Below are 144,179 nucleotides of genomic sequence, written 5' to 3' on the forward strand. Positions count from 1 at the left end.
TCGGCACTGTGGAGAGTGCCCGGAGTGCCAGGTAACAGCTCCCCGACCAGCGTTTAGAAGCCCGTTAGTGCCACTCCCCATAATCGAAACGCCATTTGAGAGGATAGTGATGGATATAGTGGGCCCACTACCCAAATCTGCCAGAGGGCACCAATACATTCTGGTCATTCTAGATTATGCCACTCACTACCCAGAAGCCATTCCCCTTCGGACAATGGCTTCCAAAAATATCGCCAAGGAACTAGTGCTATTGTTCACCAGGGTCGGGGTCCCAAAGGAGATCCTTACTGACCAGGGGACCCCCTTTATGTCCCGCCTTATGGCGGACCTTTGTAAATTGTGGCAGGTGAAACAGTTGAGGATATCGGTTTACCATCCACAGACGGACGGGCTGGTTGAGAGATTCAACCGGACCCTGAAGTCAATGCTCAGGAAGGTAATCGACAAGGATGGGAAAAACTGGGATTGCATGTTGCCATATCTGATGTTTGCCATTAGAGAGGTTCCTCAAGCCTCGCTGGGGTTTTCTCCCTTCGAGCTGGTATATGGGAGGCACCCCGGGGAATCTTAGACATCGCCCGGGAAACCTGGGAACACCAATCCACCCCGTATACTAGTGTCATAGAGCACGTCACGGCAATGCAAAACAGGATAGCCACAGTCATGCCCATCATCAGAGAGCACATGAGACAAGCACAAGAGCACCAGCGGCACACTTATAACCGGCAGGCTACCCTGAGGGAATTTCAACCGGGAGATAAGGTGTTAGTGCTGATCCCCACGGTAGAGTGCAAACTACTAGCAACATGGAAAGGACCATATGAAGTACTGGAGAGAATAGGAGAAGTTAATTATCGGATCCGACAGCCAGGTCGACGGCCCCAGGAACAGATATATCACATAAACCTGTTAAAAGCACGGAGAGAGAGAAACACTAATGGTTACGTACCCCACACACACTCAGGAGACAGCCGAAGTAAATATTTCACCTACTTTGTCCCCAGCACAAGTACAGGAAGTAAAGACCCTGATCCAGAAAAACAGAGATGTGTTTTCAGAGGTACCCGGCCGAACTGAGGTTACAGCTCATGATATCGTTTCCCTACCAGGGAGAAAAGTGAGCATGAGGCCATATCGGGTACCCGAGGCTCGACAGGCAGCGATTAGAGCAGAGACGGAGAAAATGTTGACAGCTGGAGTGATCGAAGAGTCACATAGTGAGTGGTCTAGCCCAATTGTGATGGTCTCCAAGCCCGATGGGTCTTTGCGGTTCTGTAACGACTTTCGGAAGGTAAATGAAATCTCCAAGTTTGATGCCTACCCCATGCCCAGAGTAGACGAACTACTGGAGAAAATTGGTAAAGCTCGGTACATTACGACCCTGGACCTGACAAAAGGGTACTGGCAAATTCCTCTGACCCCCAGGGCCAAAGAAAAGACAGCCTTTGCAACCCCTGACGGTTTGTTTCAATACACCGTCATGCCATTCGGCCTACACGGGGCCCCAGCCACCTTTCAACGGCTCATGGACAAGGTCCTAAAACCGCACCAAGCATACGCTGCAGCTTATTTAGATGACGTGGGGATCTACAGCCCAGATTGGGAATCCCACTTACCCCGGGTACAGGCAGTGTTAGACGCCCTTAGAAAGGCAGGGCTCACAGCGAACCCTGCCAAGTGTTATGTGGGGTTAGAGGAAACGGAGTATCTGGGATACACAGTGGGAAGAGGATTAATCAAACCCCAACGTAAGAAGGTGGAGGCAATTAGAGAATGGCCGAAACCAGTAAATAAGAAGCAGGTTCGAGCCTTCCTAGGGCTGACCGGGTACTACCGGAAGTTCATCCCAAGTTATGCCACAGTGGCCGCCCCACTCACCGACATGACTAGAGCCAGAGGGCCAAACATGGTCAAGTGGGATGAAAGGGCCACCAAAGCATTTAGGACATTACAGGAGGCCCTCTGCTGTAATCCAGTGCTGGTGGTACCAGACTTTGGAGAGAGTTTGTGGTTCAGACGGATGCTTCAGAGGTCGGCTTGGGAGCAGTGCTGTCCCAAGAGGTAGAAGGGTGGAACACCCCATCCTGTTTTTAAGCAGGAAGCTGGAACCACGGGAAACCAACTACTCAGTTGTTGAGAAAGAGGCGCTGGCAGTAAAGTGGGCTCTGGAAAGCCTGAAATACTACCTGCTGGGGCGCCACTTCACCCTCATCAGTGACCATGCACCACTCACCTGGATGCATAGGGCTAAAGAGAAGAACGCTCGGGTGATGCGGTGGTTTTTGAGTCTCCAACCGTTTCACTTTGACTTGAAACACAGAGCAGGAAAGGAAATGGGAAATGTGGATGGGTTATCCCGCATGCACGCATATTTTTCTGCGGTAGCCCGACCTAGGGGTCGGATCTAGGGGGAGATGTGTGGCAAAGAAGGGGGTCGAGTGATAAATGGCAGATATGTGAGGGCAGAACTAATAAACGGGCTCTGCCCGATCACTAAAATAGCCGCCCGATCAGAACTACAGATCACAAAATGGCCGACTGCCAAAGCTACAATTCCCAGAAGCAAGGGGAACCCTCAGAAGGTGGAGCCGACCCACAGATAAAAGGTCAAGAAAAACCAGGAAGACAGAGAGAGGGCGGGAAGGATCTATGAACCATAGAGAAAGAGACAATCTACATTGGCTGGATTTACCGTGTACGAGCTGGACTGTTTTGGACTTACCTGTTGCCGTTTAGACCTGGACCTACCGAGAACCAGATTTGTGTACCGAACCCTGCTATCCTTGACCTTACCTGCGGCCTGGGTGGACCAGGACAGCGAAACAAACACACAGGTACTGTCATGTTCGAAAGAACTTTCATTCTGGGCTGACTTTGGTGACAGTTTCCCACTTAATTTGTGACAAACGCTCCTAACTTTGAAGAGGTCCCCCCTCTCCATGTATTCTGATTCATTATGATCTAGGATCAGGTCCCCCCTCTCCATGTATTCTGATTCATTATGATCTAGGATCAGGTCCCCCCTCTCCATGTAATCTGATTCATTATGATCTAGGATCAGGTCCCCCCTCTCCATGTATTCTGATTCATTATGATCTAGGATCAGGTCCCCCCTCTCCATGTAATCTGATTCATTATGATCTAGGATCAGGTCCCCCCTCTCCATGTATTCTGATTCATTATGATCTAGGATCAGGTCCCCCCTCTCCATGTAATCTGATTCATTATGATATAGGATCTTTTTATTTTTATTTTTTCACCTTTTTTTAACCAGGTAGGCCAGTTGAGAAAAAAGTTCTCATTTACAACTGCGACCTGGCCAAGATAAAGCAAAGCAGTGCGACAGAAACAACAACACAGAGTTACATGGAATAAACAAGCGTACAGTCAACACAAAAGAAAAAGAAAGTCTATATACAGTGTGTGCAAATGGCGTGAGGAGATAAGGCAATAAATAGGCCGCAGTAGCAAAGTAATCACAATTTATCAGATTAACACTGGAGTGATAGATGAGCAGATGATGATGATGTGTAAGTAGAAATACTGGTGTGCAAAAGAGCAGCAAAGTAAATAAAATCAATATGGGGATGAGGTAGGTAGATTGTGTGGGCTGTTTACAGATGAACTGTGTACGGCTGCAGAGATTGGTTAGCTGCTCAGATAGCTGATGTTTAAAGTTAGTGAGGGAGCAATAAGTCTCCGGCTTCAGCGATTTTTGCAATTTGTTTCAGTCATTGGCACTAGAGAACTGGAAGGAAAGAAGGCCAAAGGAGGTGTTGGCTTTGGGGATGACCAGTGAGATGTACCTGCTGGAGCACGTGCTACGGGTGGGTGTTGTTATTGTGACCAGTGAGCTGAGATAAGGCGGAGCTTTACCTAGCATAGACTTGTAGATGACCTGGAGCCAGTGGGTCTGGCGACGAATATGCAGCGAGGGCCAGCCGACTAAAACGACCTGTTTTGCAATCATGAAAAAAAACTACCCAGCCTTCACGGTTTGACATTGAGAACATTGGGAGAGATGAGAGCTGACGTTTTAGTAAATGTGCAGATTACGTATCTCAGTCACAGACAAGAAGCTCAATTAAGACATTATCTTCACCACTGGGACTGGGGACAACAGGACCACAGGCCAAATAATACAGCTCAACACTTCCACACTACCACAGTGAGTAGAATCAGGCTTCTGAACACAGAAAACTTGCAGAATTATTAATGATGAATTGTGTTGGACGTTATTAGACATTTCTGTTGTTGAGGAGGATGGGAGACCCACAGTATTGTGTTTCAAAAATCGTAAAAGAGTAATTATTTTAACCTAAAGCATTTAATAAAGACATTTATAATACAATATTATGGGGAATAGGAATGAGAGGGCTACTTACACCATTTTTGGGAAGGGATCACAGCAGTGATTGAATGAGGGTATGAGGCATGAGTTGAGGTGTTCAGAGGCTTGACCAGTGCAGGACAGGATTTGACTGGGAAGACAATAACACAAAAGCACTACACAGTGAGACAAAAGAGCTCAGAATGAGTTAGTCCAAGCAAGGAGTCAAATCATAGATGTGTAATAATGTGATTGTGATTGTCATTGACTCTACATAAAGTAATGAGAGAAAATTGACAGAGGTTTCCTCACAGTGCTTGGAGAGGAAAAATTCAATGTGCCAGTGGATGAGTAGGCCACATGAGACGTGTCTTCCAGTTCATGTGAGGAGGTAGTTGACAATGGTAGTGGAGTGGTCATCGCTTGTTAACCTGTTGGGGCTAGGGGGCAGTATTTTCACGGCTGGATAAAAAAATGTACCCGATTTAATCTGGTTACTAATCCTACCCAGTAACTAGAATATGCATATACCTATTATATATGGATAGAAAACACCCTAAAGTTTCTAAAACTGTTTGAATGGTGTCTGTGAGTATAACAGAACTCATTTGGCAGGCAAAACCCTGAGACAGATTCTGACAGGAAGTGGATACCTGATGTGTTGTATTACCTTTAAACCTATGCCATTGAAAAACACAGGGGCTGATGAATGTTTTGGCACTTCCTATTGCTTCCACTAGATGTCACCAGCCTTTACAAAGTGTTTTGAGTCTTCTACAGTGAGATCTGACCGAACAAGAGCCTTGGAACGATGATGGCCCATTAGACTCTGGCGCGAGGTCATGTTGGGTACCCTCGTTCCAATACGTTTTAAAAGAGTTTGCATTCGTCCGCCTTGAATATTATTCATGTTCTGGTTAAAAAGGCCCTAATGATTTATGCTATACAACGTTTGACATGTTTGAACGAACGTAAATATATTTTTCCCCTCGTTCATGAAGTGAAGTCCGGCGGGCTTAGATCATGTGCTAACAACACGGAGATTTTTGGACATAAATGATGAGCTTTTTGAACAAAACTACATTCGTTATGGACCTGGGATTCCTGGAAGTGACATCTGATGAAGAGAATCAAAGGTAATGGATTATTTACATAGTATTTTCGATTTTAGATCTCTCCAACATGGCCGTTTGTCTGTATAGCAAAGCATATTTTTCTGGGCGCAGTGCTCAGATTATTGCAAAGTGTGATTTCCCAGTAAGGTTATTTTTAAATCTGGCAAGTTGATTGCGTTCAAGAGATGTAAATCTATAATTCTTTAAATGACAATAAAATATTTTACCAATGTTTTCTAATTTTAATTATTTAATTTGTGACGCTGACTTGACTGCCGGTTATTGGAGGGAAACGATTTCCTCAACATCAATGCCATAGTAAAACGCTGTTTTTGGATATAAATATGAACTTGATAGAACTAAAAATGCATGCATTGTCTAACATAATGTCCTAGGAGTGTCATCTGATGGAGATTGTAAAAGGTTAGTGCATCATTTTAGCTGGTTTTATGGTTTTGGTGACCCTGTCTTTGACTTGACAAAACATTACACACAACTCTTGTAAATGTACTGTCCTAACATACTCTAAATTTATGCTTTCGCCATAAAACCTTTTTGAAATCGTAAAACGTGGTTAGATTAAGGAGATGTTTATCTTTCAAATGGTGTAAAATAGTTGTATTTTTGAAAAATTTGAATTTTGACATTTATTTGGATTCAAATTTGCCGCTCTTGAAATGCACCTGCTGTTGATGGAGTGCACCACGGGTGGCACGCTAGCGTCCCACCTAGCCCATAGAGGTTAAAGTAAATAAGGCTTTATGACTGCTGAATACCAACTATCAATCACTTAGATCATGTATTTTCAGGTAGAGATACATCCTTGGGACGTCCCTAGCCCGTTGAAGTTGACATTTAAAATGGTTAAGGTAGGGGTTAAGGTTAGGGTTTAGAGTAGGGATGTCCCAAGGATCCCAGATAGCATTGACCATTGTGCATTATTCTGTCTCTTTTACATAGCAGGTGATGAGTTCTGACTTCTGAACTTGAAAATATTAAATATCCTCATTATGTGAAATTGAATGAAACAATAATGTATGTTGATGCTAATATGATGTACAATATTCCATTATGTTTCTATATGATAACAATAGAGTAATATATTTAATATGATGTACAATATTCCATGATGTTTCTATATGATAACAATACAGCAATATATTTAATATGATGTACAATATTCCATGATGTTTCTATATGATAACAATAGATTAATATATTTAATATGTCATATATTTTTGACCAGTTTCACTAATTCATTTTAATTAACTTAATCATTATGACACAGCCCTCACTATTGTCATTGGTTACACTAATTGCACTGTTTGTCAACATAACCTGGTTCAAGTATTCATGACATCACCCTGAGGAAGGCACAGTGATGCTGAAACGTTGGTAAATACCCATTCAATTGCTGGGAGTTTAAACATGGAGTGTGCGACTTTATTTATTTTGATAGTTTATAGTTTATTCGCCGTTAGTCAACACCTCCTCACAAACTATTTTTCTGGGTGTGCGCCAGCTCATGTTTTTAACCTGTTATGGGTAGGGGGCAGTATTTACACGGCCAGATAAAAAACGTCCCTGATTTAATCTGGTTATTACTACTGCCCAGAAACTAGAATATGCATATAATTATTGGCTTTGGATAGAAAACACCCTAAAGTTTCTAAAACTGTTTGAATGGTGTCTGTGAGTATAACAGAACTCATATGGCAGGCAAAAACCTGAGAAGATTCTGTACAGGAAGTGCCCTCTCTGACCATTCCTTGGGCTTCTTGACTCTCTTTATTGCAAACTTAGGATCTTTGCTGTAACGTGACACTTCCTACGGCTCCCATAGGCTCTCAGAACTCGGGAAAAAGCTGAATGATGTCTTTGCAGCCCCTGGCTGAAAAACATTAGCGCCTTTGGTAAGTGGTCTATCAGAGGACAATGAGACTGAGGCGCGTGCACGAGGTGACCCCATGTTTTTATTTTCTCTGTCTTTGAACTAAAACACGGTTTCCCGGTCGGAATATTATCGCTTTTTTACGAGAAAAATGGCATAAAAATTGATTTTAAACAGCGGTTGACATGCTTCGAAGTACGGTAATGGAATATTTAGAAATGTTTTGTCACGAAACGCGTCGGGCGCGTCACCCTTATTTACCCTTCGGATAGTGTCTTGAACGCACAAACAAAACAGAGGATATTTGAACATAACTATGGATTATTTTGAACCAAACAAACATTTGTTATTGAAGTAGAAGTCCTGGGAGTGCATTCTGACGAAGAACAGCAAAGGTAATAACATTTTTCTTATAGTAAATCTGACTTTGGTGAGGGCTAAACTTGGTGGGTGTCTAAATAGCTAGCCCTGTGATGCTGGGCTATCTACTCAGAATATTGCATAATGTGCTTTCACCGAAAAGCTATTTTAAAATCGGACATAGCGAGTGCATAAAGGAGTTCTGTATCTATAATTATTAAAATAATTGTTATGCTTTTTGTGAACGTTTATCGTGAGTAATTTAGTAAATTGTTAGTAAATTCGCCGGAAGTTTGCGGGGGGTATGCTAGTTCTGAACGTCACATGCTAATGTAAAAAGCTGTTTTTGATATAAATATGAACTTGATTGAACAAAACATGCATGTATTGTATAACATAATGTCCTAGGGTTGTCATCTGATGAAGATCATCAAAGGTGAGTGCTGCATTTAGCTGTCTTCTGGGTTTTGGTGACATTATATGCTGGCTTGAAAAATGGGTGTCTGATTATTTCTGGCTTGGTACTCTGCTGACATAATCTAATGTTTTGCTTTCGTTGTAAAGCCTTTTTGAAATCGGACAGTGTGGTTAGATTAACGAGAGTCTTGTCTTTAAATGGCTGTAAAATAGTCATATGTTTGAGAAATTGAAGTAATAGGATTTTTAACGTTTTGAAAATCGCGCCACAGGCTTGTAGTGGCTGTTACGTAGGTGGGACGAATTCGTCCCGCCTAGCCTAGAGAGGTTAAAAATCCTATTACTTCAATTTCTCAAACATATGACTATTTTACAGCTATTTAACCTGTTATGGTCTAGGGGGCAGTATTGACACGGCTGGATAAAAAACATACCCGATTTAATCTGGTTACCACTCCTACCCAGTAACTAGAATATGCATATACTTATTACATATGGATAGAAAACACCCTAAAGTTTCTAAAACTGTTTGAATGGTGTCTGTGAGTATAACAGAACTCAAATGGCAGGTCAAAACCTGAGAGATTCCTTTACAGGAAGTGGCCTGTCTGACCATTTCTGGAACTTCTTAACGTGACACTTCCTACGTCGTCCATAGGCGCTCAGAGCCCGGGAAAAACCTGAATGTCGTCATCCCAGCCCCAGGCTGAAACACATTATCGCCTTTCTCAAGTGGCCGATCAAGGGACTCTGGGCTTAGGCGCGTGACCTGACCGCCCCCGTCTTTGTGATTTTTTTCCTCTGTTTGCCGAAAAGGAGATTCCCGGTCGGAATATTATCGCTTTTCTACGAGAAAAATGGCATAAAAATGGATTTTAAACAGCGGTTGACATGCTTCGAAGTACGGTAATGGAATATTTAGAATTTTTTTGTCACGAATTGCGCCATGCGCGCGACCCTTCTTTACCATTTCGGATAGTGTCTGGAACGCACGAACAAAACAGCGCTATTCGGATATAACGATGGATTATTTTGGACCAAACCAACATTTGTTATTGAAGTAGCAGTCCTGGGAGTGCATTCTGACGAAGACAACAAAAGGTAATCAAACTTTTATAATAGTAAACCTGATATTGGTGAGTGCTAAACTTGCCGGGTGTCTAAATAGCTAGCCCGTGATGCCTGGGCTGTGTACTTAGAATATTGCAAAATGTGCTTTCACCAAAAAGCTATTTTAAAATCGGACATATCGAGTGCATAGAGGAGGTCTGTATCTATAATTCTTAAAATAATTGTTATGCTTTTAGGATTGTTCTTATTTTCCTCAATTAAGTTGGAAAAATAGGATGATCGAGCAACAGTGAGGGCTCTTCGATACTGCACAGTACTGTCTTTCCAAGCTAGTCGGAAGACTTCCAGTTTGGTGTGGCGCCATTTCCGTTCCAATTTTCTGGAAGCTTGCTTCAGAGCTTGTGTATTTTCTATATACCAGGGAGCTAGTTTCTTATGACAGATGTTTTTAATTTTTAGGGGTGCAACTGCATCTAGGGTATTGCGCAAGGTTAAATTGAGTTCCTTGGTTTGGTGGTTAACTGATTTTTGTCCTCTGACGTCCTTGGGTAGGCAGAGGGAGTCTGGAAGGGCATCAAGGAATCTTTGGGTTGTCTGAGAATTTATAGCACGACTTTTAATGCTCCTTGGTTGGGGTCTGAGCAGATTATTTGTTGCAATTGCAAACGCAATAAAATGGTGGTCCGATAATCCAGGATTATAAGGAAAAACATTAAGATCCACAACATTTATTCCATGGGACAAAACTAGGTCCAGAGTATGACTGTGGCAGTGAGTAGGTCCAGAGACATGTTGGACAAAACCCACTGAGTCGATGATGGCTCCAAAAGCCCTTTGGAGTGGGTCTGTGGACTTTTCCATGTGAATGTTAAAGTCACCAAAAATGAGAATATTATCTGCTATGACTACAAGATCCGATAGGAATTCAGGGAACTCAGTGAGGAACACTGCATATGGCCCGGGAGGCCTGTAAACAGTAGCTATAAAAAGTGAGTGAGTAGGCTACATAGATTTCATGACTAGAAGCTCAAAAGACGAAAACGTCATTGTTTTTCTTTGGAAATTGAAATTTGCTATCGTAAATGTTAGCAACACCTCCGCCTTTGCCGGATGCACGGGGGGTATGGTCACTAGTGTAACCAGGGGTGAGGCCTCATTTAACACAGTAAATTCATCAGGCTTAAGCCATGTTTCAGTCAGGCCAATCACATCAAGATTATGATCAGTGATTAGTTCATTGACTATAACTGCCTTGGAAGTGAGGGATCTAACATTAAGTAACCCAATTTTGAGATGTGAGGTATCACAATCTCTTTCAATAATGGCAGGAATGGAGGAGGTCTTTATACTAGTGAGATTGCTAAAGCGAACACCGCCATCTTTAATTTTGCCCAACCTAGATCGAGGCACAGACATGGTCTCTGTTACGGATACAAGTGTGTATCCTGTGTTTCTTTTCTCTCCTTCTCCCCTCACAGGTGACAATCATCAGTCCCCAATCAGAAGACACCTGTTCCTTTTCCCTCAACCAATCACAGTCCCTTTCCCTTGGTTTAAAAACCCAGTCAGTTGTTTTCTCCCCAGCTCATTTTTATCTCGCGAGCTCATTATCTCGCTAGCTCATTCTCACTCTGTGATCAAACTTTGTGCTCATTCGCTCTTGTGTCCAATCCATATCTCCCTGTGTCTCTCTCTCTCTCTCTCTGTATTGATCTCTTTTGTTTTTGCAAACTACATGTCACATTTGTCCGGTAATCCTGTGAGTATTGTTTTGTTATTTGACTGTTTGTTTGTTTGGTGGGAAAAGGGGGTACCAAGACAAGTCGCCCATGGGCATACATTACCCGTAGGAATACTGTGTCTAAGTACCCTAGTTAGAACTGGGCGGACCACCCACTGTATTTTTGGTTAGTTAGCTAGCTGTTGTTGAAATAGGCTAGTCTAGCTTAGGGGTGGTTTTGGATTATTGTTTCGTTGCTTGGGTCCAGCTCAGCCCCTTTTCCCACACCCCTTTACCGTGTGTTTAAAATAAACCTTTTGAGTTTGACGGTAGATTTCAGTTGTCTGTGGTTTTTGGTTCTCACTGTTACATGTCACGATTATAATTTGCATGATTTATGTTACGGGTCTCGTATCCATCCCCCCTAGACCGCTGGGCCAAAGGGGTTCGTAACATAAGTGGGAGCTCATCCGGGATCTGTCATTACTGACGCCCATACCGCTCATGCAGATTGTTATTGTGTGGTTAGTCAGTGTTGAGCGTCATAAGCATTAGTGTTTGCTATTTGTTGGCTCTTGTGTTTGGTAGTAGTTCAAGATGGCTACTTTTGAGTTTAAATCCTTTTTGGATAACCCTTTGTGGGAGGTGTTTAATAAATGTCGTAAAATTGATTTAATGACCTTGGCAGAACATTATTCATTGTCTATTTCTCACAATTTAGTTAAGGCGGAGGTTAAGACACTAGTGTTAAATGTATTGTTGAAAGAGCAGGTGCTTGTGTTACCGCTGCCTGAGCCTACTACCCCTGTAGGGGATGTTGCTGCTCCTGTAAGCCCGTCGGTGTCTGAGACCGAAGGCGAGGCTAAAGCTCCAGCTACATTGCCCCGTTTTGATCCACTCTCCCCACTGTCAACTGGTGATGCCAGAAGGGATGTCCGTTCTATACAGTTTCAACTGGAGGCAGAAGAGAGAGCCCAAATTAGGCGAGAAAATCTCCAGTTAGAAATGTGTAAACTTGAGGCTGAAAGAGAAAGAGAACAGCGGCAGATGGATTTCAAAATGCGCCAGATGGAACTGGAAGCAGAGACAGCGAGGCTAGCCTTCGTTCCTACTGTGCCTGTTAGTGAGTCGTCCTCACCAGCTGTAGCTTCCAACACGTTTGACATTAGTAGGCAGATTGCCTTAGTACCTTTGTTTAGAGAGTCAGAGGTTGACTCCTATTTTTGTGTGTTTGAACGTATAGCTGTAGCCTTGAAATGGCCTGAAGAAGTATGGTGTTTATTGCTACAATGTAAATTAACTGGTAAAGCCCAAGAGGTTTTATCAGCGCTACCTCTGGAAGATAGTTTGAACTATGAAGTGGTCAAAGCTACCGTTCTTCGCGCTTATGAGCTTGTGCCTGAGGCATACCGACAGAGATTTAGGTCTCATAGAAAGTCTTCTAATAAGACTTATGTGGAGTTTGCTAGAGACAAGGGAAATCTGTTTGATAAATGGCATGCTGCTAGTAAGGTAACTGATTTCAACTCTCTCCGGGAGTTAATTTTGTTGGAAGAGTTTAAAAATTGTTTACCCGAACGCATTGTAGTATACCTCAATGAACAGAAAGTATCCTCCCTGTCAGAAGCGTCTGTGTTGGCAGACGAGTTTGTGTTGACGCACAAGAGTGTGTTTTCGGCTCATACTGAGAGTAGAGCTACTGAGTTGCCTACTTTTAGTCCTGGTCGGCCCACAGTATATCAAGCACGCCAGAAAAATGAGCGTCCCTGTTTCTATTGTCATAAAGTGGGACATATGATTAATGATTGCTTCCTACTAAAACGCAAACAAGGGATGCCTATTCGTGCAAAGCCGCCGACAGGTGTTGGGCTAATTCGTACTGTTGTGAGGTCTGAAACGAAACCAGTGCCTCAGGGTAAATGTAGTTTGAAAGTCTCAGTACCCGACCGCGAGTTACGAACCGTTCATTTTCGAGGGTTTGTGTCCATAGCGAATGACGAAGCATCTCAGCGTCCTGTTAAAATCCTTAGAGATACTGGTGCGGCACAGTCATTTATATTGTCTGATGTGTTGCCCTTATCCGACAATACATACTGTGGTTCCAGTGTGTTAGTTCAGGGTATTGAAATGGGTTTTGTCCCAGTGCCGTTGCACTTTGTGAATGTACACTCTGAGTTGATCAGTGGAATATTCAGAGTGGGGGTACGTCCTATGTTGCCAGTAAAAGGTGTGACCTTTATAATGGGTAACGATATTGCTGGAGGAAAGGTAGTACCCGTATTGGAAGTGTTGGATAAAAGTGACCACTCTCTCCAATGAGTTGGCACAGAGTTATCCCCATGTGTTCCCCGCTTGTGCTGTCACTCGTGCTCAGGCAAGACAAGTGGGTGACGTGATAGATTTGTCGAACACTGTTCTGTTCAAAGAAGATGATCAAGAGGATGGGTTGTGTACTACCTCTGCGAAGCTGATCACCTCTGACAAACAGACAAGGGAAGAATCGAAGTATGTTGAACTTATTGCTGAGGCAATACAGTTACCAGTCACTCGTGAGCAGCTGACTGCTAACCAGAAGGTTGACAACAAGCTTGCTAAATGTTTTTCTAGTGTTGTCTCATTGGAAGAGGTAAAGAAGAAGAATGTGGCTTACTTTCTTGATGGTAATCTCCTCATGCGTAAATGGACATTCCATGGTGGCGCGGAGGGAGATTGGAATGCTGTTTACCAAATAGTGATTCCTACAGCCTTTCGACACAATGTGTTATCCCTTGCTCATGATCACCAGTGGTCTGGTCATTTAGGAATCACAAAGACTTATGATCGGTTCCTTCGACATTTCTTTTGGCCAGGTTTAAAACAAGATGTGGCTCAGTTCTGTCGGACATGTCACACATGTCAGGTTACAGGAAAACCAAATCAGGTTATTCCTCCCGCTCCTCTTTGTCCTATACCTGTCATAGGTGAACCATTTGAACATGTGGTGGTTGATTGTGTTGGACCGTTACCGAAGACAAAATCGGGTAACCAGTTTCTGTTAACGATAATGTGTATGGCAACAAGATACCCCGAAGCCATTCCTCTGAGAAGGATTACAGCTCCGGTGGTGAGTAAAGCCTTAATTAAGTTCTTCACGACATTCGGGTTACCTAAGGTGGTACAAACTGATCAAGGTACAAATTTCCTGTCAAAGCTCTTCAAGCAGGTGTTAAAATCCTTGTCAGTTGCGCACCGTGTATCAAGCGCATATCACCCAGAGTCTCAGGGTGCGCTTGAACGATGGCATCAGACACTGAAGTCTATGCTACGTAAATATTGTTTGGAATCTGAGAAAGATTGGGATGAGGGAGTTCCTCTAGTTTTGTTTGCTGCTCGTGAAACTGTACAGGAGTCCCTAGGGTTCAGCCCAGCTGAACTAGTGTTTGGTCACACAGTGAGAGGACCAATGAAAGTCCTTAAAGAACAGTTTTTGTCCCAAGAGTTGTGTACGGAAGAAGAGAATGTGTTGGACTACGTTAGTCGCTTTCGTGAGCGCCTACACCAAGCCTGTGCTCTCGCTAAGGAAGCTCTGTCTTCCTCACAAACAAGTATGAAAAGACACTATGATAAACAGGCTGTTTCTCGTCCACTACAGCCAGGTGACCAAGTGCTGGTGTTATTGCCTGTTCCAGGATCTTCACTGTCAGCTCGTTTCTCTGGTCCTTATTTGATTGAAAAGAAGTTAAGTGAAACTGATTATGTGCTTCAAACTCCTGATAGAAAACGCCAATCTCGTGTGTGCCACATTAACATGTTGAAAGCATACCACACCCGACCCATCACCCAGGTAGATGGTTCAACCACAGCGGAAGTTACTGCTATTTCTGCTGCTTCTACGGCTATGATAGTGGACTGTCATATTGATGATGTTGATGGAGATGCATTGGAGTTGCGCAATACTCAGCAGCAGTGTGTTAGATTGCCCAACTCAGAAATGCTGATGTCTCTCCAGTCAGGTCTGGTTCATTTAACGGAAGGACAGGCCGACGATATTGTGAGGCTACTCCACAGTTTTCCATGTCTCTTTAATGACGTTCCTACTTGCACAAATGTGTTGGAACATGACATTAATGTTGGAAATGCTGCCCCTATCAAGCAACACCCATATCGTGTCAATGCTTCTAAGAGGAAGATAATGAGGGATGAAGTGAAATATTTGTTGGAAAATGACCTGGCTACGCCAAGTTCAAGCCCTTGGAGTTCTCCTTGCATTCTGGTTCCTAAACCTGATGGTACGTCCAGGTTATGTACGGATTATCGAAAGGTAAATTCTGTCACATTGCCAGATTCTTTCCCGTTACCCAGACTGGATGACTGTATTGACACTGTTGGTGCTGCTACTTATGTAACTAAGTTGGACCTCTTAAAAGGTTACTGGCAGGTTCCGTTAACCTCACATGCTTCTGAGATTTCTGCCTTTGTTACCCCAGACAACTTCCTACAATACTCTGTCATGGCTTTTGGGATGCGAAATGCACCAGCCACTTTTCAACGACTGGTTAACACCGTATTAGCTGGCGTTCCTAATTGTAGTGCATATCTAGATGATCTAGTGATTTATTCATCTGAGTGGACAGATCATGTTAACTCTCTAAGGGTAGTATGTGAACGTTTGGCCGCTGCTTCTTTAACCCTGAACTTGGCAAAGTGCGAGTTTGGGAAGGCCACTGTTACCTATCTCGGCAAAGAGGTAGGCCATGGACAGGTGCGCCCTGTTGATGCTAAGGTCTTGGCTATCACTGCATTCCCTGCGCCTACCACCAGACGAGAGCTACGCCGCTTTTTGGGGATGGTTGGCTACTACCGTAGCTTCTGTAAAAACTTCTCTGCGGTAGTTGCTCCATTGACCGATTTGCTCAGTCCGGCAAGATCGTTTGTGTGGTCCCCGGACTGTAAGGTAGCTTTTGAAACTGCTAAAGCACTATTATGTAATACCCCTGTACTTGCAGCTCCGGATTTTGAAAAACCATTTAAACTTGAGGTAGATGCTAGTGCCAGAGGTGCTGGTGCTGTTCTACTTCATCAGGACAAGAGTGGACTGGATCATCCGGTGTGTTATTTCTCCAGAAAATTTAACAAATGTCAGACAAACTATGCCACCATCGAGCAAGAAGCTCTAGCGTTGTTGTTAGCTCTGCAATATTTTGAGGTGTACATAGGGTCTAGTGCCCTACCTGTGACTGTATATACGGACCATAACCCCTTAGTGTTTCTCCACCGTATGTACAACCAGAACCAGCGCCTTATGCGTTGGGCTCTTATTGTACAAAATTATAATTTGGAGATTTGCCACAAAAAGGGTTCTGAAAATATGTTAGCAGATGCTTTGTCTCGTGTGTAATAATTTTTGTGTTTCGGAAGATTGACTTTGATTTTGTGAGTATTCATTGTAGATACTTTTGTATAAACTGTGTACATACTTTTGGTCGCAAACCCCCCTGGGGGTTGCTCTTTTAAGGGTGGGAGTGTTACGGATACAAGTGTGTATCCTGTGTTTCTTTTCTCTCCTTCTCCCCTCACAGGTGACAATCATCAGTCCCCAATCAGAAGACACCTGTTCCTTTTCCCTCAACCAATCACAGTCCCTTTCCCTTGGTTTAAAAACCCAGTCAGTTGTTTTCTCCCCAGCTCATTTTTATCTCGCGAGCTCATTATCTCGCTAGCTCATTCTCACTCTGTGATCAAACTTTGTGCTCATTCGCTCTTGTGTCCAATCCATATCTCCCTGTGTCTCTCTCTCTCTCTCTCTGTATTGATCTCTTTTGTTTTTGCAAACTACATGTCACATTTGTCCGGTAATCCTGTGAGTATTGTTTTGTTATTTGACTGTTTGTTTGTTTGGTGGGAAAAGGGGGTACCAAGACAAGTCGCCCATGGGCATACATTACCCGTAGGAATACTGTGTCTAAGTACCCTAGTTAGAACTGGGCGGACCACCCACTGTATTTTTGGTTAGTTAGCTAGCTGTTGTTGAAATAGGCTAGTCTAGCTTAGGGGTGGTTTTGGATTATTGTTTCGTTGCTTGGGTCCAGCTCAGCCCCTTTTCCCACACCCCTTTACCGTGTGTTTAAAATAAACCTTTTGAGTTTGACGGTAGATTTCAGTTGTCTGTGGTTTTTGGTTCTCACTGTTACATGTCACGATTATAATTTGCATGATTTATGTTACGGGTCTCGTATCCATCCCCCCTAGACCGCTGGGCCAAAGGGGTTCGTAACAGTCTCAATGGGGAAAGCTGAGCTGACGACGCTGACTGTGCTAGTGGCAGACTCCACTAAACTAGCAGGCTGGCTAACAGCCTGCTGCCTGGCCTGCACCCTATTTCATTGTGGAGCTAGAGGAGTTAGAGCCCTGTCTATGTTCGTAGATAAGATGAGAGCACCCCTCCAGCTAGGATGGAGTCTGTCACTCCTCAACAGGCCAGGCTTGGTCCTGTTTGTGGGTGAGTCCCAGAAAGAGGGCCAATTATCTACAAATTCTATCTTTTGGGAGGGGCAGAACACAGTTTTCAACCAGCGATTGAGTTGTGAGACTCTGCTGTAGAGCTCATCACTCCCTCTAACTGCGAGGGGGCCAGAGACAATTAATCGATGCCGACACATCTTTCTAGCTGATTTACACGCTGAAGCTATGTTGCGCTTGGTGACCTCTGACTGTTTCATCCTAACATCGTTGGTGCCGATGTAGATAACAATATCTCTATACTCTCTACACTCGCCAGTTTTAGCTTTTAGCCAGCACCGTCTTTAGATTAGCCTTAACGTCGGTAGCCCTGCCCCCTGGTAGACAGTGTATGATCGCTGGATGATTCATTTTAAGTCTAATACTGCGGGTAATGGAGTCGCCAATGACTAGGGTTTTCAATTTGTCAGAGCTAATGGTGGGAGCCTTCGACGTCTCAGACCCCACAACGGGAGGAGTAGAGACCAGAGAAGTCTCGGCCTCCGACTCCGACTCGCTTAATGGGGAGAACCGGTTGAAAGTTTCTGTCGGCTGAATAAGCGACACCGGTTGAGCATTCCTACAGCGTTTCCCTCCAGAAGCCATGAGAAAGTTGTCCGGCTGCGGGGACCGTGCGAGGGGGTTTATACTAACGTTACTATCTGTACTTACTGGTGGCACAGATGCTGTTTCATCCTCTCCTACACTGAAATGACCCTTTCCTAACGATTGCGTCTGAAGCTGGGCTTGCAGCACAGCTATCCTTGCCATAAGGCGATCGTTCTCCTGTATATTATAAGTACAACGACTGCAATTAGCAGGCATCATGTTAATGTTACTTAGCTTCGGCTGTTTGAAGTCCTGACGAACCATGTCCAGATAAAACCTCCGGGGTAAAAAGTCATCATTCCCAGTTCTAGTGCCTTCTGAGAGAAAATGTCACGTTACAGCAGAGATCCTCTATTTTCCAAAAAAGAGGCTATAGAAGGCCAAGAAATGGTCAGAGAGGGCACTTCCTGTATGCAATCTTCTCAGGTTTTGGCTTGCCATATGAGTTCTGTTATACTCACAGACACCATTCAAACAGTTTTAGAAACTTTAGGGTGTTTTCTATCCAAATCAAACAATTATATGCATATTCTAGTTTCTGGGCAGGAGTAATAACCAGATTAAATTGGGTATGTTTTTTATCCGGCCGTGAAAATACTGCCACCTATCCTAAACAGGTTCAACCGCAGCCGTCGACAAAGCAGTTCTTAAAAGAGGAAGTAAACATAGACAAAGCTATATTAAAATTGTCAGTCTAGAGCACCAGTGACAGGGATTTCGAAATGGGAGAAGTTAGGAGCAATTTATATAAGGACGGTATTTGGTATCATGATAAGTTACCAATAATACCTAAGTCATTGTTTAGAGATGCGGCAAGATTGACACATGGGCAGAGCCATGTGTCAACAGGGGTGATAGTAGAGCAGATTCGGAAACACTTTGTGGCCTATTGGATAACGAACTACTTAAAAAAACATTTTTTATAATAGATAAGTATATTAAATGGGAAGAAGCGGTCCCAACTTACTGGGTGGACACAATTAGGGTAGTTGGTTTACTAGTATCTATCTCTTTAAATAATGGATTACATTTTAGCTGATCAGGTAAACCATATAGAATGCCAGAGTTAGGGAGGCCAGAACAGGTAGACATAGAAGTTGAAGATATACTAACAGAACACATGGTTAACCAAACCCGTATGTCCGAGACTTTGTGTCCAACAGGTGAATTACAGGAGAAGATGATTCACTCAATCCAACCAGGAGACTGGGTGTGGATCCAGTCCCTGTGGAGAAAAGAACTGGAAGCAGCCACGGTGGGAGGGCCCATACCAAGTGTTCCTGGTAATAGCCTTCGCGGTGAGAATAGCTGAAAGAGCTACCTGGGTTCATATCACACATTGCGGGAGGGTAAGACACACTGACACTGTCGAACAATCACAGAGTTAGGAGAAGAACCGAATACCAATAAGGTTCGGGGGTTACCTCTCTAACGAAGATTCCCTAACCCGCCCGATCCTCACTATGTGCATTCATAGAAGTGAAAGTGTGGGTTGGCCTCTAGCCAGTGATATATTCGCCGGGAGGGGGTGGGGCTTTACAGCGGTACTGGTCAGTCTGAGCTGTCTGATTGTGGGAGCCATATTCCTAATACACCATGAACCACTCGAGAAGTCAGAAAGTGGTAACTTGACCCATAGTGTAGAAGATGAGGAGTTTTTATAGCCTAGGTACAAAAGGTCACTCGATCTGGATAAAAAGGAAGTGAGAGTAGAGTTAGGGAAGGATGTCTCAATAGAGTTCTATGCAGACCAAATGGGGTCCCTAACCTCCTGGCAGTCTAGGACTCGGACTTCATGGGGAAGATATCTGTGTAGATCCCGGTGTAACTCATGGAATCATAGCTCACACAGAGAGAGAAGGCTATGTCAATCCACACACCCAATATAGAAACAGATGGAGTATAGTGAAGGCCAGGGTTTTTGACTGCAATCCAGAGCAAGGGAAGTATTGCTTGAAGATAGGAATGACCATTAAAAGCATAAAGAAAGAGGATTTAGGGTTATGGTATGTTGGCCTTGACCAGACCATTGTCGACACTGCGGTACCATTCCGAGTAGTAGAGGTTAGGACAGGAGATAGTTCTACCGCCAGCCAGAATACCAGTAGTACCCCTGATAAAACGGACATTACCCGTATAGTCATCCAGAGCCAAGGACCGGTGAGGATAGTTCAGACGAAAGATCTTAACCTGTTGGGGCTAGGGGGCAGTATTTTCACGGCTGGATAAAAAACGTACCCGATTTAATCTGGTTACTAATCCTACCCAGTAACTAGAATATGCATATACTTATTATATATGGATAGGAAACACCCTAAAGTTTCTAAAACTGTTTGAATGGTGTCTGCGAGTATTACAGAACTCATTTGGCAGGCAAAACACTGAGACATTTTCTGACAGGAAGTGGATACCTGATGTATTGAATTACCTTTAAGCCTATGCCATTGAAACACACAGGGGCTGCTTAATGTTTTGGCGCTTCGTATTGCTTCCACTAGATGTCACCAGCCTTTACAAAGTGTTTTGAGTCTTCTACTATGAGATCTGACCGAACAAGAGCTTTGGAACGGTGATGGCCGATTAGACTCTGGCGATTGAGGTCATGTTGGGTACCCTCGTTCCAATACGTTTTAAAAGAAAATGCATTCGTCCACCTTGAATATTATTCATGTTCTGGTTAAAAAAGGCACTAATGATTTATGCTATACAACGTTTGACATATTTGAACGAACGTAAATATATTTTTTCCCCTCGTTCATGAAGGGAAGTCCGGCGGGCTTAGATCATGTGCTAACAACACGGAGCTTTTTGGACATAAATGATGAGCTTTTTTCAACAAAACTACATTCGTTATGGACCTGGGATTCCTGGAAGTGACATCTGATGAAGAGAATCAAAGGTAATGGATTATTTACATAGTATTTTCGATTTTAGATCTCTCCAACATGGCCGTTTGTCTGTATCGCAAAGCGTATTTTTCTGGGCGCAGTGCTCAGATTATTGCAAAGTGTGATTTCCCGGTAAGGTTATTTTTAAATCTGGCAAGTCGATTGCGTTCAAGAGATGTAAATCTATAATTCTTTAAATGACAATATAATATTTTACCAATGTTTTCTAATTTTAATTATTTAATTTGTGGTGCTGACTTGACTGCCGGTTATTGAAGGGAAACGATTTCCTGAACATCAACGCCATAGTAAAACCCTGTTTTTGGATATAAATATGAACTTGATAGAACTAAAAATGCATGCATTGTCTAACATAATGTCCTAGGAGTGTCATCTGATGGAGATTGTCAAAGGTTAGTGCATCATTTTAGCTGGTTTTATGGTTTTGGTGACGCCTGTCTTTGAATTGACAAAACATTACACACAGCTATTGTCAACGTACTCTCCTAACATAATCTAACTTTATGCTTTCGCCGTAAAACCTTTTTGAAATCGGACAACGTGGTTAGATTAAGGAGATGTTTATCTTTCAAAGGGTGTAAGATAGTTGTATGTTTGAAAAATTTTGAATTTTGACATTTATTTGGTTTCAAATTTGCCGCTATTTGAAATGCACCTGCTGTTGATAGGGTGCACCACGGGTGGCACGCTAGCGTCCCACATAGCCCCAATAGGTTAAGGAAGTGATTGAGGTGGAGACTTGGTTTGGGGATTCCAACCTATGGCTGGAATGGATTCAGTATACAGCTAGATCAGTAGCTAAAGAAGAAGGTTATGCCTGCACAACAGCCAAACTTCAGTTGACAACCATCCCCTTTCTACTCGATGGAATTAATTTACCAAGGGGAATGGCCTGTATGGTAAAGCTGTTCATGAAGGCAAGGAAGCCAGACAGTTGCACTGATCTGCATTATCTGTATCCTATGTGCCTGTTAGATCCAGACTTCCCCTTTCACAGTCGCAGGAGGAGACTATTATTGTATGGCTCGACACAACACACACGGATGGAACGTAGGGGAAGTAAGAACATGCAATAGGACAGAGAATGTTACAACTGACGAGACAATGAGGGACCTGACTGGGTGGTTGAGTTCCGAGGACTTTAGTAAGATAAAAAGGCCGTGAGCGGATGTCTGGTGGTTGTGTGGAGGTATGAAGCTGTGGCCAAACCTGCCTGCAAATTGTACTGGTATTTGTGCATTGGTACAGTTAGGCATGCCCTTCACCCTTATACAACACAATACCTAGTGCCAGGTGAAAGAGAGAGGAGGAGAGCTCCGTCAGGGTCCTTTGACGATAGAATTTACATTGATAGCATTGGGGTTCCAAGGGGGGTGCCTGATGAGTTTAAAGCTAGGAATCAGATATGGGCTGGATTGGAATCATGTCTTTTTTGGTGGTCGACTCTCACTAAAAATGTGGATTGGATAAATTACATTTATTATAACCAACTGCGTTTCATCAACTATACCAGAGAGGCAATTCAAGGGTTAGCAGAACAGACAGCTGCGACCACTTTGATGGTATTGCAGAATAGAATAGCTTTGGATATGCTTCTGGCTGAAAAGGGTGGTGTGTGTGTGATGTTCGGATCTGAATGCTGTACTTTCATCCCTGAGAACACAGCTCCAGATGGATCAGTGACCAAGGCCCTGGCCGGTCTAAACAATTTAGCTCAGGAGTTAGCAGAAAATTCCGGGGTGGACACGGCACTCACGGGATTGTTTGATAGTACGTTCGGAAAATTGGTTGTAATCACTGTGTTGTGGACTGCTTTCACCTGTATGACTGTGTTGATATTATGTGGTTGTTGTTTGGTCCCTTGTGCGAGAGGTCTCATTTCCGGGGCTCTGGAGAGATCGATGACGGAGCAGATGGTGAGATACGGACCGATTCCAAGTTCAGACCAGTGGGATGACAAATACCTACCGCCGAGCCTGGTGGAGGATTCATTCAATTACGAGGAGCCCATGTTAGACGAGACCATCTTTAATGTTTAGGAAGACTGTTTCTCTAAATGAAGGTCAATGCAAAAATCCTAATCCGAAGAGTTATGACTGGACATAGGCTTAGAACAGTCATTGATAAGTATGTAATGAAAATACATGTACTCGTTTTCTTTGATCTAGTTTGATTTTGTGTGACATTTCTGAATCCAATAAAAATAGATGTGTTATAGTGTATGTGAAATATTTAGCCAATAGGGTGGATTGTAATGGAAATAATATGATTAAATGTTTGACTAAATGATTTCAACCTGAAAAGGTATAACCGAGTGATTATAAGATGAATGTACTAATGTGTGTGTGTCGGAAAAGTTGAAGCTTAATGATTTAGCAATGTAAGCAACCAGACAGCAGACAACTTGTGACCACTGTGAAACTGATAACAGGAAGAAGGTCTCCCCACCCAGGGAGGGGAGAAACCTTTAGGCTTGCAGTAGATTATGTAACATGGGGCAGGATATGATAAGCAATGTATGAGATGGAGAAGACTTGTAAATAAGCATTGACAGTGTTAACCTGTTAGGGCTAGGGGGCAGCATTGACATGGCTGGATAAAAAACATACCCGATTTAATCTGGTTACCACTCCTACCCAGTAACTAGAATATGCACATACTTATTACATATGGATAGAAAACACCCTAAATTTTCTAAAACTGTTTGAATGGTGTCTGTGAGTATAACAGAACTCAAATGGCAGGTCAAAACCTGAGAGATTCCTTTACAGGAAGTGGCCTGTCTGACCATTTGTTGAACTTCTTTTCCATCTCTATCATTTACTAAGGATCTCTGCTCTAACGTGACACTTCCCACGTCTTCCATAGGCTCTCAGAGCCCGGGAAAAAACAGAATGTCGTCATTCCAGCCCCAGGCTGAAACACATTATCGCCTTTCTCAAGTGGCCGATCAAGAGACACTGGCTTATGCGCGTGACCCCGACCGCCCCCGCCTTTGGGATTTTTTCCTCTGTTTGCCGAAAAGGAGATTCCCTGTCGGAATATTATCGCTTTTCTACAAGAAAAGTGTCGTAAAAATTGATTTTAAACAGCGGTTGACATGCTTCGAAGTACGGTAATGGAATACTTAAAATTTTATTGTCACGAATTGCGCCAAGCGCGTGACACTTCTTTACTATTTCGGATAGTGTCTGGAACGCACGAACAAAACGCCGCTATTCGGATATAACGATGGATTATTTTGGACCAAACCAACATTTGTTATTGAAGTAGCAGTCCTGGATGTGTATTCTGACGAAGACAACAAAAGGTAATGAAACTTTTATAATAGTAAATATGATTATGGTGAGTGCTAAACTTGCCGGGTGTCTAAATAAGCGAGCCCGTGATGCCTGGGCTATGTACTTAGAATATTGCAAAATGTGCTTTCACCAAAAAGCTATTTTAAAATCGGACATATCGAGTGCATAGAGGAGGTCTGTATCTATAATTCTTAAAATAATTGTTATGCTTTTTGTGAACGTTTATCGTGAGTAATTTAGTAAAATGTTAGCGAATTCCCCGGAAGTTTGCGGGGGGTATGCTAGTTCTGAACGTCACATGCTAATGTAAAAAGCTGGTTTTTGATATAAATATGAACTTGATTGAACAAAACATGCATGTATTGTATAACATAATGTCCTAGGGTTGTCATCTCATGAAGATCATCAAAGGTGAGTGCTGCATTTAGCTGTCTTCTGGGTTTTGGTGACATTATATGCTGGCTTGAAAAATGGGTGTCTGATTATTTCTGGCTTGGTACTCTGCTGACATAATCTAATGTTTTGCTTTCGTTGTAAAGCCTTTTTGAAATCGGACAGTGTGGTTAGATTAACGAGAGTCTTGTCTTTAAATGGCTGTAAAATAGTCATATGTTTGAGAAATTGAAGTAATAGGATTTTTAAGGTTTTGAAAATCGCGCCACAGGATAGCAGTGGCTGTTACGTAGGTGGGACGAATTCGTCCCGCCTAGCCTAGACAGGTTAATGATTTAGCAATGTAAGCAACCAGACAGCAGACAACTTGTGACCACTGTGAAACTGATAACAGGAAGAAGGTCTCCCCAACCAGGGAGGGGAGAAACCTTTAGGCTTGCAGTAGATTATGTAACATGGGGCAGGATATGATAAGCAATGTATGAGATGGAGAAGACTTGTAAATAAGCATTGACAGTGTTAACCTCTTGGGGCTAGGTGGGACGCTAGCGTGCCACCTGTGGTGCACTCCATCAACAGCAGGTGCATTTCAAGAGCGGCAAATTTGAATCCAAATAAATGTCAAAATTCAAATTTTTCAAAAATACAACTATGTTACACCATTTGAAAGATAAACATCTCCTTAATCTAACCACGTTTTACGATTTCAAAAAGGTTTTACGGCGAAAGCATAAATTTAGAGTATGTTAGGACAGTACATTTACAAGAGTTGTGTGTAATGTTTTGTCAAGTCAAAGACAGGGTCACCAAAACCATAAAACCAGCTAAAATGATACACTAACCTTTTACAATCTCCATCAGATGACACTCCTAGGACATTATGTTAGACAATGCATGCATTTTTAGTTCTATCAAGTTCATATTTATATACAAAAACAGCGTTTTACTATGGCATTGATGTTGAGGAAATCGTTTCCCTCCAATAACCGGCAGTCAAATCAGCGTCACAAATTAAATAATTAAAATTAGAAAACATTGGTAAAATATTATATTGTCATTTAAAGAATTATAGATTTACATCTTTTGAACGCAATCAACTTGCCAGATTTAAAAATAACCTTACTGGGAAATCACACTTTGCAATAATCTGAGCACTGTGCCCAGAAAAATACGCGTTGCGATACAGACTAGACGTCATGTTGGGGAGATCTAAAATCGAAAATACTATGTAAATAATCCATTACCTTTGATTCTCTTCATCAGATGTCACTTCCAGGTATCACAGGTCCATAACGAATGTAGTTTTGTTCAAAAAAGCTCATCATTTATGTCCAAAAATCTCCGTCTCGTTAGCACATGATGTAAGCCAGCCGGACTTCTCGTCATGAACGAGGGGAAAAAATATATTTCCGTTCGTTCAAACATGTCAAACGTTGTATAGCATAAATCATTAGGGCCTTTTTAACCAGAACATGAATAATATTCAAGGTGGACGAATGCATAGCCTTTTATAACGTATTGGAACGAGGGTACCCAACATGAAGTAGCGCGCCAGGTGTCTAATGGGACATCACCGTTCCATGGCTCTTGTTCGGTCAGATCTCCCTCCAGAAGACTCAAAACACTTTGTAAAGGCTGGTGACATCTAGTGGAAGCAATAGGAAGTGCCAAAATATTCCTAAACCCCTGTGTTTTTCAATGGGATAGCTTTAAAGTCAATACAACACATCAGGTATTCACTTCCTGTCAGAAAATGTCTCAGGGTTTTGCCTGCCAAATGAGTTCTGTTATACTCACAGACACCATTCAAACAGTTTTGGAAACTTTAGAGTGTTTTCTATCCATATATAATAAGTATATGCATATTCTAGTTACTGGGTAGGATTAGTAACCAGATTAAATCGGGTACATTTTTTTTATCCAGACGTGCAAATGCTGCCCCCTAGACCCAACAGGTTAAAGAAGAGGAGGGGCATTTGTAAGGGGTATGACATATGGTATGACCAAATGTCAGGTATAAAAGGCTGTGTACATTGTATGATATTCAGAGCTCTCGTAAATAAACATTCTGACCAATTGTAGGCTGGCTCTCCGTCTGCTTCATCCAACCAGAATCTTACACCCTCTGGGGGGCAGACTGAGTAGTTTAATTGAAGTTCGGTTTATGAACATTGGGAACAGAATTCCCATGACAGAAGGTAGAAACTAGAGCCTGTAGGACCTGCCTTGTTGATAGTGTTGTTAACCTCTTGGGGCTAGGTGGGACGCTAGCGTGCCACCTGTGGTGCACTCCATCAACAGCAGGTGCATTTCAAGAGCGGCAAATTTGAATCCAAATAAATGTCAAAATTCAAATTTTTCAAAAATACAACTATGTTACACCATTTGAAAGATAAACATCTCCTTAATCTAACCACGTTTTACGATTTCAAAAAGGTTTTACGGCGAAAGCATAAATTTAGAGTATGTTAGGACAGTACATTTACAAGAGTTGTGTGTAATGTTTTGTCAAGTCAAAGACAGGGTCACCAAAACCATAAAACCAGCTAAAATGATACACTAACCTTTTACAATCTCCATCAGATGACACTCCTAGGACATTATGTTAGACAATGCATGCATTTTTAGTTCTATCAAGTTCATATTTATATACAAAAACAGCGTTTTACTATGGCATTGATGTTGAGGAAATCGTTTCCCTCCAATAACCGGCAGTCAAGTCAGCGTCACAAATTAAATAATTAAAATTAGAAAACATTGGTAAAATATTATATTGTCATTTAAAGAATTATAGATTTACATCTTTTGAACGCAATCAACTTGCCAGATTTAAAAATAACCTTACTGGGAAATCACACTTTGCAATAATCTGAGCACTGTGCCCAGAAAAATACGCGTTGCGATACAGACTAGACGTCATGTTGGGGAGATCTAAAATCGAAAATACTATGTAAATAATCCATTACCTTTGATTCTCTTCATCAGATGTCACTTCCAGGTATCACAGGTCCATAACGAATGTAGTTTTGTTCAAAAAAGCTCATCATTTATGTCCAAAAATCTCCGTCTCGTTAGCACATGATGTAAGCCAGCCGGACTTCTCGTCATGAACGAGGGGAAAAAATATATTTCCGTTCGTTCAAACATGTCAAACGTTGTATAGCATAAATCATTAGGGCCTTTTTAACCAGAACATGAATAATATTCAAGGTGGACGAATGCATAGCCTTTTATAACGTATTGGAACGAGGGTACCCAACATGAAGTAGCGCGCCAGGTGTCTAATGGGACATCACCGTTCCATGGCTCTTGTTCGGTCAGATCTCCCTCCAGAAGACTCAAAACACTTTGTAAAGGCTGGTGACATCTAGTGGAAGCAATAGGAAGTGCCAAAATATTCCTAAACCCCTGTGTTTTTCAATGGGATAGCTTTAAAGTCAATACAACACATCAGGTATCCACTTCCTGTCAGAAAATGTCTCAGGGTTTTGCCTGCCAAATGAGTTCTGTTATACTCACAGACACCATTCAAACAGTTTTGGAAACTTTAGAGTGTTTTCTATCCATATATAATAAGTATATGCATATTCTAGTTACTGGGTAGGATTAGTAACCAGATTAAATCGGGTACATTTTTTTTATCCAGACGTGCAAATGCTGCCCCCTAGACCCAACAGGTTAAGAAGGTAGAGCAGGGATTTATTATGGACAGACTTCTCCCATTCTTAGCTACTGTCGTATCAATATGTTTTGACCATGGCAGTTTACAATCCAGGGTTACTCCAAGCAGTTTAGTCACCTCAACTTGCTCAATTTCCACATTATTCATTACGAGATGAACAGGTGAGCAGTACGCGTCTATGTAATGAGAGCATGAACAGTGTGAGGACCGTTAAAACGTCTTAGGGCTAGGGGGCAGTTTTCGGAAGTTCGGAGAGTCTGGCGAGCCCAAAGTAAAATGCCTGTTACTCAGGCCCAGAAGCTATGCATATAATTGGTAGATTTGGAAAGAAAACACTCTGACGTTTCCAAAATTGTTAAAATAATGTCTGTGAATATAACAGAACAGATATGGCAGGTGAAAACCCGAAGAAAGCACATTTTGCAATATTCTAAGTACATAGCCCAGGCATCACGGGCTAGCTATTTAGACACCCGGCAAGTTTAGCACTCACCATAATCATATTTACTATTATAAAAGTTTGATTACCTTTTGTTGTCTTCGTCAGAATGCACTCCCAGGACTGCTACTTCAATAACAAATGTTGGTTTGGTCCAAAATAATCCATCGTTATATCCGAATAGCGGCGTTTTGTTCGTATGCGTTCCAGACACTATCCGAAATGGTAAAGAAGGGACGCGCGCATGGCGCAATTCGTGACAAAAAAATTCTAAATATTCCATTACCGTACTCGAAGCATGTCAACCGCTGTTTAAAATCAATTTTTACGCCATTTTTCGTAGAAAAGCGATAATATTCCGACAGGGAATCTCCTTTTCGGCAAACAGAGGAAAAAATCACAAAGGCGGGGGCGGTCGGGTCATGCGCATAAGCCCAGAGTCCCTTGATCGGCCACTTGAGAAAGGCGATAATGTGTTTCAGCCTGGGGCTGGGATGACGACATTCTGTTTTTTCCCGGGCTCTGAGCGCCTATGGACGACGTAGGAAGTGTCACGTTAGAGCAGAGATCCTTAGTAAAAGATAGAGATGGAAAAGAAGTTCAAGAAATGGTCAGACAGGCCACTTCCTGTAAAGGAATCTCTCAGGTTTTGACCTGCCATTTGAGTTCTGTAATACTCACAGACACCATTCAAACAGTTTTAGAAACTTTAGGGTGTTTTCTATCCATATGTAATAAGTATATGCATATTCTAGTTACTGGGTAGGAGTGGTAACCAGATTAAATCGGGTATGTTTTTTATCCAGCCGTGTCAATACTGCCCCCTAGCCCTAACAGGTTAAATATTATAGTTTCTTTACATTTTAGACAACCTGAAGATGATATAGACACGTTATTTGACTTGTTTGGACGAAATACACTGGTAGCTTTTAGAACTTCTTTGTCTGCATGTTGAAGGAGTGGATTTCTGAAGTCATGGCTCCTGCTAAACAGACTATTTTGGGATATAAAGAAGGACTTTATCGAACAAAACGACCATTCATTGTGTAGCTGGGACCCTTGGGATTGCAAATGGAGGAAGATCTTCAAAGGTAAGTGATTTATTTTATCACTATTTGGGATTCTGTGACGCCTGTGCAAGTTTGGAAAATATGTTATTGTGGGGTGCTGTCCTCAGATAATCGAAAGCTATGCTTTCACCGTAAAGTGTTTTTGAAATCTGACAACGGTGTTCGATTGCCAAGATTTTAAGATTTTAAATGATGTATGACACTTGTATTTTCATGAATGTTTAATATGTTTCTATTTTGAATTTGGCGCTCTGCAATTTCACCGGATGTTGTCGTAGGTGTTTTGCTAGCGGTCCACGAGCCCTAAGAATTATTAACCTGTTAGGGCTAGGGGGCAGTATTTGCACGGCTGGATAAAAAAAATGTACCCGATTTAATCTGGTTACTAATCCTACCCAGTAACTAGAATATGCATATACTTATTATATATGGATAGAAAACACTCTAAAGTTTCTAAAACTGTTTGAATGGTGTCTGTGAGTATAACAGAACTCATTTGGCAGGCAAAACCCTGAGACATTTTCTGACAGGAAGTGGATACCTGATGTGTTGTATTACCTTTAAACCTATGCCATTGAAAAACACAGGGGCTGCTTAATGTTTTGGCGCTTCGTATTGCTTCCACTAGATGTCACCAGCCTTTACAAAGTGTTTTGAGTCTTCTGGAGGGAGATCTGACCGAACAAGAGCCATGGAACGATGATGGCCCATTAGACACCTGGCGCGCGAGTTCATGTTGGGTACCCTCGTTCCAATACGTTATAAAAGAGTATGCATTCGTCCACCTTGAAAATTATTCATGTTCTGGTTAAAAAAGGCCCTAATGATTTATGCTATACAACGTTTGACATGTTTGAACGAACGTAAATATATTTTTTCCCCTCGTTCATGAAGTGAAGTCCGGCGGGCTTAGATCATGTGCTAACAAGACGGAGATTTTTGGACATAAATGATGAGCTTTTTTGAACAAAACTACATTCGTTATGGACCTGTGATACCTGGAAGTGACATCTGATGAAGAGAATCAAAGGTAATGGATTATTTACATAGTATTTTCGATTTTAGATCTCCCCAACATGACGACTAGTCTGTATCGCAAGCGTATTTTTCTGGGCGCAGTGCTCAGATTATTGCAAAGTGTGATTTCCCAGTAAGGTTATTTTTAAATCTGGCAAGTTGATTGCGTTCAAGAGATGTACATCTATAATTCTTTAAATGACAATATAATATTTTACCAATGTTTTTTAATTTGAATTATTTAATTTGTGATGCTGACTTGACTGCCGGTTATTGGAGGGAAACGATTTCCTCAACATCAATGCCATAGTAAAACGCTGTTTTTGGATATAAATATGAACTTGATAGAACTAAAAATGCATGCATTGTCTAACATAATGTCCTAGGAGTGTCATCTGATGGAGATTGTAAAAGGTTAGTGCATCATTTTAGCTGGTTTTATGGTTTTGGTGACCCTGTCTTTGAATTGACAAAACATTACACACAACTCTTGTAAATGTACTGTCCTAACATACTCTAAATTTATGCTTTCGCCGTAAAACCTTTTTGAAATCATAAAACGTGGTTAGATTAAGGAGATGTTTATCTTTCAAAGGGTGTAAAATAGTTGTATGTTTGAAAAATTTGAATTTTGACATTTATTTGGATTCAAATTTGCCGCTCTTGAAATGCACCTGCTGTTGATGGAGTGCACCACGGGTGGCACGCTAGCGTCCCACCTAGCCCATAGAGGTTAACCTACGATGGCTCAGCTTCAAGGGAACGTATCTGCTATTTGTATTTCCAGCTAAGTCCCCTCCTGTTCCATGGTTTAACAAGCGATGACCACTCCACTACCATTCAACTACCTCCTCACATGAACTGGAAGCCACGTCTCATGTGGCCCACTCATCCACTGGCACATTGAATGTTTCCTCTCCAAGCACAGTGAGGGAACCCCTGTCAATTTTTCTGTCATTACTTTATGTAGAGTCAATCACAATCACATTATTACACATCTATGATTTGACTCCTTGCTTGGACTAACTCATTCTTAGCTCTTTTGTCTCACTGTGTAGTGTTTTTGTGTTATTGTCTTCCCGGTCAAATCCTGTCCTGCACTGGTCAAGCCTCTGAACACCTCAACTCATGCCTCATACCCTCATTCAATCACTGCTGTGATCCCTTCCCAAAATGGTGTAAGTAGCCCTCCCATTCCTATTCCCCATAATATTGTACTATAAGTGTCTTTATTAAATGCTTCAGGTTAAAATAATTACTCTTTGACGATTTTTGAAAAACATTTTGACGTCTCTGTGGGTCTCCCATCCTCCTCAACAACAGAAATGTCTAATAACGTCTAATACAATTCATAATTAATAATTCTGCAAGTTTTCTGTGTTCAGAAGCCTGATTCTACTCACTGTGGTAGTGTGGAAGTGTTGAGCTGTATTATTTGGCCTGTGGTCCTGTTGCCCCCAGTCCCAGTGGTGAAGATAATGTCTTAACCTCTATGGGACCGGCGGGACGAATTCGTCCCACCTACGTAACAGCCACTGCCAGCCTGTGGCGCGATTTTCAAAATCTTCAAAATCATATTACTTCAATTTCTCAAACATATGACTATTTTACAGCCATTTAAAGATAAGACTCTCGTTAATCTAACCACACTGTCCGATTTCAAAAAGGCTTTACAACGAAAGCAAAACATTAGATTATGTCAGCAGAGTACCAAGCCAGAAATAATCAGACACCCATTTTTCAAGCCAGCATATAATGTCACCAAAACCCAGAAGACAGCTAAATGCAGCACTCACCTTTGATGATCTTCATCAGATGACAACCCTAGGACATTATGTTATACAATACATGCATGTTTTGTTCAATCAAGTTCATATTTATATCAAAAACCAGCTTTTTACATTAGCATGTGACGTTCAGAACTAGCATACCCCCCGCAAACTTACGGGGAATTCGCTAACATTTTACTAAATTACTCACGATAAACGTTCACAAAAAGCATAACAATTATTTTAAGAATTATAGATACAGACCTCCTCTATGCACTCGATATGTCCGATTTTAAAATAGCTTTTGGTGAAAGCACATTTTGCAATATTCTAAGTACATAGCCCAGGCATCACGGGCTCGCTATTTAGACACCCGGCAAGTTTAGCACTCACCATAATCATATTTACTATTATAAAAATGTCATTACCTTTTGTTGTCTTCGTCAGAATGCACACCCAGGACGTCTACTTCAATAACAAATGTTGGTTTGGTCCAAAATAATCCATCGTTATATCCGAATAGCGGCGTTTTGTTCGTATGCGTTCCAGACACTATCCGAAATAGTAAAGAAGTGTCGCGCGCTTGCGCAATTCCTGACAATAAAATTCAAAGTATTCCATTGCCGTACGTCGAAGCATGTCAACCGCTGTTTAAAATCAATTTTTACGTCATTTTTCTCGTAGAAAAGCGATAATATTCCGACAGGGAATCTCCTTTTCGGCAAACAGAGGAAAAAATCCCAAAGGCGGGGCGGTCGGGGTCACGCGCATAAGCTAGTGTCTCTTGATGGGCCACTTGAGAAAGGCGATAATGTGTTTCAGCCTGGGGCTGGAATGACGACATTCTCTTTTTCCCGGGCTATGAGAGCCTATGGAAGACGTGGGAAGTGTCACGTTAGAGCAGAGATCCTTAGTAAATGATAGAGATGGCAAAGAAGTTCCAGAAATGGTCAGACAGGCCACTTCCTGTAAAGGAATCTCTCAGGTTTTGACCTGCCATTTGAGTTCTGTTATATTCACAGACACCATTCAAACAGTTTTAGAAAATTTAGGGTGTTTTCTATCCATATGTAATAAGTATATGCATATTCTAGTTACTGAGTAGGAGTGGTAACCAGATTAAATCGGGTATGTTTTTTATCCAGCCGTGTCAATGCTGCCCCCTAGCCCTAACAGGTTAATTGAGCTTCTTGTCTGTGACTGAGATACGTAATCTGCACATTTACTAAAACGTCAGCTCTCATCTCTCCCAATGTTCTCAATGTCAAACGATGAAGGCCGGGTAGTTTTTTTTTTATGATTGCAACCCAGGTCATTTTAGTCGGCTGGCCCTCGCTACATATTCGTCGCCAGACCCACTGGCTCCAGGTCATCTACAAGTCTATGCTAGGTAAAGCTCCGCCTTATCTCAGCTCCCTGGTCACGATAACAACACCCACCCGTGCTCCAGCAGGTACATCTCACTGGTCATCCCCAAAGCCAACACCTCCTTTGGCCGCCTTTCCTTCCAGTTCTCTGCTGCCAGTGAATGGAACGAATTGCAAAAATCACTGGTTGGAGACTCATATCTCCCTCACCAACTTTACACATCAGCTATCTGAGCAGCTAACCGATCGCTGCAGCTGTACATAGCCCATCTGTAAATAGCCCACCCAATCTACCTACCTCATCCCCATATTGTTTTTATTTACTTTGCTGCTCTTTTGTACTCCAGTATCACTACTTACACATCATCATCTGCTCATCTATCACTCCAGTGTTAATCTGCTAAATTCTGATTACTTTGCTACTTCGGCCTATTTATTGCCATACCTCCTCACGCCATTTGCACACACTGTATATAGACTTTCTTTTTTCATTTGGGTTGACTGTACGCTTGTTTATTCCATGTAACTCTGTGTTGTTGTTTCTGTCGCACTGCTTTGCTTTATCTTGGCCAGGTCGCAGTTGTAAATGAGAACTTGTTCTCAACTAGCCACCTTGTTAAATAAAGGTGAAATAATACAAATAAAAAGATCCTATATCATAATGAATCAGATTACATGGAGAGGGGGGACCTGATCCTAGATCATAATGAATCAGAATACATGGAGAGGGGGGACCTGATCCTAGATCATAATGAATCAGATTACATGGAGAGGGGGGACCTGATCCTAGATCATAATGAATCAGATTACATGGAGAGGGGGGACCTGATCCTACATCATAATGAATCAGATTACATTGAGAGCCGGATATATATAATATACTGTGGCAAACCTCTTCAAAGTTAGGAGCGTTTGTCACAAATTAAGTGGGAAACTGTCACCAAAGTCAGCCCAGAATGAAAGTTCTTTCGAACATGACAGTACCTGTGTGTTTGTTTCCCTGTCCTGGTCCACCCAGGCCGCAGGTAAGGTCAAGGATAGCAGGGTTCGGTACACAAATCTGGTTCTCGGTAGGTCCAGGTCTAAACGCCAACAGGTAAGTCCAAAACAGTCCAGCTCGTACACGGTAAATCCAGCCAATGTAGATTGTCTCTTTCTCTATGGTTCATAGATCCTTCCCGCCCTCTCTCTCTCTTCCTGGTTTTTCTTGACCTTTTATCTGTGGGTTGGCTCCACCTTCTGAGGGTTCCCCTTGCTTCTGGGAATTGTAGCTTTGGCAGTCGGCCATTTTGTGATCTATAGTTCTGATCGGGGTGGCCATTTTAGTGATCGGGCAGAGCCCGTTTATTAGTTCTGCCCTCACATATCTGCCATTTATCACTCGACCCCCTTCTTTGCCACACATCTCCCCCCTAGATCCGACCCCTAGGTCGGGCTACCGCAGAAAAATATGCGTGCATGCGGGATAACCCATCCACATTTCCCATTTCCTTTCCTGCTCTGTGTTTCAAGTCAAAGTGAAACGGTTGTAGACTCAAAAACCACCGCATCACCCGAGCGTTCTTCTCTTTAGCCCTATGCATCCAGGTGAGTGGTGCATGGTCACTGATGAGGGTGAAGTGGCGCCCCAGCAGGTAGTATTTCAGGCTTTCCAGAGCCCACTTTACTGCCAGCGCCTCTTTCTCAACAACTGAGTAGTTGGTTTCCCGTGGTTCCAGCTTCCTGCTTAAAAACAGGATGGGGTGTTCCACCCCTTCTACCTCTTGGGACAGCACTGCTCCCAAGCCGACCTCTGAAGCATCCGTCTGAACCACAAACTCTCTCTCAAAGTCTGGTACCACCAGCACTGGATTACAGCAGAGGGCCTCCTGTAATGTCCTAAATGCTTTGGTGGCCCTTTCATCCCACTTGACCATGTTTGGCCCTCTGGCTCTAGTCATGTCGGTGAGTGGGGCGGCCACTGTGGCATAACTTGGGATGAACTTCCGGTAGTACCCGGTCAGCCCTAGGAAGGCTCGAACCTGCTTCTTATTTACTGGTTTCGGCCATTCTCTAATTGCCTCCACCTTCTTACGTTGGGGTTTGATTAATCCTCTTCCCACTGTGTATCCCAGATACTCCGTTTCCTCTAACCCCACATAACACTTGGCAGGGTTCGCTGTGAGCCCTGCCTTTCTAAGGGCGTCTAACACTGCCTGTACCCGGGGTAAGTGGGATTCCCAATCTGGGCTGTAGATCCCCACGTCATCTAAATAAGCTGCAGCGTATGCTTGGTGCGGTTTTAGGACCTTGTCCATGAGCCATTGAAAGGTGGCTGGGGCCCCGTGTAGGCCGAATGGCATGACGGTGTATTGAAACAAACCGTCAGGGGTTGCAAAGGCTGTCTTTTCTTTGGCCCTGGGGGTCAGAGGAATTTGCCAGTACCCTTTTGTCAGGTCCAGGGTCGTAATGTACCGAGCTTTACCAATTTTCTCCAGTAGTTCGTCTACTCTGGGCATGGGGTAGGCATCAAACTTGGAGATTTCATTTACCTTCCGAAAGTCGTTACAGAACCGCAAAGACCCATCGGGCTTGGAGACCATCACAATTGGGCTAGACCACTCACTATGTGACTCTTCGATCACTCCAGCTGTCAACATTTTCTCCGTCTCTGCTCTAATCGCTGCCTGTCGAGCCTCGGGTACCCGATATGGCCTCATGCTCACTTTTCTCCCTGGTAGGGAAACGATATCATGAGCTGTAACCTCAGTTCGGCCGGGTACCTCTGAAAACACATCTCTGTTTTTCTGGATCAGGGTCTTTACTTCCTGTACTTGTGCTGGGGACAAAGTAGGTGAAATATTTACTTCGGCTGTCTCCTGAGTGTGTGTGGGGTACGTAACCATTAGTGTTTCTCTCTCTCTCCGTGCTTTTAACAGGTTTATGTGATATATCTGTTCCTGGGGCCGTCGACCTGGCTGTCGGATCCGATAATTAACTTCTCCTATTCTCTCCAGTACTTCATATGGTCCTTTCCATGTTGCTAGTAGTTTGCACTCTACCGTGGGGATCAGCACTAACACCTTATCTCCCGGTTGAAATTCCCTCAGGGTAGCCTGCCGGTTATAAGTGTGCCGCTGGTGCTCTTGTGCTTGTCTCATGTGCTCTCTGATGATGGGCATGACTGTGGCTATCCTGTTTTGCATTGCCGTGACGTGCTCTATGACACTAGTATACGGGGTGGATTGGTGTTCCCAGGTTTCCCGGGCGATGTCTAAGATTCCCCGGGGGTGCCTCCCATATACCAGCTCGAAGGGAGAAAACCCCAGCGAGGCTTGAGGAACCTCTCTAATGGCAAACATCCATCCTTGTCGATTACCTTCCTGAGCATTGACTTCAGGGTCCGGTTGAATCTCTCAACCAGCCCGTCCGTCTGTGGATGGTAAACCGATATCCTCAACTGTTTCACCTGCCACAATTTACAAAGGTCCGCCATAAGGCGGGACATAAAGGGGGTCCCCTGGTCAGTAAGGATCTCCTTTGGGACCCCGACCCTGGTGAACAATAGCACTAGTTCCTTGGCGATATTTTTGGAAGCCATTGTCCGAAGGGGAATGGCTTCTGGGTAGTGAGTGGCATAATCTAGAATGACCAGAATGTATTGGTGCCCTCTGGCAGATTTGGGTAGTGGGCCCACTATATCCATCACTATCCTCTCAAATGGCGTTTCGATTATGGGGAGTGGCACTAACGGGCTTCTAAACGCTGGTTGGGGAGCAGTTACCTGGCACTCCGGGCACTCTCCACAGTGCCGAGCCACTTCAGCCTGAATTCCTGGCCAGTAAAACCTCCTTACAATCCGGTCTCGGGTTTTATCGATACCAAGGTGTCCACCCAGAATGTGCCCATGAGCTAGATCCAGTACTGTCTTCCTGTACCGGGTGGGGACCAACAACTGTTCCACCACATCAACCCCTATTTTTGAGACTCTGTACACCAAACCATTTTTCATGATGAAGTGGGGAAAACTATTAGGCATCATCCTATCATTTATGGGAGTACCATCTACGACCTGCACGTCTGCTCTGGCTTGCTGCAGGGTTGGATCCTGGTGTTGGGCCGTCCCGAAATTAGTCATGGACCCTGCCAGATCTGCTGGTTCTAGATAGTCATCCTCTGGATTCAGATCGACCCCAGCCCCACTAGTACTGGGCTGTTCATTATCAACAAGGTTTGCCACTTCATCCTCATCCTCCCCTACTAGTACCTGTGAGGTTGGCCCCTGGGAGACCTCTTTTTTGGCCTTGGTTGAAGGCCCCATGCTTCTTCCTGCTTGGTCAGGGTTGTTGGCTTCTCAAATATGCCATTCTTTTGGCCTAACTTCGCAAAGTTAGGAAAGTATCTACCCAATATTACATCATATGGCATCTTTGGGACCACGCCGACCTCATAATCCAGCAGACCGTCCTCTGTTTGTATGCTCACTAAGGCTGTGGGGTACAGACGGGTATCCCCATGAATGCACGTAACACAGATATCCTGACTTGTATCCAGTTTATGCGTCGGCACTAGGTTTGCAATGACCAGGGTTAGCATACTGCCGGAATCCAGTAGTGTTTCAACCTCTTTCCCTTCAACCTTCACCCTGCACATATGTTTGTTTCTTGATCTTTCAAGTACAGTGGTTACCACGGGACATGCATACCATATCTCATCTTTTTCACCGAGGTTACATTGGATTGGCTCTTCTTTAATAGGGCAGTAGGCTGCAATATGTCCCGGTCGATTACAATTGTAACAGATAATAGGGTTTCGGGGGAGAGACCCCCTCAACCCCCAGTCCCGGTTTCTGTTTTTTCCCTTAGTGTCTCGGCCCGATTCTGATTCTTTCCTCATGGCCCCACGCTGCTCTCCTCCCCTCCACCTGTTGGGACAGTCTTACCCTGTCCGCTGGTTCGCCCAGGCCTGGGGAATGGGAATCTTTCCTCCTGCGCCTGCTCAGCTGTTCCTGCCGTACAATACCATTCAACCAGGCCCACGAGATGGTCGGCGGAAAGTACATCGTTCTGGCCAACCCATCGTCGCACTTCTTGGGGTAGACCTCGCTGAAACTGGTTGAGTATGATGGTCTCGACGACCTCGGCGGACGAACGGGTCTCCGGTCGCAACCATTTCTGTGCCAGGTGAATCAAGTCGAACATCTGTGTTCGGGGGGTTGTCCCGGTCTGTAGGACCACTGGTGGAAGCGGTGTGCCCTCACGGTATCGGTCACTCCCAGTCTAGTCAGAATCTCTCCCTTTAGTTTATCGTAATCCTGTGCATCCTTCAACTCCAGGTCGAAATATGCTTTCTGAGCGTCCCCTGCCAGGTATGGTGCCAGAAGCCCTGCCCATTCTTCTTTCGGCCACTTCTCCCTCTCTGCCGTCCTTTCGAAGGTGGTAAGATATGCTTCCCAATCATCCCGTTTATTAGTTCTGCCCTCACATATCTGCCATTTATCACTCGACCCCCTTCTTTGCCACAATACCCTACTATTTTTTAATATTTAATATGCCATAAACTGTTTTTTTGAACAGTTTCAGTAATTCATTGTAATTAACTTAATCATTATGTCACACCCCTCTCTATTGTCATTGGTTGCATTAATTGCACTGTTCGTTTACATAACCTGGTTCAAGTATTGATGACATCACCCTGAAGAAGGCACAGTGATGCTGAAACGTTGGTAAATACTGTCGTGTCTTTGGCTATGCCGGATTAAGTGATATGACATGCTAACTTATAAAATGATTTCTCTGTAATTAATATTACCTGATTAAGCTAATCATGTAAAAGTAATTAACTAGAAAGTCGGGGCACCACGGAAGAACGTTTATAGAGCCGTTATCTTCCGAATAAACTCTTAAAATACTTTGTAATATTTTACATCGATAGCAGTCAATATTAACCCTTGTTTTATTTTCAGTCTCATAATGAAAGTTGTAAGTTCTTGGCTATCTTCACGAACCCTGGCTAACAAGTTGAATCAGCAATACAAAATTGGGTTTAATTATTTATTTACTAAATACCTAACTAATCACACAGAATTACAAATACACAGACTACAATGATGTCATACAGAAAACGTCCTGGTGGACGGAACCTGTATGAAAGCTAGTTACACAAAGGAAAGGGGGTTGGGCTTGAATGAAAGAGCGGGAAGATTTAGGAACACAGAAACAGCAGCTATGCTATCGTAAATACATTATCTTATGCATTCTAAATTACCGCCCATTTGGAAAAGGAAAATGCAATAAATATTTACTCTGAGCTGCGCTCGGTAGATTGGTCGTAGATGCTGGCCGGGTTGGCCAACAGACCTTCCGTACTCGGAAGAATGTCTCTGGTGGTAAATTGGATACGTGGTGGTATCTTCGTCTGGTTGTTAGACTGGATCCGTCGTCCGTCCTTTCCTAGCCCACGTAAGCAGCGGCCGCTGCTAACTCAACGGCTAGGAAGTAGCACTTCTGTAGTGAATAAGCTCAAAGTTCATACCATTCGCCACCAAAGCTCACGCCGAGGTTGGCTTAGTTCTGTTCTTGACATGTGTGTCCTTCTAACGTAGAGGCTGCAGACCTCCCGTACTGGAACAACCTGGTTATCTTTTCGTCAAAGGATTATATAGTGGGGAGGGGGAGGGAGGTGTTTCATCGTTTATAACCCCTGTCTCTTCACAGGGTTGGGTTACTGATCGAGCAGGGCACTTTCCTTATGAAAACCCAAATCTCTCATTCGGAAGCTAAAATTACATTTCATCTCCTAACAAACATTTTCAATATCAAACATTTCAATTGCATAACAATTCCATGTGACTCTGATAACTAGAGGGTGTATACTTTCTCAGATACAGTTTATGTCGTCCTGTCATCAGTCATAATGTCTCAGATGACAACCGAACTGACATACATACTCATTACGTTCCCAAGCATATTTCCAACTGGTTTTTATTAACCTCTACGTAACAGCCACTTGCAGCCTGTGGCGCGATTTTCAAAACCTTAAAAATCCTATTACTTCAATTTCTCAAACATATGACTATTTTACAGCAATTTAAAGACAAGACTCTCATTAATCTAACCACACTGACCGATTTCAAAAAGGCTTTACAACGAAAGCAAAACATTAGATTATGTCAGCAGAGTACCGAGCCAGAAATAATCAGACACCCATTTTTCAAGCTAGCATATAATGTAACAAAAACCCAGAAGACAGCTAAATGCAGCACTCACCTTTGATGATCTTCATCAGATGACAACCCTAGGACATTATGTTATACAATACATGCATGTTTTGTTCAATCAAGTTCATATTTATATCAAAAAACAGCTTTTTACATTAGCATGTGACGTTCAGAACTAGCATACCCCCGCAAACTTCCGGGAATTCGCTAACATTTTACTAAATTACTCACGATAAACGTTCACAAAAAGCATAACAATTATTTTAAGAATTATAGATACAGACCTCCTCTATGCACTCGATATGTCCGATTTTAAAATAGCTTTTTGGTGAAAGCACATTTTGCAATATTCTAAGTACATAGCCCAGGCATCACGGGCTAGCTATTTAGACACCCGGCAAGTTTAGCACTAACCATAATCATATTTACTATTATAAAAGTTTGATTACCTTTTGTTGTCTTCGTCAGAATGCACTCCCAGGACTGCTACTTCAATAACAAATGTTGGTTTGGTCCAAAATAATCCATCGTTATATCCGAATAGCGGCGTTTTGTTCGTGCGTTCCAGACACTATCCGAAATGGTAAAGAAGGGTCGCAGGGAATGTCCTTTTCGGCAAACAGAGGAAAAAATCACAAAGGCGGGGGCGGTCGGGTCATACGCATAAGCCCAGAGTCCCTTGATCGGCCACTTGAGAAAGGCGATCAAGTGTTTCAGCCTGGGGCTGGGATGACGACATTCTGTTTTTTCCCGGGCTCTGAGCGCCTATGGACGATGTAGGAAGTGTCACGTTAGAGCAGAGATCCTTAGTAAAAGATAGAGATGGCAAAGAAGTTCAAGAAATGGTCAGACAGGCCACTTCCTGTAAAGGAATCTCTCAGGTTTTGACCTGCCATTTGAGTTCTGTTATACTCACAGACACCATTCAAACAGTTTTAGAAACTTTAGGGTGTTTTCTATCCATATGTAATAAGTATATGCATATTCTAGTTACTGGGTAGGAGTGGTAACCAGATTAAATCGGGTACGTTTTTTATCCAGCCGTGTCAATACTGCCCCCTATCCTAAACAGGTTAACAGGACAGCAGTCCTTCAGTAGGGTCAGTAAGAGAGGGGAAGGGGGAAAGGTATTTATGGGGGGGGTCATAAACCTTACCCACAGGCCAATGTCATGACAATACCCATAAATGACTGGGAGTTTATATATGGAGTGTGGGACTCTCTTTATTTTGATAGTTTATAACTCTTATGTATGTGCCATCTTTTTGTGTTTTTCAGGCAGCCTGGGAAAGAACTGAAAAAACTCACTAAAGAGTCAAGACAGAGACACCAGAAAGACCCAAGAAGACTTGGACGCAGCATCAGAGGACAGAGAGGGATGTTCAGAACTCACTCAGTCTGGTCAGTTGGTGAGGGTAGACTTGGAGGCTGCTTACCTGACATGGAGGAAGTCCCCCCTCCTCTCCCCTACCTTCCCTATACCCCCCTCCTCTCCCCTACCTTCCCTATACCCACCTCCTCTCCCCTACCTTCCCTATACCCCCTCCTCTCCCCTACCTTCCCTATACCCCCTCCTCTCCCCTACCTTCCCTATACCCCCCTCCTCTCCCCTACCTTCCCTATACCCCCTCCTCTCCCCTAACTTCCCTATACCCCCTTCTCTCCCCTACCTTCCCTATGGCCCCCCTCTCCCTACCTTCCCTATGCCCCCCTCCTCTCCCCTACCTTCCCTATACCCCCTCCTCTCCCCTACCTTCCCTATACCCCACTCCTCTCCCCTACCTTCCCTATACCCCCCCCCATTATGTTGGACCATGTTTATTTGTTTGAATCTTGTCTTTGTTTGTGATTAGGTTAGAAGAGAATGACTCCTCAACCCAAGAGGCCCTGGAGCAGCTGTGATCAGGTTAGAAGAGAATGACTCCTCAACCCAAGAGGCCCTGGAGCAGCTGTGATCAGGTTAGAAGAGACTGACTCCTCAACCCAAGAGGCCCTGGAGCAGCTGTGATCAGGTTAGAAGAGAATGACTCCTCAACCCAAGAGGCCCTGGAGCAGCAGTGAGAAAGCAGCAGTGTGGAAAGAAACGTTTGGGGAAATTTAAAGAAAGTTTCCTGGTAAAGAGGATTGTCTGTTACGTAAAGGGTCAGAGCCACTGAGTGGACAAAATATTAAGGATACCTTCCTAATATTGAGTTACGCCTGGTCAGTTTGTCATGGAAAGAAAAGGTGTCCTTAATGTTTTGTGTAAATTACATAATAATTATACATTTATGGATTGTTTTATGTTGCCTATTGTTTTCTATTTATTCAACCTGCCATCTACCCACCTGGGGACTGAGGGTTATGAGAGAACCCCCACATCACTAGCTTCTCTTTATTCAACCTGCCATCTACCCACCTGGGGACTGAGGGTTATGAGAGAACCCCCACATCACTAGCTTCTCTTTATTCAACCTGCCATCTACCCACCTGGGGACTGAGGGTTATGAGAGAACCCCCACATCACTAGCTTCTCTTTATTCAACCTGCCATCTACCCACCTGGGGACTGAGGGTTATGAGAGAACCCCCACATCACTAGCTTCTCTTTATTCAACCTGCCATCTACCCACCTGGGGACTGAGGGTTATGAGAGAACCCCCACATCACTAGCTTCTCTTTATTCAACCTGCCATCTACCCACCTGGGGACTGAGGGTTATGAGCGAACCCCCACATCACTAGCTTCTCTTTATTCAACCTGCCATCTACCCACCTGGGGACTGAGGGTTATGAGAGAACCCCCACATCACTAGCTTCTCTTTATTCAACCTGCCATCTCCCCACCTGGGGACTGAGGGTTATGAGAGAACCCCCACATCACTAGCTTCTCTTTATTCAACCTGCCATCTACCCACCTGGGGACTGAGGGTTATGAGACAACCCCCCCACATCACAAGCTTCTATTTATTCAACCTGCCATCTACCCACCTGGGGACTGAGGGTTATGAGAGAACCCCCACATCACTAGCTTCTCTTTATTCAACCTGCCGTCTACCCACCTGGGGACTGAGGGTTATGAGAGAACCCCCACATCACTAGCTTCTCTTTATTCAACCTGCCATCTACCCACCTGGGGACTGAGGGTTATGAGAGAACCCCCACATCACTAGCTTCTCTTTATTCAACCTGCCATCTACCCACCTGGGGACTGAGGGTTATGAGAGAACCCCCACATCACTAGCTTCTCTTTATTCAACCTGCCATCTACCCACCTGGGGACTGAGGGTTATGAGAGAACCCCCACATCACTAGCTTGCATGTTCTGCAGCCTTGTAAAGATAAGGAGGGGACGACTGGGAGGCAGGTTGGCATTTATTGTCATGAATTACATTTTACATTTACATTTTAGTCATTTAGCAGACGCTCTTATCCAGAGCGACTTACAGTCGTGAATGTATAAATTTCATACATTTAAAAAAAAAAAAAATTGTACTGGCCCCCGTGGGAATCGAACCCACAACCCTGGCGTTGCACACACCATGCTCTACAAACTGAGCCACAGGTAAGACTTTATTGTCATGAATCTTGCCCTGGAGGTAGGTTGGCATTTATTGTCATGAATCTTGCCCTGGAGGTAGGTTGGCATTTATTGTCATGAATCTTGCCCTGGAGGCAGGTTGGCATTTATTGTCATGAATCTTGCCCTGGAGGCAGTTCAGCAAAGTGGTTACTAGCTGGCACAGGCACAAAGTAATACAATCCAATTTTAATCCTAACCTCAACCCTAACCACACTGCTAATCCTTCCCTTAAATTAAGACCATAAAACAAACAACATTTTCCACAGCCAATTCTGACTTTGCAGCTGACATATCTAGAGGAAATCGCACAGTTCTGCCTCCAGGTCAAGATTCATGACAAACGTCAACATGAGACAGGGAGAAGCAATGTAAAAATCAATAACGAAATTGTTTCCACTATTAACATGCTTTTTTTTGCTTCAAGTATGTTTTATTATGAAAAGTACAATATATCCATGTATACTTGTACAACTATGGAGCGAATGTCCACATATAATTGTACAATTAGTTTTTCCAACATAAAAGACAAGAAATGATCACATTGGTATTTTAACAGTGTTATTGTAAGAGTTTAAATGTTTAAACAGAGGATACATCTAAAACAGGATAAAACAAGTGCAGTATGTTGTGAGAATGTTACTTTAACGTCGACTCATAACGTCACACTATAACTTCATGGGAGTCTTGTGGAAAGACTGCATGTTGTTTTGGGTGGATTGAGTGACGTCTTCATCAACATTTTGCAGAATATTCCGGTAATATTTTCACCTCTTGTCGGCTGCAGACATTCATAAGGAGTTCCAGTAGTTTATTTGCCATTTGCAGGTATTAAAAGTAATACATACATTGTAATTCCTTGTTGGAGCTCTCTCACATACAGGACAGTACATACCAGCGGAGGCTGCTGAGGGGAGGACGGCTGATAATAATGTCTGGAACAGAGTGAATGAAATGTAACACATGGAAACCACGTGTTTGATACCAACCCACTCATTCCACTCCAGCCATTACAAGCCTGTCCTTCCTAAATAAGGTCCCACCAACCTCCTGTGGTACAAACACAAACAGTAAAATATATCATAAAAAATGCAAAGTGGTAAAAGATCAGAAAATATTACAAGCCTGTCATGTGTGAGTGTCCATTGTGTGTGTGTTCAGTGTGTGTGTCAGTGTGTGTGTCAGTGTGTGTGTGTTTGTGTGTGTCAGTGTTTGTGTGTGTGTCCAGTGAGTGTGTGTGTTTCCAGTGAGTGTGTGTGTTTCCAGTGTGTGTGTGTGTTTGTCCAGTTTGAGTGGGTGGCCAGCGTGTGTGTGTGTGTGTGCCTAGTGTGTGTGTTTGTGTCCAGTGTGTATGTGTCCAGTGTGTGTGTGTGTCCAGAATGTGTGTGTGTGTGTGTGTGTCCAGTGTACGTGTTCAGTGTGTGTGTTGAGAGTGTGTGTCTATTTTGTGTATGTCCAGTTTGTGTGTGTGTCCATTTTGTGTCCAGTGTGTGTGTGTCCAATTTGTTTCCAGTGTGTGTGTGTTGAGTGTGTGTATATCCAGTGTGTGTGTGTGTGTAGTGTGTGAGTGTGTTGGGTGTGTGTGTTCAGTGTATGTTTATGTGAGTGTGTGTCCAGTTTGTGTCCAGTGTGTGTGTGTGTGTCCAGTGTGTGTCCAGTTTGTGTGTATGGGTGTGTCCAGAATGTGTGTGTGTCCCTTTTGTGTCCAGTGTGTGTGTATGTCAAGTTTATGTCTGGTTTGTGTGTGTGTGTGTGTGTCCAGCGTGTGTGTGTCCATTTTGTGTCCAGTGTGTGTGTGTCCATTTTGTTTCCAGTGTGTGTGTGTGTCCATTTTGTTTCCAGTGTGTGTGTATCCAGTGTGTGTGTGTATGTGTGTGTGTGTCCTGTGTGTTTGGTGTGTCTAGTGTGTGTGTGTGTGTGTCCAGTTTGTGTCCAGTGTGTGTGTGTGTGTCCAGTGTGTGTGTGTGTGTGTGTGTGTCTGTGTCCAGTGTGTGTGTCTGTGTCCGGTGTGTGTGTGTATGTGTGTGTGTGTGTGTGTGTGTGTGTGTGTGTGTGTGTCCGTGTGTGTGTGTCCATGTGTGTGTCCGTGTGTCCAGTGTGTGTGTGTGTGTGTGTCCAGTGTGTGTGTGTGTGTGTGTGTGTCCAGTTATTATTTCAGGGACACTGAGTCGCCACCATCATAAACCCTAAACCCTGGATAGAGGGGCTCAGTGAATGTGGAGGTGAATGTGATCAGGTGGGTCAGTGTGTCAGAGGAGGCTCTATAGAAGGACAGAGTGCCGGCTGACCAGTCCAGATACACTCCTACTCTGTGGGAGCTGGAGGAGGGGACGTCTATGGTAGTGAGATTATTATTATGCCTGGCAGAGTAACTGATGTCAGAGCAGAACAGACTCCAGGACTTGTCATTGTGTCCAAGCCAACAGTCCTTACCCCTTCCACTCCTGTTGATTCCTTTATATGTCACTCCTATATCAGCCCCCATTATCCCACTCCACTCTACCTCCCAGTAACAGCACCCAGTCAGACCCTCTCTACACAGCACCTGTTCCCAGTCCTCAAATCTCTCTGGGTGATCAGGATACGGCTGCTTCTCTCTCCTCCATGTCACCTTTCTGTTCTCCTCAGACAGAGAGAGGAGTCTGTTTACTGTGTTTAGGTCCAGTGTGAGATCACAGACATCTGATGGATGAAACCAGACACAATATTAGAAATCATCATCATTCACATTAGAATGTTAACTCACTTTTCACTAATTCATTTAATGTAGATGTTTCTAGGTATCAAAAGGAGAAGTTAAGGTAACTTGAGACTTGTTGAATGATCATATGTTATACTGTATGGTAATATAATACACACTTATTCACATTAATTACACACACACACACACACACACACACACACACACACACACACACACACACACACACACACACATCAACTCTTTGTAAACGTTGGTGTCCCTGATTTCTGCTTCTGTAGAACTACAGCTGATGTTTAATATGACCAAGTCAGTAATGATGGTGGTCTTTGACTTAACTTGAATTAAGACTTATTCTTAGTCATATTCTTCACAGCAGTCAACACTCACATTTTCTAAGTCCAGGTTTCATTCTGTTCTCTCCACCATGTTCCACACTGTAGCGGTAAGCAGAAAAACAGACAGTCATTGAGGGATACACCTGAACACACACACACACACACACACACACACACACACACACTGGACTCACACACACACACACTGGACTCTCACACACACACACACTGGACTCTCACACACACTGGACACACACACACACACACTGGACACACACACACACACACTGGACACACACACACACACACTGGACTCACACACACACACACTGGACTCACACACACACACACTGGACTCACACACACACACACTGGACTCACACACACACACACTGGACTCACACACACACACACTGGACTCACACACACACACACTGGACTCACACACACACACTGGACACACACACACACACACTGGACACAAACACGCACTGGTCAAGCGTTGGTAAGAGCATTTTCAGTGTTTGTGTCCAGTGTGTGTGTGTGAGTCCAGTGTGTGTGTGTCCAGTGTGTGTGTGTGTGTGTGTGAGTGTGTGTGTCCAGTGTGTGTGTGTGTCCAGTGTGTCCAGTGTGTGTGTGTGTCCTGTGAGTGTGTGTGTGTGTGTGTCCTGTGAGTGTGTGTGTGTGTGTGTCCTGTGAGTGTGTGTGTGTGTCCTGTGAGTGTGTGTGTGTGTGTGTGTGTCCTGTGAGTGTGTGTGTGTGTGTGTCCTGTGAGTGTGTGTGTGTGTGTGTGTGTGTCCTGTGAGTGTGTGTGTGTGTGTGTCCTGTGAGTGTGTGTGTGTGTGTGTGTGTGTCCTGTGAGTGTGTGTGTGTGTGTGTCCTGTGAGTGTGTGTGTGTGTGTGTGTCCTGTGAGTGTGTGTGTGTGTGTGTGTCCTGTGAGTGTGTGTGTGTGTGTGTGTCCTGTGAGTGTGTGTGTGTGTGTCCTGGGAGTGTGTGTGTGTGTGTGTGTGTCCTGTGAGTGTGTGTGTGTGTGTGTGTGTGTCCTGTGAGTGCGTGTGTGTGTGTGTGTCCTGTGAGTGTGTGTGTGTGTCCTGTGAGTGTGTGTGTGTGTCCTGTGAGTGTGTGTGTGTGTGTCCTGTGAGTGTGTGTGTGTGTGTGTCCTGTGAGAGTGTGTGTGTGTGTGTCCTGTGAGAGTGTGTGTGTGTGTCCTGTGAGTGTGTGTGTGTGTGTCCTGTGTGTGTGTGTGTGTCCTGTGAGTGTGTGTGTGTCCTGTGAGTGTGTGTGTGTCCTGTGAGTGTGTGTGTGTGTGTGTGTATGTCCTGTGAGTGTGTGTGTGTGTGTCCTGTGAGTGTGTGTGTGTCCTGTGAGTGTGTGTGTGTCCTGTGAGTGTGTGTGTGTCCTGTGAGTGTGTGTGTGTCCTGTGAGTGTGTGTGTGTCCTGTGAGTGTGTGTGTGTGTGTGTCCTGTGAGAGTGTGTGTGTGTGTCCTGTGTGTCCTGTGTGTGTGTGTGTCCTGTGTGTCCTGTGTGTGTGTCCTGTGTGTGTCCTGTGTGTCCTGTGTGTGTGTCCTGTGTGTGTGTGTGTGTGTCCTGTGTGTGTGTGTGTGTGTGTGTGTCCTGTGTGTGTGTGTGTGTGTGTGTGTGTGTGTGTCCTGTGAGTGTGTGTGTGTGTGTCCTGTGAGTGTGTGTGTGTGTGTGTGTGTGTGTCCTGTGAGTGTGTGTGTCCTGTGAGTGTCCTGTGAGTGTGTGTGTGTCCTGTGAGTGTGTGTGTGTCCTGTGAGTGTGTGTGTGTGTGTGTCCTGTGAGTGTGTGTGTGTGTGTGTCCTGTGAGAGTGTGTGTGTCCTGTGTGTCCTGTGTGTGTGTGTGTGTGTGTGTCCTGTGTGTCCTGTGTGTGTCCTGTGTGTCCTGTGTGTGTGTCCTGTGTGTGTGTGTGTGTGTCCTGTGTGTGTGTGTGTGTGTGTGTCCTGTGTGTGTGTGTGTGTGTGTGTGTGTGTCCTGTGAGTGTGTGTGTCCTGTGAGTGTCCTGTGAGTGTGTGTGTCCTGTGAGTGTGTGTGTGTGTCCTGTGAGTGTGTGTGTGTGTCCTGTGAGTGTGTGTGTGTGTGTGTGTGTGTGTGTGTGTGTGTCCTGTGAATGTGTGTGTGTGTCCTGTGAATGTGTGTGTGTGAGTGTGTGTGTGTGTCCTGTGTGTGTGTCCTATGTGTGTGTGTGTGTGTCCAGTGTGTGTGAGAGTCCAGTGTGTGTGAGAGTCCAGTGTGTGTGTGTGTGTGTGTGTGTGTGTGTGTGTGTGTGTGTGTGTTCAGTGTGAAACACACACAGGACACACACACACAGGACACGGACACACACAGGACACGGACACACTGGACACACACACACAGGACACACAGGACACACACTGGACACACACACACTGGACACACACACACACACTGGACACACACACACACACACACACACACACACACACACACACACACACACACACACACATATAACTTTGTCCAAGTGGTGGTCAGAATGTTTGTCTTAACTAGCCTGAAAAGTCAAACATGTCTGATATGAACATTGACATAAACCCTCTACATACTTGAGTTTCTCCAGTCTGCAGTGTGGATCCTCCAGTCCAGCAGAGAGCAGTCTGACTCCTGAGTCTCCTGGGTGATTGTAGCTCAGGTCCAGCTCTCTCAGGTGTGAGGGGTTTGACCTCAGAGCTGAGACCAGAGAAGCACAGCCTTCCTCTGTGACTAGACATCCTGACAGCCTGCAAAGAGTCAAATCATATTAAAACCACACTGCTATTCTTTGGTGGTGAAAATAGTGGCAGTATATTTCTTCAACATATTCAGATACATCAGTGTCCTGAAACCTGCCATATCTACTCATAAATTAATGTATCATATTATAAATTACAAATTATCAAAGTTTTGCCTGCAGATAGAAACATGTATAGTACAAATATTTGAGTAGACTGACCAGACCAGTTTAAAAGCAGTATCAGTCAAAAGACAGACAGTGAGGTATCAGATTTAGATTGTATTGAGTATACAGTCCACACCATATCTATTTTGACAGTGAAGATAACATTTTAAATGTGGCTCTAAACTCCAACATTTTGGATTTCAGATCAAATGTTTCATATGAGGTGACAGTATATAATCCTCCTGTGAATGATAGTTTTTGCCTGCCTCACTAATGATGCCGTTTCCCTGCCTGTACTGTTGCCTTTTTGGACCCCCTGTGTATGACCTTCTGCCTGCCCCTGGACCCAGCTACCTGCCTCCTCCTGTGGTCCTTTACAATAAACACCTGCTGAGCCCTGCGCTTGAAACCAGCTCTCTGTCTCCCATCGTGTTCATTACAGATGGTGACTGGAGTCATTTTATTTACAAGTGAGTAGATAACATGTTTCTAAACACTACTAAAAGCATCCTGATGATGCCATGATTAAGAAAAATCATGAATGAATCATGAATAATAGTGAGAAAGTTACAGAAGCTACAACAAAACATGCTAACCTCTCACCATTACCAATAACAGAGGCTACAACAAAACATGCTAACCTCTCACCATTATCAATAACAGAGGCTACAACAAAACATGCTAACCTCTCACCATTACCAATAACAGAGACTACAACAAAACATGCTAACCTCTCACCATTACCAATAACAGAGACTACAACAAAACATGCTAACCTCTCACCATTACCAATAACAGAGGCTACAACAAAACATGCTAACCTCTCACCATTACCAATAACAGAGGCTACAACAAAACATGCTAACCTCTCACCATTACCAATAACAGAGACTACAACAAAACATGCTAACCTCTCACCATTACCAATAACAGAGAGGGGTATGATCCTTGTGCCTCTGTAACTTTCTCATTCATCATCATTCTCGATTCATTCTTATTCTTACTGACAATACAAGTGAAGTGACTCCAAAATGACAGGACATTATTCACCAATCAGTTTCTATTAGGAAAAACATAATTCAAAACACAACCAAGACAAACTGCAAATGAATTCAACAAGTTTGTAGAATCACAAGCTTGATGTAATCACTGCAGGCATGGAACATGGTACAACTACTAAACTTATGACAACTTTAATACAATATAAGTGAATTTGTCCAAATAATTAAGACTTCTTAAAATGGGAGAACTAAATACATAAAGTGCTTTCCTTTCTTAACAGTAACACAGCTATGTATGAAAATACCCTCAAATAAAAGGTGCCATTCTGTACAGTCACCTAATATGAAACATTCTATCTCAAATCAAAAATGCTGGAGCATAGCACCACATTTAAAACTGTAAGCTTCATTGTCCAAACACATATGGTGTGGACTTTGTGTGTCTGGTAAACACATGTGGATCTGGTGAACAGTTATCACTTGTTGACCAACTACAGGAATACTGACCTCAGAGTCTCCAGTCTGCAGTGGGGATTCCCCAGTCCAGCAGAGAGCAGCTTCACTCCTGAATCCTTCAGGTCATTGTTACTCAGGTCCAGCTCTCTCAGGTGTGAGGGGTTTAACCTCAGAGCTGAGACCAGAGAAGCACAGCCTTCCTCTGTGACTAGACAGCCTGACAGCCTGCAAAGAGTCAAATCATATTAAAATCACACTGATATTCTTTGGTGGTGAAAATAGTGGCAGTATATTTCTTCAACATATTCAGATATATCAGTGTCCTGAAACCTTCCATATCTATTCAGAAATTAATGTATCATATTATAAATTACTAATTATCAACGTTTTGCCTGCAGATAGAAACATGTATAGTACAAATATTTGAGTAGACTGACCAGACCAGTTTAAAAGCAGTATCAGTCAAAAGACAGACAGTGAGGTATCAGATTTAGATTGTATTGAGTATACAGTCCACACCATATCTATTTTGACAGTGAAGATAACATTTTAAATGTGGCTCTAAACTCCAACATTTTGGATTTCAGATCAAATGTTTCATATGAGGTGACAGTATAAAATGTCACCTTTTATTTGAGGATATTTTCATACATATCTGTTTCACCGTTTAGAAATGAAAGCAGTTCATGTATCTAGTCCCCCTATTTGAAGAAGTCATAAGTATTCTGACCAATTCATTTATAGTGTAATAAAGTAGTCAATAGATTAGTGTTTGGTTGTAAACTAGTTGGTCTTATTTGCAGTTTGTTTTGGTTGTGTTTTGCACCAATAATAAAATGGTGGATGATGACTGGATTAATCTTCTGTCTAAGTGAGTAGATAACATGTTTCTAAACACTACTAAATGAATCCTGATAACATGATTAATACAAATCATGAATGAATCATGAATAATAATGAGAGAGAAAGTTACAGAGGCTACAACAAAACATGCTAACCTCTCACCATTACCAATAACAGAGGATACAACAAAACATGCTAACCTCTCACCATTACCAATAACACAGGCTACAACAAAACATGCTAACCTCTCACCATTACCAATAACAGAGGCTACAACAAAACATGCTAACCTCTCACCATTACCAATAACAGAGGATACAACAAAACATGCTAATCTCTCACCATTACCAATAACAGAGGCTACAACAAAACATGCTAACCTCTCACCATTACCAATAACAGAGGCTACAACAAAACATGCTAACCTCTCACCATTACCAATAACAGAGGATACAACAAAACATGCTAATCTCTCACCATTACCAATAACAGAGGCTACAACAAAACATGCTAACCTCTCACCATTACCAATAACAGAGGCTACAACAAAACATGCTAACCTCTCACCATTACCAATAACAGAGGCTACAACAAAACATGCTAACCTCTCACCATTACCAATAACAGAGGCTACAACAAAACATGCTAACCTCTCACCATTACCAATAACAGAGACTACAACAAAACATGCTAACCTCTCACCATTACCAATAACAGAGGATACAACAGAACATGCTAACCTCTCACCATTACCAATAACAGAGGATACAACAGAACATGCTAACCTCTCACCATTACCAATAACAGAGTCTACAACAAAACATGCTAACCTCTCACCATTACCAATAACAGAGACTACAACAAAACATGCTAACCTCTCACCATTACCAATAACAGAGGCTACAGCAAAACATGCTAACCTCTCACCATTACCAATAACAGAGGCTACAACAAAACATGCTAACCTCTCACCATTACCAATAACAGAGGCTACAACAAAACATGCTAACCTCTCACCATTACCAATAACAGAGGCTACAACAAAACATGCTAACCTCTCACCATTACCAATAACAGAGGATACAACAAAACATGCTAATCTCTCACCATTACCAATAACAGAGGCTACAATAAAACATGCTAACCTCTCACCATTACCAATAACAGTGGCTACAACAAAACATGCTAACCTCTCACCATTACCAATAACATAGGCTACAACAAAACATGCTAACCTCTCAGCATTACCAATAACAGAGGCTACAACAAAACATGCTAACCTCTCACCATTACCAATAACAGAGACTACAACAAAACATGCTAACCTCTCACCATTACCAATAACAGAGGATACAACAGAACATGCTAACCTCTCACCATTACCAATAACAGAGGATACAACAGAACATGCTAACCTCTCACCATTACCAATAACAGAGTCTACAACAAAACATGCTAACCTCTCACCATTACCAATAACAGAGACTACAACAAAACATGCTAACCTCTCACCATTACCAATAACAGAGGCTACAGCAAAACATGCTAACCTCTCACCATTACCAATAACAGAGGCTACAACAAAACATGCTAACCTCTCACCATTACCAATAACAGAGGCTACAACAAAACATGCTAACCTCTCACCATTACCAATAACAGAGGCTACAACAAAACATGCTAACCTCTCACCATTACCAATAACAGAGGTTACAACAAAACATGCTAACCTCTCACCATTACCAATAACAGAGGCTACAACAAAACATGCTAACCTCTCACCATTACCAATAACAGAGGCTACAACAAAACATGCTAACCTCTCACCATTACCAATAACAGAGACTACAACAAAACATGCTAACCTCTCACCATTACCAATAACAGAGGCTACAACAAAACATGCTAACCTCTCACCATTACCAATAACAGAGGCTACAACAAAACATGCTAACCTCTCACCATTACCAGTAACAGAGGGGGTTTGATCTTTGTGCCTCCGTTTCTCATTTATCATCATTCACGATTCATTCATGGTTATTCATAATCATGGTAGCATCCACATGAATGTAGAAGTCACTGACAATAGAAGTGAAGTGACTCCAAAATGACAGGACATTATTTACTATTCAGTTTCTATTAGGAAAAACATCATCCAAAACACAACCAAGACCAACTGCAAATGAATTCAACAAGTTAGTAGAATCACAAGCCTCACTGCAGGTGTCAGGAATCCTGCTTCCTGAGTCTGTTTCTGCCTGAGCTGACTGTTTTCTGTTTGGAGTCTAAGGGTGCGTTCAGAAACCTATCTGGTTGCTAGGCAACGAAGTTAGGCGGGAGATCTAGTGATATTATTACCCTGTCTGGTTGCCAGGCGACGAAGTTAGGCGGGAGATCTAGTGATTACCCTACACCTGCATCTCATCAACCTTCTGCACACCTGGTCCTGATCATCACCTCTTCATAAGCCCTGAGCTGACATCCATTCCCTGCTGGATCGTTAGCAATGAACAGCCTCATGTTACCTGAGCTAGTCTTGTTGTTTTGGTCTTGTTACTGGTTACCCCCCCCCGTTTACTCTGTCTACAGTCATCCTCCCGGAACATTCAACTCCCTTGACTGGCCGTCGGTGGATACAGTGACGTCATTGAATCCACCCATCTACTCTCATCAACTCACCTCTGCTGCCGCTCCGTCTCCTGGATCACTCAAATTACACATCAAGACTACCAATAAATACTCACCTTCATTTTACTCACCTTGTCCTGGTCTGCTTCTGGGTTCTGTCTTAGAGAAACGTGACAGCAGGCATGGAATATGGGACAACATGCTAAACTTATGACTACTTTAATACACTATAAGTAATATGTCCGAATAATTACGACTTTTTCAAATGGGAGAACTACATGCATAAAGTACTTTCATATCTGATAATACTGACCTCAGAGTCTCCAGTTTACAGTGGGGATTCTCCAGTACAGCAGAGAGCAGCTTCACTCCTGAATCCTTCAGGTCATTGTTACTCAGGTCCAGCTCTCTCAGGTGTGAGGGGTTTGACCTCAGAGCTGAGACCAGAGAATCACAGCCTTCCTCTGTGACTAGACAGCCTGACAGCCTGACAAAGAGATCATGACTTCAAACACATTGTTAACCTGTTAGGGCTAGGGGGCAGTATTGACACTCCTGGATAAAAAACATACCCGATTTAATCTGGTTACCACTCCTACCCAGTAACTAGAATATGCATATACTTATTACATATGGATAGAAAACACCCTACATGTTCTAAAACTGTTTGAATGGTGTCTGTGAGTATAACAGAACTCAAATGGCAGGTCAAAACCTGAGAGATTCCTTTACAGGAAGTGGCCTGTCTGACCATTTCTTGAACTTCTTTTCCATCTCTATCATTTACTAAGGATCTCTGCTCTAACGTGACACTTCCCACGTCGTCCATAGGCGCTCAGAGCCCGGGAAAAAACAGAATGTCGTCATTCCAGCCCCAGGCTGAAACACATTATCGCCTTTCTCAAGTGGCCGATCAAGGGACACTGGGCTTATGCGCGTGACCCCGACCGCCCCCGCCTTTGGGATTTTTTCCTCTGTTTGCCGAAAAGGAGATTCCCTGTCGGAATATTATCGCTTTTCTACGAGAAAAATGTCGTAAAAATGTATTTTAAACAGCGGTTGACATGCTTCGAAGTACGGTAATGGAATATTTAGAATTTTATTGTCACGAATTGCGCCATGCGCGCGACACTTCTTTACTATTTCGGATAGTGTCTGGAACGCATACGAACAAAATGCCGCTATTCGGATATAACGATGGATTATTTTGGACCAAACCAACCTTTGTTATTGAAGTAGCAGTCCTGGGTGTGCATTCTGACGAAGACAACAAAAGGTAATCAAACTTTTATAATAGTAAATATGATTATGGTGAGTGCTAAACTTGCCGGGTGTCTAAATAGCGAGCCCGTGATGCCTGGGCTATGTACTTAGAATATTGCAAAATGTGCTTTCACCAAAAAGCTATTTTAAAATCGGACATATCGAGTGCATAGAGGAGGTCTGTATCTATAATTCTTAAAATAATTGTTATGCTTTTTGTGAACGTTTATCGTGAGTAATTTAGTAAAATGTTAGCGAATTCCCCGCAAGTTTGCGGGGGTATGCTAGTTCTGAACGTCACATGCTAATGTAAAAAGCTGGTTTTTGATATAAATATGAACTTGATTGAACAAAACATGCATGTATTGTATAACATAATGTCCTAGGGTTGTCATCTGATGAAGATCATCAAAGGTGAGTGCTGCATTTAGCTGTCTTCTGGGTTTTGGTGACATTATATGCTGGCTTGAAAAATGGGTGTCTGATTATTTCTGGCTTGGTACTCTGCTGACATAATCTAATGTTTTGCTTTCGTTGTAAAGCCTTTTTGAAATCGGACAGTGTGGTTAGATTAACGAGAGTCTTGTCTTGAAATGGCTGTAAAATAGTCATATGTTTGAGAAATTGAAGTAATAGGATTTTTAAGGTTTTGAAAATCGCGCCACAGGCTGGCAGTGGCTGTTAACGTAGGTGGGACGCAAGCGTCCCACCTAGCCCATAGAGGTTAATTTAGTGTAGAAGGACAATGGCAGATGCATTTGGTTAATTCTCCCAAACAACATATATATTCTTCTTCTGTGTCCTAGAATTGTATGGTCATATTGTTATACTAATGTGAAAATCAATGCATTTATTCACACACACACACACACACACACACACACACACACACACACACACACACACACACACACACACACACACACACACACACACACGACACACACACACTGGACACACAGTCAGCATATAACTTTGTCCAAGTGGTGGTCAGAATGTTTGTATTACCTAGCCTGAAAAGTCAAACATGTCTGATATGAACATTGACATAAACCCTCTACATACTTGAGTTTCTCCAGTCTGCAGTGTGGATCCTCCAGTCCAGCAGAGAGCAGTCTGACTCCTGAGTCTCCTGGGTGATTGTAGCTCAGGTCCAGCTCTCTCAGGTGTGAGGGGTTTGACCTCAGAGCTGAGACCAGAGAAGCACAGCCTTCCTCTGTGACTCCACAGCCTGACAGCCTGCAACGAGATCATCATGACTTCACAAACACACTGTTTAGTTAACACCAGTAGTGTTGAAGGACAATGGAAGATGCATTTGGTTTATTCTCTCAAACAACATATAGATTCATCTTCCGTCAGCTACAATTGTATGGTCATATTGTTATACTAATGTGAAAATCAATGCATTTATTCAATGTTTACAATGTAATATTATACACATATTATAATGCATATTTTTCTTTAACCTGAATATTTCTTCCTGATGATTAGATTTTATATGTCATTTTATGTACTCACAGAAATGCACTGGAGGCTTTGAACACTGGCAGCAGCCTCAGAAGACCTTCCTCTGATCTGGAGTATTTCTTCAGGTCAAACACATCCAGCTCCTTTTCTGAAGTCAGCAACACAAAGACCAGAGCTGACCACTGTGCAGGTGACAGGTTGGGTTTTGAGACACTTCCTGAGCTCAGGTAGCTTTGGATCTCCTGCACTAGAGAATGGTCATTCAGTTCATTCAGACAGTGGAACAGATTGATGCACCTCTCTGGAGAGGGATTCTCCCTGATCTTCTCCTTGATGTACTTGACTGTTTTTTCATGGGTCTTTGAGCTGCTTCTTGTCTTTGTCAGTAGATCTCGTAAGTGCTTCTGATTGGACTCCAGTGAGAGTCCCAGAAGGAAGCGGAGGAAAAGGTCCAGGTTTCCCATCTCACTGTGTAAGGCTTTATCCACAGCACTCTTGTAGAAAGAAACTTCAGACTTGTCTCTGAACAGCACAGAAAGGTTCCTGGACGTTGATTGCGGTTCGGCCATTAGATTCTCATTGTTGTTGATGAATGAGAGGAACACATATACAGCAGCCAGAAACTCCTGAATGCTCAGATGAACAAAGCAGTACACCTTGTCTTGGTACAGAACACATTCCTCTTTAAAGAGCTGTGTGCACAATCCTGAGTACACCGAGGCTTCATTGACATCAATGCCAGCCTCTTTCAGGTCTTCTTCATAGAAAATCAGATTGCCATTCACAAGCTGTTGAAAAGCCAGTTTTCCCAGTGACAGAATGCTCTCTTTATTCCAGTGGGGACCTGTCTCTTCTTCCCCAAGATACTTTTCATCCTTCTGTTTGGTATAAAACTCCACAAGGTGTGTGTACATCTCAGTCAGAGTCTTGGGCATCTCTTCTCTCTTATGTTTCAGCATGTGTTCGAGGACTGTTGCAGAAATCCAACAGAAGACTGGAATGTGGCACATGATGTGGAGGCTCCTTGATGTCTTTATGTGTGAGATGATTCTGCTGGCCAGGTCCTCATCACTGAATCTCTTTCTGAAGTACTCCTCCTTCTGTGGGTCATTGAACCCTCGTACCTCTGTCACCTGGTCAACACACCCTGAAGGGATCTTATTGGCTGCTGCAGGTCGGGTAGTTATCCAGAGGAGAGCAGAGGGAAGCAGATTTCCCTTGATGAGATTTGTCAGCAGAACATCCACTGAGGTTGACTCTGTGACGTCCCAACAGATCTTGTTCTTCTGGAAGTCCAGGGGCAGTCGACACTCATCCAGACCATCAAAGATGAACAGAACTTTGTACTTGTCGAAGTTTGAGATTCTTGATTGTTTGGTTTCCATTGAGAAGTGATAGAGAAGTTCAATCAAAGTGTGTTTTTCCCCTTTCATCAAATTCAGCTCCCGAAAAGGGAATGAAAACACAAATTGAACATCCTGATTTGCTTTTCCTTCAGCCCAGTCCAGAATGAACTTCTGCACAGAGACTGTTTTTCCAATGCCAGCGACTCCCTTTGTCAGCACAGTTCTGATACGTTTGTCTTGTCCAGTTAAGGGTTTGAAGATGTCGTTACATTTGATTGCAGTCTCTGGTCTTGCTTGTTTCCTGGTTGTTGTCTCAATCTGTCTCAGCTCATGTTCATTATTGACCTCTCCTGTTCCACCCTCTGTGATGTAGAGCTCTGTGTAGATCTTATTGAGAAGTGTTGGGTTTCCTTGTTTAGCGATCCCCTCAAATACACATTGAAACTTCTTCTTTAGATTAGATTTGAGTTCACGTTGGCAAATCACAGCAAGCTCATCTGAATGAAGAAATAACACAGAGGATATTAATATTACGTCTGTTTTAATGTCTACAGTATTGAAGGACTGTTAAAGTTTTAAAATAATAATTTATTCTCTTAAGTGACTGTATAAATGTATCAATGTTTTCTTAATGCATTACAGACTGGTGTGACTGATTATATTATTATTGGTGTTATTGATGGTATTATTAATGTTGTCTCTCTCTGTCTCTCTCTCTAAATTAATCACCACATCACATCCCTTCTGCTACTTGATGAGGTCACAAGGTGTTGTGTTAAGGTTGCTACAATATCATTGTGTTTCACAGCTACTTTAGCTACAGCTTTTAAATGTTATAAAACATCATTCAACATGAGGCAGACAGATCTTACATTTCTCCAGTGTGTCAGCAAGCTCCTTCTGGTTCATTTTCCTCAGGACGTGCAGTGTGATCTTCAGAGCCCCCTCTCTGGCACTGCTCTCCTGCTTCTCATCTTCAGCATCCACCACTTCCTCCTCCTGCTTCTGACTCTCAAAGCCTTCTGGGAGTTCAGGACCAAGAATCCTCTTGAACATCTTCAGCTCGTTCTTCACAAATGTTATAATTTTCTCTTCAAGCAACTGAAATAAATCAAGTAAATAAGTTAAGCAAGAGAAGAAATTCTTTCTCATTAACACATTAATGAATAATTGACAGATCAACTTTACTTGAGGTAAACAAAATCAAATGTTCATAACAGGATCACATACACTGAATATAGAGTCCAGGTCTGTTTGATGACTCTGGGAAGACTGACCACTGAGAATCTCTGACTCTGATCTCTCCTGTTGGTTTCTGTGGACAAAACATGAGATTACAGTACACACACACACACACACACACACACACACACACACACACACACACACACACACACACACACACACACTGTTTTAGGACTATGAAAATGGACTAAAGTAGGAGAAATGACTAGAGACAGTGTTGTTTAACACACTGACCATGACCCATGAGTTCTTCTTACCTTTGTACAGTAGAAAAGTCTCCCTCTCTAAACTCTATAAGAGGATCCATAGACCGGTCACTCTTCATGGACACACAGCTGGGAACAGGGGAGGCTGGTCTCTCCTGCTTGATTGGTCTTCAACACAACAGAGACAAACATTACATCTCTCATCTACTCTGATCTCAGATGGGAAACATAAGAAGAGTTCCAAAACGCAACATATCACTTTACAGAAATGAGCTTTTATTGTTTAAAGAAATTATGTATTAATTATTACATCTCTCACAGACAAGGATTTGTTTAAAATCTATCACTTGATGGTTTCATTTCAGAGAGACAAAAATGATGTTTTTTTTATGCAAAATGCTATATATCTCCCTCACTCTCAAATGTGACCGACCGGCTCAATTTGGTCATTAACTAAATAACTACATATATAGTGATTTTGGTTTATGTCAGTTTAATTGTTTGTTATGGTATAAGTTGTTATTTTATGATTGTAAGTGATAAAATTAACTAGTAATTCTCAGTAATTACTACTTTAGTAAGGAATAACACATTTTTTCAGCACTACTGCAGTTGCTAAATAATTCCAATAGATGGGAACATAAGACCACAATGACATTTCAGAATATTAGTTTAGTTTTCTCCCTGGATACACCACCACTCCCCGCGCTTCCTGCAGAACCCCTGCAGTACCTCCGCAGACCCCGGATTGAGAACCCCTGATTTAGCAGATGCTCTTATCCAGAGAGATTTACAGTAACTGCATTCACCTTAAGATAGCTATTTATTTAGGAAATAAACTTAGTTAATTATTCATAAAATTGTCATCTTACCTCTTAGCTTTGGTGTTATGTCCGCCAGAGAGATGCATTTTGGAGGCAGGGCCCCCCTTCTCTCTCTCGCCAGAGAGACTCATTTTAGAGGCAGGGCCCCCCTCCTCTCTCTCCCCAGAGAGACTCATTTTAGAGGCAGGGCCCCCCTCCTTCCTCTCGCCAGAGAGACTCATTTTAGAGGCAGGGCCCCCCTCCTCTCTCTCCCCAGAGAGACTCATTTTAGAGAACTGACCCCTAAACAGAGATCCAACATGTTGATTGTGGTTAACACAGTGACAGCTAAACAGAGATCCAGCATGTTGGTTGTGGTTAACACAGTGACAACTAAACAGAGATCCAACATGTTGGTTGTGGTTAACACAGTGACAACTAAACAGAGATCCAGCATGTTGGTTGTGGTTAACACAGTGACAACTAAACAGAGATCCAGCATGTTGGTTGTGTTAACACAGTGACAACTAAACAGAGATCCAGCATGTTGGTTGTGGTTAACACAGTGACAACTAAACAGAGATCCAACATGTTGGTTGTGGTTAACACAGTGACAACTAAACAGAGATCCAGCATGTTGGTTGTGGTTAACACAGTGACAACTAAACAGAGATCCAGCATGTTGGTTGTGGTTAACACAGTAACAACTAAACAGAGATCCAGCATGTTGGTTGTGGTCAACACAGTGACTAATTCTTGAATGTCAATTGTTCTCATTCATTCATTATCTCTTTGAGAAATATATTTTTAACAACTTTCTCTTTTACTTCACTGCATTCCTAAAGAAAATGATGTACTTTTTACTCCATACATTTTCCCTGACACCCAAAAGTACTCGTTACATGTTGAATGCTTAGCAGGACAGAAAACGGTCCAATTTGAACACTTATCAAGAGAACATCCCTACTGCCTCTGATCTGGAGGACTCACTAAACAGAGAACATCCCTGGTCATCCCTACTGCCTCTGATCTGGAGGACTCACTAAACAGAGAACATCCCTGGTCATCCCTACTGCCTCTGATCTGGAGGACTCACTAAACAGAGAACATCCCTGGTCATTACTGCCTCTGATCTGGCAGACTCACTAAACACAAATGCTTCATTTTTAAATGATGTCTGAGTGTTGGAGTGTGACTCTGGCTATCCGTAAATTAAAATAACAAGAAAATTGTGCCGTCTGGTTTGCTTAATAAAATGAATTTTAAATGATCACTACTTTACTTTTACTTTTGATGCTTAAGTATATTTTAGCAATTACATTTACTTTTGATACTTAATTATATTTGAAACCAAATACTTTGACTTTTACTGAAGAAGTATTTTACTGGGTGACTTTCACTTTTAATTGAGTCATTTTCTATTAAGGTATCTTTACTTTTACTCAAGTATGAGAATTGAGTACTTTTTCCACCACTGTTCTAATATTCTAGAGACATATGAGCCACAGTGTCAACAGACATTTTGTAACTGCGCAGGCTACAAAGTTACTTTCAATTTCATATAAGGAAATAAAGCAACGGTCACTGGGTGAATTCGTTTTGCATTGCCCGGCTCCCCGGGTGCGCAGAGTTTACGCATTTTAGACCATTCCATTGTTCCTTAAAATAAAACTCCACTCACCTGTAGCACCGGGCCATGCAAAACGAACTTCCCACTGTCGCAGGGCACTGAGACACAGAGTTCTAAACCCAGAGGCATTTACAACAGTAACCAGAGGTAACAGTCAGTTGCATGCGACAGCAGCAAATCATGACATTGTACCGAATCTTGCTTCAGTTTTTTTATTATAGTCCTTCTTATGTTATTTTTGCTAAACATATAATTTACTCGTAACCAAGTTTAGCTGTGTTTTTTTCCTCCAAAATATGAATTACTGTAGGACTTTAATAATTGTAAACAGGCCTACAAACCCAAAAGGTTTTAATGATGCCTTAAATCTATCTTCAAATATATATTTAATGATTAGTTGAATCAGGTGTGTAAGTGCTGGTAGAACAAAAGGATTGAGAAACCCTGAGATAAACATAAAACCATATAATGTAAAAGCTCCTCCACCATCTTTACCAGACGTTTTACTGATAACATGTAGACCTACTGATTAGTTTCCACTTTGAAAACTGCTGTCTGTCAGCAACTCAGCTCAAGAAACAGTTCTACTAACTAGTAATATCTTATTCCAGGTATTTATTCTCTTACTCTGTCCAGTAGAATCAATTATTGTTCAGAAATTCTTACTTTATTATTTAATTTAATAATTTTTATTTTATACTTTACTTTACCCTCAAAACACCAGTCTCAACGTCAACAGTGAAGAGGCAACTCCGGGATGCTGGCCTTCTAGGCAGAGTTGCAAAGAAAAAGCCATATCTCAGACTGGCCAAAAAAATGTAAATATTAAGATGGGCAAAAGAACACAGACACTGGACAGAGGAACTCTGCCTAGAAGGCGAGACGTTGAGACTGGTGGTTTGTGGTTACTATTCAATGAAGCTACCAGTTGAGGACTTGTGAGGCGTCTGTTTCTCAAACTAGACACTCTGATGTACTTGTCCTCTTTCTCAGTTGTGCATCGGGGCCTCCCACTCCTCTTTCTATTCTGGTTAGAGCCAGTTTGCGCTGTTCTGTGAAGGGAGTAGTACACAGTGTTGTATGAGATCTTCAGTTTCTTAGCAATTACTCGCATGGAATAGCCTTACTTTCTAAGAACAAGAATAGATTGATGAGTTTCAGAAGAAAGTACTTTGTTTCTGGCCATTTTGAGCCTGTAAACAAACCCACAAATACTAATGTCCTAGATACTCAATTAGTCTAAAGAAGGCCAGTTTTATTGCTTCTTTAATCAGAACAACAGTTTTCAGCTGTGCTAACATAATTGCAAAAGGATTTTCTAATGATCAATTACCCTTTTAAAATTATAAACTTGGATTAGCGAACACAACGTGCCATTGGAACACAGGAGTGATGGTTGCTGATAATGGGCCTCTGTACGCCTATGTAGATATTCCATAAAAAATCAGTGTTTTCCAGCTACAATAGTCATTAACCTCTTGGGTATGTGGGACGTGACTGTCCCAACTGCGGGACACACTATTCAACAGCCAGTGAAATAGCAGGGCGCCAAACTCAAAACAACAAAAATCTCATAATTCAAATTTCTCAAACATACAACTATTATATCCCATTTTAAAGATAAACTTCTCGTTAATCGAACCACATTGTCCGATTTCAAAAAAGGCTTTACGGCAAAAGCATAGCATTAGATTGTTAGGACAGCACCTAGACAAGAAAAAACACAGCCATTTTCCAAGCAAGGAGAGGCGTCACAAAAAACAGAAATACAGCTAAAATTAATCACTAACCTTTGATGATCTTCATCAGATGGCACTCATAGGACTTCATGTTACACAATACATGTATGTTTTCCTCGATGAAGTTCATATTTATATCCAAAAACCCCATATTACATTGACGTGTAATGTTCAGAAATGTCCCAAAACTTCCGGTGAATGAGCACATCAATTTACAGAAATACTCATCATAAACGTTGATAAAATATTAAACTGTTATTCAAAGAATTATAGATACACTTCTCCTTAATGCAACCGCTGTGTCAGATTTAAAAAAAACTTTACAAGGAAACACACTTTGCAATAATCTGAGTACGGCGCTCAGTCAGGAAACCAAACCCGCCATTTTGTGGAGTCAATAAAACTCAGAAATAATATTATAAATATTCCCTTACCTTTGATGATCTTCATCAGAATGCACTACCAGGAATCCCAGGTCCACAATAAATGTTTGTTTTGTTCGATAAAGTTCTTCATTTACGTGCAAATACCTCCTTTTTGTTCGCGCGTTCAGTCCACTCCCCCAAATGCAGGAAGCGCGCAAAAAAGTCACGACGAAAAGTAAAAAGAAGTTCTATTTACGTTCGTAGAAATATGTCAAATGATGTATAGCATCAATCTTTAGGATGTTTTTAACATAAATCTTCAGTAATATTCCAACCGGACAATCCAATGTCTTCAGAAAAGAAAAGGAACACAGCTCACACTCACGTGAGAGCGCACCTCTGAGCTCATGTCATTTCGTCACTCATCTGACTCAATATTCACAGTAGAAGCATGAAACAACGTTCTAAAGACTGATGACATCTAGTGGACGCCTTAGGAAGTGCAAAATTAACCCTAAGTCACTGTGTAGGCAATAGGCAATCACTTGAAAAAACTACAACCCTCAGATTTCCCACTTCCTGGGTGGATTTTTCTCAGGTTTTTGCCTGCCATATGAGTTCTGTTATACTCACAGACATCATTCAAACAGTTTTAGAAACTTCAGAGTGTTTTCTATCCAAATCTACTAATACTATGCATTTCCTACCTTCTGAGCCTGAGTAGCAGGCAGTTTAATTTGGGCATGCCTTTCATCCGGACGTCAAAATACTGCTCCCTACCCTAGAGAAGTTAACAATGTGTACACTGTATTTCTGATCAATTTGATGTTATTTTAATGGACACATTTTTTTACTTTTCTTTCGAAAATATGGACATTACTAAGTGACTCCAAACTTTTGAACGGTAGTGTACATGTAGGTAGGGGTAAAAGTGACTAGGCAATCAGGATAGAGATTACATCTCCTCATCCAGGGAGTGCACACACACACACACACACACACACACACACACACACACGGAGGGAATGTTGTGTTTGTTTAATATTGTTTTAGGACTATGAAAATGGAAAAAAAGATTAGCCTACGGATTATGAAAACAACAAAAAGAAATGTGAAAATGGGAGAGGAGAAATGACTAGAGACAGTGTTGTTTAACTCACTGACCATGACCCATGAGTTCTTCTTACCTTTGTTCAGTAGAAAAGTCTCCCTCTCTAAACTTCATAGGAGGTTCCATAGACTGGTCACTCTTCATGGACACACAGCTGGGTACAGGGGAGGCTGGTCTCTCCTGCTTGATTGGTCTTCAACACAACAGAGACAAACATTACATCTCTCATCTACTCTGATCTCAGATGGGAAACATAAGAAGAGTTTCATTCCAAAATGCAACATATCACTTTACAGAAATGTTTGGAAATTTGCCTTTATTGTTTAAAGAAATTATGAAAGAGATTGGTGTGTTGTTTCACTATCTAATCATGGCATGGTGTCTCTCAGGAGTTAAAACACTCAGGTCAGGGAGAGTTGGAGAGGCAGGTTTATGGTTCCCCCCTAGACTCTCAGGAGTTAAAACACTCAGGTCAGGGAGAGATGGAGAGGCAGGTTTATGGTTCCCCTAGACTCTCAGGAGTTAAAACACTCAGGTCAGGGAGAGATGGAGAGGCAGGTTTATGGTTCCCCCCCTAGACTCTCAGGAGTTAACACACTCAGGTCAGGGAGAGATGGAGAGGCAGGTTTATGGTTCCCCCCTAGACTCTCAGGAGTTAACACACTCAGGTCAGGGAGAGATGGAGAGGCAGGATTATGGTTCCCCCCCTAGACTCTCAGGAGTTAACACACTCAGGTCAGGGAGAGTTGGAGAGGCAGGTTTATGGTTCCCCCCTAGACACTCAGGAGTTAACACACTCAGGTCAGGGAGAGATGGAGAGGCAGGTTTATGGTTCCCCCCTAGACTCTCAGGAGTTAACACACTCAGGTCAGGGAGAGATGGAGAGGCAGGTTTATGGTTCCCCCCTAGACTCTCAGGAGTTAACACACTCAGGTCAGGGAGAGATGGAGAGGCTGGTTTATGGTTCCCCCCCCTAGACTCTCAGGAGTTAAAACACTCAGGTCAGGGAGAGTTGGAGAGGCAGGTTTATGGTTCCCCCCTAGACTCTCAGGAGTTAACACACTCAGGTCAGGGAGAGATGGAGAGGCAGGTTTATGGTTCCCCCCTAGACTCTCAGGAGTTAAAACACTCAGGTCAGGGAGAGTTGGAGAGGCAGGTTTATGGTTCCCCTAGACTCTCAGGAGTTAACACACTCAGGTCAGGGAGAGATGGAGAGGCAGGTTTATGGTTCCCCCCCTAGACTCTCAGGAGTTAACACACTCAGGTCAGGGAGAGTTGGAGAGGCAGGTTTATGGTTCCCCCCCTAGACTCTCAGGAGTTAACACACTCAGGTCAGGGAGAGATGGAGAGGCAGGTTTATGGTCCCCCTAGACTCTCAGGAGTTAACACACTCAGGTCAGGGAGAGATGGAGAGGCAGGTTTATGGTTCCCCTAGACTCTCAGGAGTTAACACACTCAGGTCAGGGAGAGATGGAGAGGCAGGTTTATGGTTCCCCCTAGACTCTCAGGAGTTAACACACTCAGGTCAGGGAGAGATGGAGAGGCAGGTTTATGGTTCCCCCCCTAGACTCTCAGGAGTTAAAACACTCAGGTCAGGGAGAGTTGGAGAGGCAGGTTTATGGTTCCCCCCTAGACTCTCAGGAGTTAACACACTCAGGTCAGGGAGAGTTGGAGAGGCAGGTTTATGGTTCCCCCCTAGACTCTCAGGAGTTAAAACACTCAGGTCAGGGAGAGATGGAGAGGCAGGTTTATGGTTCCCCCCTAGACTCTCAGGAGTTAACACACTCAGGTCAGGGAGAGTTGGAGAGGCAGGTTTATGGTTCCCCCCTAGACTCTCAGGAGTTAACACACTCAGGTCAGGGAGAGTTGGAGAGGCAGGTTTATGGTTCCCCCCTAGACTCTCAGGAGTTAACACACTCAGGTCAGGGAGAGTTGGAGAGGCAGGTTTATGGTTCCCCCTAGACTCTCAGGAGTTAACACACTCAGGTCAGGGAGAGTTGGAGAGGCAGGTTTATGGTTCCCCCTAGACTCTCAGGAGTTAACACACTCAGGTCAGGGAGAGTTGGAGAGGCAGGTTTATGGTTCCCCCCTAGACTCTCAGGAGTTAACACACTCAGGTCAGGGAGAGTTGGAGAGGTTAGGACCTCTATAGGTTAAGACCTCTGGGACTAAACATACTATAGTCATTCTATAGGTTAAGACCTCTGGGGACTAAACATACTATAGTCCTTCTCTAGGTTAAGACCTCTGGGGACTGAAGTATCCATACGCAGGGAGGGAACGTTGTGTTTGTTTAATATTGTTTTAGGACTATGAAAATGGACTAAAGGATTAGCCTATGGATTATGAAAACAACCAAAAGAAATGTGAAAATGGGAGAGGAGAAATGACTAGAGACAGTGTTGTTTAACTCACTGACCATGACCCATGAGTTCTTCTTACCTTTGTTCAGTAGAAAAGTCTCCCTCTCTAAACCGAATAGGTGTATCCATAGACCGGTCACTCTTCATGGACACACAGCTGGGAACAGGGGAGGCTGGTCTCTCCTGCTTGATTGGTCTTCAACAAAACAGAGACAAACATTACATCTCTCATCTACTCTGATCTCAGATGGGAAACATAAGAAGAGTTCCAAAACGCAACATATCACTTTACAGAAATTAGCTTTTATTGTTTAAAGAAATTATGTATTAATTATTACATCTCTCACAGACAAGGATTTGTTTAAAATCTATCACTTGATGGTTTCATTTCAGAGAGACAAAAATCATGTTTTTTTTGCAAAATGCTATATATCTCCCTCACTCTCAAATGTGACCGACCGGCTCAATTTGGTAATTAACTAAATAACTACATATATAGTGATTTTGGTTTATGTCAGTTTAATTGTTTGTTATGGTATAAGTTGTTATTTTATGATTGTAAGTGATACAATTAACTAGTAATTCTCAGTAATTACTACTTTAGTAAGGAATAACACATTTTTTCTGCACTACTGCAGTTGCTAAATAATTCCAATAGATTGGAACACAAGACCACAATGACATTTCAGAATATTAGTTTAGTTTTCTCCCTGGATACACCACCACTCCCCACGCTTCCTGCAGAACCCCTGCAGTACCTCCACAGACCCCGGATTGAGAACCCCTGATTTAGCAGATGCTCTTATCCAGAGAGATTTACAGTAAGTGCATTCACCTTAAGATAGCTATTTATTTAGAAAATAAACTAAATCAATTCTTCATAAAATTGTCATCTTACCTCTTAGCTTTGGTGTCATGTCCCCCAGAGAGACGCATTTTGGGGGCAGGGGCCCCCTCCTCTCTCTCCCCAGAGAGACTCATTTTAGAGGCAGGGCCCCCCTCCTCTCTCTCCCCAGAGAGACTCATTTTAGAGGCAGGGCCCCCCTCCTCTCTCTCCCCAGAGAGACTCATTTTAGAGCACTGACCCCTGTAAACAGAGATCCAGCATGTTGGTTGTGGTTAACACAGTGACAACTAAACAGAGATCCAGCATGTTGGTTGTGGTTAACACAGTAACAACTAAACAGAGATCCAGCATGTTGGTTGTGGTTAACACAGTGACAACTAAACAGAGATCCAGCATGTTGGTTGTGGTTAACACAGTGACAACTAAACAGAGATCCAACATGTTGGTTGTGGTTAACACAGTGACAACTAGTTCTTGACTGTCAATTGTTCTCATGTATTCATTATTTCTTTGAGAAATAAGCATTTACTAACAGACATAGAAACATTCAGGTGATTTAAAGCATCACATTAACATGTTGTTGTGACATTTCATCTCCATGGTAACTGTCAATAATAATAATAAGTCACTGTTTGTTAAGGTAGTTATAGACAGTACAACAACAATAACAATAATAATAATAATAATAATAATAATTGACTGTTTGTTATGGTATTTCTACACAGTACAGCAACAATAATAATAATAATAATAATAATAATAAGTCACTGTTTGTTAAGGTAGTTATAGACAGTACAGCAACAATAACAATAATAATAATAATAATAATAATAATAATAAGTCACTGTTTGTTAAGGTATTTATAGACAGTACAGCAACAATAATAATAATAATAATAATAATAATAATAATAATAAGTCACTGTTTGTTAAGGTATTTATAGACAGTACAGCAACAATAATAATAATAATAATAATAATAATAATAATAATAATAAGTCACTGTTTGTTAAGGTAGTTATAGACAGTACAGCAACAATAGTAATAACAATAATAATAATAATAATAATAATAATAATAATAATAATAATACTGATAATAATAAGTCACTGTTTGTTAAGGTATTTATAGACAGTACAGCAACAATAGTAATAACAATAATAATAATAATAATAATAATAATAATAATAATAATAATACTGATAATAATAAGTCACTGTTTGTTAAGGTAGTTCTAGACAGAACAGCAACAATAATAATAATAATAATATTAATATGTCACTGTTTGTTAAGTTAGTTATAGACAGTTCAGCAACAATAATAACAATAATAATAATAATAAGTTACTGTTTGTTAAGGTAGTTATAGACAGAAGAACAACAACAACAATAATAATAATAATAATAAGTCACTGTTTGTTAAGGTAGTTATAGACAGTACAGCAACAATAATAATAATAATAATATTAATATGTCACTGTTTGTTAAGTTAGTTATAGACAGTACAGCAACAATAATAATAATAATAATAATAATAATAATACGTCTCTGTTTGTTAAGGTAGTTATAGACAGTACAGCAACAATAATAATAATAATAATAATAATAATAATAATAATACGTCTCTGTTTGTTAAGGTAGTTATAGACAGTACAGCAACACAAGGCCATGTCTCACACGTATTTGTATTCACTAACAGTAGACTATTTATTGTCTTTCAATCTGTTCTTTTCTAAACGTATCTGAGAATGTAGACAGAAGGGCTAAAACGGACATGATTGATCCGAGGAGGAAATTGTTGATCCATTCAGAAAGGTTTTTTTGCATCAAGTGAGAGATGTTATATTATGTAAAGTAGGCTAGGTTATAATGTATAATAGCAGTTTGTTAGTGACATGCAGATCAAGGTCTATACCTCGGCTATAGCCTACATATCATAGATGACCAGTCTAAACCTGTTCAGATCAACATAATGTTATAGTCCTACCAGTAGCAGGACAGAGAATGTACTGTATATAACCTACATATCATAGATGACCAGCCTAAACCTGTTCAGATCAACATAATGTTATAGTCCTACCAGTAGCAGGACAGAGAATGTACTGTATATAACCTACATATCATAGATGACCAGCCTAAACCTGTTCAGATCAACATAATGTTATAGTCCTACCAGTAGCAGGACAGAGAATGTACTGTATATAACCTGCATATCATAGATGACCAGTCTAAACCTATTCAGATCAACATAATGTTATAGTCCTACCAGTAGCAGGACAGAGAATGTACTGTATATAACCTACATATCATAGATGACCAGCCTAAACCTGTTCAGATCAGTTCACAGAGACCATCAGGTTTGTCGGCATGATAAGTGATCATAGCCTTATAATAGTTTGTAGGTAGTCTAGACCAACAGTACGAGAGTCTGACCGTCTTTCCTACATACCAACACATTTATTCAATGTTACCGAGAAATATGTGCCACAGTTTCAACAGCCATTTTTGTAACTGCGTAGACTACACACTTACTTTCACGTTCATATGAGGAAATCACAAAACTTCTGACAGTCACTGGTGCAGCCGCCTGTTTTCTTGCAGATGAAGTAGCTTTCACAGCCAACTCATTCAACCAGCCTAAACAACAGTAAATACAAGATGTCAAATGGACAAAAGTGAATCCTGATATAGTCATATACATTAGAGAGGGGTATATTGCTGCAGATGTTGGATCTTAATTTGAGCCAGTTTGCTACACCAGAAAAATAATCCTGCAGAAACAGGACATTTGAATTATTGTGTGGATTATAATTAATGAACAGTTTTAAAATGGAAAAGTGGAATTTATCATCTTCAGAAACCTTTTCTAAAGTTTAATTACACTCAAATACACTACAAGTTTAGTTTTTCTGCAACAGGGTGATCAAATTAAGATCCTACATCTGTACAGAGTTTATGTCTTTATCTGAAAAGGGCAGTTTGAGTTATTAGCAATAACATTGCAACTGTCAGCTGATGTAAACCTCTGTGATTGGATGTTATATACCCCATACATATCCCCATGTACAATTATGTGTACAGATGTAGGATCTTAATTTGATCACCCCCACTGCAGAAGAACTTTCAAGCAATGCAGGAAATGTAAAACTTGTAGTGTATTTGAGGTTTAAAAAGGCTTCTGAAGTTTGTAATTTCCACTTAGATATTTCAGACTTGAGTTTTCCTTACGAAAAATGTAGTAAACCCTACAAAAATGTCCATTAATTATAATTCACATAATAATTCACATTTTCTGTTGCTGCAGGAATATTTTCCTGCTGTAGTAAACTGGCTCAAATTAAGATCCTACATATGTACGTGCAAATGTACATTGTGAATAAAGGTGATTGTGATTCTACAAAGGTTGAGTCTCTAGATTCCCTTGCTGCTCTGGAGAAATAATGAAATGGTCGTCATGGTGATTTAAACTGGGACCTGGTTATCTCCCAACTCTGATGTCATTTGTTACATTTCACCCTGTTGATAAAGGCAGCTACAAGGATGAACCCAGAAGACAACTCTAAATCAACACTCACTGATATTATCCTGAAATCCTTTCACTCATATTGTGGTGTCTCTTCGTTTAACAGATAGTCTATGATATTAATATTGTAGCAAACAGTGGTGCAGGGCAGTGAACCCAGGTCGCTGGTGAACAAGGAAAACACCCTATGCATCGCACAAATAGGGTTAACCCAGTATTTATTTATTTATTTTACTAGGCAAGTCAGTTAAGAACAAATTCTTATTTTCAATGATGGCTTAGGAACAGTGGGTTAACTGCCTTGTTCAGGGGTAAACAACCGATTTTTACCTTGTCAGCTCAGGGATTTGATCTTGCAGCCTTTCAGTTACTAATCCAACGCTCTAACTAACCACTAGAGCGTTGGAGCGCAGCTACCTGCCGCCCCAAGTAGGGTTAACCCAGTATCAGTATCAATAGGGTTAACCCAGTATCAGTATCAATAGGGTTAACCCAGTATCAGTATCAATAGTGTTAACCCAGTATCAGTATCAATATGGTTAACCCAGTATCAGTATCAATAGGGTTAACCCAGTATCAGTATCAATAGGGTTAACCCAGTATCAGTATAAATAGTGTTACCCCAGTATCAGTATCAATAGGGTTAACCCAGAATCAGTATTAATAGTGTTAACCCAGTATCAGTATAAATAGTGTTAACCCAGTATCAGTATCAATAGGGTTAACCCAGTATCAGTATCAACAGTGTTAACCCAGTGTCAGTATAAATAGGGTTAACCCAGTATCAGTATCAATAGTGTTAACCCAGTATCAGTATTAATAGGGTTAACCCAGTATCAGTATCAATAGTGTTAACCCAGTATCAGTATCAATAGGGTTAACCCAGTATCAGTATCAATAGGGTTAACCTAGTATGAGTATCAATACTGTTAACCCAGTATCAGTATCAGTAGTGTTAACCCAGTATCAGTATCAATAGGGTTAACCCAGTATCAGTATCAATAGGGTTAACCCAGTATCAGTATCAATAGTGTTAACCCAGTATCAGTATCAATAGGGTTAACCCAGTATCAGTATCAATAGGGTTAACCCAGTATCAGGATCAATAGTGTTAACCCAGTATCAATATCAATAGTGTCAACCCAGTATCAGTATCAATAGGGTTAACCCAGTATCAGTAGGGTTAACCCAGTATCAGTATAAATAGGGTTAACCCAGTATCAGTATTAATAGGGTTAACCCAGTATCAATATCAATAGTGTTAACCCAGTATCAGTATCAATAGGGTTAACCCAGTATCAGTATTAATAGTGTTAACCCAGTATCAGTATCAATAGGGTTAACCCAGTATCAGTATCAATATGGTTAACCCAGTATCAGTATCAATAGGGTTAACCCAGTATTAGTATCAATAGGGTTAACCCTGTATCAGTATCAATAGTGTTAACCCAGTATCAGTATCAATAGGGTTAACCCAGTATCAGTATCAATAGGGTTAACCCAGTATCAGTATAAATAGTGTTAACCCAGTATCAGTATCAATAGGGTTAACCCAGTATCAGTATCAATAGGGTTAACCCAGAATCAGTATAAATAGTGTTAACCCAGTATCAGTATCAATAGGGTTATCAGTATCAGTACCCAGTATCAGTATCAATATTGTTAACCCAGAATCAGTATTAATAGTGTTAACCCAGTATCAGTATAAATAGTGTTAACCCAGTATCAGTATCGATAGGGTTAACCCAGTATCAGTATCAACAGTGTTAACCCAGTATCAGTATAAATAGGGTTAACCCAGTATCAGTATCAATAGGGTTAACCCAGTATCAGTATCAATAGTGTTAACCCAGTATCAGTATCAATAGGGTTAACCCAGTATCGGTATCAATAGGGTTAACCCAGTATCAGTATAAATAGTGTTAACCCAGTATCAGTATCAATAGGGTTAACCCAGTATCAGTATCAATAGGGTTAACCCAGAATCAGTATAAATAGTGTTAACCCAGTATCAGTATCAATAGGGTTATCAGTATCAGTACCCAGTATCAGTATCAATATTGTTAACCCAGAATCAGTATTAATAGTGTTAACCCAGTATCAGTATAAATAGTGTTAACCCAGTATCAGTATCAATAGGGTTAACCCAGTATCAGTATCAACAGTGTTAACCCAGTATCAGTATAAATAGGGTTAACCCAGTATCAGTATCAATAGTGTTAACCCAGTATCAGTATTAATAGGGTTAACCCAGTATCAGTATCAATAGTGTTAACCCAGTATCAGTATCAATAGGGTTAACCCAGTATCAGTATCAATACTGTTAACCCAGTATCAGTATCAGTAGTGTTAACCCAGTATCAGTATCAATAGGGTTAACCCAGTATCAGTATTAATAGGGTTAACCCAGTATCAGTATCAATAGGGTTAACCCAGGATCAGGATCAATAGTGTTAACCCAGTATCAATATCAATAGTGTCAACCCAGTATCAGTATCAATAGGGTTAACCCAGTATCAGTAGGGTTAACCCAGTATCAGTATAAATAGGGTTAACCCAGTATCAGTATTAATAGGGTTAACCCAGTATCAATATCAATAGTGTTAACCCAGTATCAGTATCAATAGGGTTAACCCAGTATCAGTATTAATAGTGTTAACCCAGTATCAGTATCAATAGGGTTAACCCAGTATCAGTATCAATATGGTTAACCCAGTATCAGTATCAATAGGGTTAACCCAGTATCAGTATCAATAGGGTTAACCCAGTATCAGTATTAATAGTGTTAACCCAGTATCAGTATCAATAGGGTTAACCCAGTATCAGTATCAATAGGATTAACCCAGTATCAGTATAAATAGTGTTAACCCAGTATCAGTATCAATAGGGTTAACCCAGTATCAGTATCAATAGGGTTAACCCAGAATCAGTATAAATAGTGTTAACCCAGTATCAGTATCAATAGGGTTATCAGTATCAGTACCCAGTATCAGTATCAATATTGTTAACCCAGTATCAGTATTAATAGGGTTAACCCAGTATCAGTATCAATAGGGTTAACCCAGGATCAGGATCAATAGTGTTAACCCAGTATCAATATCAATAGTGTCAACCCAGTATCAGTATCAATAGGGTTAACCCAGTATCAGTAGGGTTAACCCAGTATCAGTATAAATAGGGTTAACCCAGTATCAGTATTAATAGGGTTAACCCAGTATCAATATCAATAGTGTTAACCCAGTATCAGTATCAATAGGGTTAACCCAGTATCAGTATTAATAGTGTTAACCCAGTATCAGTATCAATAGGGTTAACCCAGTATCAGTATCAATATGGTTAACCCAGTATCAGTATCAATAGGGTTAACCCAGTATCAGTATCAATAGGGTTAACCCAGTATCAGTATTAATAGTGTTAACCCAGTATCAGTATCAATAGGGTTAACCCAGTATCAGTATCAATAGGATTAACCCAGTATCAGTATAAATAGTGTTAACCCAGTATCAGTATCAATAGGGTTAACCCAGTATCAGTATCAATAGGGTTAACCCAGAATCAGTATAAATAGTGTTAACCCAGTATCAGTATCAATAGGGTTATCAGTATCAGTACCCAGTATCAGTATCAATATTGTTAACCCAGTATCAGTATTAATAGGGTTAACCCAGTATCAGTATCAATAGGGTTAACCCAGGATCAGGATCAATAGTGTTAACCCAGTATCAATATCAATAGTGTCAACCCAGTATCAGTATCAATAGGGTTAACCCAGTATCAGTAGGGTTAACCCAGTATCAGTATAAATAGGGTTAACCCAGTATCAGTATTAATAGGGTTAACCCAGTATCAATATCAATAGTGTTAACCCAGTATCAGTATCAATAGGGTTAACCCAGTATCAGTATTAATAGTGTTAACCCAGTATCAGTATCAATAGGGTTAACCCAGTATCAGTATCAATATGGTTAACCCAGTATCAGTATCAATAGGGTTAACCCAGTATCAGTATCAATAGGGTTAACCCAGTATCAGTATAAATAGTGTTAACCCAGTATCAGTATCAATAGGGTTAACCCAGTATCAGTATCAATAGGGTTAACCCAGTATCAGTATAAATAGTGTTAACCCAGTATCAGTATCAATAGGGTTAACCCAGTATCAGTATCAATAGGGTTATCAGTATCAGTACCCAGTATCAGTATCAATATTGTTAACCCAGAATCAGTATTAATAGTGTTAACCCAGTATCAGTATAAATAGTGTTAACCCAGTATCAGTATCAATAGGGTTAACCCAGTATCAGTATCAACAGTGTTAACCCAGTATCAGTATAAATAGGGTTAACCCAGTATCAGTATCAATAGTGTTAACCCAGTATCAGTATTAATAGGGTTAACCCAGTATCAGTATCAATAGGGTTAACCCAGTATCAGTATCAGTAGTGTTAACCCAGTATCAGTATCAATAGGGTTAACCCAGTATCAGTATTAATAGGGTTAACCCAGTATCAGTATCAATAGGGTTAACCCAGTATCAGGATCAATAGTGTTAACCCAGTATCAATATCAATAGTGTCAACCCAGTATCAGTATCAATAGGGTTAACCCAGTATCAGTAGGGTTAACCCATTATCAGTATAAATAGGGTTAACCCAGTATCAATATCAATAGGGTTAACCCAGTATCAATATCAATAGGGTTAACCCAGTATCAATATCAATAGTGTCAACCCAGTATCAGTATCAATAGGGTTAACCTAGTATCAGTAGGGTTAACCCAGTATCAGTATAAATAGGGTTAACCCAGTATCAGTATTAATAGGGTTAACCCAGTATCAATATCAATAGTGTTAACCCAGTATCAGTATCAATAGGGTTAACCCAGTATCAGTATTAATAGTGTTAACCCAGTATCAGTATCAATAGGGTTAACCCAGTATCAGTATAAATAGTGTTAACCCAGTATCAATATCAATAGTGTTAACCCAATATCAGTATCAATAGGGTTAACCCAGTATCAGTATCAATAGTGTTAACCCAGTATCATTATTAATAGTGTTAACCCAGTATCAGTATCAATAGGGTTAACCCAGTATCAATATCAATAGTGTTAACCCAGTATCAGTATCAATAGTGTTAACCCAGTATCAGTATCAATAGGGTTAACCCAGTATCAGTATCAATAGGGTTAACCCAGTATCAATATCAATAGTGTTAACCCAGTATCAGTATCAATAGTGTTAACCCAGTATCAATATCAATAGGGTTAACCCAGTGTCAGTATTAATAGGGTTAACCCAGTATCAGTATCAATAGGGTTAACCCAGTATCAGTATCAATAGGGTTAACCCAGTATCAATATCAATAGTGTTAACCCAGTATCAGTATCAATAGTGTTAACCCAGTATCAATATCAATAGGGTTAACCCAGTGTCAGTATTAATAGGGTTAACCCAGTATCAGTGTTAATTAGTCCCGTGCTTCGACTACTCAGACCCCTCACACATCCGGTCCATTCTGATGACCTCACAGACACCATACCACTTCTGACACCAATGTAGCAAACAGCTGGGCAGGGAAGTGAACCCAGGTCTCACATGTAAAAGGCCAACAACCTACGCATCGCGCCATTGGCACCAATTGGGTCACTTAGTTGGAATTGTGAAGTGGCTCAATTACATTATCATATGAAATGTAGAGAATCACTACACTATAGAGGAACTATGATACAATTACATTATCATATGAAATGTAGAGGATCACTACACTATAGAGGAACTATGATACAATTACATTATCATATGAAATGTAGAGGCTCACTACACTATAGAGGAACTATGATACAATTACATTATCATATGAAATGTAGAGGATCACTACACTATAGAGGAACTATAATACAATTACATTATCATATGAAATGTAGAGGATCACTACACTATAGAGGAACTATGATACAATTACATTATCATATGAAATGTAGAGGATCACTACACTATAGAGGAACTATGATACAATTACATTATCATATGAAATGTAGAGGATCACTACACTATAGAGGAACTATTATACAATTACATTATCATATGAAATGTAGAGGATCACTACACTATAGAGGAACTATGATACAATTACATTATCATATGAAATGTTAAATGTAGAAGTATAATATCTGAATATTGATACATTGAATTTGACTTGACCACATCCAGTCAGCTCCATTTTGTCTGATTAAACTGACACCAACCTGTCTCAGTAGTAGTAGACTGTTAGGAGTGTTTTACTGTCATTCACTATACTAACATTACACCAACCTGTCTCAGTTGTAGTAGACTGTTAGGAGTGTTTTACTGTCATTCACTATACTAACATTACACCATACATTTAATTTATCTACACACTTTACAATAATCCCTGACAGGATTGTCACCTTGTAGCCTGAATTCACAACCAGAACATGTCAAGTCATTGAGATATTTTCTGTTCTGCTGAGAGAGCAGCTTCCTGATGACTAGCACTCTGTATATTCTGATGGGTGAGGCCTGAGATGGAATGTGAAGATAACTGAAGCTGGCTAGCTTTAGAAAACCAGAATATCTAGCTTGCATATTAGTATACCCCCAGGCTACATTCAGGTTTCAGCATCAGGTATAAACAGCCGAGTTGTTGGCTACAAACTGGGTTGTATTCATTAGTTTACTCCACAGCCAACAGTTCTAAAATGATGCATAAACAGTTTACTCCAAACACTGTACAATGTGACCTAAACGGTTTCTGTTGCCAAACGTTTTGCTACGGTCGGCACTAATGAATACACACAACCTGTTTTGAGGAAGTGTAAGTTGTTGTTAGGCTTTCCACAAAATGTTTTTAAAATGTTTTGAGAAGACTTGTCTATAGACCTATGATCCAGTACACTCTTAGAATAAAGGGTTCCAAACGGGTCCTCCTGCCGTCCCCATAGGAGAACGCTTTTGGGTTCCAGGTAGAACCCTTCTGGCTTCCATGTAGAACCCTCTGTGGAAAGGGTTCTTCACGGAACCCAGAAGGGTTCTACCTAGTACCAAAAAAAGGGTTCTACAAAGGGTTCTCCTATGGGGACAGCCAAAGAACCCTTTTAGATTGTAGATAGTGTAGGAGCGATCACCCTGGGGCACACAGATGGGCACAGAACGAATTCACCCCACGCATCTAATTTATATCCAAAACATTTTAAGGAGAGTAGGACTGTTATAACACTGTCCACCAAAAATATAATTAACTATATGAATACACACAACAATATCATCAACTATATTAATACACATAACAATACCATCAACTATATTAATACACATAACAATATCATCAACTATATTAATACACATAACAATATCACCAACTATATGAATACACATAACAATATCATCAACTATATTAATACACATAACAATATCATCAACTATATTAATACACATAACAATATCATCAACTATATTAATACACATGACAATATCATCAACTATATGAATACACACAACAATATCATCAACTATATGAATACACATAACAATATCATCAACTATATTAATACACATAACAATATCATCAACTATATGAATACACATGACAATATCATCAACTACATGAATACACATAACAATATCATCAACTATATGAATACACACAACAATATCATCAACTATATTAATACACAATAATCATCTTACCTTTTATCTCTCTCTCAATAGAAACAGAGTCTGAATGATCATTCGGTCGTCGAAAGTTACTTTCGTTTGCTCTGCTCATTTACATATCAGGTTCTGCCTGTTCTCTCTCCACTCCCTCTCTCTTTACAGCTCTTACAATGTGCAGCTCCTCTCTCTCCCCAGGGGTAGCAGCTCCTCTCTCCCCAGGGGTAGCAGCTCCTCTCTCCCCAGGGGTAGTAGCTCCTCTCTCCCCAGGGGTAGCAGCTCCTCTCTCCCCAGGGGTAGCAGCTCCTCTCTCCCCAGGGGTAGCAGCTCCTCTCTCCCCAGGGGTAGCAGCTCCTCGCTCCCCAGGGGTAGCAGCTCCTCTCTCTCCAGGGGTAGCAGCTCCTCTCTCCCCAGGGGTAGCAGCTCCTCTCTCCCCAGGGGTAGCAGCTCCTCTCTCTCCAGGGGTAGCAGCTCCTCTCTCCCCAGGGGTAGCAGCTCCTCTCTCCCCAGGGGTAGCAGCTCCTCTCTCTCCAGGGGTAGCAGCTCCTCTCTCCCCAGGGGTAGCAGCTCCTCTCTCCCCAGGGATTTGAAGACATTAGGAGCTACTTTTGAACACATAGATCTACAGTGTATTGCCAACAACTTCAAACATTGACTCTGACCTGTCCAAAAAGCCAATCTGATTAAATTACCCCTCAATCCCTTCTTTCTTTTTTTCTCTCTCTCTAAAGTCACACTTTTTAAAAGTGGCAATATTTCGAGAATAAAGTGGCAATATTTTGATAATATATCAACATTATATTTTTAGAATGAAGTCTGTTATGAATGTAGGGGATGTGTTTAATAAGTGCATGTCTCCCTGACTACCTGTTACTGTACCACTGTTGAAATGCCTCAGTTAGATGTCCTGGTGAAACTATAATAAAGTCTGTTATATTTCTAGATGAATGTAGGGGATGTGTTTAATAAGTGCATGTCTCCATGACTACCTGTTGCTGTACCACTGTTGAAATGCCTCAGTTAGATGTCCTGGTGAAACTATAATAAAGTCTGTTATATTTCTAGATGAATGTAGGGGATGTGTTTAATAAGTGCATGTCTCCATGACTACCTGTTGCTGTACCACTGTTGAAATGCCTCAGTTAGATGTCCTGGTGAAACTATAATAAAGTCTGTTATATTTCTAGATGAATGTAGGGGATGTGTTTAATAAGTGCATGTCTTCCTGACTACCTGTTGCTGTACACTGTTGAAATGCCTCAGTTAGATGTCCTGGTGAAACTACCCTTTAGAATTGGATTTACTAAAGTTTGTATCATTCACAACTAAAGTTGCCAAATAACAGTTTAAAATTATCACTTTTATACTCAACATAGACACTTCATATGAACACTCACTCTGGAATGATACAAATATCCTTTTTATTTCATTCAAGCAAAATACAGTTATATTATTATTACTATAAAATCATATAATATAAAATAATGGCACATGACTTATATGTATAGACCCATCTAGTCTACTAAATGAACAAGCCTACATCCTATAACAAGGAGCATAGCCAGATAACATACAGTATCTAGTCTACTAAATGAACAAGCCTACAGTCTATATCATAGCCAGATAACATACAGTATCTAGTCTACTAAATGAACAAGTTTACATCCTATATCATAGCCAGATAACATACAGTATCTAGTCTACTAAATTAACACGTCTACAGTCTATATCATAGCCAGATAACATACAGTATCTAGTCTACTAAATGAACAAGCCTACAGTCTATATCATAGCCAGATAACATACAGTATCTAGTCTACTAAATGAACAAGCCTACAGTCTATATCATAGCCAGATAACATACAGTATCTAGTCTACTAAATGAACAAGCCTACAGTCTATATCATAGCCAGATAACATACAGTATCTAGTCTACTAAATGAACAAGTCTACAGCCTATATCATAGCCAGATAACATACAGTATCTAGTCTACTAAATGAACAAGCCTACATCCTATGGCATGGAGCATAGCCAGATAACATTCAGTAGGCCAACTCATATTCCGTTCTTCTATAATACATGTTTATTTAGATCTGCCTAAAATAAATAATGGATTCATTGTGATGGTGTGTATTAAAATGATTCATCATTTTTTTATGTAGATGTTCCAAAGGTGCTCATCAGTGGTTTGTATGAGGCTGGTAGACAGTGGTTTGTATGAGGCTGGTAGACAGTGGTTTGTATGAGGCTTGTAGACAGTGGTTTGTATGAGGCTGGTAGACAGTGGTTTGTATGAGGGTTGTAGACAGTGGTTTGTATGAGGCTTGTAGACAGTGGTTTGTATGAGGCTTGTAGACAGTGGTTTGTATGAGGGTTGTAGACAGTGGTTTGTATGAGGCTTGTAGACAGTGGTTTGTATGAGGCTTGTAGACAGTGGTTTGTATGAGGCTGGTAGACAGTGGTTTGTATGAGGCTTGTAGACAGTGGTTTGTATGAGGCTTGTAGACAGTAGTTTGTATGAGGCTGGTAGACAGTGGTTTGTATGAGGCTGGTAGACAGTGGTTTGTATGAGGCTTGTAGACAGTGGTTTGTATGAGGCTTGTAGACAGGGGTTTGTATGAGGCTGGTAGACAGTGGTTTGTATGAGGCTTGTAGACAGGGGTTTGTATGAGGCTTGTAGACAGTGGTTTGTATGAGGCTTGTAGACAGTGGTTTGTATGAGGCTTGTAGACAGGGGTTTGTATGAGGCTTGTAGACAGTGGTTTGTATGAGGCTTGTAGACAGTGGTTTGTATGAGGCTTGTAGACAGTGGTTTGTATGAGGCTTGTAGACAGTGGTTTTTATGAGGCTGGTAGACAGGGGTTTGTATGAGGCTTGTAGACAGTGGTTTGTATGAGGCTTGTAGACAGTGGTTTGTATGAGGCTTGTAGACAGTGGTTTGTATGAGGCTTGTAGACAGTGGTTTGTATGAGGCTTGTAGACAGGGGTTTGTATGAGGCTTGTAGACAGGGGTTTGTATGCGGCTTGTAGACAGTGGTTTGTATGAGGCTGGTAGACAGTGGTTTGTATGAGGCTTGTAGACAGGGGTTTGTATGAGGCTTGTAGACAGTGGTTTGTATGAGGCTTGTAGACAGTGGTTTGTATGAGGCTTGTAGACAGGGGTTTGTATGAGGCTTGTAGACAGTGGTTTGTATGAGGCTTGTAGACAGGGGTTTGTATGAGGCTTGTAGACAGTGGTTTGTATGAGGCTTGTAGACAGTGGTTTATATGAGGCTTGTAGACAGTGGTTTGTATGAGGCTGGTAGACAGTGGTTTGTATGAGGCTTGTAGACAGTGGTTTGTATGAGGCTTGTAGACAGTGGTTTGTATGAGGCTTGTAGACAGGGGTTTGTATGAGGCTTGTAGACAGTGGTTTGTATGAGGCTTGTAGACAGTGGTTTGTATGAGGCTTGTAGACAGTGGTTTGTATGAGGCTTGTAGACAGTGGTTTGTATGAGGCTTGTAGACAGTGGTTTATATGAGGCTTGTAGACAGTGGTTTGTATGAGGCTGGTAGACAGTGGTTTGTATGAGGCTTGTAGACAATGGTTTGTATGAGGCTGGTAGACAGTGGTTTGTATGAGGCTTGTAGACAGTGGAGGCCTGTAGTTGCTATACGTGTCAATGTTAATTAACAGTAATTTACCTTCAGGTCAGCAGTCTTTTGCATGACAATAACCGTCAGACAAAAAAAATCAAGCTCTAGGTGTGTGTCTGGGTCTCCTACATCATGACAGCTCTAGGTGTGTGTCCAGGTCTCCTACATCATGACTCCACAGCTCTAGGTCTGTGTCTGGGTCTCCTACATCATGACAGCTCTAGGTCTGTGTCTGGGTCTCCTACATCATGACTCCACAGCTCTAGGTCTGTGTCTGGGTCTCCTACATCATGACAGCTCTAGGTCTGTGTCTGGGTCTCCTACATCATGACTCCACAGCTCTAGGTCTGTGTCTGGGTCTCCTACATCATGACTCCACAGCTCTAGGTCTGTGTCTGGGTCTCCTACATCATGACAGGTCTAGGTCTGTGTCTGGGTCTCCTACATCATGACTCCACAGCTCTAGGTCTGTGTCTGGGTCTCCTACATCATGACAGCTCTAGGTCTGTGTCTGGGTCTCCTACATCATGACTCCACAGCTCTAGGTCTGTGTCCAGGTCTCCTACATCATGACTCCACAGCTCTAGGTCTGTGTCTGGGTCTCCTACATCATGACAGCTCTAGGTCTGTGTTTGGGTCTCCTACATCATGACTCCACAGCTCTAGGTCTGTGTCTGGGTCTCCTACATCATGACTCCACAGCTCTAGGTCTGTGTCCAGGTCTCCTACATCATGACTCCACAGCTCTAGGTCTGTGTCTGGGTCTCCTACATCATGACTCCACAGCTCTAGGTCTGTGTCTGGGTCTCCTACATCATGACTCCACAGCTCTAGGTCTGTGTCTGGGTCTCCTACATCATGACTCCACAGCTCTAGGTCTGTGTCTGGGTCTCCTACATCATGACTCCACAGCTCTAGGTCTGTGTCTGGGTCTCCTACATCATGACTCCACAGCTCTAGGTCTGTGTCTGGGTTTCCTACATCATGACTCCACAGCTCTAGGTCTGTGTCTGGGTCTCCTACATCATGACAGCTCTAGGTCTGTGTCTGGGTCTCCTACATCATGACTCCACAGCTCTAGTGTCTGGGTCTCCTACATCATGACTCCACAGCTCTAGGTCTGTGTCTGGGTCTCCTACATCATGACTCCACAGCTCTAGGTCTGTGTCTGGGTCTCCTACATCATGACTCCACAGCTCTAGGTCTGTATCTGGGTCTCCTACATCATGACTCCACAGCTCTAGGTCTGTGTCTGGGTCTCCTACATCATGACTCCACAGCTCTAGGCCTGTGTCTGGGTCTCCTACATCATGACAGCTCTAGGTCTGTGTCTGGGTCTCCTACATCATGACTCCACAGCTCTAGGTCTGTGTCTGGGTCTCCTACATCATGACTCCACAGCTCTAGGTCTGTGTCTGGGTCTCCTACATCATGACTCCACAGCTCTAGGTCTGTGTCTGGGTCTCCTACATCATGACTCCACAGCTCTAGGACTGTATCTGGGTCTCCTACATCATGACTCCACAGCTCTAGGACTGTATCTGGGTCTCCTACATCATGACTCCACAGCTCTAGGTCTGTGTCTGGGTCTCCTACATCATGACTCCACAGCTCTAGGTCTGTGTCTGGGTCTCCTACATCATGACTCCACAGCTCTAGGTCTGTGTCTGGGTCTCCTACATCATGACTCCACAGCTCTAGGTCTGTGTCTGGGTCTCCTACATCATGACAGCTCTAGGTCTGTGTCTGGGTCTCCTACATCATGACTCCACAGCTCTAGGTCTGTGTCTGGGTCTCCTACATCATGACTCCACAGCTCTAGGTCTGTGTCTGGGTCTCCTACATCATGACTCCACAGCTCTAGGTCTGTGTCTGGGTCTCCTACATCATGACTCCACAGCTCTAGGTCTGTGTCTGGGTCTCCTACATCATGACTCCACAGCTCTAGGACTGTATCTGGGTCTCCTACATCATGACTCCACAGCTCTAGGTCTGTGTCTGGGTCTCCTACATCATGACTCCACAGCTCTAGGACTGTATCTGGGTCTCCTACATCATGACTCCACAGCTCTAGGTCTGTGTCTGGGTCTCCTACATCATGACTCCACAGCTCTAGGTCTGTGTCTGGGTCTCCTACATCATGACAGCTCTAGGTCTGTGTCCGGGTCTCCTACACCATGACTCCACAGCTCTAGGTCTGTGTCTGGGTCTCCTACATCATGACAGCTCTAGGTCTGTGTCTGGGTCTCCTACATCATGACTCCACAGCTCTAGGTCTGTGTCTGGGTTTCCTAAATCATCCTCTTCCCTCCATGTCCTCCTGGCTGCTGCTGTTCTAAGTGTTCCACTGGCCTGCTGTTGTCATCTGTCCCCCTTTGCTCATCTGAGATGTTTAGATTACATCATATTTGAGGACACATACTTTAAGGGCCTATGTGTTTTTCATGTTTTGTTCTCCTACAATCTAACCACAAATCTGGCCATCTTTTCTCCTCCCTTCCTGACTGCCCTCCCCCTTCCCTTCTCAGTTCAAGTTTGTTTATTATATACACATGATATACACTGTGGCAGGGTGCCCCCAGTGATGCGTTGGACAGACCGCATCACCCTCTTGTTGTGTTTCGAGGGATGCATGGCTCTCGACATTCGCCTCTCCCGAGTCCGTATGGGAATGATGGGAGTGCAGTGATGGGACAAGACTGTAACTATCAGTTGGATATCACAAAATTGGGGGTAAAAAATAGGATGAACATAGATGTACACAGAATGTAATTTCACTTTATACTGAGTACCTTCACCTTGACAATGTGACACAAACAATGTACTGAACACCGTACCGGTTTCTCAACTCACAATAACTATGGATAGCAGCCGCCACCGATAAACCACACAGAAGAAGGGTCTGGGGCGACAACAGTAGCTAGTTAGCCGTACACCACACAGAAGAAGGGTCTGGGGCGACAACAGTAGCTAGTTAGCCGTACACCACACAGAAGAAGGGGCTGGGGCGACAACGGTAGCTAGTTAGCCGTACACCACACAGAAGAAGGGTCTGGGGCGACAACAGTAGCTAGTTAGCCGTACACCACACAGAAGAAGGGGCTGGGGCAACAACAGTAGCTAGCTAGCCGTACACCACACAGAAGAAGGGGCTGGGGCAACAACAGTAGCTAGTTAGCCGTACACCACACAGAAGAAGGGGCTGGGGCAACAACAGTAGCTAGCTAGCCGTAAACCACACAGAAGAAGGGACTGGGGCGACAACAGTAGCTAGTTAGCCGTACACCACACAGAAGAAGGGGCTGGGGCAACAACAGTAGCTAGTTAGCTGTACACCACACAGAAGAAGGGGCTGGGGCAACAACAGTAGCTAGTTAGCCGTACACCACACAGAAGAAGGGGCTGGGGCAACAACAGTAGCTAGTTAGCCGTACACCGGTAAACAGTGTCCTTTGTGCCCACCTGTCGGGCATTGTTCTCCCACTTTTCTGTTAATGAAAGTGAGAGCAGGTAGGCGGGATCGAAGGACACTGTCTTTTAATTAAATCAAACCCGGTCAGGGGCTGGGAAGGTGGGGGGCCTGCACCCTTACAGCAGGTGGGGGGCCTGTCCCCATACAGCAGGTGAGGGGGCTGCGCCCATTTAGCAGGTGGAAGTCCTATCCCCATACAGCCAACAAAAAACTGAGTGCTGGTTTAAACTCTGGTTTGGGCTTGGAACCAATGGGTCATTGGTATGCAGGAACCAATGGGGTCAAAACGTTAGCTAGCTACAACATGTAAAAATTGACCAGAGGTAATTGACATTAGCTAGCTAAAATTAGCCAGCTAGCTAGCAAAATCTTCCTTGATGTTTTTCTCCCGAAAGAATGCAGAACAGGGAATACCACTTAGCAGGAGTTGTTGTGTAAATTTAGTTGTTTTCCAGTAAGTGTTGTTGTGTAGCTACCAGTCTGTCCTGGAATGGAATGTTGATGTGGGTGGTAGTAGTCATGCAGAAGCTATTGATAATAAGAGGGCGCAAGCATATTTTCAGGTTCCTCCAAGAATCATTTATGATAAGAAAGGTGAAAATATGAAACCATTGATTAGGAAAGGTTAAAATATGAACCCATTGATTAGGAAAGGTTAAAATATGAACACATTGATTAGGAAAGGTTAAAATATGAACCCATTGATTAGGAAAGGTTAAAATATGAACACATTGATTAGGAAAGGTTAAAATATGAACCCATTGATTAGGAAAGGTTAAAATATGAACCCATTGATTAGGAAAGGTTCAAATATGAACCCATTGATTAGGAAAGGTTAAAATATGAACCCATTGATTAGGAAAGGTTAAAATATGAACCCATTGATTAGGAAAGGTTAAAATATGAACCCATTGATTAGGAAAGGTGAAAATATGAACCCATTGATTAGGAAAGGTTAAAATATGAACCCATTGATTAGGAAAGGTTAAAATATGAACCCATTGATTAGGAAAGGTTCCCAGAGGAACTCTAAAGATGAAAAGGTTCTTGTAAGAATATTTTTTATATTTCAACTTTCCTAATTGAACCCCTAATTCTTTACATTTTTGTATTACATTTATTTAACCTTTTTTTAACTAGGCAAGTCAGTTAAGAACAAGTTCTTATTTACAATGACGGCCTACCCCGCCCCAACCTGGACGACACTGGGACAATTGTGCACTGCCCTATGGGACTCCCAATCACGGCTGGATGTGATACAGCCTGGAATCTTAGTTTGGTCTTCCGAAATAGGCTAGATTTTCTTCATGTCATGTTTCTTTAGACCTGTCTAAAATAAATAATTAAGTTATTGTGAAGGCGTGGGCTATATTTCATGGATTTATTCTACTTTTTAAAAAGTAAAACAAAGGTCTGTATCAGTGGCTTGTAGGCTATGTGTGGAATCCAGTAGATGCTAAATGTGTTGATGTTAATTAAGGGTAAATTACCATGAGATTGTCAGTTATTTGCATGACAATCACCGGCTGACAAAATGTCATGACCGACACAGCCCTAGGTGACATCAATAAGGGATCATAGCTTTCACCTGGATTCACCTGGTCAGTCTATGTCATGGAATAAACAGGTATTCCTAATGTTTTGTACACACAGTGTCTATCATGTGTATATAATAAACAAACTTGAACTGAGAAGGGAAGAGGGAGGGCAGCCAGGAGGGAGGAGAACAGTTGGCTAGATTTGTGTTTAGTTTGTAGGTGAACAAAACATGAAAAATACGTTGGGGCTAGGGGGCAGTTTTGAGAATTTTGAAAAAAATATGTGCCCGTTTTTAACTGCCTCCTACACCAACCCAGAAGCTAGGATATGCATATTATTAGTAGATTTGGATAGAAAACACTCTAAAGTTTCCAAAACTGTTTGAATGATGTCTGTGAGTATAACAGAACTCATATGACAGGCAAAATCCTGAGAGACATCCAACAAGGAAATGAACATCTGGTTCCTGTAGTTTTCTCAAGTCCTTGCCTTTCTGACACACAGTGAGTTAGGACTCAAATAGCACTTCCTAAGGCTTCCACTAGATGTCAACAGTCTTAGAAAGTAGTTTGAGCCTTTTGCGGTAAACACAGACCGAAGGAGAACGCTGGTAATCAGGTGCCCTGAATATCACATCAATTCATAGGGCGCGTTCATGTGAGAAATCCCTTTGCGTTCCAAAACGTTTTTCAAGGCAATGCAAACGTCTGGTTGGAATATTACTGAAGTTTCACGTTCTCAAGGCCCTAAAGATTGATGCTATACAACGTTTGACATGTTTGAACGAACGTAAATATAACTTTTTCTTGACTTTCCGTCGTCACATTTCCCTCGCACGCCCTACATTTTGAGTAGCCTACAGAACGCGCAGACAACATGGAGTTATTTGGACATAAATCATTAACTTTATCGAACAAAACAACATTTGTTGTGGACCTAGGATTCCTGGAAGTGCCTTCTGATGAAGATTATTAAAGGTAAGTGAATATTTCTAATGCTATTTATGAAAATAGATGACTCCAAGATGGCCAGTGTCTGTAATTGCCTGCTGTTTTTTTTCTGACCACAGTACTCAGATTATTGCAAAGTGTGCCTTCCCAGTAAAGTTATTTTGAAATCTGTCAACGCGATTGCATTCAGGAGATGTTAATCTATAATTCTTTGAATAACAGTTTAATATTTTATCAAGGTTTATGACGAGTATTTTTTAATTTGTTGTGCTGATTCACCGGCATTTTTGGAGGCAAAATATTTTCTGAACATCACGCGCCGATGTAAAATGCTGTTTTTTGATATAAATATGAACTTGATAGAACACAAAATGCATGTATTGTCTAACATAATGTCCTAGGAGTGTCATCTGATGAAGATTGTCAAAGGTTAGTGCTGCATTTTAGCTGGTTTTCTGCTTTTGGTGACGCTTGTCCTTGTATTGAAAATGGCTGTGTGTAATGTTTTGTCAATGTACTGTCCTAACATAATCTAATTTTATGCTTTCGCCGTAAAGCCTTTTTGAAATCGGACAACGTGGTTAGATTAACCTGTTATGGCTAGGGGGCGGTATTTTCACGGATGGATAAAAAACGTACCCGATTTAATCTGGTTACTACTCCTGCCCATTAACTAGAATATGCATATAATTATTGGCTTTGGATAGAAAACACCCTAAAGTTTCTAAAACTGTTTGAATGGTGTCTGTGAGTATAACAGAACTCATATGGCAGGCAAAAACCTGAGAAGATTTCATGCAGGAAGTGGCCTGTCTGACAAGGTGTCGTTCTTCTTGTCTCTGTTTATTGAAGAGTGAGGATCTTAGCTGTCCCGTGACACTTCCTACGGCTGCCATAGGGTCTCAGAAGGCAAAACGCTGAATCGTGGCTTTGCAGGCTCTGGCTGAAACAAAGTAGCGCGTTTGGGTAGTGGCTGGTTACAGTACTGTGAGACTCAGGCTCGTGCCCGCGTCGACCGAAAGCTTTGTTTTCTTTCCTCTGTTTAGCTAAATGGACATTCTCGGTCGGAATATTATCGCTTTTTTTACGAGAAAAATGGCATAAAAATGGATTTTAAACAGCGGTTGACATGCTTCGAAGTACGGTAATGGAATATTTAGATTTTTTTTTGTCACGAATTGCGCCATGCGCGTGACCCTTCTTTACCATTCGGATAGTGTCTGGGACGCACGAACAAAACGCCGCTATTCGGATATAACGATGGATTATTTTGGACCAAACCAACATTTGTTATTGAAGTAGCAGTCCTGGGAGTGCATTCTGACGAAGACAACAAAAGATAATCAAACTTTTATAATAGTAAATCTGATATTGGTGAGTGCTAAACTTGCCGGGTGTCTAAATAGCTAGCCCGTGATGCCTGGGCTATGTACTTAGAATATTGCAAAATGTGCTTTCACCAAAAAGCTATTTTAAAATCGGACATATCGAGTGCATAGAGGAGTTCTGTATCTATAATTCTTAAAATAATTGTTATGCTTTTTGTGAACGTTTATCGTGAGTAATTTAGTAAATTGTTAGCAAATTCCCGGAAGTTTGCGGGGGTATGCTAGTTCTGAACGTCACATGCTAATGTAAAAAGCTGTTTTTTGATATAAATATGAACTTGATTGAACAAAACATGCATGTATTGTATAACTTAATTGTGTTGATGATGAACAGAAGAAGCACTGGATCTGGCTAAATTGTCCACGTCAGAAGCAACATGTATTGATCATCGGAGCAGGGCGCCTGCCAAAGAAGTTATCGCTGGAGTCTTGTTGGATATAGTTGACGAGTACCTTAGTCAGAAAATCCCAGGAGTGGTCAGTGCAGGTCACCTGACCCCTATGGTAAATGGAAGGAAGGAGAAAAGCCTATTGATAGGATCTGTGCACCCGATTAGACAACAATCACACCATTAACATCTGCTACCCATGTGAATGTGACCAATACAATTTGATTTGATTGATTTGTACTGTCATATTGTGATCAATATTAAAAAATGTCCACCTCTCTTCTTCCATCTGGTTGATGATCCTTTATTAGTCACATCTGGCACATCATTTCATTCAGTTGAATTGAGTTTATACACAAACCAGATTGTTGTGTCAAGAATTTGACAAATAAACATTCTACAATATTTACAAACACCAAGAGTTTGAGTTTATTTTATTTTTACAGGGACAGTGCACATTAATCAACGTTTCAGTAAAAGTGACGGTTTTAGCCAGCCGGCTAATTTTCAACCGCAGTCCCTGGGCAGGTTATTAAAAACAATTACAATATAGACAATCATTGAACAGTGAGCACACGCAGAGCAACATAGAACAAGCAAGACATAGCATAAAGACAGAGCAACATAGGACAAGCAAGACATAGCATACAGACAGAGCAACATAGGACAAAAAGCAACAAGACAAAATCCATAAAAACAACAGTGTTTCCACACCTCACAAGCTCCAGACAACATGGAAAGTGGTAATACACAGCTAGGGATTATGTTCACAAATCTGATTGACCTTTAGCCATGTCTTCATGCAGTTTGTGAAAGTGTGATATGTGGTGCAGTTATGTGTGTCTGATGGCAGTGTATTCCAGACATGGGACGCTCTCACAGAGAAAGCGGATTTACTAAAGGTGCTTTTCCTTAAGGGAACTATACAGTCACCTCTCATGGCAGACCTTGTGGATCTGCTGCCATATGTTTGGGTTTTCTGTTTAACAAAAATACTGAGTGGAGGGGGAGCGGAGGGGGAGAGGGGGAGCTAGGTCATTTAGGATCTTGAATACAAGACATGCGTCGGTGTATTGCACAAGATTTTCCCAACTCAGGAGCTCATGCTTTCTGAGGATGTAACAGTGATGATGGCTATTGGGCTTCCTATCGAGCACTTTGAGAGCCTGTTTGTAGACAGACTGAATAGGTTGTAATGTTGTATAGCAAGCTTGGGTCCAACTAGTCAAGCAGTATGTTAAGTGGGGGAGTATCATCGATTTGAAGTACAGTCTTGCTACCTCTGTGGTCAAACAATTTCGTATAAATCGGAAATTAGCTAGGTTGAATTTGGTTATTTGAATTACCTTTTTCACATGCTTTTTAAAAGAGAGGTTGGAATCAAGTATGATGCCAAGGTACTTAAAATCAGATACCACCTGGAGCTTCTCCCCTGACACACAGACATCTGGTTCAGTAGCATCAGATACCACCTGGAGCTTCTCCCCTGACACATAGACAACTGGCTCAGTAGCATCTGTTGCCCTCTTTGTGATGAACATGCAAACAGTTTTTTTCACATTGAGATGCAAACACGAGTCACTGAGCCACTTTGTAACCTGGACCATTACAGTAGTGAGTTCTTGTGCAGCTTGTTGTTTGCTCTTTGCATGCACATATATCACTGTATCATCTGCATACATTTGAACTTCAGACCCAGTGCAGACAAAAGGCAGATCATTAATGTACAGGCTGAACAGGAGGGGCCCCAGTATTGACCCTTGGGGCACGCCCACATCATAGCTAAGAGTGGGCGACAGCTCATTGCTCACTCTGACACACTGAGTTCTGCCTTCAAGGTATGATTTCATCCATCTCAAGGCATCGGGGGAAAAGTTGAACTTGGACAATTTTGTGATGAGAATCTCATGGTTAACAGTATCGAAAGCCTTCCTTAGGTCCAGAAACACAGCCCCAACAACGCCCCCTTTGTCCATCTTGGACTTCACATTTTCCAGAAGAAAGCAGTTGGCCTTTTCTGTGGAGTGTTTCGCTCTGAAGCCAAACTGCATGGAGTGTAATGTGAAGGGGCTGTTGTTGAGGTGGGAAATCAGTTGTTCTGCTACACACTTTTCAACAACCTTCGACACTACAGGTAGTGTACTAATGGACCTGTAGTTACTCACATCAGCAGGGTCGCCCAAGAAGCCAAATAACAACCATATCAATGATGTGTAAATGAAACCAGTTTTAACAACACAGTGTGGTGATTCATTATATTAATGACTATTAACTTAGGTGGTGTATTGTCATGAATATTTAGATATAATAATAATATTATATCTCATGACTAGAGAGATATTCTACATTGTTACTCCAGTGTGTCTTATTGAACATGACTAGAGAGATATTCTACATTGTTGCTCCAGTGTCTTACTGAACATGATTAGAGAGATATTCTACATTGTTGCTCCAGTGTGTCTTACTGAACATGACTAGAGAGATATTCTACATTGTTGCTCCAGTGTGTCTTACTGAACATGATTAGAGAGATATTCTACATTGCTGCTCCAGTGTGTCTTACTGAACATGACCATGATTAGAGTGAAACATCATGTTGTGTTTGACACAGGGACCACCTGACACAGGGACGCTGAGGCACCACAACCCCAAAGATGAAACCCTGGATAGAGGGGCTCAGTGAATGTGGAGGTGAATGTGATCAGGTGGGTCAGTGTGTCAGAGGAGGCTCTATAGAAGGACAGAGTTCCAGCTGACCAGTCCAGATACACTCCTACTCTGTGGGGGCTGGAGGAGGGGACGTCTATGGTAGTGGAGTTATTATTGTGACAGGCAATGTAACTGCTGTCATAGCAGAACAGACTCCAGGACTTGTCATTCCATCCAAGACAACAGTCATCACCCCCTTCTCTCCTGTTGATTCCTTTATATGTCACTCCTATATCAGCCCTTCTCCCACTCCACTCTACCTCCCAGTAACAGCGCCCAGTCAGACCCTCTCTACACAGCACCTGTCTCCAGACCTCAAATCTCTCTGGGTGATCAGGATACGGCTGCTCCTCTCTCCTCCATGTCACCTTTCTGTTCTCCTCAGACAGAGAGAGGCGTCTGTGTACTGTGTTTAGGTCCAGTGTGAGATCACAGACATCTGATGGATGAAACCAGACACAATATTAGAAATCATCATCATTCACATTAGAATGTTAACTCACTTTTCACTAATTCATTTAATGTAGATGTTTCTAGGTATCAAAAGGAGAAGTTAAGGTAACTTGAGACTTGTTGAATGATCACATGTTATACTGTATGGTAATATAATACACACTTATTCACATTAATCCACACACACACACACACACACACACACACACACTGTCATATCAACTCTTTGTAAACGTTGGTGTCCCTGATTTGTGCTTCTGTAGAACTACAGATGATATTTAATATGACCAAGTCAGTAATGATGGTGGTCTTTGACTTAACTTGAATTAAGACTTATTCTTAGTCATATTCTTCACAGCAGTCAACACTCACATTTTCTAAGTCCAGGTTTCATTCTGTTCTCTCCACCATGTTCCACACTGTAGCGGTAAGCAGAAGAACAGACAGTCATTGAGGGATACACCTGAACACACACACACACACACACACACACACACACACACACACACACACACACACACACACACACACACACACACACACACACACACACACACACACACACACACACACAGGACATATATACACACTGGACACCTGGACACAAACACACTGGACACACACACACACTCACACTGGACAAAAACACACACACACACAAACTGGACACAAACACACACACACTGGACACAAACACACACACACTGGACACAAACACACACACACTGGACACAAACACACACACACTGGACACACACACACACACACAAACTGGACAAAAAGACACACAGGACACACACACACACACACGGTCAAGCGTGGTAAGAACATTTTCAGTGTTTGTGTCCAGTGTGTGTGTCCAGTAAGTGTGTGTCCAGTGTGTGTGTCCAGTGTGTGTGTATGTGTCCAGTGTGTGTGTGTGTGTGTCCTGTGTGTGTGTGTGTCCTGTGTGTGTGTGTGTGTCCTGTGTGTGTGTGTGTGTGTCCTGTGTGTGTGTGTGTGTGTCCTGTGTGTCCTGTGTGTCCTGTGTGTGTGTGTGTGTCCTGTGTGTCCTGTGTGTGTGTGTGTGTCCTGTGTGTGTGTGTGTGTGTCCTGTGTGTGTGTGTGTGTCCTGTGTGTGTGTGTGTGTGTCCGTGTGTGTGTGTGTGTGTCCTGTGTGTGTGTGTCCGTCCTGTGTGTGTGTGTCCGTCCTGTGTGTGTGTGTCCGTCCTGTGTGTGTGTGTCCGTCCTGTGTGTGTGTGTCCGTCCTGTGTGTGTGTGTCCGTCCTGTGTGTGTGTGTCCGTCCTGTGTGTGTCCGTCCTGTGTGTGTCCGTCCTGTGTGTGTGTGTGTGTGTGTGTCCGTCCTGTGTGTGTGTGTGTGTGTGTGTCCGTCCTGTGTGTGTCCTGTGTGTGTGTGTGTGTGTCCGTCCTGTGTGTGTCCTGTGTGTGTGTGTGTGTCCCGTGTGTGTGTGTGTGTCCCGTGTGTGTGTGTGCTGTGTGTGTGTGTGTCCTGTGTGTGTGTGTGTGTGTCCTGTGTGTGTGTGTGTCCTGTGTGTGTGTGTGTGTGTCCTGTGTGTGTCCTGTGTATGTCATGTGTGTGTGTGTGTGTGTGTGTCCTGTGAGTGTGTGTGTGTGTGTCCTGTGAGTGTGTGTGTCCTGTGAGTGTGTGTGTGTGTGTGTCGTGTGTGTGTGTCCTGTGTGAGTCCTGTGTGTGCGTGTGTGTGTGTGTGTCCTTGTGTGTGTGTGTCCGTCCTGTGTGTGTGTGTGTCCCCTGTGTGTGTCCGTCCTGTGTGTGTGTGTGTGTCCGTCCTGTGTGTGTCTGTGTGTGTGTGTGTGTGTGTGTCCTGTGTGTGTCCCGTGTGTGTGTGTGTGTGTGTGTGTGTGTGTGTCCTGTGTGTGTGTGTGTCCTGTGTGTGTGTGTGTCCTGTGTGTGTGTGTGTGTCCTGTGTGTGTGTGTGTCCTGTGTGTGTGTGTGTGTGTGTGTCCTGTGTGAGTCCTGTGTGTGTGTGTCATGTGAGTGTGTGTGTGTGTGTCCTGTGAGTGTATGTGTGTGTGTGTCCTGTGAGTGTGTGTGTGTCCTGTGTGTGTGTGTGTGTGTCCTGTGTGAGTGTCCTGTGTGTGTGTGTCCTGTGTGTGTGTCCTGTGTGTGTGTCCTGTGTGTGTGTGTGTCCTGTGTGTGTGTGTGTGTCCTGTGTGTGTGTGTCCTGTGTGTGCGTGTCCTGTGTGTGTGTGTGTGTGTGTGTGTGTCCTGTGTGTGTGTGTGTGTGTGTCCTGTGTGTGTGTGTGTCCTGACACACACACACACAAGACACACACACACACAGACACTAAACACACAAGATTCTAAACACACACAGGACACAAACACACACAGGACACACACATGGTAAGAATATTTGTCTGCGTTCAGTGTTTGTGTCCAGATTGTGTGTGTGTGTGTTTGTGTCGTGTGTGTGTTTGTGTCCTGTGTGTGTTTGTGTCCTGTGTGTGTTTGTGTCCTGTGTGTGTTTGTGTCCTGTGTGTGTTTGTGTCCTGTGTGTGTTTGTGTCCTGTGTGTGTTTGTGTCCTGTGTGTGTTTGTGTCCTGTGTGTGTTTGTGTCCTGTGTGTGTTTGTGTCCTGTGTGTGTTTGTGTCCTGTGTGTGTGTGTGTCCTGTGTGTGTTTGTGTCCAGTGTGTGTGTGTGTCCTGTGTGTGTTTGTGTCCTGTGTGTGTTTGTGTCCTGTGTGGTTGTTTATGTGTCCTGTGTTTCACACACACACACACACACACACACACACACACACACACACACACACACACACACACACACTGGACACACTGGACACACTGGACACACACACACAGGACACACACAACCTTGTCCAAGTGGTGGTCAGAATGTTTGTATTAACCAGCCTGAAAAGTCAAACATGTCTGATATGAACATTGACATAAACCCTCCACATACTTGAGTTTCTCCAGTCTGCAGTGTGGATCCTCCAGTCCAGCAGAGAGCAGTCTGACTCCTGAGTCTCCTGGGTGATTGTAGCTCAGGTCCAGCTCTCTCAGGTGTGAGGGGTTTGACCTCAGAGCTGAGACCAGAGAAGCACAGCTTTCCTCTGTGACTAGACAGCCTGACAGCCTGCAAAGAGTCAAATCATATTAAAATCACACTGCTATTCTTTGGTGGTGAAAATAGTGGCAGTATAATTTTTCAACATATTCAGATATATCAGTGTCATGAAACCTTCCATATCTATTCATAAATTAATGTATCATATTATAAATTACAAATTATCAAAGTATTGCCTGCAGATAGAAACATGTATAGTACAAATATTTGAGTAGACTGACCAGACCAGTTTAAAAGCAGTATATGTCAAAAGACAGACAGTGAGGTATCAGATTTAGATTGTATTGAGTATACAGTCCACACCATATCTATTTTGACAGTGGAGATAACATTTTAAATGTGGCTCTAAAGTCCAACATTTTGGATTTCAGATCAAATGTTTCATATGAGGTGACAGTAAATAATCCTCCTGTGAATGATAGTTTTTGCCTGCCTCACTAATGATGCCTTTTGCCGTTTCCCTGCCTGTACTGTTGCCTTTTTGGACCCCCTGTGTATGACCTTCTGCCTGCCCCTGGACCCAGCTACCTGCCTCCTCCTGTGGTCCTTTACAATAAACACCTGCTGAGCCCTGCGCTTGAAACCAGCTCTCTGTCTCCCGTCGTGTTCATTACAGATGGTGACTGGAGTCATTTTATTTATAAGTGAGTAGATAACATGTTTCTAAACACTACTAAAAGCATCCTGATGATGCCATGATTAAGAAAAATCATGAATGAATCATGAATAATAGTGAGAAAGTTACAGAAGCTACAACAAAACATGCTAACCTCTCACCATTACCAATAACAGAGGATACAACAAAACATGCTAACCTCTCACCATTACCAATAACAGAGGATACAACAAAACATGCTAACCTCTCACCATTACCAATAACAGAGGCTACAACAAAACATGCTAACCTCTCACCATTACCAATAACAGAGGCTACAACAAAACATGCTAACCTCTCACCATTACCAATAACAGAGGCTACAACAAAACATGCTAACCTCTCACCATTACCAATAACAGAGGCTACAACAAAACATGCTAACCTCTCACCATTACCAATAACAGAGGATACAACAAAACATGCTAACCTCTCACCATTACCAATAACAGAGGCTACAACAAAACATGCTAACCTCTCACCATTACCAATGTATTTATTTATAAGCACCTCACATTGTGGTTACTCACTACATGGTAGATATTCCCTCAGCGAAGTATGGCAGTTCCATGCAGGTTTCCTCACCAAGTCCAAGGCAGCACAGCTACCCATGCAGACAGTACTCCTTAGTAACCGATATCCCCATGGCAACACCAACTCGTTAAGCTTCCCAAGCAATTATCTCCCGGTGTCACACGATGCTAGGCTAACCTCTAGCTGGCTAATACCTCCACGACGAGACGGTAGCTTCAGTCTTTACTAAGTTTTAACTAAATTATAACAACTCTTTTATTAAATAAAACATGTATTTCCCTTCATGTCTTAGTAGCTATGGGTTTTGTTGTAGTTCTGTCGTCTTCTTTTATAATTTTTCTTCACCAACCGTCCTGAGGTAAAACGTCCATCCTTTCATCAACGTCTTTTTCCCTCCCGTTAACCAGGTCAACTCCCATTGGCCACAACTTAACAAGCGACCTTATTGGTCAAAACCTAAACTTCAAAGTAAAACAAACTATTCACTTATACATTAAATAAATATTTCTTCAAAAAGCATAATGCATTAACAACATTACAGTTTAGGAGCAATTCAATCATCTTTTAAATATAATACCAATTAATTATAACAAATAAACTCAATACTTGGTTCAAACAAGGATATTACACAAACATACAGTCAATAATACAGTAGAAAAATAAGTCTATATACAATGTGAGCAAATGAAGTGAAATAAGGGAGGTAAAGGCAAAAAAAGGCCATGGTGGCAAAGTAAATACAATATAGCAAGTAAAACACTGGAATGGTAGATATGCAGTGGAAGAAAGTGCAAAGTAGAAATAATGGGGAGAAAAGGAGCTAAATAAATAAATACAGTAGGGGAAGAAGTAGTTGGGATAAATTATAGATGGGCTATGTACAGGTGCAGTAATCTGTGAGCTGCTCTGACAGCTGGTGCTTAAAGCTAGTGAGGGAGATAAGTGTTTCCAGTTTTAGAGATTTTTGTAGTTCGTTCCAGTCATTGGCAGCAGAGAACTGGAAGAAGAGGCGGCCGAAGGAGGAATTGGCTTTGTGGGTGACCAGAGAGATATACCTGCTGGAGCGCGTGCTACAGGTGGGTGCTTCTATGGTGACCAGTGAGCGGAGATAAGGGGGGACTTTACCTAGCAGGGTCTTGTAGATGACCTGGAGCCAGTGGGTTTAGCGACGAGTATGAAGCGAGGGCCAGACAACGAGAGCGTACAGGTCGCAGTGGTGGGTAGTACAGTGGGGGAAAAAAGTATTTGATCCCCTGGTGATTTTGTACGTTTGCCCACTGACAAAGAAATGATCAGTCTATAATTGTAATGGTAGGTTTATTTGAACAGTGAGAGACAGAATAACAGCAAAAAAATCAAGAAAAATGCATGTCAAAAATGTTATACAATTATTTGCATTTTAATGAGGGAAATGAGTATTTGAGCCCTCTGCAAAACATGACTTAGTACTTGGTGGCAAAACCCTTTCTTGTAGTTGGCCACCAGGTTTGCACACATCTCAGGAGGGATTTTGTCCCACTCCTCTTTGCAGATCTTCTCCAAGTCATTAAGGTTTCAAGGCTGACGTTTGGCAACTTGAACCTTCATCTCCCTCCACAGATTTTCTATGGGATTAAGGTCTGGAGACTGGCTAGGCCACTCCAGGACTTTAATGTACTTCTTCTTGAGCCACTCCTTTGTTGCCTTGGCCGTGTGTTTTGGGTCATTGTCATGCTGGAATACCCATCCACAACCCATTTTCAATGCCCTGGCTGAGGGAAGGAGGTTCTCACCCAAGATTTGACGGTACATGGCCCCGTCCATCGTCCCTTTGATGCAGTGAAGTTGTCCTGTCCCCTTAGCAGAAAAACACCCCCAAAGCATAATGTTTCCACCTCCATGTTTGACGGTGGAGATGGTGTTCTTGGGGTCATAGGCAGCAATCCTCCTCCTCCAAACACGGCGAGTTGAGTTGATGTCAAAGAGCTCCATTTTGGTCTCATCTGACCACAACATTTTCACCCAGTTGTCCTCTGAATCATTGAGATGTTCATTGGCAAACTTCAGACGGGCATGTATATGTGCTTTCTTGAGCAGGGGGGACCTTGCGGGCGCTGCAGGATTTCAGTCCTTCACGGCGTAGTGTGTTACCAATTGTTTTCTTGGTGACTATTGTCCCAGCTGCCTTGAAATCATTGACAAGATCGTCCCGTGGAGTTCTGGGCTGATTCCTCACCGTTCTCATGATCATTTCAACTCCACGAGGTGAGATCTTGCATGGAGCCCCATGCCGAGGGATATTGACAGTTCTTTTGTGTTTCTTCCATTTGCGAATAATCGCACCAAATGTTGTCACCTTCTCACCAAGCTGCTTGGCGATGGTCGTGTAGCCCATTCCAGCCTTGTGTAGGTCTACAATCTTGTCCCTGACATCCTTGGAGAGCTCTTTGGTCTTGGCCATGGTGGAGAGTTTGGAATCTGATTGATTGATTGCTTCTGTGGACGGGTGTCTTTTTTTACAGGTAACAAGTTGCGGTTAGGAGCACTCACTTTAAGAGTGTGCTCCTAATCTCAGCTCGTTACCTGTATAAAAGACACCTGGGAGCCAGAAATCTTTCTGATTGAGAGGGGGTCAAATACTTACTTCCCTCATTAAAATGCAAATCAATTTATAACATTTCTGACATGAGTTTTTCTGGATGTTTTTGTTGTTATTCTGTCTCTCACTGTTCAAATAAACCATTAAAATTATAGACTGATCCTTTCTTTGTCAGTGGGCAACGTACAAAATCAGCAGGGGATCAAATACTTTTTTCCCCCACTGTATATGGGGCTTTGGTGACAAAACGGATGGCACTGTGATAGACTGCATCCAATTTATTGAGTAGGGTATTGGAGGCTATTTTGTAAATGACATCGCCGAAGTCGAGGATCGGTAGGATGGTCAGTTTTATAAGGGTATGTTTGGCAGCATGAGTGAAGGATGCTATGTTGCGAAATAGGAAGCCAATTCTAGATTTAACTTTGGATTGGAGATGCTTAATGTGAGTCTGGAAGGAGAGTTTACAGTCTAACCAGACACCCAGGTATTTGTAGTTGTCCACATATTCTAAGTCAGAACCGTCCAGAGTAGTGATGCTGGACAGGCGGGCAGGTGCAGGCAGCTATCGGTTAAAGAGAATGCATTTAGTTTTACTTGTATTTAAGAGCAGTTGGAGGCCACGGAAGGAGAGCTGTATGGCATTGAAGCTCGTCTGGAGGTTAGTTAACACAGTGTCCAAAGAAGGGCCAGAAGTATACAGAATAACACCAATAACAGAGGGGGTCTGATATTTGTGCCTCTGTAAATTTCTCATTTATCATTATTCACGATTCATTCCTGATTATTCATAATCATGGTAGCATCCACATGAATGTAGAAGTGTTCAGAAACATCTTCTATTCTTACTGACAATACAAGTGAAGTGACTCCAAAATGACAGGACATTATTCACCAATCAGTTTCTATTAGGAAAAACATCATCCAAAACACAACCAAGACAAACTGCAAATGAATTCAACAAGTTTGTAGAATCACAAGCTTGATGTAATCACTGCAGGCATGGAACATGGGACTAAATACTAAACTTATGACAACTTTAATACAATATAAGTGAATTTGTCCGAATATGTACAACTTTTTCAAATGGGAGAACTAAATACATAAAGTGCTTTCCTTTCTTAATAACAGTAACACAGCTATGTATGAAAATACCCTCAAATAAAAGGTGACATTCTGTACTGTCACCTGATATGAAACATCTCAAATCCAAAATGCTGGAGCATAGCACCACATTTAAAACTGTAAGCTTCACTGTCCAAACACATATGGTGTGGACTATGTGTCTGGTAAACACATGTGGATCTGGTGAACAGTTATCACTTGTTGACCAACTACAGGAATACTGACCTCAGAGTCTCCAGTTTACAGTGGGGATTCCCCAGTCCAGCAGAGAGCAGCTTCACTCCTGAATCCTTCAGGTCATTGTTACTCAGGTCCAGCTCTCTCAGGTGTGAGGGGTTTGAACTGAGAACTGAGGCCAACACTTCACAGGATGTGTCTGTGAGTTTACAGCCAGCTAGTCTGCAAACACAGAAGAAATACAATGACATACAGGTTGTATTAAAAAGTTATTCTCAGCTTTCCTAGCTTACACCGTTATGGTGCACGAATAATGTACAGGCTGTGCATTCATGGCTCAATGCTACAACTTTACTGATTAGTTTGTTTTGTAGTTTAAGAGTTTTCAGCTGATAGAAAGTTTAGTCAGCCAATGAAAATACTGTTGTTCCTACATTCAGTAAAGTTTGGTCTGTGGGATAGTCTCATGATTACTTACAGAGCCAGTCAGCCAATGAAAATACTGCTATAACTACAATTTATTTTGGTGTGCGATATTTACAGTGATACTTACAGAGCTTTCCTGCAGCCTCTCACAGCTGGGACCAGTCTCCTACGACCCTCCTCTGATGTCTTGTATTCCTTTGGGTTAAACACATCCAGAACCTCCTCTGATATCTGCAGCATGTAGGCCAGCGCTGAACACTGAGCATGTGTGAGGTTTTTGGATCTCTTTTCTGACCTCAAGTACACTTCGATGAACTTCTGTACTGAATGGTCTTTCATCTCTATCAGACAGTGGAAGAGATTGATGCACCTCTCAGGGGACATGTTCTTCCTTTGCATCACCTTAAGGGATCGGATTGTTTTCTGGACGCTCTCCGGACTGCTTTCTGTCTGTGCCACCAGACCTCGTAGGAGTTTCTGATTGGACTCCAGTGACATGCCATGAAGGAAGCGGACAAAAAGGTCCAGGTGTCCATTCTTACTCTCCAAGGCTTTATCCACGGTACTCTTCAGCAGCTCATGCAAGGTTAGCTCTTCAGACGCACCTCTAGACTTTCTCTTGAGGAAGGGCTTCAGTGCATCCATGTTCCTGGTTGTGTAACAATGGTACATGTAGACAGCTGAGAGAAACTCCTGAATGCTGAGATGAACAAAGCAGTACACCACTCTCTGAAATAACACAGACTCTTCTTTAAAGATTTGTGTGCACACTCCTGAGTACACTGAGGCTTCTTTGACATCAAGGCCACACTCTTTCAGGTCTTCTTCATAGAACATGAGATTACCCTTCTCCAGATTTTCAAACGCCAGCCTCCCCAGCTTCAGAAGAATTTCCTTATCTGACTCCATGAGCTCCTCTTGATCCATCTCATCTCTTCCATGATACTTCTGGTTCTTCAGGCTGGTCTGAATGAGCAGGAAGTGTATGGACATCTCAGTCAGAGTCGTGGGCATCTCTCTCTTCTTGTCTGTACTCAACATGTGTTCAAAGACTATTGCAGAAATCCAACAGAACACCGGCATGTGGCACATGATGTGGAGGCTCCTTGATGTCTTTATGTGTGAGATGATTCTGCTGGCCAGGTCATCATCACTGAATCTCTTCCTGAAGTACTCCTCCTTCTGTGGGTCATTGAACCCTCGTACCTCTGTCACCTGGTCAATACACTTAGGGGGGGATCTGATTGGCTGCTGCAGGTCGGGAGGTTATCCATAGGAGAGCAGAGGGAAGCAGATTCCCCTTGATGAGGTTTGTCAGCAGAACATCAACAGATGATGTCTGGGTGACATCAGACACCTTTTCATTGTGCTGGAAATCTAATGGAAGTCTGCTTTCATCCAAACCATCAAAGATGAACATAGCTTTACAGGCAGTGAGTTTCTTTGCATTGCCTATGTCTAGTTCTGTGTGGAAGTCATTTAAAAGCCTGAGAAGACTGTACTGGAGATCTTTGATCAAGTTCAGCTCCCGGAAAGGAAGCACAAATATGATCTCCACATCTTGGTTTGCCTTCCCTTCAGCCCAGTCTAGGATGAACTTCTGCACAGAGACTGTTTTTCCGATGCCAGCGATGCCCTTGGTCAGCACAGTTCTGATGCTTCTCTCTTGGCCAGGTAAGGGTTTAAAGATGTCATTGCAGTGGATTGCTGTGTCATGTGAGGTTGGTGTCCTGGATGCTGTCTCTAGCTGCCACACCTCATGTTCATTGTTAACCCCTTCACTCTCTCCTTCTGTGATGTAGAGCTCTGTGTAAATCCTGTTGAGGGGAGTTTGGTTCCCTGCTGTTTCCATGCCTTCTATCACACATTCATACCTCCTTTTCAGACTGTCTTTATGGTTTACTATAGCTCTCTGCAGACTGTCTTTATGGTTTACTATAGCTCTCTGCAGGCTGTCATCCACTACAAGGGAGGAGTAAAATGGATGTGTATCAGACACAGTCATTGACAGGATGAAATGTGGGCCTCCACAACTACAGTAACTTATATTATCTCATATTATTGTAGTTAACTACATTTAAATCATATTGAGGTATTGACTTAGCACAGGTCTGCAAGTGGTCTTACTGTTTTCAGAGCCTCTTGCATCATTAGGTTCCCTCAGGTGCTGTAGTACAGGAAGTGTTCTGGATCTCTTTCTACACTGAGGACAGTCATAGTCTCCTGAAGGAGCAGGTTTCTCCCAGTATCTGGTGATGCACTGTCTGCAGAACCTGTGTCCACAGGTGATAGAGACTGGATCCCTCAGAACCTGCTGGCACACTGCACACCTGGACTGATCCTCTGGCAGAGTAGACCATCCACTACAGAGATAAAGGAGAGAGAGATACTGATCCTTTAACAGAGTAGACCATCCACTACAGAGATAAAGGAGAGAGAGAGATACTGATCCTCTAACAGAGTAGACCATCCACTACAGAGATAAAGGAGAGATACTGATCCTCTAACAGAGTAGACCATCCACTACAGAGATAAAGGAGAGATACTGATCCTCTAACAGAGTAGACCATCCACTACAGAGATATAAGAGGGTGCAGTAATTACTCTAATAAACTCAGTTACAACAAATTACAAATTACAACAACATATCTATATGACATCTTGAAGATTCTCAAAATGTGGTGACCTTCGGTCAAAGGTGATTGATCTTCCACCACTGGAATTAACAGGACGATCCATGGAGAAGTCACTGTTCATAGACAGACAGCTGGGAACAGTATACTGTGTTCATAGACAGACAGCTGGGAACAGTATACTGTGTTCATAGACAGACAGACAGCTGGGAACAGTATACTGTGTTCATAGACAGACAGACAGCTGGGAACAGTATACTGTGTTCATAGACAGACAGCTGGGAACAGTATACTGTGTTCATAGACAGACAGACAGCTGGGAACAGTATACTGTGTTCATAGACAGACAGACAGCTGGGAACAGTATACTGTGTTCATAGACAGACAGCTGGGAACAGTATACTGTGTTCATAGACAGACAGACAGCTGGGAACAGTATACTGTGTTCATAGACAGACAGACAGCTGGGATCAGTATACTGTGTTCATAGACAGACAGCTGGGATCAGTATACTGTGTTCATAGACAGACAGCTGGGAACAGTATACTGTGTTCATAGACAGACAGCTTGGAACAGTATACTGTGTTCATAGACAGACAGCTGGGAACAGTATACTGTGTTCATAGACAGACAGCTGGGAACAGTATACTGTGTTCATAGACAGACAGCTGGGAACAGTATACTGTGTTCATAGACAGACAGCTGGGATCAGTATACTGTGTTCATAGACAGACAGCTGGGATCAGTATACTGTGTTCATAGACAGACAGCTGGGAACAGTATACTGTGTTCATAGACAGACAGCTGGGAACAGTATACTGTGTTCATAGACAGACAGCTGGGATCAGTATACTGTGTTCATAGACAGACAGCTGGGAACAGTATACTCTGTTCATAGACAGACAGCTGGGAACAGTATACTGTGTTCATAGACAGACAGCTGGGATCAGTATACTGTGTTCATAGACAGACAGACAGCTTGGAACAGTATACTGTGTTCATAGACAGACAGCTGGGAACAGTATACTGTGTTCATAGACAGACAGACAGCTTGGAACAGTATACTGTGTTCATAGACAGACAGCTGGGAACAGTATACTGTGTTCATAGACAGACAGCTTGGAACAGTATACTGTGTTCATAGACAGACAGCTGGGAACAGTATACTGTGTTCATAGACAGACAGACAGCTTGGAACAGTATACTGTGTTCATAGACAGACAGCTGGGAACAGTATACTGTGTTCATAGACAGACAGCTGGGATCAGTATACTGTGTTCATAGACAGACAGACAGCTGGGAACAGTATACTGTGTTCATAGACAGACAGCTGGGAACAGTATACTGTGTTCATAGACAGACAGCTGGGATCAGTATACTGTGTTCATAGACAGACAGCTGGGAACAGTATACTGTGTTCATAGACAGACAGCTGGGAACAGTATACTGTGTTCATAGACAGACAGCTGGGAACAGTATACTGTGTTCATAGACAGACAGCTGGGATCAGTATACTGTGCTGTCTGAGTGTGGTAGTAGCCTCTGGAATGAATAACATGTCCACAACGCCATTACTAGAATTTTGTGCCTGAGACCTACCACAAAACCCCATTCAAAGGTACTTAAATATATTGACTTGCCCATTCACCCTCTGAATGGCACACATACACAATCCATGTCTCAATTGTCTCAAGGCTTAAAAATACTTCTTTAACCCGTCTCCTCCCCTTCATCGACACAGATTGAAGTGGATTTAACAAGTGACGTCAATAAGGGATCATTGCTTTCACCTGGATTCACCTTGTCAATCTACGTCATGGAAAAAGCAGGTGTTCATAATGTTTTGTACACTCACTGTATAAAAGATATATGACATAAACAACAAATGATAAGCAGATGCTTTACAGTATATACTCAGATACACAAAATACATCTGGTTTCAGATCTTGAAGGTTCTCCTCTTCAATAGAAATATCATCAATTCTGACCAGTAACTTACCTGGGGTCAAAGGTCCCTGATCCATTATTAAACTGTATAGGATGATGCATAGAGGAGTCACTCTTCATGGACAGATGACTGGGTACTGGAGAGACTGATCTCAGAGTTTGGTTAGAGAATCTGGAAAACATAATGAATCACCATCAAACTACAATATATATAATATATAAAACCATATTTCAATAGATAAAATACATTACATAAAGCACTAAAATATATGCTGACATAAAGCATTAAAATATGTGCCATTACATTAATTAAACATTGAATTATGTGACATTACATAAATCAACAAACATCAACAAACAAAATAAATGTGAAAACATTAACACCCTCCTAATATTGAGTTGTCACATACAGATACTGATTCACTTCATCTCAGTTCCACTTGAATCCTTCAGAGTCTATTGATGCACATACTTTATAGTATGTCCATATGTACAGTACCAGTCAAACAGTAACACAATAAAACATCAATATGTCTATATATACAGTACCAGTCAAACAGAACACATTAAAACAAACAATAATGAGACTATACGGAGTACCAGTACTGAGTCAATATGCAGGGGTACCAGGTAGTTGAGGTAATAATGAGACTATAAGGAGTACCAGTACTGAGTCAATGTGCAGGGGTACCAGGTAGTTGAGGTAATAATGAGACTATAAGGAGTACCAGTACTGAGTCAATGTGCAGGGGTACCAGGTAGTTGACGTAATAATGAGACTATAAGGAGTACCAGTACTGAGTCAATGTGCAGGGGTACCAGGTAGTTGAGGTAATAATGAGACTATAAGGAGTACCAGTACTGAGTCAATGTGCAGGGGTACCAGGTAGTTGAGGTAATAATGAGACTATAAGGAGTACCAGTACTGAGTCAATGTGCAGGGGTACCAGGTAGTTGAGGTAATAATGAGACTATAAGGAGTACCAGTACTGAGTCAATGTGGAGGGGTACCAGGTAGTTGAGCTAATAATGAGACTATAAGGAGTACCAGTACTGAGTCAATGTGCAGGGGTACCAGGTAGTTGAGGTAATAATGAGACTATAAGGAGTACCAGTACTGAGTCAATGTGCAGGGGTACCAGGTAGTTGAGGTAATAATGAGACTATAAGGAGTACCAGTACTGAGTCAATGTGCAGGGGTACCAGGTAGTTGAGGTAATAATGAGACTATAAGGAGTACCAGTACTGAGTCAATGTGCAGGGGTACCAGGTAGTTGAGGTAATAATGAGACTATAAGGAGTACCAGTACTGAGTCAATGTGCAGGGGTACCAGGTAGTTGAGGTAATAATGAGACTATAAGGAGTACCAGTACTGAGTCAATGTGCAGGGGTACCAGGTGGTTGAGGTAATAATGAGGCTATAAGGATTACCAGTACTGAGTCAATGTGCAGGGGTACCAGGTAGTTGAGGTAATAATGAGACTATAAGGATTACCAGTACTGAGTCAATGTGCAGGGGTACCAGGTAGTTGAGGTAATAATGAGACTATAAGGAGTACCAGTACTGAGTCAATGTGCAGGGGTACCAGGTAGTTGAGGTAATAATGAGACTATAAGGAGTACCAGTACTGAGTCAATGTGGAGGGGTACCAGGTGGTTGAGGTAATATGTACATGTAGGTAAGAGTAAAAGTGACTAGGCAATCAGGATAGAGATTATATCTCTTCATCCAGGGAGAGTACACACACACACACACACACACACACACACACACACACACACACACACACACACACACACACAGAGGGAACGTTGTGTTTGTTTAATATTGTTTTAGGACTATGAAAATGGACTAAAGGATTAGCCTATGGATTATGAAAACAACCAAAAGAAATGTGAAAATGGGAGAGGAGAAATGACTAGAGACAGTGTTGTTTAACTCACTGACCATGAACCATGAGTTCTTCTTACCTTTGTTCAGTAGAAAAGTCTCCCTCTCTAAACTCTATAGGTAGACCCATAGACTGGTCACTCTTCATGGACACACAGCTGGGAACAGGGGAGGCTGGTCTCTCCTGCTTGATTGGACTTCAACACAACAGAGACAAACATTACATCTCTCATCTACTCTGATCTCAGATGGGGAACATAAGAAGAGTTTCATTACAAAACGCAACATTTCACTTTACAGAAATGAGCTTTTATTGTTTAAAGAAATTATGTATTAATTATTACATGTCTCACAGACAAGGATTTGTTTCAAATCAATCACTTGATGGTTTCATTTCAGAGAGACAAAAATCATGTTTTTTTATGCAAAATGCTATATATCTCCCTCACTCTCAAATGTGACCGACCGGCTCAATTTGGTAATTAACTAAATAACTACATATATAGTGATTTTGGTTTATGTCAGTTTAATTGTTTGTTATGGTATAAGTGGTTATTTTATGGTTGTAAGTGATACAATTAACTAGTAATTCTCAGTAATTACTACTTTAGTAAGGAATAACACATTTTTTCAGTACTACTGCAGTTGCTAAATAATTCCAATAGATGGGAACATAAGACCACAATGACATTTCAGAATATTAGTTTAGTTTTCTCCCTGGATCCACCACCACTCCCCACGCTTCCTGCAGAACCCCTGCAGTACCTCCGCAGACCCCGGATTGAGAACCCCTGATTTAGCAGATGCTCTTATCCAGAGAGATTTACAGTAAGTGCATTCACCTTAAGATAGCTAATTATTTAGGAAATAAACTAAATCAATTCTTCATAAAATTGTCATCTTACCGCTTAGCTTTGGTGTCATGTCCCCCAGAGAGACGCATTTTAGAGGCAGGGCCCCCCTCCTCTATCTCCCCAGAGAGACTCATTTTAGAGGCAGAGCCCCCCTCCTCTCTCTCCCCAGAGAGACTCATTTTAGAGCACTGACCCCTGTAAACAGAGATCCAGCATGTTGGTTGTGGTTAACACAGTGACAACTAAACAGAGATCCAGCATGTTGGTTGTGGTTAACACAGTGACAACTAAACAGAGATCCAGCATGTTGGTTGTGGTCAACACAGTGACAATTAAACAGAGATCCAGCATGTTGGTTGTGGTTAACACAGTGACAACTAAACAGAGATCCAGCATGTTGGTTGTGGTCAACACAGTAACAACTCAACAGAGATCCAGCATGTTGGTTGTGGTTAACACAGTGACAACTAAACAGAGATCCAGCATGTTGGTTGTGGTTAACACAGTGACAACTAAACAGAGATCCAGCATGTTGGTTGTGGTTAACACAGTGACAACTAAACAGAGATCCAACATGTTGGTTGTGGTCAACACAGTGACAACTAAACAGAGATCCAGCATGTTGGTTGTGGTTAACACAGTGACAACTAAACAGAGATCCAGCATGTTGGTTGTGGTCAACACAGTGACTAATTCTTGAATGTCAATTGTTCTCATTCATTCATTATCTCTTTGAGAAATATATTTTTAACAACTTTCTCTTTTACTTCACTACATTCATAAAGAAAAGTATGTACTTTTTACTCCATACATTTTCCCTGACACCCAAAAGTACTTGTTACATGTTGAATGCTTAGCAGGACAGAAAACGGTCCAATTTGAACACTTATCAAGAGAACATCCCTACTGTCTCTGATCTGGAGGACTCACTAAACAGAGAACATCCCTGGTCATCCCTCCTGCCTCTGATCTGGAGGACTCACTAAACAGAGAACATCCCTGGTCATCCCTACTTGCCTCTGATCTGGAGGACTCACTAAACAGAGAACATCCCTGGTCATCCCTACTGTCTCTGATCTGGAGGACTCACTAAACAGAGAACATCCCTGGTCATCCCTACTGCCTCTGATCTGAAGGACTCACTAAACAGAGAACATCCCTGGTCATCCCTGCCTCTGATCTGGAGGACTCACTAAACACAAATGCTTCATTTTTAAATGATGTCTGAGTGTTGGAGTGTGACTCTGGCTATCCGTAAATTAAAATAACAAGAAAATTGTGCCGTCTGGTTTGCTTAATAAAAGGAATTTTAAATTATCACTACTTTACTTTTACTTTTGATGCTTAAGTATATTTTAGCAATTACATTTACTTTTGATACTTAATTATATTTGAAACCAAATACTTTGACTTTTACTGAAGAAGTATTTTACTGGGTGACTTTCACTTTTAATTGAGTCATTTTCTATTAAGGTGTCTTTACTTTTAGTCCAGTATGAGAATTGAGTACTTTTTCCACCACTGTTCTAACGTTCTAGAGACATATGAGCCACAGTTTCAACAGACATTTTGTAACTGCGTGGGCTACAAAGTTACTTTCAGTTTCATATAAGGAAATAAAACAACGGTCACAGGGTGAATTCGTTTTGCATTGCCCGGCTCCCCGGGTGCGCAGAGTTTACGCATTTTAGACCATTCCATTGGTCCTTAAAGAAAAACTCCACTCACCTGTAGCACCGGGCCATGCAAAACTAACTTTCCACTGTCGCAGGGCACTGAGACACAGAGTTCTAAACCCAGATGCGTTTCTTCAAGACATCTCTCTTACATTATTTTAGCTAAACATATAATTTACTGGAAACCAAGTTTAGCTGTGTTTTTCCTCCAGAATGTGAGTTACTGTAGGACTATAATAATTGTTAACAGGCCTACAAACCCAAAAGGTTTTAATTATTTGAGAATGTTAATTTGTATGCCTCAAATATTAAACTGTCATAAAATATTTAATGATTAGTTGAATCAGGTGTGTACGTGCTGGTAAGAACAAAAGGATTGAGAAACCCTGAGATAAACATAAAACCATATAATGTAAAAGCTCCTCCGCCATCTTTACCAGACGTTTTACTGATAACATGTAGACCTACTGATTAGTTTCCACTTTGAAAACTGCTGTCTGTCAGCAACTCAGCTCAAGTAGCAGTTCTACTAACTAGTAATATCTCATTCCTAGTATTCATTCTCTTACTCTGTCCATTAGAATAGATTATTGTTCAGAAATACTTACTTTATTTTTCAATAATCTCCATGTAGTGTTTTCTGCTCTGTCGTCTCAAAATGGATCCTGAACAAAAGAACAACTTTACTTTCGGTTTCAATCAGCCGTCTCCCCACCCTGAAAATAAAGTGTTTTATTGGTATCTTCCACTAGATGGCAGTAAATACCTGCTGTAACTACACTTTATAACTATGTGTTCTGTTTCATACAGGCAGTGTCCCAGAGTTGGATTGCTGATCTAGGATCAGGTCCCCCTCTCCATGTAATCTGATTCATTATGATCTAGGATCAGGTCCCCCCTCTCCATTTAATCTGATTCATTATGATCTAGGATCAGGTCCCCCTCTCCAAGTAATCTGATTCATTATGATCTAGGATCAGGTCCCTCCTCTCCATGTAATCTGATTCATTATGATCTAGGATCAGGTCCCCCCTCTCCATTTAATCTGATTCATTATGATCTAGGATCAGGTCCCCCTCTCCATGGAATCTGATTCATTATGACATAGGATCAGGTCCCCCTCTCCAAGTAATCTGATTCATTATGATCTAGGATCAGGTCCCCCCTCTCCATGTAATCTGATTCATTATGATCTAGGATCAGGTCCCCCTCTCCATGTAATCTGATTCATTATGATCTAGGATCAGGTCCCCCCTCTCCATGTAATCTGATTCATTATGATCTAGGATCAGGTCCCTCCTCTCCATGTAATCTGATTCATTATGATCTAGGATCAGGTCCCTCCTCTCAATGTAATCTGATTCATTATGACATAGGATCAGGTCCCCCCTCTCCATGTAATCTGATTCATTATGATCTAGGATCAGTTCCCCCTCTCCATGTAATCTGATTCATTATGATCTAGGATCAGGTCCCCCCTCTCCATGTAATCTGATTCATTATGATCTAGGATCAGGTCCCCCCCTCTCCATGTAATCTGATTCATTATGATCTAGGATCAGGTCCTCCTCTCCATGTAATCTGATTCATTATGACATAGGATCAGGTCCCCCCTCTCCATGTAATCTGATTCATTATGATCTAGGATCAGGTCCTCCTCTCCATGTAATCTGATTCATTATGACATAGGATCAGGTCCCCCCTCTCCAAGTAATCTGATTCATTATGATCTAGGATCAGGTCCCCCCTCTCCATGTAATCTGATTCATTATGATCTAGGATCAGGTCCCCCTCTCCATGTAATCTGATTCATTATGATCTAGGATCAGGTCCCCCCTCTCCATGTAATCTGATTCATTATGATCTAGGATCAGGTCCCTCCTCTCCATGTAATCTGATTCATTATGATCTAGGATCAGGTCCCTCCTCTCAATGTAATCTGATTCATTATGACATAGGATCAGGTCCCCCCTCTCCATGTAATCTGATTCATTATGATCTAGGATCAGTTCCCCCTCTCCATGTAATCTGATTCATTATGATCTAGGATCAGGTCCCCCCTCTCCATGTAATCTGATTCATTATGATCTAGGATCAGGTCCCCCCTCTCCATGTAATCTGATTCATTATGATCTAGGATCAGGTCCTCCTCTCCATGTAATCTGATTCATTATGACATAGGATCAGGTCCCCCCTCTCCATGTAATCTGATTCATTATGATCTAGGATCAGGTCCTCCTCTCCATGTTATCTGATTCATTATGACATAGGATCAGGTCCCCCCTCTCCATGTTATCTGATTCATTATGATCTAGGATCAGGTCCCCCTCTCCATGTAATCTGATTCATTATGATCTAGGATCAGGTCCCCCTCTCCATGTAATCTGATTCATTATGATCTAGGATCAGGTCCCCCTCTCCATGTAATCTGATTCATTATGATCTAGGATCAGGTCCCCCCTCTCCATGTAATCTGATTCATTATGATCTAGGATCGGGTCGCCCCTCTCCATGTAATCTGATTCATTATGATCTAGGATCAGGTCCCCCCCTCTCCATGTAATCTGATTCATTATGATCTAGGATTGGGTCCCCCCCTCTCCATGTAATCTGATTCATTATGATATAGGATCAGGTCCCCCCTCTCCATGTAATCTGATTCATTATGATCTAGGATCAGGTCCCCCCTCTCCATGTAATCTGATTCATTATGATCTAGGATCAGGTCCCCCTCTCCATGTAATCTGATTCATTATGATCTAGGATCAGGTCCCCCCCTCTCCATGTAATCTGATTCATTATGATCTAGGATCAGGTCCTTCCTCTTCTTGAGAGAACTAATCCAAAATGAGTCGAACTAACCCAAAATTTGTCGAAAGGTCAAGTGATTCTCTTCCTGAGAAGAAGCTGACACCCTTCAAACAGAGCAAAAGAAGTGGTCCCAAAAAATATGTCAAAATGAATACAAAAATGATACAGCTGTCTTTAATAAGATCAAACTGAACTAACTGCTATCTTGAAATGTTGAAAAATTGTTTTTAAATCGCTCAGTCTTATCACTCAATATGAGTCAAAATCTGTCACTTCCAGGGAGTGCTCATTTTGTCAAAAATGAAAAAATGAAAAAAATAACAACTCACAGCTGTGTTAATAGACCCAACTCAAACATCTGCTATCTTGAAATGTCCAAAAAAGGTATTTAAATGGGCCTACCAGTAGGGCTGGGCGATATATCGATATAAAAAATATATCGATATATATTTTAAATGTGATATGAAATTAGACCATTTCGCATATATCGATATAGTTGAAATTTGCGCTTTGATCCTTGCTCCAAGCAAGCTGCAGACCCGGAGCTCTCTGCGCTGCTCCCCGCGCCTCCTCTTTCATGCACAGAGGGCGGAGGGGCAGGAACAGACACTTCAACAAACATGGAGGAAGCAACAGCGTCTGCGGAGCGTTTTGACGAGGAATTGGTTAGTAAAAGAAAAAGCATTGGCTCAGTAATTTGGAGATGGTTCGGATTCAAAGTATCAGATGAGCAACAAAATCACGTTATATGTAGGCAGTGCCATAAAAAAGTTACAGCCAGGGGTGGAAGCACTACAAATCTTTTTCACCACCTAAAACAGTGGCACAAACTGCAATACGAAGAGTGTGTGAAACTGCGCGCTGCAGAAGCCCCAGCCGCAAGCCGTCGACAACCCGAAAAAGCCCCGAAACAAAGCTCACTGCAAACTTCATTTTCCCGCAGTGAGCCTTTATGAAAAGAAAATTGGCAAGTGGTGTACTATAACTACAGCGGTGTCCTATCACATTGCTAAACATATGGTCCCTGTTGCAACTGTGGAACAAGTCGGATTCAAAAAAGCTACTGAAAACTATGGACCCGAGATATGAGCTTCCCAACTACTTTACACGAGAAGCACTGCCACAAATGTCCACTGAAGTCAGGCAGAGCCTTGCTGACCGGCTCGCTAACGGGACCCATTTTGGCGTTGACCAGCGATATGTGGGTCGAGCAGGACAATGTGAGCCTTTACATGAAGCGTGACATGTTCACTTCATTCAACGACTGGGGAGATGAAAACAGCGTCGTGTCTCCAAAACAAGTTATTTCCCCCAGGATCACACCGGTGAGCATATAGCTGAGGCCTCGCAGGACGCAAGCTGGGAAACTCCAAGAAAAGCATCCGGTTGCTATAACAACCGCCAACGGGAGCGACGTGGTCAGAGCGGTGGAGCTGAACGATGAGGATGCAGTGCTTCGGTCAGACTACACTTGGCTATTGGGGAGTGCAGTGTTTTATTAAGGACTATTCACATATTTTACTTTAAAGAAAAAAACATATTAAAATATTAGTTTTTTATTATTTTCCTTTGTGTCTGTCTGCAACTTTTTTTGTTTTATGCTGCTGTCTTGGCCAAAATTTGATTAATAAAACACAAAACATAAAGTGCTAAAAGTAAAATCACTTACAATACAGGATGGTAGATTTCAGAACCATATTTATTAGGTTATTGGATAAGAATTAGTGATGCATTGATGTGTTTACCACTTTAATGTTACAGCTGGTAAAGGTGAGGTAATTATGACTTTAAAATGCTGGTTAGCCTGTTGATATCATCAAGGTAACATATTTAGTTATTATGATAGACTATAGTTTTTTTCTCTGGATTGAAGAGCCAACTGCAAAGTAACTAGAAACTAATGTTGACACGTAGGTAGGCCTAAACATTGTGGAGTTTTAGTGGAGTAGAAATATGAAGTAGCATTAAATACTAAGCATAAATACTAAGAACAACAACAAGAACGAAACATCAGTAAATGTACATACAGAATAGTCATCATTTATAAATTATACACAAATAATAATACATACAAATCACTTACAGGATTCAAATTCACAAAATAAATGAATATAATATTTGATATTTATGATTAGGTCTGGCGTTGATTAAAAAAAAATAAACTATGAAACAAGAAAATATTAATGTAGAATATTTCTAAAGCTTGATTTTGGAAAGCACTTAGTTGTGTGAGTGTGTTAAAGTGAAAACAGAGTCAAATTTCTCGCATAAGCACATTTGTTTAATAGTTTTTTTTTTATGATTCTGACAGGACATGGCATGAATGACAAGCGCGTCACCCGGGCCATTTCTCTGTGCAAGAGAATTGTAAGCTGTTTTTGGTACAGCTGGAAGAAAAGGAGACATCTTGCTGAAGTCCAGATTCAGCTGGGTCTGCCAAGTCACCAACTCATAACCGAGTCTGCCACACGCTGGGGATCAAGGCAGCAGATGATAGAGAGAGTCCTGGAGCAGGAAGGAGCACTGGCCAAAGTCCTGTCTAATGACAAAAAGACCAGGCACCTTGTCCCTACCTGGCAGGACTTAGAGGTCCTAGAAGCAGTCCAAAAGGTCCTGAAACCTCTCCAGGACTTTACCGATGCTTTGTCAGGTGAGGAGTACGTCACTCTATCATATGTAAAACCTGTGCTGCACCTTTTTAACGACAGTCTCCTGGCATGTGATAGCGAGCTTTGCAAATCGATCAAGACCAGCATTGTTGAGTACCTCAACCGCAAGTATTCTGACCCAGCCACTACTGACCTATTGGAGATGGCTTCATTTGTGGATCCACGCTTCAGGGCCACCTATATCCCAAGTGAAAAAGTTGATGCATTGAAGCACAGAGCTGTCTTGGAGGTGGAGACGCTACTGGCTGATCAGAGCAGCTGTCAACCGCCTCACCTACGTGTGCCAACTGAGCCTGCAGATGGAGAAGCAGCAGTGGCACCAAAAGCTAAGACACTGGCAAGCTTCTTCAAGCAGCGCACAGCCACCACCACTGCGCCACCAACCAAGAGGGAGGCTATTGAAAATGAACTGTCAAGTTACTTGCAGTCAGCAAGTCTGGAGAGTGACACTGATCCCCTCAAGTGGTGGAAGGATCATGAAGTTGTCTTTCCAGCTCTGAGCCACCTGGCAAAAAAAGTATCTCTTGGTACCAGCTACCAGTTCACCCTCCGAAAGGGTTTTCAGCTGCAGTGGCAATATCGTGACCTGCCACAGAGCATCTCTGAAGCCGGATGCCGTTGACAGGCTGGTGTTTCTCGCACAAAATCTTTAAACGAAGGAGGACACGCTTGTCTTCTAATGTCTACCTCAAGACAGCATTACTGTTTATCAAAGTAAAAAAGAGGGGGAAAATGTTTATTGAGTTGATAGTCTGTTTCTTGTGCAACTGGTTGAGGCTGTTCAGATAAGAAATTGAGTTAACCTGTTACGGCTAGGGGGCAGTATTTTCACGGCCGGATAAAAAAAACGTACCCGATTTAATCTGATTATTACTCCTGCCCAGAAACTAGAATATGCATATAATTATTAGCTTTGGATAGAAAACACTCCAAAGTTTCTAAAACTGTTTGAATGGTGTCTGTGAGTATAACAGAACTCATTTGGCAGGCCAAAACCTGAGAAGATTCTGTACAGGAAGTACCCTGTCTGACCATTTCTTGGCCTTCTTTGTCATCTCTATTCAAAACAAAGGATCTCTGCTGTTACGTGACACTTCCTACGGCTCCCATGGGATCTCAGAAGGCGGCAAAAAGCTGAATCGTGGCTTTGCAGGCTCTGGCTGAAAAACAGTAGCGCATTTGGATAGTGGCCGGTAACAGTACTATGAGACTCAGGCTCGTGCACGAGGGGATCCCATGCTTTTATTTTCTCTCTCTTTGTACGTACACACGCTTTCCCGGTCGGAATATTATCGCTTTTTTTTACGAGAAAAATGGCATAAACATTGATTTTAAACAGAGGTTGACATGCTTCGAAGTACGGTAATGGAATATTTAGAAATCTTTTGTCACGAAATGCGCCGGGCGCGTGACCCTTATTTACCATTCGGATAGTGTCTTGAACGCACGAACAAAACGCCACTGTTTGGATATAACTATGGATTATTTTGAACCAAACCAACATTTGTTATTGAAGTAGCAGTCCTGGGAGTGCATTCTGACGAAGAACAGCAAAGGTAATCAAACTTTACTTACTTACTAGGGTTTGTCATATTTTATTATTTTGTAATGTTCGTTATTTGCATCTGTGGATTTGTTAGAAAGGAGAAGAAATCTGTAATTTGATTTTAATAAGCCATTTAAAGCTGTCAAACTAAAAAAAAGTTGACTTTTCTCATAAATATATATAATATTTATTTCAGAAAAAAGATAGGCCTATTTTATTTTATAGGCTATTTTTGTTTAAGATATTTGTATTTATTTAAATGTGCACCTTATGGAGCTTTGATTTCAAAAAAGGTCGTCCTGTTGTTCTACAGTGTTTATGTTTACATGTTATTGTTATTTGAACAGCTGGGGCCTGTTGCACAAAACTAGGATAAGGGATTAAGCCAGGATATCTTGGTGATCCTGGCTCAATTGATCCGTAATCCGGTTGCACTAAAGATGGATAGGGGGCAGGAGGATATGTTATGGTATAAATTACCATGGAGATTTATTCTGTGGAGCTAGCCTGCTCCAGACCAGGCTAAATTCCAGGATCTATTTAATCTCATCCCTAATGTCAGTCAGCAGTCACCACAAATGGAAACCAATAGTTATTTCACTGCTCACTATACATTGTTATCACATAACTAGACCCACTGTCATTATTTAAACATTTGTGATCATTAATTTCAATGATTTTGGATAAAAAATAATTTTTAGATTATGTTGCTATCATTAGATAATTTACAGTTTCCCATAGACTATAAGGCTATATATAAAATGATAGACTATTAGGGCCACAGAGGGGGAAAAAACACAAGTAATAATATTGTAACCGGTTGTTTTAAAGGAGGACAGTTGTTAAAATGACAGATGTGGGGCATTTCGTGAAATTGTACTTCAGTATGGTTTCATAAACAAAGACATGCTGATGTGCCAGAATATTAAGTATCACATTGTCATAAGTATCAAAACTGTAAAAACAATATGTAGCTTTTCTGCAGAAAGAACCAGCCTCATAAATTTATGACTTTATCCTTTTTCTTCAGTGTGGCCCTAGTACTCTGTCATATAAACAAATACACATTCCATATGAATATAAAAACACAATGTGTAACATTATGTTCCTTTATTGAATAAGGACAAAACAAAGCAGGTAAACCATCAGCTCCTTTCGAAACTGAAGTCACAGTGACTACAAGATGGAAAGCACAGAATCCAAGCATATTATACAAAATGATACATACACATTCAAAGGTCTGTATATAACACACCCTGCATGTCTGCACACTAAAATAAATGCAGGACAAATCCATACACATCAACTGAACAGACAAATGAATGGATGCAGTAGCCTCCCTGCAGCCTTGTATTACACACAGTATACCGCACAAACATCATAAGAGGCCAAATTCGTAAAAAAACGAACCCAAAAAAACCCAATTCCTCTGCCACCGCAGGACATATTTAACCAAAATTGAAAGCACACATACTAACTAAAATAATTCAACACATATTGGTCCCTCAGCAGCCGACCACTGTCGTCATCAGGGAAGATTGCCGGATTGTCCCAGTCCATGGCTGGTGGCACTCTGGGGGCCCTCTCCTTCCTCAGGCAGGCCACATTGTGGAGGACAGCACAAGCCACAGTAATATCACATGCCCTAACAGGGCTGACCCTTAATTTGTGAAGGCAGTGAAAGCGTGCCTTCAGGAGGCCAAAGGTCATTTCAACTCTGGCCCTGGTCCTGGCATGGGCATGGTTGTAGGCCTGCTGTGCTTCCTGGGGGTCTGTGAAAGGTGTCAGGAGAAAAGGCTGGCAGCCATACCCCCTGTCTCCCAGCAGCACACCAGAGAATTCACCTGTCAACACAAAATCTCATCATTACTACCTCATAAACACAGTGATATTCTTGACACAGCCATGATGGTTATAAATAGGGGTTGTGTGGCTTACCTTGTGATAGGCACTGATAGATTTCAGAGGCCCGAAAGATTCTGGAGTCATGGACTGAGCCAGGCCATTTTGCCACAACATTGCTGATCACACAGTCAGCATTGCAGACCATCTGAAATCATAAGATGAGGAATATTACACCAATCAATGCACATCACTGGCAATGCAGAGTGTTCGTCAATGGACAATATCAAAAAGTTATGTTCACCTGAACATTAATGCTGTGAAAGGATTTCCTATTCACAAAATCGGCCTCATGGGCACCTGAGGGGGCTTTTATCCTTATGTGTGTGCAGTCCACTGCACCAATGACATTGGGGAAACCTGTCACACAAAGTAATGAGTATCCTACTATGTGTTAACAGTTGTCCTGTAATTTGTAGATCCTCTTACCTGCAATCCTATAGAACTCCTCTTTGATGTCACAGAGTCTTCTGTGGCCAGGGAAGGAGATGAAGACATCTGCTAATGCTTTGATAGCCAGACACACACTCCTTATTGTGCGGCAAATTGTGGCCTTGTTCAGCTGTTCTGCATCCCCCACTGAGTACAGGAAGGCTCCACTAGAAAAAAAGCGCAAGGCCACACAAACCATTTGCTCCACACTCAGTGCATGGCTCCGTGCAGTGCGGTGCTTAATCCTGGGACCCAGTAGTCTGCATAGATACCTGATGCCATCTGCAGAAAACCTGTATCTTTCATATAGATGGTCATCAGGGAAGGCCAGTGGGTCCAACCGGTCCCTGAAGACCCTTTCTCGCCTGAAGGCTCTCCTCAGCACAAGTGCTTCTTCATCCACCACATCTCGCACGAATGGGCATGCCATTGTCAGAGCAGAAAGGAACACACAATTTTGGGCCTTCATATAGGCTAGTGGCCACACCTGGTGCTGGGGGTGGGCAAAAGAGGGCGATGCCTTATAACGATGACTTGGTTGTACTGATTGCTGGGAAAATAAAAAAAACCTTAGAAAGATGCCACCGTCCTGTGTGCTCACAATAAGAGCTCATATGTCATGGCTCACTTGACTTTACGAGAATATACCTAATTTTTATTTTGAGCTGTGTCATCTTCTTGGAGCTGGGGGAGGAAAGAAAAATAATGATTAATACATTTGTGTTACAGTTAGCATACAGTGTACATTGAAGGCATATCTCACCTCCCTCTCAAGTTTTTTTATTTCAAGGTCCAGTTTCCTAATTGTCCTCTTTTTATTTCGGACTCCAGTGCAAGATTTTCCATCTTTTTCTTCTTGTACTGAATGTCTATGTCTGCCAGTTCTATTTGGCGCCGGAGGTGGTTGCCATACAACTTTCTGATAGCTTGTGAGCTCTGTGAACACAATACAATTAGCGCAGCTGGAATTTGGCAGGATGTGGTGTCCTTTTATTAATACGCACTATGTTGCCAGGCTGGTTTTCCCACTGTATAGCATCTGGGTCCTGTAAAAGAAATTAGATTTTTTGATTTTGATGAGGACTCCTCACCATTGTAGAGTAAATAGTACTTTCACAGTCTTAACATGATACCTCATGCCTTCTGGAATCCAGAGAGATGGTCTCCTCCTCATCATCGTCTCCATCATGTGCTGTTGCTGCTGCACTGGGGCCTTCACCCTATCACATTTAATCGGATTCATATTGAAGCTAGTAGACAAGACATGCCAGGCCTACAGTATGCCTTTGATGGAGTACTCACTGGATCAGCATCGTCTGGTGCTTGTGCTGGTGGCTCTAACAGGAACACAGTGCTGCCAGACACTGCAAGGCAATAGGTAAACCAAAGTCAGACAGTCCAAATTGATTCAATATGAATGTGGTTGTATCCCATGTAGAGATGGAAGGACATACCTTGAATGAAGCGGGTGGCATCTTGGGAGGAACCTATGCTCGTCTCTTTCCCCCCAGGGATCCCCTCTAAGACGGGCCTGCCTTTATTTAGCTCCAAGGCCATGTCCTCTGCTGGGGTAAGGTCAGCCTTTGGTGACCCACCACCCGTGCCTTGTCTGTGGGTATTCTTTTTCACTGCTAAAACAGTACAGACAATGTGTGAGCAGGCACCTTCTGGGTACAATATATGCTTGTGCTTTGTTAAATATTAGTCAGGGACCATACCATTCTGCAGAATGTTCTTGTATTTGATTTTGACCTGCTGCCATGTCCGTTTTGGCCCGTTCATGTTTAATCTACACACACACACACACACACATTTAATGGAGTCACACTGCAAAAAATTACTTGGTATTTTTGTCTTGTTTTCAGTAAAAATATCAAAAAATCTATCATAGCTTTATACAGTGTGATGGAGTTACTTTACACAATTTCACTCATATCTGCAGTGCATTTCAATTAAACATTTAACCGTTTCATAATTACAGTACAACTGCATTTTTGGAGATGTGAATTAAATATTTGAATTGTAATTGTGATGTTTCAGCGGAGCGGTGACTGTGTAATTGTGCACTACTTACGCATTCAGGCGGTCTGCAATACTTTGCCACGCTTTTTCTCTTTGCTTTATCACTGTGGCGGTGTTGCCTTTCTTCTTAATTATATATTTTACCTCCTCGTATGCCTCCATGAGGATTTGTGCTTCCGACGGGGAAAAGTACGCGGCTCTAGTTGCCATGGTAAATCAGTTAATCTGTGATCTGTGGCGGGGTCTATTTGAGTGAGCCGTGAGCGCGCACCTATCCAGGATTGGTTTCACCTGGCTTAATGAATCCGTGTCTGCTCATCCTGGCTTGGTCTTTGTGCAACCAATTAAGCCTGGACGCACATGTTTTGGCTTCATTGAGCTCAGCTGAGTCATTTATCCCGGATGTCTTAATTCTACTTTTGTGCAACAGGCCCCTGAGCATTTAATCTGAACCAGGTGAAGAGCCCTGTTTATTATTTATTAATTTGATTTTTCAACTGTTCACTGAAATAGCCGCTTTCAATAAAACTACTTGAGACATGTCATATCTGGCTTTGACTTTGACTTTGAACATTTGCTCTCACTTTGCAGAAAAAATATCAGGATATATATCTTATATCGATATTCAGCCTAAATATATCACACACAGGAATACACACTCTGAGCCTGCACTTGCATGTTTTGCTCACCTCATTCTTTAAAAAAAACTAGGTTTGAGTTGTGGTATCCACTCAGATTAAAGGTGGGTTCATCTGCTCTGTTCCCCAAGTGTGGTCTCCCTCAGATCCCAAGTTAGAGGGATCCCTCGTGCACCATTTACCCAGGTCGTCAGGAGCCAGGTCATTTACCCAGGTCGTCAGGAGCCAGGTCATTTACCCAGGTCGTCAGGAGCCAGGTCATTTACCCAGGTAGTCAGGAGTCAGGTCATTTACCCAGGTCGTCAGGAGCCAGGTCATTTACCCAGGTCACCAGGAGTCAGGTCATTTACCCAGGTAGTCAGGAGCCAGGTCATTTACCCAGGTCGTCAGGAGCCAGGTCATTTACCCAGGTAGTCAGGAGTCAGGTCATTTACCCAGGTCGTCAGGAGCCAGGTCATTTACCCAGGTCATCAGGAGACAGGTCATTTACCCAGGTCGTCAGGAGCCAGGTCATTTACCCAGGTCGTCAGGTCATTTACCCAGGTCGTCAGGTCATTTACCCAGGTCGTCAGGAGTCAGGTCATTTACCCAGGTCACCAGGAGCCAGGTCATTTACCCAGGTCGTCAGGTCATTTACCCAGGTCATCAGGAGCCAGGTCATTTACCCAGGTCGTCAGGTCATTTACCCAGGTCACCAGGAGCCAGGTCATTTACCCAGGTCGTCAGGAGTCAGGTCATTTACCCAGGTCGTCAGGAGCCAGGTCATTTACCCAGGTCACCAGGAGCCAGGTCATTTACCCAGGTCGTCAGGAGCCAGGTCATTTACCCAGGTCGTCAGGTCATTTACCCAGGTCATCAGGAGCCAGGTCATTTACCCAGGTCGTCAGGTCATTTACCCAGGTCACCAGGAGCCAGGTCATTTACCCAGGTCGTCAGGAGTCAGGTCATTTAGCCAGGTCGTCAGGAGACAGGTCATTTACCCAGGTCGTCAGGTCATTTACCCAGGTCATCAGGAGTCAGGTCATTTACCCAGGTCGTCAGGAGCCAGGTCATTTACCCAGGTCATCAGGAGCCAGGTCATTTACCCAGGTCGTCAGGAGTCAGGTCATTTACCCAGGTCGTCAGGAGCCAGGTCATTTACCCAGGTCATCAGGAGCCAGGTCATTTACCCAGGTCATCAGGAGCCAGGTCATTTACCCAGGTCATCAGGAGACAGGTCATTTACCCAGGTCATCAGGAGCCAGGTCATTTACCCAGGTCGTCAGGAGCCAGGTCATTTACCCAGGTCGTCAGGAGCCAGGTCATTTACCCAGGTCATCAGGAGCCAGGTCATTTACCCAGGTCGTCAGGAGCCAGGTCATTTACCCAGGTCGTCAGGAGCCAGGTCATTTACCCAGGTCGTCAGGAGCCAGGTCATTTACCCAGGTCGTCAGTCACCAAGTCAAGATTCACGTTCCCATCGCCAAATGTGGTTGTTAATTTCTTTAATATCAAATGAGACAAACTTATCACACAAGTCAGAGTTATACTTAAACTAAATCTTTATTCACTTAATAATAAGGGAGCAGGTCAATACAACATACAATTATAAAGTGAATCAATTGAGTGCTCTACGATAATGATGGCTGGTCGACGAATCACCCCCAGATGATTCATTGAGAGCCATGAGACAAAAGTACCAAGGTCTTTTGTACCCCTTTCAACCTACATGACCAACAACAGATGTATAGAACGGGTCACAAGGTTAAGATTTGTATGAAAGATACTTATAATTCTCAGCAGACAGTATCTGCTGTAAAAACAGTACTCTTTATGTAGAGACCAGGGTCTGGCCCTGAGGTCATCTCTCCCTGGTACCATATAGAACAGAAACATTAACTCATGCTCTGGAATGCGGTCTCTTTAGGTTTTATCACCCAAAAGACATTGTAAATCTCCTGTCAGTGTTTTCTCCCAGAGGCCCATCCTCAGTAGAACACACAGACACAATAGTTCTAAGAACCCTCTATTCTGTTGCATAAAACAACCATTTGATGCAATAAAAGTATTATAACATAATCTTGTAGTTTTGCTCTCAGTGTCCACTGAAAGTTGACTAGTAACAACAACTGGGACCTAAAAGACACCCATCATGAGACCCACTAAATCTGCCCAAGAAGAGGAAAACAAAAGAAAAACCCACACCAAACTTAAAGACAGGAAGTAAACCAAAAAGGTGGAGCAACTAAAGGTGTTGACTCTCCACATGTATCAAGACAACTGGAGCACTGGGCCAGACACTCTTAAATAGAACCTGGACCAGCTCAGGTGAAACACCTTCCCACTAACGAGATGGACAAGCCAGCACAGGTGTAACACATACTGACTAACGAGGTGACACCAATCAGTGCGTCCTACGTGCTAACGAGCTAGACGTGCTAACGAGCTAGACGGGCTAACGGAGCTAGACGTGCTAACGAGCTAAACGTGCTAACGAGCTAGACGCGCTAACGAGCTAGACGTGCTAACGAGGTAGACGGGCTAACGAGCTAACGAGCTAACGAGCTAAACGCGCTAACGAGCTAGACGCGCTAAAGTCCAACCTCAAAACATAAATGGAAAAACCAAAGCCTGTAACACCTTCACCCTTAAGACAACAAATATGTCCTATATTTTTGATGGACAAGTTTGCTCACCACCAACAGAAAACAACTTCCATTTCACATTATAATCAACTACAATGCTTCACCTTCACCAATATAAACATGGGGTCTACTGGCTGTCAACAATTAAAAACAATTATTTAAATAATAATATACAATCGTATTATTTTATTCTCCTTTTTCTTACTATAGAATCCTAAAACTCACTAGCTTCTAGAACTCTCGTCCCCTTGGAAGGAACCCAAAAATAAACTCAAATCAAATTGTATTAGTCACGTGTGCCGAATACAACAGGTGTAGTAGACCTGTAGACCTAACAGTGAAATGCTGACTTACGAGCCCCTAACCAACAGTGCAGTTTCAAAAACCTACAGAAAATAATAAGAGATAAAACTCATCTCCAAAACGGAAAAACGTGTCAAAATAAATTGTGATCCATGGCAACGCACTGGTTAAACGCAAAATACAAATCTTTTTGACTGCCCACCCTTGAGACAATCAGCAACCAAGTTGTCCTTACCACGGACATGTCTGATTTCAAGAGGAAACTCCTGCAATATCCATAGTAACTTTTCACCTCACTGCGGAGCTTCTCTCTCTTTTCAGGGTTCACTAGATAGGCATGTTGTTGGATCGGGGCTCAGTCCCCAATGTCATGCTCTAGTACATTTGGGTTGGCACATCTGAGAATGAACCCTGATATTCTAATAGCAGGGCAACAATGTCAATATAATTGTACCCAAAAAATGTAAATTGGTTGCATTAAAAATAATCATTACTAAATGTTACATGAAATGTAAATATGAAATATTTGGTTGCATAGTCTACTTTCAACAGCTTTTCAATGACATGTTGCTAGGTGGGATATCCCCAATGTCAAAACACAGTTTTAACGTGTCCAAATCAATAACCAATATGCAGAAACAGTTTGTGATAAATTGAAAACCTAAACATAACATGTGCTATATACATAAACATCTGCCACAATAAACACAACACATGGAAATGGGAGATATCTGTTACCTCACTGGTTAGAGGACAACCTGCAGAAGACAGTCAGCTACATTTTGGAGTGATGCATTTAAATGTAGGGGTCACTAAACAAAGGAACACAACACTTATTTGTCATAACTCATCGATATCATGTGGAATTTATTATTATTTTTTTTTATTTTACCTTTATTTTACCAGGTAAATTGACTGAGAACACATTCTCATTTACAGCAAGAACCTGGGGAATAGTTACAGGGGAGAGGAGGGGGATGAATGAGCCAATTGTAAGCTGGGGATGATTAGATATCCATGATGGTATGAGGGCCAGATTGGGAATTTAGCCAGGACACCGGGGTTAACACCCCTACTCTTACGATAAGCACCATGGGATCTTTAATGACCTCAGAGAGTCAGGACACCCGTTTAACGTCCCATCTGAAAGACGGCACCCTACACTGGGCACTGTCCCCAATCACTGCCCTGGGGAATTTGGATATTGTTTAGACCAGAGGAAAGAGCGCCTCCTACTGGCCCTCCAACACCACTTCCAGCAGCATCTGGTCTCCCATCCAGGGACTGACCAGGACCAACCCTGCTTAGCTTCAGAAGCAAGCAAGCAGTGGGATGCAGGGTGGTATGCTGCTGGCAATCAATTGTGCGAAAGGAGGAAGATGAGTTTACACGTCCTGTTAAAACGAACAGCTCAAAAACCACACGGAATCTGGGAATAATGTGTACATCCCTGGTTAGAGGACAATTTGTAGAAAACAGCTGGCTACATTTTGAAGTGTTGCGTTTTGATTCAAGTGGGTCACCAACATGGTAAGTGTAACACAGCTCTTTTTTTGTTAGTCACTTTTTGTTAAAACACATAAATAGTACTCTTCCATTTCAGAGCCTGGATTTTCCCCCTGAGGCTAATATCCATATCATGTTGAAATCAATAGAACAGGGGACAAACGTTTAGGGTTCTACATTGTGACATCATTAAAATACTCCTTCTACAATGTTAAACATTCTACATTGTGACATCATTAAAATACTCCTACTACAATGTTAAAACATTCTACATTGTGACATCACTAAAATACTCCTACTACAATGTTAAAACATTCTACATTGTGACATTAATTCATTGATATCATGAAACAACTCCTTCATGTATTTTCTGATGTTTGTTCAGATGTCTTTTATCAAAGTATCTCTTCACACATTGATCACAGCTATAAGCTTTCTCTCCTGTGTGTGTTTTCTGATGTGATACCAGGCTGTTTGACTGAGTAAAACTCTTCCCACATTCACCACAGCTATAAGGTTTCTCTCCTGTGTGTGTTCTCTGGTGTAATTTGAGCTGGCAAGATTGAACAAAACTCTTCCCACATTGAGTACAGCTATAAGATTTCTCTCCTATGTGTGTTCTCTGGTGCACTGTCAGATGGCCAGATTGACCAAAACTTTTCTCACATTGACCACAGCTATAAGATTTCTCTCCTGTGTGTGTTCTCTGGTGTAATTTGAGCTGGCCAGATTGAACAAAACTCTTCCCACATTGAGTACAGCTATAAGGTTTCTCTCCTGTGTGTATTCTCTGGTGCACCGTCAGATCTCTAGATTTTAAAAAACTCTTCCCACATTGACCACAGCTATACGGTTTCTCTCCTGTGTGTATTCTCTGGTGTGATATGAGGCTGGTTGACTGAGTAAAACTCACCCCACATTGAGTACAGCTAAAAGATTTATCTCCTGTCTGGATTCTCTGATGAATTTTAATGCCTGATGAGGTGAATCTCTTCCCACAGTCAGAGCAGCAGTGAGTTCTCTTCCCTGTGGATCTCTGCTGGTGTTTATTGAGGTGTTCTGATCTGGAGAGACTCTTCTCTGCCTCGTCAGCATCATGAGGTTGTTGAGGCTCCCCAGAGGATCCACGATAGTCACGTCTCTCTCCTGTGTGAACAACAAAGTCAGACAGATGGTTAAATGCCCACAACAGCAGAAATCCACTGTTTATTTGAGGTAAAAGGTGATGCCCAGATCATACCCATGAACTTGTACAACAATTGACTTCTGTTAAATTATTTGACCATTAAGACAGTCAACTTAGCAACAATCATATTTTGTCTTGTTTTCACATTAGTAGTAACTAGAAATAAGTTATTAATGTTGTTGAAACTCTAAGCAGTGTGCCAGACGACTTTTGGTCTCCAATATAGGCCCCTTTCTGTGTTTGCTAAAATTGCGGCACGAGGGCAATGCACACAATTTGGTTGCAGAAACTCCTCCCTGCTAATGAGGAAACCACTAGTTATGGATGTAGTATATCTGGTAATGAGGAAACCACTTGTTATGGATGTAGTATATCTGGTAATGAGGAAACCACTAGTTATGGATGTACTATATCTGGTAATGAGGAAACCACTAGTTATGGATGTAGTATATTTGGTAATGAGGAAACCACTAGTTATGGATGTAGTATATCTGGTAATGAGGAAACCACTAGTTATGGATGTAGTATATCTGCTAATGAGGAAACCACTAGTTATGGATGTAGTATATCTGGAAATGAGGAAACCACTAGTTATGGATGTAGTATATCTGGTAATGAGGAAACCACTAGTTATGGATGTAGTATATCTGCTAATGAGGAAACCACTAGTTATGGATGTAGTATATCTGGTAATGAGGAAACCACTAGTTATGGATGTAGTATATCTGGTAATGAGGAAACCACTAGTTATGGATGTAGTATATCTGGTAATGAGGAAACCACTAGTTATGGATGTAGTATATCTGGTAATGAGGAAACCACTAGTTATGGATGTAGTATATCTGGTAATGAGGAAACCACTAGTTATGGATGTAGTATATCTGGTAATGAGGAAACCACTAGTTATGGATGTAGTATATCTGCCTGGAGCAAAAATGGTGAGAAAAGATTTTAGTTTTTCACGATGTATTCTGAATGTGAATGGGGGAAAACTCAGGGGAGTAACCTCCATTTCCAGGTTGCTTATGAGTTCATTTCACACTACTTTGGATTATAATTGTAAGGCTCGTTTGAATGTCCTGCTTAATATAATGTTTGTGTCGTCATCGCAAATCAACCACTTTGTACGTAAAAAACACTTCAACCAGTAAAATGCTCTTTGGCTTTTCCATCAGCCTGACAATGAGGGTTTGTACACTGTTTGCCAAATTGGCCCATAACTTCACCTAACAACAAACATACCTATGTAATGAACGAAGCACTTTGGTTGTTGTTGCATGACATACATAGTGTCCTCTAGGACCCATAACAATAACATAGACCTACTGTAGGACCCATAACAACAACATAGACCTACTGTAGGACCCATAACTTCACCTAAAAACATAGACCTACTGTAGGACCCATAACTTCACCTAACAACATAGACCTACTGTAGGACCCATAACAACAACATAGACCTACTGTAGGACCCATAACTTCACCTAACAACAACATAGACCTACTGTAGGACCCATAACTTCACCTAACAACAACATAGACCTACTGTAGGACCCATAACTTCACCTAACAATAACATAGACCTACTGTAGGACCCATAACTTTACCTAACAATAACATAGACCTACTGTAGGACCCATAACTTCACCTAACAATAACATAGACCTACTGTAGGACCCATAACTTCACCTAACAATAACATAGACCTACTGTAAGACCCATAACTTCACCTAACAACAACATAGACCTACTGTAGGACCCATAACAACAAATATAGGAAAATATCTCTGTGTGTTGTACAATAGCCTATCCATCAAGGAAGAGTTCTCTACACATGATGAGCTAAGTATCTCTGTTTCCAAACAGACTAACGAGACCCTACTGTAAATCAAGTAGACAATAACACTTTATAAACATCAATTTGTTAGGGATGTTGGATCCAACATGGAGCACGGCATAACTGTCTTTACCAGAGTAATGAATGAAGAAGCACTTTGGTTGTTGTTGCATGTCGTGATGTTTGTCATGTGACTGTCATTCAGAAAATGATTTCCTGGATCAGCTGATGATAGTTGAACATGTGACTGTAACTAAACAGCTACAGTATTATGAATAATTATTGAAGAACCACATTAATGACCGTATCCATTTGGGTGTTGTCAATAAAGTTACCATATATATATATATATTACCTTTATTTAACCAGGTAGGCCAGTTGAGAACAAGTTCTCAAAATGGTTTGTGTCCCTGTTTTATTAGATAGTACTCACTGTATTTACTGGTGTTAATCAGATCAATGTCCCTGTTTTATTAGATAGTACTCACTGTATTTACTGGTGTTAATCAGATCAATGTCCCTGTTTTATAAGATAGTACTCACTGTATTTACTGGTGTTAATCAGATCAATGTCCCTGTTTTATTAGATAGTACTCAATGTATTTACTGGTGTTAATCAGATCAATGTCCCTGTTTTATTAGATAGTACTCACTGTATTTACTGGTGTTAATCAGATCAATGTCCCTGTTTTATTAGATAGTACTCACTGTATTTACTGGTGTTAATCAGATCAATGTCCCTGTTTTATTAGATAGTACTCACTGTATTTACTGGTGTTAATCAGTTCTCCAGTCTTCTCTTCTTCGTCCTCCTCTAATGTGACAGTAATCTCCCCCTCTTCAGCCTTAATTCCAAAAACGTCTTCATCTTCTTTCACTTCATCCTCCACTCCAAAAACTGCATCTTCCTCCTCTTCTTTCACAGTAACATCCTCCTCCTCTTTCACGGAAACGTCTTTCTCCTCTTCTTTCACAGTAACTTCCTCCTCCTCCTTCACTCTTAACACGTCTTCCTCTTCTTTCACTGTAACGTCTTTCTCTTCTTCTTTCACTGTAACAGCCTCACCCTCTACTTGTTTTTGTATTGTAACAGCCTCCTCTTCCTCCTCCTCTTTCACCAGAGCTTCTTTCTCCGTCCAACAGACATCCTCTTCTTTAACAGGAGGAGAGTAGCTTAGTGAACTCATGGTCGGAGATAATAGCTAGTTAGCATTAGCGACTAGACTAGTGCTAATTTAACCAGCCAGCTAGTTGACTTACAACGTAAATATTAAATTTAATGGGGTAGCTAGTTGTTTCCACATAAGTATGTTTAAAGCAAAATGGCAATTAAACCACGAAATTGTCTAAAGAACTTGATTGTGCCGACTTTGTTGGCTAGCGAGCTACCGAGGTGGCTGCAGTTGTTGAAGAGTTCCGTCCACTAGATTACACGTCACACTAGAAACATCGCCTGAAAGACACATATCGCCATCTGCTGTCTGGAGGGAGGAAACGCAGTTGGAGGGAAAACTATTTTTATTCTTCATTGAATTATAACATTATAAAGCAGTTTAGGGAAACGTTTTTTCCTCTCCATTAAATATGAATATTATATCAACACGTACAAAGAGCAACAAGTGTTGTTTGATTAGTTCAGATTTTTTATGAGAATTTAAAACAAACTCTACATCTACTCCACATCTGTATTTCTGATTCAGTCAAATAACTAGATATCAAAATAAGCACCTAGTTATTGATACCCTTGATAAAGATGAGCTAAAATTACTGTATAAAATAAATAAACTTTACCCACAACCAGGATATTTTAGCCGAAAATCATTTCACATTCAAATATGTCATTTTAAATGGCGCAATTCAATCCAGCTGGGCCTTTTTAACACAGACAGTTGTTTCTGCTGTAGATGTTATGCCTTTGTACAGATCTAGGATCAGTTCTCCTCCACAATGCATATACAGTATCGGTCAATTGTTTGGACACACCTCCAAATGCAATGTTTTTTCTTTATTTTAACTATTGTCTACATTGTAGAATAATAGTGGAGACATCAAAACTATGAAACAACTCACATGGAATCATGTAGTAACCAAAAAAAGTGTTAAACAAATCAAAATATATTCTATATTTTATAGTCTCCAAGTTTATCATTTTAAAAGGCTAATTGATCATTAGAAAACGCTTTTGCAATTATGTTAGCACAGCTGAAAACTGTTGTTCTGATTAATGAAGCAATAAAACTGGCCTTCTTTAGACTAGTTGAGTATCTGGAGCATCAGCATTTGTGGGTTCGGTTACAGGCTCAAAATGGCCAGAAACAAATAACTTTCTTTTGAAAAACGTTAGTCTATTCTTTTTCTGAGAAATGAAGGCTATTCCATGCGAGAAATTGCAAAGAAACTGAAGATCTCGTACAAAGCTATGTACTACTCACTTCACAGAACAGCGCAAACTGGCTCTAACCAGAATAGAAGTAGGCCCCAGTGCACAACTGAGCAAGAGGACAAGTACGTTAGTGTCTAATTTGAGAAACAGACGCCTCACAAGTTTTCAACTAGGTGCTTATTCAAATTGTACCTGCAAAACACCAGTCTAAACATCAACAGTGAAGAGGCGACTCCGGGATGTTGGCCTTCTAGGCAGAGTTGCAAAGAAAAGTCCATATCTCAGACCGTTTAAAAAAAAAGGAAAAGATTAAGATGGGCAAACTAACACAGACATTGGGCAGAGGAAGATTGGAAAAAAGTGTTATATACAGACGAATCTAAGTTTGAGGTGTTCGGATCACAAACAACAACATTCGTGAGTTCCAGAAAAAATGAAAAGATGCTGGAGGAGTGCTTGACGCCTTCTGTCAAGCATGGTGGAGGCAATGTGATGGTCTGGGGGTGCTTTGGTGGTGGTAAAGTGGGAGATTTATACAGGGTAAAAGGGATCTTGAAGAAGGAAGGCTATCACTCCATTTTGCAAAGCCATGCCATACCCTGTGGACGGCGCTTAATTGGAGCCAACTTCCTCCTACACCAGGACAATGACCCAAAGCACAGCTCCATTTAGGGAAGAAGCATTCAGCTGGTATTCTGTCTATAATGGAGTGGTCAGCACAGTCACCGGATCTCAACCCTATTGAGCTGTTGTGGGAGCAGCTTGACCGTATGATACGTAAGAAGTGCCCATCAATCCAATCCAATTTGTGGGAGGTGCTTCAGGAAACATGGGGTGAAATCTCTTTAGATTACCTCAACACATTGACAACTGGAATGCCAAAGATCTGCAAGGCTGTAATTGCTGCAAATGGAGGATTCAAAGTCTGAAGGACACAATTATTATTCCAATTAAAAATCATTATTTAAAACCTTGTCAAAGTCTTGACTATATTTACTATTCATTATGCAACTCATTTCATGAATGTTTTCATGGAAAACAAGGACATTTCTAATTGACTCCAAACTTTTGAACGGCAATGTAGGTTCAACAGGTTTGAGCACCGAATCGCATGCGCAGTGTGGCCTTTTTGTCATCTACTAAACCACTGGCCGTGTTCGAGAGCATCAAACCCATGCTGCATTGTGGGTAAATGGTGACTGGCTGACTGATTTATAAATAATAATGAGTAGTTATTTATGATGTAAGGTGATTTGTAGATCAGTCAGTTGGCAGTCGCCTGCAGTGTCGAACAAGCCCAATACCAAACCAATCAGGTGGTTGTTTGATGAAATGAAGCTTCAGACGCCATTGATGACGTGCTGCTGATAAAGTGATACAGGCATCGGTACACTGCTTTGAAGTTTACTGCTTAGCGATTTGGACGCAGGCCTCGTAGCTCCGGTATCAAACATAACATCCCTAATGAAAAGTTGACAAAACAAAAAGTAGCAAGCAGGTTGATTTCCTCTGTCGATTTGAGCCCACAGCAAGAAGGCACCAGAGCCTACCGTGCTAACGGGTTCCCTCTAGATAACCCAATCACACAGTACATGGAAAGGTGTGGTTAACGTTTGCAAGCTTGAGCTAGATATCAACCTAGTGTGACCTTCCTGTTCCCGTCTCTCAAGTCAGTGAGTCAACACAGGAAGGAGCAATGAATGGATAGTTCATTTATTTCCAAAGCTGCAATGATGGGACACACACATAATGGATGAATGATCAGTAGTGACGGGATATAAATAGCAATCCCATAGTAATTCTCCATAAATCTGCCCTATAATATACTATCAAAAAACTATCAAGATGTCTGTCAAAGTTATTGTGATCATATAGTGGATTTAACAATTCCTAATAATTCCTAATTTACTATAATAAAATAAATACAACATCAGAATAAACTGTCATCCATTTTAGTATCAAAATATATCAAATTAACCTGAAATATTACTCAATGTCCCCCTCTGGTGGTGAAGATGTATAATCCACCTAAACTAACAGAACTGGGCTGATAAACTGGCTGGTGTTCATGAGTTTATAAAACACATACTTTATACATGTCATAAATTACCTGCATTGATGACACACACAGTGTGGATGAATGATCAGTAGTGACAGGATATAAATAGCACTCCTAAAGAAGATGCAGTGTGGATGAATGATCAGGATATAAATAGCACTCCTAAAGAAGATGCAGTGTGGATGAATGATCAGGATATAAATAGCACTCCTAAAGAAGATGCAGTGTGGATGAATGATCAGGATATAAATAGCACTCCTAAAGAAGATGCAGTGAGGATGAATGATCAGGATATAAATAGCACTCCTAAAGAAGATGCAGTGTGGATGAATAATCAGGATATAAATAGCACTCCTAAAGAAGATGCAGTGTGGATGAATGATCAGGATATAAATAGCACTCCTAAAGAAGATGCAGTGTGGATGAATGATCAGTAGTCGACAGGATATAAATAGCACTCCTAAAGAAGATGCAGTGTGGATGAATGATCAGGATATAAAGAGCACTCCTAAAGAAGATGCAGTGTGGATGAATGATCAGTAGTCGACAGGATATAAATAGCACTCCTAAAGAAGATGCAGTGTGGATGAATGATCAGGATATAAATAGCACTCCTAAAGAAGATGCAGTGAGGATGAATGATCAGGATATAAATAGCACTCCTAAAGAAGATGCAGTGTGGATGAATGATCAGGATATAAATAGCACTCCTAAAGAAGATGCAGTGTGGATGAATGATCAGTAGTCGACAGGATATAAATAGCACTCCTAAAGAAGATGCAGTGTGGATGAATGATCAGGATATAAATAGCACTCCTAAAGAAGATGCAGTGTGGATGAATGATCAGGATATAAATAGCACTCCTAAAGAAGATGCAGTGTGGATGAATGATCAGGATATAAATAGCACTCCTAAAGAAGATGCAGTGTGGATGAATGATCAGGATATAAATAGCACTCCTATAGAAGATGCAGTGTGGATGAATGATCAGGATATAAATAGCACTCCTAAAGAAGATGCAGTGAGGATGAATGATCAGGATATAAATAGCACTCCTAAAGAAGATGCAGTGTGGATGAATGATCAGGATATAAATAGCACTGCTAAAGAAGATGCAGTGTGGATGAATGATCAGGATATAAATAGCACTCCTAAAGAAGATGCAGTGAGGATGAATGATCAGGATATAAATAGCACTCCTAAAGAAGATGCAGTGTGGATGAATGATCAGGATATAAATAGCACTCCTAAAGAAGATGCAGTGTGGATGAATGATCAGTAGTGACAGGATATAAATATCACTCCTAAAGAAGATGCAGTGTGGATGAATGATCAGTAGTGACAGGATATAAATATCACTCCTAAAGAAGATGCAGTGTGGATGAATGATCAGGATATAAATAGCACTCCTAAAGAAGATGCAGTGTGGATGATTGATCAGGATATAAATAGCACTCCTAAAGAAGATGCAGTGTGGATGAATGATCAGGATATAAATAGCACTCCTAAAGAAGATGCAGTGTGGATGAATGATCAGGATATAAATAGCACTCCTAAAGAAGATGCAGTGTGGATGAATGATCAGGATATAAATAGCACTCCTAAAGAAGATGCAGTGTGGATGAATGATCAGGATATAAATAGCACTCCTAAAGAAGATGCAGTGTGGATGAATGATCAGGATATAAATAGCACTCCTAAAGAAGATGCAGTGTGGATGAATGATCAGGATATAAATAGCACTCCTAAAGAAGATGCAGTGTGGATGAATGATCAGGATATAAATAGCACTCCTAAAGAAGATGCAGTGTGGATGAATGATCAGGATATAAATAGCACTCCTAAAGAAGATGCAGTGTGGATGAATGATCAGTAGTGACAGGATATAAATAGCACTCCTAAAGAAGATGCAGTGTGGATGAATGATCAGGATATAAATAGCACTCCTAAAGAAGATGCAGTGTGGATGAATGATCAGGATATAAATAGCACTCCTAAAGAAGATGCAGTGTGGATGAATGATCGGGATATAAATAGCACTCCTAAAGATGATGCATTTTCCAGTTTGCTACCAACTTGAAAGAGGGAACTTTAGCATAAAACCCACATGGAAGAAGTTACTAAAACATAAATTGCTAATTTATGATGTAAAAGGTGGATTTTATGATGTAATGTCAACTTTATACATTTGTATCCCAGGACAACTCAATTTCCAATTTCTCCAGAAATCTGCTGTGGGTTACCCAGAATCACATCTGGTTACCCAGAATAACATCCTTTATCACTGACTGTAATGTAAACACACGAGCAGCGATCTAAGGTACTGCATCTCAGTGCTAGAGGCGTCACTACAGACCCTGGTTCAAAACTAGGCTGTATCATAACAGGCCGTGACAGGGAGTCCCATAGGGCAACGCACAGTGGCCCAGCATCGTCTGGGTTAGGGTTTGGCCGGGGTTTGGCAGGGGTTTGGCCGTCATTGTAAATAATAATTTGCCCTTAGCAGGCTTTCCTGGTTAAATAAAGGTTAAATACATTTTTTAAATGTAACTGCATTACACCGTTACACTGGCATACAAACTCGGTAGCATAGAGTTGATCATCCATATGACGTTAAGAAATAGTGCATTGTGGGTAGTTTAGAAGATTTCCATAAATAAGTGAATAAATATGTAATAACACAAAAACATAACTGTTTGTACTTATAGGTAACCATATCGTGACTACAACTAGGCTACTAAGTCTTTAACCACACTGTGTTGTTACGCTGGTGAGTAAAAACTCATGCTTCCTACAATTAAACTTGTCTGAAACTAAAATTAACATTTTACTCAACTGCGTTACCCACTTCAGTCAGCAGATGGCGGTCTGGGAATTTAAGGCGATGCTGTTGGTGTGACGTATAATCTAGTGGACGGAACGCTTCTTTCAACAGCAACAACAGTTATTCACAAGCAGGCTTTAATGTGCTGGGCTTTGTTGTATAAACACAACTTTTCACCTCATAAATGTTTTATTTGGAACAATGGGTCAATATTACATAGAAATAAGATGTTATTTAACCATAAATGGTTCTCGAAAAACATTGTTCTTGTCAGCCAATTGGTTAATAACAGTGGGAATCTATTTACACGGAGAGAATTTATGGAAATATACAACTTTGAGGTTTCAAGCAAGGAATATGACACTGTTATTAAAGCTATACCTAGTGGGATAAAAACTTTACTTCAGAATAATGCACATTTTGGAATATCTCCGATTGTAAGCGATATTCAGTTGAATGGCATTGGTCTACTAGATACGAAATTCAACAATCGTTTAATAAGGGATATTTTCTACAGGAAGTCTATTCCCTCTGCGATATTTTGTTGGGCTTCATCGTTTGATGTAAACTGGCGCCGTGCTTGGCTCACTCCACACAGATTTATGGTGACCAATAAAGTAAAGGAGATCTCCTTTAAGATAATCCATAGATGCTATCCGTGTAATAGCTTAATTTCTAAATATATATTTGACGTTACCAGTGAATGCAGTTTTTGTGAACTAGAAACTGAATCCATTGAACACTTATTCTGTAATTGTTTATATAGTGAAGTATTTTGGACTGATGTAAAACTATATCTTAGCCGCAAATTGCATACAACCATTGATATTACTAAGTTTGACATATTATTTTACTACACTGATTCCACAATTGAACGTGAGTATGTCATAAATCTCTTTATTTTATTAGGAAAATCTTTCATCCACAAATCAAAATTTATGAAGATAAAGCCCCTTTTCTTAATTTTTTTATCTGATTTGGAACAGTACGTAGAATCTTTAAAACGTATACAAAAAATATGTCAAAAAAATGTATTCGATATATGTCTGTATTTGATTTGATATAATAGTTTTTTTTATTTTTCTCTAATTTCTTTGGATTCCCTCTGGCTGTTATGTTATGTTATGTTTATGTTTTGCATGTTACTGTTATTTACAACAAGTTAAATAAAGATCTGTGCAAACTAAAAAACTAAAAAAAAAAATAATAATAGTTAGCGAATACATTACTGTAAACGAAAAAAAATAATAAAAATTAAATAATAATAAAATAAAAATAAATATGAATATGAAACTGCCTTAAATACAATGATAGTATGTTTTAAATTCTCACTTAAAATATGCAGTGCTCTATTTGAACGTCTCAATATAATATTATTATTTCATGAAAGGAATGAAAAATAAATTTGTGTGCAAAAAAAACAACAATCTTAACTGCATTTCCCTCCAGTCAGCAGACGGCGATGTGCGTCTTTCAGGCGATGCTGCAGCGTGACGTATAATCTAGTGGACGGAAAACTTCTTCAACAACATCTAGTCAGCCACCTCGGTAGCCAACAGCCGAAACATTTAGACTGTTTCTGTGCATATTTGCCTCTGTGTTTTAAATATACTTCTGACATCTAGTTAATTGCCCCCATTTAAATGTTATAGGTACATTGTTAGTCAACTAGCTGGCTTGATAAGTTAGCCTAGCACTAAACTAGTCGCTCATGCTAACTAGCTAGCTAACATCCCCGACCATGAGCTCACTGATGTATTCCTCGCCTACTAAAGAAGGGGAGGTCTGCTGGACGGAGAAAGAAGCTCTGTGGCTGAACATTGTCATGAAAGAGGAGAAGGAAGACGCGTTCAGAGTGAAGGAGGAGGGGGATGTTACTGTAAAAGAAGAGGAGGAAGAGAAAGAAGAGGATGCAGTTTTTGGAGTGAAGAAAGGGAGAGATAATGGTCATATTGACAGAGGAGTCAGGAGATCTGATTACCACCAGTAAGTACTGTCTTAAAAACGGACTCTAACTGTCCAAAGGGTTTGAACGAATGTGTTGTTTTAAAGCAGGATACTGAAATTCTATACTTGAAAATGTTGTTCTGTACTCTAGGAATTTATGTTATAATATAATGTTAAAGCTACATTTTAAAATGGGTGATTAAATCCCTGAATGCTGATTGGTTGACAGCCGTGGTATATCAGGCCGTATACCATGGGTATGACAACATGTATTTTTACTGTTCTGATTACGTTGGTAACCAGTTTATAATTGCAATAAGCCACCTCTGGTTTGTGATATATGGCCAATATACCACGGCTAAGGGCTGTATCCAGGCACTCTGTGTTGTGTTGTGCATAAGGACAGTCTTTACCCATGCTATATTGGCCATATACCACACTTCCTCTGGTCTTATTGCTTAACTGTAACATGTGTATACCATCAGAGTCCCCCCCACCACAAAATCACAACTTAATTGTCTCACAGAATGGCAAACAAGTTATAAATGAAACTTTTGACGTGTGTCTATTGTAGGCCTTGCGTAGAGTGTGTATACCCGCAAAACTCAGATTTCTAAATGTTGGAGAAATACATAAAATAACATTTACATTTAAGACATTTAGCAGACGCTCTTATCCAGAGCGACTTACAAATTGGTGCATTCACCTTATAATATCCAGTGGAACAACCACTTTACAATAGTGCATCTAAATCTTTTAAGGGGGGGGTTAGAAGGATTACTTTATCCTATCCCAGGTATTCCTTAAAGAGGTGGGGTTTCAGGTGTCTCCGGAAGGTGGTGATTGACTCCGCTGTCCTGGCGTCGTGAGGGAGCTTGTTCCACCATTGGGGTGCCAGAGCAGCGAACAGTTTTGACTGGGCTGAGCGGGAACTGTGCTTCCTCAGAGGTAGGGAGGCGAGCAAGCCAGAGGTGGATGAACGCAGTGCCCTTGTTTGGGTGTAGGGCCTGATCAGAGCCTGAAGGTACGGAGGTGCCGTTCCCCTCACAGCTCCGTAGGCAAGCACCATGGTCTTGTAGCGGGTGCGAGCTTCAACTGGAAGCCAGTGGAGAGAGCGGAGGAGCGGGGTGACGTGAGAGAACTTGGGAAGGTTGAACACCAGACGGGCTGCGGCGTTCTGGATGAGTTGTAGGGGTTTAGTGGCACAGGCAGGGAGCCCAGCCAACAGCGAGTTGCACTAATCCAGGCGGGAGATGACAAGTGCCTGGATTAGGACCTGCGCCGCTTCCTGTGTGAGGCAGGGTCGTACTCTGCGAATGTTGTAGAGCATGAACCTACAGGACCGGGTCACCGCCTTGATGTTAGTGGAGAATGACAGGGTGTTGTCCAGGATCACGCCAAGGTTCTTAGCACTCTGGGAGGAGGACACAAGGGAGTTGTCAACCGTGATGGCGAGATCATGGAACGGGAGGAAGAGCAGCTCCGTCTTGCCGGAGATGCCCAGCTCGGAGAGGGTGGAGAGGAGGATCTGATGGTTCACAGTATCGAAGGCAGCAGATAGGTCTAGAAGGATGAGAGCAGAGGAGAGAGAGTTAGCTTTAGCAGTGCGGAGAGCCTCCGTGACACAGAGAAGAGCAGTCTCAGTTGAATGCCCAGTCTTGAAACCTGACTGATTAGGATCAAGAAGGTCATTCTGAGAGAGATAGCAAGAGAGCTGGCCAAGGACGGCACGTTCAAGAGTTTTGGAGAGAAAAGAAAGAAGGGATACTGGTCTGTAGTTGTTGACATCGGAGGGATCGAGTGTAGGTTTTTTCAGAAGCATTATTGACATGAAAAGGACATGTGTTATGGGGAGACTGAACATGTTAGCAAAAGGACAAGCGTTTTGGGGAGACTGAACATATTAGCAAAAGGACAAGCGTTTTGGGGAGACTGAACATATTAGCAAAAGGACAAGCATTTTGGGGAGACTGAACATATTAGCAAAAGGACAAGCGTTTTGGGGAGACTGAACATATTAGCCAAAGGACAAGTGTTTTGGGGAGACTGAACATATTAGCAAAAGGACAAACGTTTTGGGGAGACTGAACATATTAGCAAAAGGACAAGAGTTTTGGGGAGACTGAACATATTAGCAAAAGGACAAGCGTTTTGGGGAGACTGAACATATTAGCAAAAGGACAAGAGTTTTGGGGAGACTGAAC

General features: G+C 41.9%; 2 long non-coding RNA genes and 1 pseudogene across 3 annotated transcripts; all 3 read right to left on the reverse strand.

Annotated features, from left to right (window-relative positions):
• Positions 1–61,160: 61,160 nt before the first annotated feature.
• Positions 61,161–113,988, reverse strand: LOC123733241 (uncharacterized). Its single transcript, XR_006763672.1, has 3 exons — positions 113,894–113,988; positions 61,982–62,215; positions 61,161–61,277 (listed from the first exon to the last, which is right to left on the reverse strand). It is a non-coding gene; the product is annotated as an uncharacterized lncRNA (long non-coding RNA).
• LOC123733242 (uncharacterized) lies at positions 70,148–81,240 on the reverse strand. Of its 2 annotated transcripts, none has more exons than XR_006763673.1 (3): positions 81,196–81,240; positions 72,498–72,602; positions 70,148–70,207 (listed from the first exon to the last, which is right to left on the reverse strand). It is a non-coding gene; the product is annotated as an uncharacterized lncRNA (long non-coding RNA). The 2 variants fall into 2 exon arrangements; XR_006763674.1 differs by lacking the exon at positions 81,196–81,240 and adding an exon at positions 79,917–79,941.
• On the reverse strand, positions 104,407–110,918 carry LOC123733240 (NLR family CARD domain-containing protein 3-like; annotated as a pseudogene).
• Positions 113,989–144,179: the final 30,191 nt, after the last annotated feature.

The sequence above is a fragment of the Salmo salar genome, unplaced genomic scaffold (assembly GCF_905237065.1).
Source record: "Salmo salar unplaced genomic scaffold, Ssal_v3.1, whole genome shotgun sequence".
NCBI lineage: Eukaryota > Metazoa > Chordata > Actinopteri > Salmoniformes > Salmonidae > Salmo > Salmo salar.